This window comes from Paramisgurnus dabryanus, chromosome 9 (assembly GCF_030506205.2).
Source record: "Paramisgurnus dabryanus chromosome 9, PD_genome_1.1, whole genome shotgun sequence".
NCBI classification, from domain to species: Eukaryota; Metazoa; Chordata; class Actinopteri; order Cypriniformes; family Cobitidae; genus Paramisgurnus; species Paramisgurnus dabryanus.
In genome coordinates, this window is record NC_133345.1 from 39361670 (window position 1) to 39505848 (window position 144179).

The 144179-nt window shown below is 39.0% G+C and overlaps 4 protein-coding genes across 6 annotated transcripts; 3 read left to right on the plus strand and 1 right to left on the minus strand.

The window, feature by feature from the left end:
• Window positions 1-1104: 1104 nt before the first annotated feature.
• Window positions 1105-74291, plus strand: bcl9l (bcl9 like). Of its 3 annotated transcripts, none has more exons than XM_065282771.2 (9): window positions 1105-1439; window positions 46970-47034; window positions 47333-47753; window positions 57029-57151; window positions 68126-68300; window positions 68682-68766; window positions 69122-71489; window positions 72087-72344; window positions 72613-74291. In XM_065282771.2, exons 3-9 carry the CDS (start codon window positions 47432-47434, stop codon window positions 73824-73826), a joined length of 4545 nt encoding a protein of 1514 aa, XP_065138843.1. In that variant the 5' UTR covers window positions 1105-1439; window positions 46970-47034; window positions 47333-47431; the 3' UTR covers window positions 73827-74291. The 3 variants fall into 3 exon arrangements, with proteins under 3 accessions (XP_065138843.1, XP_065138840.1, XP_065138841.1); XM_065282768.2 differs by having other exon boundaries at window positions 1106-1439; window positions 57026-57151; XM_065282769.2 differs by having other exon boundaries at window positions 1106-1439; window positions 47336-47753; window positions 57026-57151.
• Window positions 74292-74425: 134 nt separating this feature from the next.
• Window positions 74426-77131, minus strand: cxcr5 (chemokine (C-X-C motif) receptor 5). The gene is made up of 2 exons (XM_065246594.2): window positions 76984-77131; window positions 74426-75760 (listed from the first exon to the last, which is right to left on the minus strand). The coding sequence occupies exons 1-2, from the start codon at window positions 77014-77016 to the stop codon at window positions 74681-74683; spliced, it is 1113 nt and encodes a 370-aa protein (XP_065102666.2). The 5' UTR covers window positions 77017-77131; the 3' UTR covers window positions 74426-74680.
• A 3854-nt stretch (window positions 77132-80985) lies between these two features.
• ddx6 (DEAD (Asp-Glu-Ala-Asp) box helicase 6) lies at window positions 80986-94620 on the plus strand. The gene is made up of 14 exons (XM_065282767.1): window positions 80986-81116; window positions 82300-82893; window positions 82978-83041; window positions 83167-83271; window positions 86481-86610; window positions 86712-86858; window positions 86949-87043; window positions 87152-87274; window positions 87358-87486; window positions 87803-87919; window positions 88129-88192; window positions 90920-91021; window positions 91127-91311; window positions 91424-94620. The coding sequence occupies exons 2-13, from the start codon at window positions 82691-82693 to the stop codon at window positions 91300-91302; spliced, it is 1455 nt and encodes a 484-aa protein (XP_065138839.1). The 5' UTR covers window positions 80986-81116; window positions 82300-82690; the 3' UTR covers window positions 91303-91311; window positions 91424-94620.
• Window positions 94621-95625: 1005 nt separating this feature from the next.
• On the plus strand, window positions 95626-107429 carry treh (trehalase (brush-border membrane glycoprotein)). Its single transcript, XM_073815835.1, has 14 exons — window positions 95626-96729; window positions 96818-96965; window positions 98273-98360; window positions 98442-98542; window positions 98898-98990; window positions 99279-99395; window positions 99559-99681; window positions 99793-99842; window positions 101062-101262; window positions 103648-103865; window positions 104278-104389; window positions 104959-105071; window positions 106238-106291; window positions 107221-107429. The coding sequence occupies exons 1-14, from the start codon at window positions 96552-96554 to the stop codon at window positions 107359-107361; spliced, it is 1737 nt and encodes a 578-aa protein (XP_073671936.1). The 5' UTR covers window positions 95626-96551; the 3' UTR covers window positions 107362-107429.
• The last annotated feature ends 36750 nt before the right edge of the window (window positions 107430-144179 follow it).

Sequence of the window (144179 nt, forward strand, 5' to 3'; positions counted from 1 at the left end):
GACTTCAGCACCACCAGAGGGAGTGCTCACCTGTGAAATGATGTCTGAACACCCAATGATGAGGAAACGAATGTTTCAGAGGGTATTATGCCTCCCAGGGACAGAGTAATGATCTTGGCATGTGCCAGGTAAAGAGAGATCTAAGAGGTCTGATACATCAGATAGGCTACCTTTGTTTTCAGATCACATCTGATGTCTCTCACCTGGAGCAGACGTGAACTTAATTTGTCCAACCACAAACGCATAAATCTGTTCCTCTGAGGTTTAGTGAACAGAGAAAGTTGCATATAGAGATGCATACAGATATATACAGATATTTTATGCTAAAAGAGTTACAATGTCATTGAAATTGTATTAAATGGTTATCAATATTTAAAAGGTAAAAAAATTTGTGTATTGCAATGGTAGAGTTTATAATAGCTGCAGTACAAATTCCCTTTAAAGCCCTTTTATAATAATTTTTATATTCCAGTTATTATAAATAGGCTAATATTATACAATATATAAATCATTATATTATTAAAATTACTTTTACACCATATAATGCACAATTTTAACTTCTTATCAACTTTTCATTAAAATAGTTATATTAACGGGACAGTTTACCCCAAAATTAAAATCATTCATCATTTACCAAAATGTCTTTGTTTTTCAGAACACAGAGGAAAATATTTTAAGGGATGTTTGTAACCAAACCATTCATGAGCCCCATTCGCTTCCATTGTATTCTTTTATCCTACTATGTAAATAAATGAGGCTCATGATAGATTTGGTTACAAACATTCCTCAAAATATATTCATTTGTGTTCATCAGAAAAAAATAATTTATACAGGTTTGTAACAACATAAAAGGATGACAAAAAAATTATTTTTGGGTGAACTATCCCTTTAACGTGGTTAAATCCAGTTGCTCATTGTTACGATTTTATCTTAATAGTTTTTACAGCATGTGCATGCATAATCTTTCTTTAAAGTCCTCTGTAAATATTTATATACAAATATTAGTCATTTATATTAATAACGTAACGTGAGTGGATATAGGATCTCATTGAGATAATACAGGAAACAGTCGTGCTCAGTGTGAGTGTCACTCATATGTGTGTGTACAGTGAGTTGAGTAATGAACGCACAAGCGGCTGTCTGACTGTCTACGCGTCTCATCAGTGCGCGTTCAGCGCGTCTTCTGCTGCCTCTACACACTGGGCTGGGATAAGCCGACAGCGGCGTCATGATCTGCTGTCTTCCGCTTGCAGCGCAGCAACAACAACAACACTTTCAAACGTCTCGTATTTAACCAGCGGACTGACTTCGGGGAACCGCAGCGGACGGTTAACGCAGCCGGCGAGGATCTTGCGCAGTGGCGGCGGACACTTCGAGTGATGTCGGCTGGCCGTCACTCTTGACATCGGCCTCCCCTCTCAGACGCGCGACGGAATGGGGTAAGAAACAGAAACCTACACGCACACGCGCTCAGCGTATTTGTCAGCGCGCGCGCTTCAAATGTTTTACGCGGCGTAACGGTTATTATGATGTTTCAATAGCGAAAAGGCGCGAAAGCAATTAAACTGTGAGCGGTCTGTGGCGCGTTTGAAGCGATGAGTTGCAGCGCTGTGAGAGTCGCGGCAGCAGCAGCTATGAGGAATCATGGAGTTAGCCTCGGATGCTAACTGGCTAGCTAACTGGCTCACTTCAATGCAATGGATGCTAATGAGCTTACTGTAACGTCGGGCCCGTCTCCATGTGACCGCCAAACGACACGAAACACCGCGGAAGACTTTGTAGCACTTGCGGATGTTGTTATAGCGCGAGTTTGGGCTGTCGTTTGAAGGGTTTGTGTTGAGAAATGAGCGAGGAGCTTTGAATGATTGCCAGAGAGAGGCAGACACTTGAAGAATGTGATGGTGAGCATTGCTGCTGTTGATCTGAGCACTCACCACCATCACCTTCATTCAGTCTATGCACATGTAGTTATTAGTAGGCTATCACTTCAGTTCAAAAGCATTTTCTAAAGCATTTTAACTAAGGATATACATGCATATTGTGCATACGAGTGTTTGGTACAAATACAGTGGCATTAAAAGTATGCACACGGTCAAATAAAGGTACAAATGCTGTCACTAGAGCAGTACTCCTTTAAAAGGTCCTTATATGTAGCATTTAGGGACAGCAATATATCTGTGAGGTATCAATATGCACCTTTAGGTACAAAGGTTTTAAGAAAAAAGCATTTGTGGACAGACAGCACTTTATAACATTATACAAAAAAAACAATAGGCATACTGCAAAAAAAAAAAAAAAAAACACATCGTATTTGTAAACTACCTGTTATGCTGTATGGATATGTTTTATGTAAACTGATGACTACACCTGTGGCACCTGTGTGAACTTGACTTGGCAGCTGACTTATATTCGCTAAAAATGGTCTTGGGTTCATTTGAAAAAGTCATTACATTACAATGTCCCATAACTATAAAGGTAGCTCAGAGAAAAGGTCTAGGATTATTTATTTGAAAATGCCACGTACTGTGATATTTTGTATCTATTACAGTGACATTCATGCATTTTTCAGTGTGACTAAAGTGTTGAAATATGTTGGAGGCCACTCTTAGGTTCTCACCAGACATCTCATCAGTAAACCTGTTGGTCAACCTACAGCAACCTGATGAACTGCTTTAAAGATGTGCACACATATATTATTAAAGTAATTAAAGAGGCTGTGTCATTCAGTCCAAAAGCTTATTTGATGTTGACCTGAAAGCTGCCAAATAGGGCTGGGATAAACGATTATTTTTTAAACGATTAATCTAGCGATTCTTTTTTCGATGCATCGATTAATCTAACGATTCATTTTATCAGTCCGGTTCGACTTCGATTCGATTCGATTCTCGATTATCTCCCCATTAATTAACTAATAGCAATTTATACATGTTGATTTACATATCTGAATGTAAAAATTTCAATATATGTTGATTGCTCTTGAAATTTCAAAATAAAAAAAGACTATACAAGTGCAAAATAATGCATTCTTAGTCAGAGGTAGCATTTAATAAAGCGTTTGCAGTGTATACTGTGCAGTTTAGTAACAGTATAAACATCTCAAGTTCAAATTACTTTATTTTGCATGCATTTATGAGCAAAACCTCTTCAATGTGCCTTTTGATGGTCACAGTGTAATTTTTATAACTTGATTTGTTTAATCCACATTGTTTCCGTGCTGTTTTAGTCCATGTAATGACAGATATAAACACAATTAGACTTTATTACACAAACATTTTACACATACATTATTAAATCTCTTTCTCTTAAGTTTATTTAGATAGATGAGGACTCATTTACTGCTGTACAGAGAGTGAATAAAAGCGCAGTCTTCTGGCAACAGTGTGTTTTTACATATATCATTGCTTTTTGTTAAATTGCTCAGTCATGAGTGTTTAAAACACACTTGGCATCACATTCATGATTTTATGGTAAAATGACACTCTTTCGCGTCAATCCACGAGCATTTAAACCATAAACAAAGCACTTTCACTTTAATTGAGCTTGAGCAGCGCAGCAGAACCACGCAGAAACGATCGCAGCACTGTTGCTCATGCGGCGGGGTGCATGCTTGTTAACATGGGCGCTGAAAAAACATGCGCCGCTTACGCACTGCTCACACTTGCTGTGAAGCCGGCGTGGACTGGAGCCACTCGCGTTGCTTCTACTCAACGGCGCCGTCTTTATGGGTCTGACGAATCGACGCGCATATTTTGTGTCGACGTATTTTTTGCGTCGACGTCGTCGATTACGTCGACGCGTTGTCCCAGCCCTACTGCCAAACCATGTAAGCAATTACATGGAAGAGCGGGGCACAAACGAACGCTTTTTGACTTTGACTCACTCATTCAAAACGTTTCATAGTTACATTAATAAATGTTTTTTACACAATCAACACGCATATCTCCGTTACAAATGAACACTTAAAGTATGTTTGTGGGATGTGCCGTTATTGTACAATTACACTTAAAGTGACAGGAGTGCAAATGTTACATCTTACCCCATAGGTGGGGTTCATTGTAACAAACAGAGGGTTTTTTAACACCTTCTAGAAAATTTAGTTTAAACACAAATAATTCAATAAAATTCTGCCTGTATATACTACAGGTGGATATTGTTTACATATCTGCCTATAATATATAGATATCCACACATGATCCTTCATCCAACCATCCATGTATTATGAATCAATGCATATAAATAGATTTTTTAAAGGGCTGCACAATTAAGACAACATGTATACCTGAGGCTTAATTGTAACACTGTGTGACAACTAACCCCGCTGTGTAAAAATGTTTTCAATCCCAGCTATCAGTTACTAGGAATTGCTGACATGTTTCGAAATGCGGTTATGTTTTAGGTAACAAGACAGTGATTAAAATCATAAAAAGTTGGATTTGGTGACTTACACACCCAACTCGGTAATAAACTAAAACATAAGATAAAGAAATTACTTTCATGCCTCCAAAACACTCTTTTATATCTCAAACAAAACACATCAAAACTTTTCACTAATTCACAGGAGATAATCTTCTGACAGTAAGAAAAAAGACCAAAAGCGCAGGTTTGCCCGGCCCTGTATAAATATGTAAAGTAGCCGTGTTACAATTAACCCCTGCGTTAGTTAGTGCCCTGCCCCTTCTCACCCCTATATGCAAAAAACAACAACTTTTGTCTGTTTTTATTTCAGTGAGATCTGAATGAAGTTCTTCTGAATGTGATGTATGGCCACATTAAAATGTGGGCTTGATTTGTTGTGGGATGGGACTTTATTTTATTGATCAGGAATTGATGTGATTGTGAAAGTGGCCATTTCTTATCTAATTGAATCCTAGTGGTTGAAGAGAAGGGTGACATCACTGCAAAGCTTTGAATTGACAGTGTAAGCCGGTGGTTATCAAACTAGGGGGTGTGAGATGGTGCCAAATGTTCCCCAGTTTTATTACATTTTAATTTATCATAAATTCTTTGCAGTCAAACATCAGAGAAATAAGGCTACTAACCAACAGCACTAAATTGTCTAATATTTAATTTGAATGTTTAATTAAGATTGTTTTATGTCATGATTTTTTTGGGGGGGGCCCAAAGTTTCAGAACTTGGTGTAAGCTAATAATTTTTCATGTGTTATTTTTTGCACATGCACAGCTACAATTTTGATTTCTTGTTGAATGTTCTTTTTCTTGGTCATCCTTTATTTCATCCCATTCACCAAACCTCTGTCACAGGAGTGCTGCCCATGCTCCACTAATTTTCTTTTTCCTGTCTGATCTCCAGGGTCTCAGTGACGCAAGCTGATTATGTTAGTGCTACAGTACGTGTGATATGGAGAGAGATAGCGATGCCAATAGCTGACCACAGATCAGACACAGCCGATAAGGTTGCATTTCATCTTGAGAGTTTGGGCAGAGCGGTCCTTATAAATTAGACGGATCTTTTCCTCCATCGTAAGAACCCGACAGACCGTCAGCCGTAGTAAGAGTGTGACTAGTAGAGAGAGAGAGAGTGTGTGAGAGAGAGAGAGAGAGGAATGGACAGATAGAGAATGTGTGAAGTGTATTCTGGCAGTGTTTGGCTGCTCTTTAGCCCACTGGCCATAACGTCTGTGCCTCCCCATTAGCTAGTGGCGTGAGCGTGATATCCTGCTATTTATAGAAGCTCACAGAGTTTGCAACTTGATCTGAATTGTCTTTGAGGCCCAAGGCGTACTGTGTGCTCTGTCCCACATTGACTCGACACCTCGTAGACATCGGCGAGTGTTTTAGAGCAGGGCTTCCCAACTGATTTTGACTAGATTTTTCAATAAACCACATTAGGCGGTTACCAAACGCAACATTAAATAGTTTACTGTACAGTAGGCATGGGCCGGTTACCAGTTTCAAGGTATACCGAGGCTTTAAAGAGTAACATTTTCCCTTTGATACCGATATGAGTTTACACAAAATTAATTAAAGGTGCCATAGAATGCGTTTAGGCTGAAGTTCTACTGTTGACGTTACAGTTACGTTTTGCAGGTCCATACTGAAAAAAAAACATACCATTCAGAAACGTTCATTAACAATCTACAAACAATTGACTATTCTTTAAATTCTGTATTTTCATCTGATACAGGCTCAAACATATAAGGTCTTTTTACACACACACACACAGAGCTACTGAAAGGAGCTGCTCTGTGAAACAGCCAATCAGAGTAGAGCTCAACATTATTATTCATGACCCTTTCAAATAAGGTAATAATAGACCATTTCATTCTAAACGTAAATCCTAGGGTTGTAAATGGAAACGGAAAACAGTCTCTGGATAGTTTCTGAACTAATAAAGCCAAATACTGTCTATGTAGATATCAGATAACAATTTAAAGGAACAGTATGTAAGAAATTTATATCAATTAATCATAAAATGGCCCTGATATGTCACTAGACATTAAGAAATCATTTTCATTTCAAATACTTATATTACTGACAACAGTGGTCTGGCCAGGATATTGTCAATTCAAAAGTGGAGTTGCAGCCCTCAACTGATGTTTATGTTGACATTTTGTGTATTGGCCACCAGTTGTGTGATTGCAGTACCAGTTTTAGCCACAAGTTTTGTGATTGCAATACCAGTTTTAGCCACAATCCTACATACTGTTCCTTTAAAGCAACACTAAAGACTTATTGCTCTTTGCTCCCCCTACAGGTTAGAAGTGTAATTGTTCATTAGCACTGTCGTAAATACTGCAGCATAGCTGGATCTGATTGGATTGTAGGTCTGCCGTAAAGCAAGTTTTTGTAGTTTTCACTCGAACTACAGGACCACTACACGACGGTTGGAAACTTCTTTAGTGCGGTTTTGGCCGATAGAGGGCTGCAAAGCGAATGTGAAAGTGCCATTCACCCTGTTTTGAGTGGATGAACCACTGAAACTTTTTTGGAAACGTTATTTTAAGGTAAAAAAAACTCTTTGGTGTTGCTTTAACATATTATTTCGATGCATTTTTGGCACCTGTAAGTCATTAACTCTTCCCCGTTCAAGAGAAAACTCTTCCCTGCCAATGACGAGTTTTTCCGGCAATCTGTATTCCCGCTATTATCCACCAGGTGGCGCTCTTATCCAACTAATTAAACCCGGAAGTATTCCCTTAGGGCAAACAGTTCAAACTCTGTGTATGCTTTGATGATCGCGCTGAATCTGATCTTCATCAAATGTCCTTCACAAAAATTTTATTATTTTCAGATTTTTGCTCAAAATATTTTTATTTTTGAAGAAACCTACCCATATTTGAGAGGTGATAAAAAGAGAACAAATTAAAGCAGAGGGTCTGTTCTTTCATTTGATATATTGTATGTTTATATATTTAAAGAAGAACATTTTCTGGAAGGCATTAAACTTTTGTAAAACTCATAAAAAATGTTTGCCATTTGCCGGCAACTTTTTTTTTTAAACGCTGGCAGGGAAATAGTTAAGCCATGTAAATGATTTGATTTTAGTTTACATTAATATATATTTTCAAAAATACATTTTTGAAAGAATATTATAATTTAAAGGCTTTATTTTTACCTGGCATGCATGTTTTATGTTGCTTAAAGAGAAAATGTGTTGTGTCCAGTTGAAAAGTTGTTGTTTGTATACGTAGAAAATTTGAAAAGAGCACATTTTAGTGTTGCGATGGCAATACCGCAACACACTGAAACTTTTTGCTTAAGGATATCATACCGCTAAAATTTCACAGAAACGTACAAAGCACTGTTAAAATTAAACATTGAAATCACTGGCCCAACTAGAAGTTAAGCAGATATTAAATTAAACTTGCATGACATAAAATAATAATGCATAAATGAAATGTGATTTAAAAATTAACATATGGAGAAACACAAGGTTTAAATAGATTTAATTAGTCACATTACCTACTGGTAGTAAATTTGAATAAAAATCATGCAAAGTGAACTTCACGTATACATACAACTGTTTGAACCTTTGGGCAAAAATGGCCCAAAAAGTGAAATTAGGTCTAAGAAAAGGTCTAGCAACATTTATTTACAGCTAGTACATAGTTTGATATTTTGTATCAAATACAACAGACAATCGTCTGAATGTCACAGTTTTTCTCTGAAAAGGCTACAGGGTAAAGGGTCAGACATGAGCAAGGGAATTTTCCAAAGTCAGACTGGATGATCAGTATCATACAACCACATTATTAACACCTTAGTAGGTGTTTCCCAAATTCATGTAGACATTTAGTCATGATATTAACTATTAAAACCTCTTGACACCATATTTACACCTTTCCAACTAAACCATGTCTGAAAACAATGAGCATCCACCTACAAATGTAAATGCTTTAACAGAAGAATCTTTCCACTTGTACGCTAACTGAGGAACTCAGCGTGTGGTTAGGATGGCCTGACTTGACCAAAAGTTCAAATCTATGATCCACTTCTTCTTTAGTGGAATCTTTGGATACGCCTGCTTTAAAAAAACTAAACCAGACCAGATTGTCACATCATATCTCAGTCACAGAGAACATTTGTTTGATAAATGCACTTGAATACTTGAGATTCTTTTGCCACTTTTGTAGAGTCAAAGATAGGAAAGGAATTTGTAGTGAGAAAACAAGGGAACATTCGAAAGAAACGTCATGGCCCTTGTGTAAGATGTAACCGCTAGACAGGGATGCAGAACGGATCTTAAATGTGGGAAGGGGACACATGATAAATCTTATCAGCCTCGCAGTATGATGTGACTATAAAAGCATTGTTGCCACAGATACACTTGTATGCCATACCATTGACAAGCTTTAAAACTTTGCAGTCAATGTAAGCAGCTAAAGTTTTTTTGTCATGTAAGTTTAACATTTCTTGACACATGAATATTAATTAGGCTAAGTTGCATTAGCACCAAATTATTTTCCATGCTCATGCATTTCTTCAATCCCCACCCAAAGCAACAGTTTGCAAAGGCTTCTGCTTAAATTTCTTGTTTTATGTAAAACAGACTTCTGCAAATAGTATTTTTTTTATCACTGGTCTAGACATAAGTCTTACAATGTGATCATTAGAAAGGGCTGTATCGAGGCCTTGCCCGTCTTGTATGTACGTGCCCTTAAAAATGGTATTGAATGATATTGCTGCCCTAGACTAAAATCACAATTTGAAGTGTTGACTGTCTGACAAGTCAGACCACAGAGTACCACAGGAGATAATGCTGTTACTTATGAATGAAAAAAAAGTATGTTCATTACAGGATATTGCACTTTAGCAATAGTAAAAACACTTTTTTTTCTTTTCATTAATAGATGTTCATTTGTATTAAATTTTCAAGTCACTCTAAAAAACTTTTGGACTGGGTAACTATTGGACAGAACACATTTCTGGGTTAATTGACCGAAATAATGGGTTGTTTGAACCCAACTGATGGGTTGTTTAACCAGCAGTTGTGTAAAAACAACCCATTATTTGGTCATTTTAACCCAGAAATGTGTTCTGTCCAATAGTTACCCAGCCCTGGGTTAAAAACAACCCAATATTGTTTAGAGTGTATATAAATTTCTGTGTTCTAATGAACATGAAGGAAAATATTTTGAGGAATGTTTGTAATCAAACAGTTTGTAAGCCTCATTCACTTTCATAGTATTATTTTTCCTACTATGGAAGTCAATGGGGCTCACAAACAGTTTGGTTACAAACATTCCTCAAAATATCTTTTTTTTTTGTGCAATAAATACAATTTATACAGGTTTGCAACAACATGAGAGCGAGTAAATGATGACAAAATTTTCATTTTGGGGTGAACTCTCTCTTTAATACTCATCAAGGTCTAAAGTTGAAGATGTGGCTAAATTTATTCACCAGCACTGAATTCACCTGTAGACTGAATATGTTTTGTTTATTATTATTTTGACATTTTAAAATAGGCTTAAAATATCAAAATCAAAAGATTATATTAGTGAAACTCTAGTAGAGTGGCTTTTGCACTTTTAAAAGTACATTACATGTAAATACCCTAATTTAGTGCTTTATTTAGCCTAAATTAAAGGGGCGGTGAATTTGTCGATTTTATTGTTTTATACTGTTATCTGATGTCTACTTATGATGTTCGCGTGGTTTTTACATTCAAAAACATCAAAAGCAATAAGTAATAGGCTATTTTGTAACATGGATTAGTGGCTCTCTGGAGAAATGGTTCGTTTGAAGGGGTGGGCCGCATTGAAGACCTGGAGGTAAACGCCCACTGCTATGATTGGACAGCTTCATTCCTCGTCATTACATGTGGGGAAATGTTATAAAAACATTAATGTGTAAAAATAGCAGCCGAACACATATATGTTTGACCCACAAAAGATTCTGGGTGCTAAAGATGATACACATAAATGACAATACGTACAGTAAAGTAGAAACAAAACTTTAAACTCGATCTGACTAAATTACCGTAAACAACACAGTAACCGCGCATCAGAATCTAAACTGCGCTGATAAATCCTTATCAATAACTTTGTATATTTTTATTGTGCTTGTGAGGTTGCTCTTACATACACGTAACGTTACAAACCACAGTTATATGATAAAAAAGCTTTGTTGAGTGTTGGACTGTTCAAACGCAACTTGCCTAAAATTACCGTATACAACACAGTAAGCGCGCATCAGAATCTAAATTGTGGCTGGTAAGGCCTTTCTTATCACTAACTTTGTACTGTATATTTCTATCATTAAATTACAGTCGTATTCTTAAGTGTTGTACCTTTATTAATCATTTAATATTTTTAGTAAATTAAAACAGTCAAACATACGTGTTGAGACACGGATGTTACAACAGACATAACAAGCGATCTCTTCTAACAAAGCAATAGTGAAATGCAGTAACTTAAATAAAGTTAAATGTTTTACTTACTGTGTAAACGTTACTGCTGTGTCATTTTTGTCAGATCCAACATTAGTGGTGCTTTTAATCCCAGTCTCTCTGCAAATCCAGCATCGACATCGCTTCTTTACAAATGAATCCGCAGTACACAAAGTAATCAAACACTCCCCACGCGAGCTAGAATTTCTTTAAAAACAAACTTTATCCAGACATAACAGATCACCGCGTCAAAATAAAAGTCTCTCAGAAAAAATGTATTTAAAAGTCATTTTGGTTACATTTGGCAATCTTTAAAAAGACATGTTTACTGATTGTTGAGACACACGTGTGTCACGTGAACCTGTGGGCGGGGGCTACAAAAGTGGTTGTTGTATTTGGGTTCGGGGAGGTGCTTCAATTCTACTTTGACGTCATATTTCTCCGAATTCCACAATCGGCTGTAATACTGGCTTGGTGCCAAAAACGGTTATATTTTAGTAGCACGGACGTTTTTAGTTCTGAAACTTGCAGGATGTTCATTTAACTATGATGACCTCTTATATAACAAATTATCAAGTTAAAATTGAGTTTTTGATTCACCGCTCCTTTAAGTAAAAATTCTAATTGAGTAAATATTCAGGTTCTTATTCGTTTAGTCGATTAATCAAAGAAAAAATTATCGCCTGATTAATCGATTATGAAAATAATTGTTAGTTTGCAGATCATAAACATAACTAGCTGGATTATAAGTAATAATCAGAAGTAAAAAACAACAAGATGTAAGCAAACTAGCAAACATTTCATAGCAGTTTCATATTAAATTCTTTTTCAAAAAAATCAATTTTAGATGCACAGAGAAATTTGTGCAGCAAATGAAAAATAAAAATGTTAGATCCAGGAAGGCCGAGTAGGATTTCCTATAGTGATTATAATGGGAGCTATCTGATTTTGCATCACAACCTGCCATATGTGTCAAGTGTAGACATGTTGTGAGGTTGCCGCCCCGTGCCCTGTTTGTTCTAATGCAAGTTCATTTGTTTAGCTTTTTAATCTTTTTTTTTTCGATCTTGATACCTTTTAAACCCTAACGTATGGCCTCTCACCTGAGACAGTGTCTTTCATGAGATATTTTGTATCACCTCTACTAAGGGAGAGAGAATGTTCCCTGCTGCCATCTGCTTTCATGTTGTTTAAAGAGTAGCGCATCCTCTCAGGCATACAGGTGTCCGGGGAATGCATATTCACAAAAGACTCAGGAATATTAAAAAACAACAGCCCAAAATACTTCAGATCTTTCTTAGGCTGATAGATATGTGATACGCGTACATCACAAGATTGTGAAGATCGGGATTTTGGTGCATGGATTTTTGTGCTAAAGCATTGTGAGGGTCACTGTAGGTTTATCTTCAAACCATGGCATCATTGCCACATTGTTAAATCAATGATAATTTGAAGGTGATTTTGTGTGCTATTACCCTTATCCAGCTTATTAAAGGCCAGAACAAGACAGAGCAATGCAGAGGAAGGTGAAATGTGTCATCGAATGTAGTTTGGGATCTATTAAAGGCCGTTTGTAGTACGTTGGAAGGACAATAAGATCCAATGGTCGGAACAAAGTGTTTCTTATCTGGTCAGGTGATCTGAGAGCTTCCAGATGAGTTACAAGCCACGGCGCTAAGGTGAGCTATGAAAGAATAATGTGATATTGAGATGCTTTGAGCGAGACGAAAACAACAGCACCCAGCTGTGAGGCTTAACAAAGATACCAAAACACTTCAAGCTCAACACAACAAGCCTTTTTTTCCATCAGTACAAACCCTTCAACTGAATTAAGCTAGAACTTTGTCCTACATTTAAGGTGGAATGGAAAGTATGTTGGAGGTTATTCTTCAAGTGCAGCGATTGGCTGAAGTGCAGTATGTGTATACACAAGCCTAATTTAAGACTTAAATATTTAGCTGTGCACATTAGTGATAAAGTAAATCATCTCAGATTATTTCCCATTTTCTTCCCCCTCTATGGACGATTGTTGATATATGAATTTACAAAAATCTGCAGATGTGTGCAACAGTTCATGCAAACCGGGCTTCTATAACAAATTTTATATGAATCAGCATTTAATCAGCATCCTCTTAGATTAAATTTTATTTTCATAATTTGTAAAAAAATAGCTTGCGAAATACAGACTGTGATGGAGAATGATGCCAGATGGTAAAGATTTTAAGGCTGATTGCTAAGCCAAGCAGCTATTTCTCATTTTTAGAGTAAGAGATTTGAATAAACCTCTTTTTGTATATAATGTTGGTTAATAACTCATTCCTCGCAGTTTTGCTGCAAACATCAATTATACCTGAAACCATTAGCTTGTGTTATTATAAGTGACCTCAGCAACCACACTGTAAAACAAATCCATATTGCACTTAACTTTTTTAAGTTGAAACAACGTCATTTTAACTTTTTTGACTACACTGTAAAAAGTAAAAGCTGAATAAACTTAAAAAATTACTTTAATTGGTAACACCTAAAAATGTAAGTTTTTTTCAACCTAACATTTCTCACTTTAAGCCGGATCTCAGGAATTTCCGTGGGAAGGTCACAGAATTTTTTGCTAATTTTTCCGTGGCATCTCCGCATTTTTCCGTGGCCCTGCTACGGACTTTCTTTTTCCGTGCCATTCTTACGGATTGGTTACTCAAATGTTTTGTCCTATTTTCTTACCATTTTGGCTTCAGTTTAGGGTTAGATTTACATGAAATGACATCCCTACCCAAACCCAATTCTAACCCCAACGCCAGGTGACAATTGTTTAAAGTTTAGAAAATATAAAATAATAAATCAGAAAAAATTGTATAAACCAATAGTTAAAGTGACATACTAACACAAACACCAAATCTAACCCTAAACCAAAGCAAAAATGGTTTGAAAATAGGAAAAAAGGAGTTGAGTAACCAATCCATGAGAATGCCACGGAAAAAGACAGTTCGTAGCAGGGCTACGGAAAAATCCGGAGATCCGTGAGAATGCCACGGAAAAATGAGCAAAAAATTCCGTGTCTATCCCACGGAACTTTGTGAGATCAGGTTGGAAAAATGTTAGTTGAAATTGTTTAAATATTTCAGGTGTTACCAATTTAAGTAATTAAAAAAAATTACCTTAATTTTTTTAAATGAGTAAATTTAAATTGAAGTTGCCAATTGAGGTAATTTTTGAGGTTGATCCAACTTTTACTTTTTACAGTGAAGTGAGTTGGTAAGTTGAATAGGCTTAAGTTATAACTTAACTTTATTTTTTAAATTTATAGCAACTTCTAATGCTGGGTACACACCAAAATAGTTTTTACATCTTATAAGATTTTCAAAATGTGATAGACCATAAACATGAGCAAAAAAACCTAGATTTAACTGTTTTGCACCTATAGTGTGTGGTGTGCCATGATGTGTCAAAAACAGCACACCACAGATGAACAGATTCAAAACCAAAGTCTCGACTGTGAACACAGAAAATCTCGCAAAATCTATTCAATGATAGTGTTTGGAATGATTTTCACAGAAAATTCAAGGATAAAAACGAAAAAGGTTTGGGAAAGTCGTAGACCAGAACATGGTCTGTACAAGTTCACTTTGCATCAACTTCACTTTGTGCTGTGCCATGACAGCTTCCGTCTACCATCATCTTGCTTTCTGATTGGATATTGTTTCGTTTCATGAGTGTGTGCATGTTTGTCCTCGGGGTTCCCCCACACATCAGGATTTCTGATCGTAAATATTAAACATGTTCAATATTTACGATCCGTGATCGGTGCGGCTTCAAAGTTCTTCTAAACAGGTTCGGACACTCTTAACACACCTCACAACAAGAGAAAATCTGATAAAATAATCTGTAGAACCATCAAGATAATCAGACATAGCTAGGATTGTCGGAAAGAGGGAAATCTGTCCAAAATCAGCCTGATTATCTTTGGTGTGTACCCAGCATAACTAGTCCAAAATGTTGAAAGGACTTTTATTTCAAGTGGTTTAAACTTAAACATTTAAGTGCAACAAGACATTTTTACAATGTAGCAACTCACTAAAACTCAATACTTTGGCATTTTGTCAACATTCTGACAACCACCAATAAACGTTGTGACGACAATGCCACCACCACACACACTGCAATGTTGTTACCTTTATAATCTTAATAACCTTTCTACAAGAGTCATTTGTGTATACACATACACATTTTACATGTGTAAACATGTTGAGTGCCGAGTCCTTTGCTCACTTTCCTGTCGTCTCTGTTACGTAACAGATGACGACAGGTGCATCAGCCTGCATTTACACTGCAAGTCATATTTTGTGGATTTAAAATTTAGACACAAATGAGCGTTTTCTTTTTGCATTGGACTGGGCAGCCGCAGCCCTGCACATATGCATGCTTTTGAGTGTTCACAAGCAGCTGTCTGTCATTCGGACAGTTCAGGGTCACGGATGTGGGTCATTACTCTTTTCTACCAGTACTGAAGAAAGAGTAAAAAAGTACTGAAGTACAAGTCTTTTGACATCCCTACTCCAGCATCTCTCTCTCTCTCTCTCTCTCTCTCTCTCTCTCTCTCTCTCTCTCTCTCTCTGCATTTCCATCCTGTTTGTGCTGCAACTGCAGTTCGCCTTTTTCCTTGCTCTAGTTGGCTGACGGCCTAAAGTGTGTTAGAGAAACAACCCTTGACCCCTGTGCAAAGTGAGCCCGGCTCTTCTCAGTCTTTAGAGAGAGAGAGAGAGCGAGAGAGAGAAAGCTGTCAGAGCTCACCGAGGCGGCTGCAGTGGCTGCATCTACACATGCTGTACACTGCTGTTCTGTAGCCACGACAATCTGTTTATGCTGTATGCCTTACTATTGCCTGACCTCCTCTCTCTTATTTTCTGTTCTCATGGAGGTCACATGGTACATGGTCCACAAACTCAATTCCAACATCTGACCGAGATGCACATACACCGATCACATTATGACCACCTATCTAATATTGTGTAGGTCCCCTTTTGCCACCAAACCAGCCCTGACCCGTGGAGGCATGGACTCCACTAGACCTTTCTATCAGAACCAGCATTCACTTTTTCAGCAATTTCAGCTGCAGTAGCTCGTCTGTCGGGTCAGACCACACGGGCCAGCCTTCGCTCCCTTGTACATGAGCCTTGGCCGCCCATGACCCTGTCGCCGGTTCACTGCTTTTCTTTAATTGGACCACTTTTGATAGGTTGTGACCACTGCAGACCCAGTCATCTAGCCATCACAATTTGGCCCTTGTCAAAGTAGCTCAGATCCTTAAAGCAACACTAAAGAGTTTTTGCTCTTTGCTCCCCCTACAGGTTAGAAGCGTAATTGTCCATTACCACTGTCGTAAATACTGCAGCATAGCTGGCTCTGATTGGATTGTAGGTCTGCCGTAAAGCAAGTTTTTGTAGTTTTCACTCGAACTACAGGACCCGACGTTTGGAAATTTCTTTAGTGCGGTTTTGGCCGATAGAGGGCTGCGAAGTGAATGTGAAAGTGCCGTTCTAGGGCCCTATAATCTCCGCGATCACGGAATCGCGGAATTGGCATATTAATACGGAATCTAGTGTTAATGCGGAATTTCGCGGAATTTTACATATTTTGAATAAAATTCTGTTTTTGTGTGAGATACGAACGTATGTCTGGGGGAAATGCAGACCGGGGGAAGTAAATCTGGCGACACACCCCCTCCCGTCGTTTCAGACCCCCCCAAAACACTGAAACCATGGCGAAGCGGCTCTCCACGACTCTGCTTTCGTCAGCGAAAAAATAAAGAAATTTGACGCTAAGCACTTAGTTCCGAGCAGTTCCCACATGACTTTTATGTGACCGGAGAACTGTTATTTTGTACGTTTTGTCAACATTCTGTTCACTGTGAGCGCAAAGATACATGTACTCTCTCATCAACGTCTGTCTCACTGCACCTCTCTTACGTGCACGCTCTCTCGCATCTGTCCGAAGTCCGAACACAAATCCTCATGTATTTGTTCAGTTTTATGCATTTCAAGTGAGCTGTGGCAAACTATCACTTGTGTTTAAAATATAATCATCTGCATTATGGCGCCGCTCTCTGTCTCTGTTTCGCTCGCACGTGCAAAGAGTTGCGCGCTCATGCTGTCCTAAGTCAGATCACTAACCTTTGTATGTTTGTAAAGTTATATGCAGTTTAAGCGATTGTGTATAAAATATGGATCGCGTTCCGCTGGACTGATGTGTTTAAGGCACTTCTGAAGGCACCACTGCTTTGACGCCTTGTTGTAGCCTTCTGCAACAACACTAAACAATGCATTGCATTGTGTTGTGTGCGTGTGTGTGCGCGCGTGTGTGCGTGTGTAAATGCATGTTTTACAGTCATTAAGTAATCGTGTTATCCCGTTTCCCCCCAAATAATTTACATTTTAATCATTAACATTAAAGGCACACTCTTTTTATGACTAAAATAACAGTAAAGTTAAAAAAAAATATTGCCAAAAATTAAAAAAGATAAAACAGAATTTGCAAAAATTAAAACGGAGAAAACGGAATTTGAGAAAAAATAAAACGGAATTTGGGAAAAAATAAAACGGCCTTTTTAGGGCCCTACTGTTCACCATGTTTCAAGTGGATGAACAACTGAAACTTTTTTTGGAAACGTTATTTTAAGGTAAAAAAAGTATTTGGTGTTGCTTTAACCTTGCCCATTTCTCCTGCTAACACATTAACTTTAAGGACAAGTGTAGTTGATGTGTTAAAAGCAAGTGTAAGGATCTGAGCCACCTTAACAAGGGGACTAGGTCAGAGCATCTCCAAAACTGCAGCTCTTGTGGGGTGTTCCCGGTCTGCAGTGGTCAGTACCTATCCAAATATGCATAATTTTATTTTGTTTGCAAAATTATTGTCACGTGATGTACACAAACTACACGCGGCTTCCTTGTTTAAATACTTTCCAACAATACGTAACACTTTTGTTAACTGATTCGCAGCGTGTAGCTGCAGACATTATGTTTATATTGACTCATTTGAATGCTCCTTTCCCCTTTTCCCTTCTTCAGACCCCTGCAGTCCATCCTTCCTCCCTCTAAAATAAACAGCACGCTTTCACTTAGTCGTGGCATTGTTATCGGCATTAGGGCACGGATAGTATTTCCAAACACTAACGGCTAAGAGATAATCTCCCCCCGACTGCATCCGCTCTTGCCCGCTTTGTTTGTTTTTGTCGTCATCCGGCTCGCTTCAGGCCTCACGTTCTTCGCTCTTCTCTAGCGCTGTCTTCATACGCTGAGACCCATGACATGTGCTGTTGCCACAGCAACCTGAGCGAAACCTCGACAGCCTGATTTCTTGGCTTTTTACCTGTCCCACAATGCAATGCACACTGAGCAGTCCCGTTTACAGTAAAATATACACCACAGAGCTTCCAACTGCTTGCAGATATACAAATTGCTCTTCAAATTGTCCTAAAGGTATTCTGTACTCCTGTTTTTTTCTGTTTTGTAAATGCCAATCATGTTTATTACAACATGATTATGATTAGTTCACATTTGCAAATATCCTGGCATGAGGCGCGTGTATCCAACTTATTCTGAGAAACTGGAAGAGACTCATTCAGTAATTATAGATAATTATAGAAATGGCTTTTGAGAAAAGTAATCACCTGACGGTGAAAAAGGATTTGAAGAGTGATTGTAATTTGCTGTGGGTTGTTGTTGATTACCTTATTTATCAAAGCTTTTTCAGCAGGGTGTCTCTAATGTTCACTACACACTTAGGTGATAATACAGATCTCTTTATCTAAGGTAAGAAACACTCAACATAAGTACTTGTGCCCTGCCAGTAGCCTCTACGTTACATCACAGTGTTGAATCATGCTTTGCTCTTTACTATTGGCCGTCTTTGACAGGTGATATAAGGGGGTGGGACTTTCCCATTGCACACAGTATTTTATTGCATAAATAAATTGTATACACCTACACGATATACGAGTCCAAAATTGATACCAAGTCAACATTTTGTACTTATCACTCAGTGCCAATAAACAATGTGACACACATTAACGACTTAACTAAGTAATAAAAATAACTACGTTATCTGTTTACTTTGCTATGACAACCGTTGACTGCAACAAAACCTTTTAAGAAAGGCAAATAGCACTTCTTCCAGCAGTGTCAGGTTTAAGGAATATTTTATATTGAAAGTGCATAGAAAGAAGCAGAGATTGAAACAAGTTTGTGTGTTAGTCAAAAATTTGTTATAAATAAGTCTATTTATTGACTGTTGTGATTAAAATGTAATATTGATTACAATTTAAAGTAATTAAACAAGACATTTGGAAGAAGTAACCAGTTTTAAGGTTTAAAAATAATTTTTACCCCATAACGGTTGACGATTGGCTATTTTTTTACTGAAGGCGGGACTAGACCGTCCATACTGACCATTGCGATCTCCCCCATTTATTCCATTGCCAGTGACTTGTAAATATAAATTATTTTTGTCCACACTAGACTTTAAAGGTACAATTGGAAAGAAATTTGCAGTAAAACATTCAAAAACCACTAGGCCAGTGTTAAATATTTTGTCCAGCTGATTACTAATAACATCTCTTCTGTTTTCAACTATTTGTACATTATGAGACAATTGCCATTCTAAGCAGTGACACAGGGCAGTGCAAAGTTGTCAATGACATTAATATCCACGGTGCCCTTTTTTACTGCCTTTACTGATGTAGAAACCGTATGACAACAGTGTCGTGGACAAATGCGCAAGTATGCATTAGTTTGTAGCGTCTGTCAGGCTACTCGCTTGTTTATGCTAAGTTTGTTGATCTGAACACTATAGGGTTGTGCCGATAGAGGATAGTATCGTGTATCGACAATCATCAGACATATCCTTATCCTCACATGAGAGGTTTTGTGGGTTTCACTTTGTGCGAGAGAGCTTGGATTCCTTTTTGCACACACCTGGACTTGGACCTGAATGCGCACGGCATGGACTCCTTCAGTAATGCGCATGATTCATACTCTTCCTCGCATATGAGCTTGGAATACGCATGGCTTTGACATTTCCTTGTACTAGAGAGATTGTTAGGACGCAGGGGGTTAAAATCAGCAAGTGTTTTGTATCCGTACCCTGGCATGCAGGACATTTTTGAGTGCCTGCGCTTTTCTGCGCTTTGATTAATGGCATCAGTTTTAAGAAGGTTGCGGTCATGACAGTGCTTCTTTTTTGTCCACCAATCAAGTGACTTGTCATATATGAGTAAAAAACAACAAATAAATTAAAGCAATAAGCCCCAAGAAACAGTGGGTTACCAGTGCATTTTATAACAGTTAATGGGCGTTGTTAGGCACGACGCGAAGCGGAGTAACCCCATTGTAACCCCACTGTTTCGCGGGACTTAATGCTTTTATAAAACGGTACCTTCATATACATAGCAGGATTTCATAAAATAAAACACAAGTACAAATATTGGTCTTCCACCAAACAAAGTAGTTCCTCAGAATCAAGAGTGGCTGCAACAGAGTGCAGTTCACAACCAACACAGCAAAGACACAATGAAAATATGATTTAAGACTGTGGTGTTTATTTTATAAATCAACATTCATCTAATTTAATTTATACATTAACATTTATATCGTGCAACTGTTGAAGTGATGATCAAATATGCTTGGAAGCATGCTTAACTCTTTCCCCGTCAGCGTTTTTTTTCAAGTTGACACCCAGTTTTAGTTTAATGCCTTACAGAAAAATTATCTTCTTTAAATAAACATAAAATATCAAATGAAAGAACAGACCATCCGCTTTCAAAAAAAAAAAAAAAAAAAACGTTTCATCCTACCTTCATTTGTTCTCTTATCAGTTATCACCTCTCAAATTTTCAGCTAAAAGCGGAGATAATTCAATTTTTGTGAAGAACTTTTGTAAGAGATCAGTTTCAGAGCCATCAAAACTTACACGTCACGCTAAATCCACCACAATGCTGTTGTGTCGAGTGAATGCATCAGTGTCCAAGTTGGGTAAGATTGCCATCTAGTGGATAATAGCGGAAATATCACTTGAAGACAAAAACAACTCAGAGAACGTTTCCTCTTTATTGACGAAATGACTCAACACTATCTATGACATTTATCTGGATATCGCCATAATTGTGCAAATGTAGAAAAATTAAAATATGATTAAAGACACTGGTGTTTATTTTCATAAATCAGTACGCAGCAACAGTGGCGCAGTGATATGTAATACGGTCTGAACCGTGGGTTTACCGGGGTATTTTATCACGGCTTAGAACGCGTTTCAACCAATCAGAATGAAGAACCAGAACAAGCCGTTTTATAAAAATAAGAAAACTACTGCCCCGCCCCCGATACTATCATGTATCTGCGATCTAACGGGCTTATGATAGGACAATCTCGAAATGGGGCATCATCAAACACAACATTAAAAATCTTGATTACTTTACCTCATCTGTTAACATGATTTCTCATTCCCGTCTGATTGATGGCCATCACTGCTTGAGTTAAAGACAACAAATCCCATCATTCCACGCTGCTTCAGAGCGTCATTAATCTACGTCATTGTTTTGATCATGTGCCCTCTAGCGGTGGATTCTACAAATTGTATCTTTAAGCGATTTCCAAAAGTTGCTTATCCACACTGAAACATCTGAAAATGCTTATGTCTTTGTACTGTGCATAAGTAATGCCCACTGCACACTGTGCACACTGTGAACACTGTGAGATTTTAGCCACAATTTAGCTGTCTGAGACAAATTTTGAAATCCTAAAAGATTCCTGGAATCCTAGGCTAAAATCTGCCGTCTTTGATTGCTAGTTTGACATGTAAAAGATAAAAAGGCATGTACAAAGTGTCATCGCTACCGTACCATGATAGGATAGAAAATGAAGCAGCCTGGAGAGATATTGTGCTGGAAATACAAATGCCAGGTTAACTACTACTTCATTCTAAAACATGCCTTCAGCGAGTTATAGTTAACGCTAGATGTTGCTTTGGTTTGCTAGCCACCATTTTGCCTCACCATTTACTGGCTGGGATGCGCCTAGATTTTTGAGACGCACACATAGATGCTTTGGGAATAAGAAAATGGACGCATTTGGATACATAAACTGAAAAAAAACCTCCACAATTTACATGCATGTATTGGACCATGGAGGTCATACTGAACGGTTTAATATTAAATTGAGACATCAAACGAAATTGTGGCATCCCTAGTGTGAACAAATCCTAATAATTGAATTGGACCTCGCCTAAGAGACTTGACCTGGACCACGCCTCAGAGACTTGACCTGGACCTCGCCTCAGACACTTGACCTGGACCTCGCCTCAGACACTTGACCTGGACCTCGCCTCAGACACTTGACCTGGACCTCGCCTCAGACACTTGACCTGGACCTCGCCTCAGACACTTGACCTGGACCTCGCCTCAGACACTTGACCTGGACCTCGCCTCAGACACTTGACCTGGACCTCGCCTCAGACACTTGACCTGGACCTCGCTTCAGACACTTGACCTGGACCTCACCTCATTTGACCTGGACCTCACCTCATTTGACTTGGACCTCACCTCAGAGACTTGACCTGGAACTCGCTTCAGACATTTGACCCGGACCTCACCTCAGACACTTGACCTGGACCTCGCCTCAGACACTTGACCTGGACCTCGCCTCAGACACTTGACCTGGACCTCGCCTCAGACACTTGACCTGGACCTCGCCTCAGACACTTGACCTGGACCTCGCCTCAGACACTTGACCTGGACCTCGCCTCAGACACTTGACCTGGACCTCGCCTCAGACACTTGACCTGGACCTCGCCTCAGACACTTGACCTGGACCTCGCCTCAGACACTTGACCTGGACCTCGCCTCAGACACTTGACCTGGACCTCGCCTCAGACACTTGACCTGGACCTCGCCTCAGACACTTGACCTGGACCTCGCCTCAGACACTTGACCTGGACCTCGCCTCAGACACTTGACCTGGACCTCGCCTCAGACACTTGACTTGGACCTCGCCTAAGACACTTGACCTGGACCTCGCCTCAGACACTTGACCTGGACCTCGCTTCAGACACTTGACCTGGACCTCACCTCAGACACTTGACCTGGACCTCGCCTCAGACACTTGACCTGGACCTCGCTTCAGACACTTGACCTGGACCTCACCTCATTTGACCTGGACCTCACCTCATTTGACCTGGACCTCGCCTCAGAGACTTGACCTGGAACTCGCTTCAGACACTTGACCTGGACCTCGCCTCAGACACTTGACCTGGACCTCGCCTCAGACACTTGACCTGGGCCTCGCCTCAGACACTTGACCTGGGCCTCGCCTCAGACACTTGACCTGGACCTCGCCTCAGACACTTGACCTGGACCTCGCCTCAGACACTTGACCTGGACCTCGCCTCAGACACTTGACCTGGACCTCGCCTCCGACACTTGACCTGGACCTCGCCTCCGACACTTGACCTGGACCTCGCCTCAGACCCTTGACCTGGACCTCGCGTCAGACCCTTGACCTGGACCTCGCTTCAGACAGTTGACCTGGACCTCGCCTCAGACACTTGACCTGGACCTCGCCTCAGACACTTGACCTCGCCTCAGACACTTGACCTGGACCTCGCCTCAGACACTTGACCTGGACCTCACCTCATTTGACCTGGACCTCACCTCAGAGACTTGACCTGGACCTCAGACACTTGACCTGTACTTCATCTTGACCTGGACCTCACCTCAGAGACTTGACCTGGACCTCACCTCATAGATGTGAAACTTTACTTGGACTTTAAATCAGAGATTTGAGACTTGACTTGGACCTTAGGTTGGTGATGCTGCCGTATCTTTAATACTAAATAAATGATCTCTGTTATAAATGGGTAAGCTTTATAAATGTGACACACATTTCAATGCTTTCCTACGGGCTGTTTGCTGTTGAATCCAGAAAGGTAGCCACTGTCCGTTGTCCACTGTCCAACAATAACCTCTTTTGCACAGCTTACATAGTATACACAAACCTAATCCATTCTTTACTGATGCTTTGCTATCTTAATACTCCCCTGTTATTTGGCTGCTGAACACTTTGGTTGCTGAAAATAAGTGTTGACGTGTCAATTAATACTATATGTAAATATTTGGTTGTCGTGTGCTATTGTCTTATGGTTGTGATGTCACAAAATTTTTTATTGTTGTTATTGGAGCCTTTTTTTGTAAATGGTTTAGGTATGACATGTTTGTTTTTTACAATGACCTTTTTAAAGGAATCATTCACCCAAATAAGAAAACTCTCTCACAATGTGTTTAAAGTGCCATGATAGGTTTGTGAGAAATGATTCACAGATTGTTCAGTAAATTAGGACCTTTCCTCTGTCCCAGCAGTACAGTTACTTAGCAATCATGGGTGCCCATCCACTAGATATAGAGGATTCTGAAGATCGTATTACAGAGTGACATGATCTGTCATATAGGGCTGGGCAATATAACTAATCCCAAAGCTCTAGATTTTAGCCTTTTAAATATATTATATCTATCTTTATCTTCTCTGAAATGGCTTACAAGAGTGACTTTTCATTTCAATCAAGTACCTTCCTATTAGCCAATTCTTTGATGTATGCCGCATGCAGTTGGTGTCCCAATGTCTCAATCGTCCCAAGCTACGTCCCAGTTCCTCGTGGTGTTGGAATTTAAGCTTTGGCCAAATTCCCCTCTTAGTTGAGTACTGACAGGAGTCATGCTCTTACCTGCAGTCACATATGTACATGGTGTCTGCAGCGGCTGTAACTTCTTTCTGGTTGCACTCTTGTAACCTTTTGTTCTACCCAAGACTGCACTGCACTCACTCCCACGACAGCGAATGACAGAAAAACAAATGGCCTGTTGCGGTGGAAGAACAATGGAGTAACTGAGGAGAGAAGACATAAAGCTGGACTGAGAGAGAGAGAGCGAGAGAGAAAGAGAAAGAGAGAGAGAGGAAATTATTAGATAGACATTGGGTAGTTTCTTGGTAAACCATGTTTTGTGATAAAAGCAAGACTTGACAGGATCTGACCCATATTTTGTACTAAAAGCCAGACTGGGAGTGTTGAGCATTATTTACTCATTGGTCTCCTTGTTGTGCAATATTCTTTAATTTTGAACAAACCCATTAATGTCATTGGTTACCTTTGAAGATGATTTGACCTACTGACCCCCAATGCCCCTTGACCTAACATTTTAAGGTGAATTCCTTTACATAATTTCTTGCACAAAGTGTGAGTGAATTGATTGAGTCTTAACTGGGATTCGGTTTTAACACACCTCACTAACACAATGTTAGGGTTTTGTGATTACACTATGTGGTTTCTAGGGTGTCCTAGGTGGTTGCTAGGCAGTTGCTTCCTGGTCTGAGTCAAGTGTGAGGTTGTTATTGAATACTAAAATACAAATACGAAGAAAATTTATATGGCAAATAATTTATTAAGTCAATTATTTGTAAAAGAGTGTGTTCAAAACGTATTAAATTTAAAGGTTTGGTTACACTTTATTTTACGGTGTCAGTGTTACAGTGTAATATATATTTAAGAACTAAGTAATAATCATCAACAACATGTACTTACTATAGTGTTGGGGTTAGGTTTGGTTTAGGATAAGTTGCATGTAATTATGCATAATTAACTGTTATTACTATAATAATTACATGTAACATGTGTAACAAAGACACCGTAAAATAAAGTGTTACCAAAGGTTTTAATTATTTTTAATTAGGGCTGCAACGATTCATCCAGTTACTCGATTAACTCGATTCAGAAAATTCCTTGAGGCAAAAATTCTGCCTCGAAGCCTCATTAATTCCTATGACGCGCACTACACGCGCTGAGATCTGATTCACACGGACCGTTGTTCAATGTTCAGGAAGCACATCATAGCGCGTAATACATTTTGAATTTAGTTGGCGCGATGGCGGAGAGTAAATATGTCCATAAACGGCAGAGAGAGAATGTCTAAAGTTTGGGATCATTACTTTCTTATCATTAAATTACATTCAGCATCTGAACCGACAACATCCACTGCTGTTTCACCAAGCGTCGATGAAACAAGGTAACGTAGCTTTCGCTGATATTAATCCCATACTGTATTTGTAGCGATGTCGTTATGCGGTTTGACTAGATATGATGTTTAGCTTTGATGTTTTTAAGTAGTAAACTTATTCACGTTCAATTGCAAGAGCGTATAGCTTAAAAAAAGAACCCCTTCACACACACGCATGCACCCTCGTCTCTCTCACGGCGAGTCAGACCAATCGCGCAATGCATCACATATGCTTAAACTTTTATGTAGCCACGCAACAATAATTTCAGCTGCATGCATTCACTGTATGCAGCGGGACGTGACGTTGTGATTTTTCGAACGGATTCTTAACCTAAAATGCACCTCAATGCAAGTGATGCAAACCAAATGCAGCGTTCTATTGACTGGGGTGTGACTCTTCCTCACACACAGCACACGTGCATACACACACAAACACAGGTGCACGTGCGCGCGCACACACACAGGTTGTTACCATAGCAAATAGGCTCACCCCAGAAATGATATATTATTTGTTAGTAGCCTAATGGTAAATGCTTCAGGTGTAGAAATGTACATAAACCAGATATTTACTTTGATGTCAGGGCTAGATTAGAGCATGAAACCTGTGCATATTAATAAATTAAAGTGCTTAATTGTTGGCACTGGCACTTATAAACACTAAATGGGTAAAAATTGAAATAAATATGCTTATTTTTTTGGAGCTAAATACCTCTGTTTTTTTTAGAAATAAAAGCCAAATGCTTGAACATTTCACTGCCATGTCATTTTCGTTATGCATTATTTGTTTTTATCCGATTACTCGATTAATCGATCGATTCAGTGCTAGAATAATCGATTACAAAAAGAATCGATAGCTGCAGCCCTATTTTTAATTGACTAAAATAAGCTAAAACTATATTTATAGGTGCCATAACTGTTACAGTCAAGATGTACGCCCCAACATGAAATTACACAATAAATTAAGTACAATGTTGTTACAATGCTAAAAACAAAGTTAGCGCTATATGCTTGTAGGGCAGAAAGTTTCCGTGAATTTCCCGAAACTTTCGATGGGAACTTATTCTGGGGAACTTTGTTAATATATTACAAATTGAAAATGGGAATTTAAGGAAATTATTTGAAAATTTAGGGTAATTTATATAAACTGTATCATATACAAACATAAATAAACATTTAGTTTGGTCATAAGCAGACATGCATGCAAGGTAATACAATTAATTATTAATTAATTAATTGTAAGTAGAACTTTGATTGATTATTTTATTGACTAACACAAAAGCATAATAAACATTATTATTGTTGTTATAATAGTGGTAGCTTACATTTAAAGGTGCTCTTAGCGAATTCACGCGTTTTAGACCATAAAACATTTTTTGTTACATACAGCAAACATCTCCTCACTATCTGATTGCACCTGACTGCTGATCAAACTGTAAAAAAACGCAATCTCTGTAGACAGCCCAGGCTCCACAAACAGCAATAACACAGTGGCCTAACCTACTACAACGAAACATAACAAAGTGTTCCAATAAACGACAAGAAGGATTTGGGGGTGGGCGCGTTCATGAAAGCACGGAAGGGACGGGGGAGGAGTTAGCTACGCTCCGTTTGTTTGAAAACAGTTCAAACATCAACAAAAAGTGACGTCTCACAGATTTGCTTAGAACGCCTTTAAATATCGGATTTACTGGCTAGCTACTATATAAACCAATTTTGGTATTTGCTAGTTAAACTAAGTATATTTATCCAAGTTTTATCATCAAAATTACTTTAATCATTTTTAGACACTGCTTTTTTCATTGTCTCACCTATATATTTTCCTAGCTAGTGTATTTGTCTTTACAATGGTATAATGTTGTTGCACACTAGCTTACACACAGCACAAGGAAGTTTTAAACAAATTTATGAAATGTATGTGTATGCAAAGATGGACATTTAGAAAAACATTTGTGTACAGGATTCAAGAAATGATTTGTTCATGTTTTGGAAGAATGCAAGTACATGCAGGGGGTGTGGCCGCATGGCCCTTCAGTAAACAGTGGGCTGTGTACATCTGCAGGGTAGAAATTCAACTGAAATTGCATTAAATCTTGTTGTTTTAAACAAAATTATGCTGCAACTACATTTCGCTGTATTAGGCAACTGTGCAGGTTTTTTAAATTCCCAATATATTCCTGTTAATTCCCATATATTTCCGGTAATTCCCATGGAAAGCCTTGAAAATTTTGCAACCATATATGCGAATTAGTGTTATATGCTAGCGTTTATGCTGAAGTTCTACTATTGACATTACAGTTACGTTTAAGTCCATACTGAAAAAAAACTTACCACTCAGAAACATCCATTAACAATCTCCAAATATTTGATAATTGCTCAAATTCTGTATCTTCGCCTGATACAGGCTCAAACATCAGGTCTGTTTGCACACACAGAGCTACTGAAAGGAGCTGCTCTGAGAAACAGCCAATCAGAGCAGAGCTCAACATTATTATTCATGACCCTTTCAAATAAGGTAATAATAGACCATTTCATTCTAAGGACAAATTTAAGGGTTGTAAATGAACATGTAAAACCGTCTCTGTCTCTAATTTTTGCACTTAATAAAGTATGATACCTTCTATGTAGATATCAGAGAATTTTTTTTTATTTCAATGCATTCTTTGGCACCTTAAAATAATGTGAACGATTTATTGGTTCAAATCGCTAAAGTTAAGTATGATTTAACAATAGCTTGCCTTTGCAAGCACCACCAGCAAGTCCCCTGCTTGTCATTTATAGAGCTGTCAGACATAATTGATGCTCAGTCAGATGTCAAGATGATCTTACAGGCAGCATGAATAATAGGTTTGAACATAGTTTAAGCATGTTTAATGGCTCCCTCTTCACACACTTCATTAGTATCTAAGAAGAACACATGCCGAGACAGATATACAGATACAGGGAAGCGTTCACATGGCGTGAAGTAGTCCTCGCTGCCAAGGAGGCGAAATTAAGGAAAGTGGAAAAAATTGCGTTAGTCATTATGTGTGTGATAGTGGACGTATTAGTCAGATGCTGAATGAAAACATACTTGACTTAGCCGGTTTCAGCTGATGTGTGGGAAATTTGGGTTTCTGCTTGGCGAGTTTCATGTTTCAACAAGACACTCTTCTTACATGAGCGGCCTGATTTCTGACAATTAGGGCTTTTTGTCTTTCTCTTGTCCTGATGGAGGGTACGTGCTAGCGCACGCTGAGTCACCGGTTGTAATCTGGGGTGTGGGGTGGTGATTTCTACGGCAATGTCGTAAGTATGCTCAATGTGAGGTGCTGACTCTAGATTTACAGAGGAAGATGTGTGTGTGTGTGTGTGTGTGTGTGTTTGTTAGCGATGATCAATATGGTTGTAAAATTGGTTGCAAACAAATTTCTGCTGCAGCACTTTGGGGTTCACACGGCATGCTGGAGAAAACTGTATTAAATGAGATATTTATTCAAATTGAGCTGAAAATGACCAAAAAGTGCAAAGTGCAGAGTTGAAACAGCATTTAAAATTTTTAGATTTAGGGTTTTTTAGACCCATCAGGATGGATGAATAAGTACAAATTATGATGATTCACACACCCCGGTCACTATTACAACTTTATAAAGCTTTATAAATGACCTGATTTCTCCGCCCCTTGTGCCAGTAGATTTGCATGTCACTTAGGCGTTGCACAAACCCTGAAGTCACAACGGCTGATTTTAGCCTTTAAAGCACGACTGCAGTGATAGATTGACAGATTTAAATCCAAATACATAACCATCCAGCAGCACAGTCATATACACACTGAAAGAATAAGCAATAAAAACCATGCATTTGTGGTCTATGCTTTTATTTTGAATGTGTTTGGCATCAAATACTTTACAATAAGGTAGTATTTGTTAACATTAGTAGAGTTTCCATTCAAATGTGAAGTAGGGATGCACCGATACTACTTTTTTGGAATACGAGTACTTGCATTTCAGTACTTGCCGATACCGATACCGAGTACTTCATAAAAAAACATGATTTAAATTTACAGGTAACTGCTTTAGTCATATAATTTAACAAAAAAACAAAGGACTAGTTTTCCAGTTTGTTGTAAACTCTGCCTCTTTGGACAACACAAGAGGCATTAACCCCTTACACACCGCTCAAACATAGACATTTCTCAGACCGTGGTATCGATTCCAGGTATCGGGGGACTTTTAACGAGTACGAGTACTTTAGAAAATGTGGTATACCAGTATCGGTATCGGTGCATCCCTAATGTGAAGCAAATCTTTTCAAAATTCACAAAAACAGAAAAACAAACAAATGCGAATCAGGTGCGTTTCCATCAAGTTGTTAGAGGGAATGACGGTGGTATTTGTAACCTTGTAACTCAATGATCTTTACAGAAAAAAAGCACATTTTTTATGCAGGCACAAAATATATGGGAAGGACAGCATCAGATGATACAGCTAGACGATCAGTCATGTGGGTTTAAAGGAACAGTATGTAGGATTGTGGCCAAAACTGGTATTGCAATCACAAAACTTGTGGCTAAAACTGGTACTGCAATTACACAGAAGGTGGCCAATACACAAAATGACAACATAAACATCAGTTGAGGGCTGCAACCCCACTTTTTAAATGACAATATCTCTTGCTTTTCATGCTTGTGCATTCAGTAGAGTACCCAGGATCATAATCACTGCTTAAACGCTTCATGGTGTTCAGGATGTCTTGATTTTAAATGATAAATGAAACTTTATAATGCTGATATACAAGCTCTTTAAAAACTGTAACTCTTAACTTTTTTTTAAATAATGTAATATACCACAGATGTTGCCTTTGTTATATTATTTGCAGAAAGGTATATTATTGTTTTAATAGAGAATAAAAGAAAAAATCACAACAAATATTAATTCTACACAAAGCAATTTAATATGCCTTTAAAAAGGCTTATGCCTGTTAAAACTAATGAAAAAAAACTGAATGACAGGCGGTGTCTGTGTGTGCTCGTTGGGTGTACGCGGATGAGAGCAGCTGCAAGTAAAATAAAAGTGTACACTGTCAAACATTTTAAACGCATACAAATAATAAACTTTCCGCATAAAGATGTAATGTCCGCGAATGATGTGTGTCATATACGCTGTTTGATGAGGATGTGAAGACGCCTCACGCGGTTAGGACCAGAGCACGTCCTCATAGAAAAATACACATATCTCTGGAAAGGCAGAGGTAGAAATCCAAATTGCAGGTCGCATATGAGCAACGGGTTGTTAAAATGCTTGGACTGCGTAAATCAAATTCAAATTGCGGTCGCATTAATGAGCCCTATGATGACAAAAGTACTTTTTTAGCTAAGAAATTTAGCGAGAATCGATTGAGTCGATTTATGCAATGATCGACCAAAACCGATCTACGGCCGATCGATCGGAGTATCCCTACAGTATCTGTTCACATTAGTTAATGCACAATGAACTAACATGAACAATTGTATTGTTATTAACTAACATTAACAAAGATTATTCAATGCTTATAATGCTCACTGTTAGTTCATGTTAGCTAATGCATTTACTCATGTGAATTAATACAACCTTATTGTAAAGTGTTAGAAATGCATCTTTTAGCAATTACAATGCTTGACTGTCAAGTATTTTCTCAGGCTTTAAAAGTGTTGTGTTTTACGTATGATGATGGGTATTCAAACCTGTTGTACAGCTGACAGATTCAAATATTTAATAAAGATAAAACTGGTTTTGTGAATTGTTTAAAATTAACCAAATCTGCATTTTATTTCTTCACAAATCATAGGTGTCATTTTATTATAATTGAATTAAAATGATTAAAATTCGCAATTTAAGAAATCCAATAACAGAGTTTTCTCTTATGTGACATCACTAAAACAATCACACAGTGTTTGTTTGTCTAGTGAGGTTCAGATTCTGGGCTAACTGAGGGCAATGGAGCAGAAAGACCTGAATGTTAGCGCGAACCCTCAGTTGTGGCCTGATGCGCTTATGGGCTTTTAAATGCCGGTAGCAGGTAAATGATTAGAGCTTTTAGTACGTCTGTCGGCTTCAGCCTGTTTACCTTTCCTTTACGGCACTCAGCAATGTGAGCAAAGGTCTCAAAATCAGGTGATATTGTGGGATTAAGATCAGAACCAATGACCCTTTGAACTCCATTTCATCTTGGAGACGATGCACAGTATGTGTGTACATTAAAATATTTCATAGTGGCTCGTAGCTTATGAATAGTCTTTGTCTGTGATTTGCATCGATTATTCAAAGTATTTGTGACGGATGCTGCCAAAACATTTTTTTTTTTTTTTTTGGCATGATAAGGTTTGGGTCTACTGCCCTGCCAGTGGAAAATTCTTACTTTTGTAAGTGAAATTTAATTATTGTGCAAAGAACGACCCTATTTGGGTGGCGTAAAATAGGGTTGTCAAATTATGACATTTTGCTGATGGTTAATGGTCCAAAAAATTGTGCGGATTATGATGATTAATTGTCTGTTTTATTGCTTTGACATTTTATTCTTATAAACATTTTGTTTTTTGTTCATGAAATAATTTTCACACATTGTTGTGATTATTTAAATAAAATCTTTTGCAAGGCTTACCTGGCAGTAAATATGAATACACATAACACATATTTAAAAGGAATTATTAAATGAATTTATCTTTCAAAAACTGACATTCTTCATAAGAAATAAACACAATAAAGTGCCTGAAAAATAACTGAAAATAAAAATGCAAACAAAATAAACTGACTATACCAGAACAGGCATTAAATAGTAGCCAATCCTACTCTACTAAGGTCATATGGACAACATGTCTGTAATGGCTGCAAAAATCTATTTCTTACAGATCCTTAGCCTCATTCACTTCCCTAAATTTGGAATAGCTTTTTTGGAAATTTATATTTTACCTTTTAGTTCATACTGCTTATCAAAGTTTTGCAGCATTTTTTTAAATGCTGTTTTTTCCACTGTATTAAATGCTTTGCAATGTATTGCATTTCACTGTTAAGGGCGATTTATAGTCGTGCGTAGGTCCTACGGCGTAGCTACGGCGTAGGCTATCCGTAGCCTGTGCGTAGCTCTGCGTAGCCTGACGCGCACCTCACAAAATTTCTAACAGCGCGTCGGCTCTACGCGGACCGCAAGCTCTGTGATTGGTCCACCAGAACCCCTCCCGTCAGGTAAAAAAAACTGCGTCATAGGTATTTCCGTTTGAGACGGTGAAAACAAAGATGAGCCAAGTTGAGGAGTGATTTAACTCAAACTGCAACATTAGTCGCTGTTTATTTACTTCCATCATTGCTGGTCTTCTCAAATTATACACAACAAGTTGCTATTTCGTCTTCGTTTGTGGGTTAACTTGCTTAGCTTCTTCTTCTGTGATGACTTCTGCTGCTACTGTGGTTACATGCGTGATTACTGCCAACCAGCGGTTTCGCGTGTGTTTGCACGTCGACGCGGACACGACACACAAGTATAAATGAAAACCGACGTGGAACCTACGCTGTCGCTGCTACGCCGTAGGACCTACGCACGACTATAAATCGCCCTTAAGTTAAGGAGCGCCATAAGATACTGTCTGTTTATACAGGCGCTGCAGCTCCCCCTTGTGTTTTTAGAGAGATGTGCAATCATTGCGGTGATCTGAATCTGTTTTCATGTGCGTATCTTTAAATGCAAATGAGCTTTTGGTTAAAAATCGGATTCCTGTGAATACTGAGTCTGATACAATAGTATTTTTTGCCTCATTAGCGCTACAATGTGCTAACAAACACATTTAAAAAGCTTTTGGGTAAAGTTAACCAGTCAGTCAGTGGCCATAGGCAGAGCTCTGTCAGTGTGACATCACAATAACAAGAGACTCAAAATGGCATGTCTAATGAGACATGTTCCTTGTTCTATGCGACCTGATGCAACTAAACATCTCCAGGCCTTCACGCTGCCACCATTGTGCCTCTGAGATTATCTTTAAATGAAATGAAGTTTCTGCTTTAAATAACGTAAATTGGTCCATATCTACAAAAGTTTCCACACTTGATTAATTTGTCTGTAAGGCATTGTTCCAAAATTCTTGAGGATCATCCAGGTACTTCTCAAACTTGAGATCAATGTGACGGATGATTTCTTTTTGTGATTCCTGGAAGTTGATTAGGGGTTCTTTGTGACTTCCTGAATAATTTTGCTTTTGGGGTGATTTTGGCAAGTCAAACACTTTTTTGGAAGATTAGCAACTATTCCAAACATTCTCAACGTTGGACAGCGTGGCTTTGATCATGGTTCATTGGAGCTCTACAGCTTTAGAAATGGCTTTAACGTTCCAGGCTGATAAGCTTTTGTAACATTATTGCTAAGGTCTTCAGCTCCTTTGTGACATGATGCACATGAGTTGACAATCACTGCACTGTCAAGTTTACTCTGCAAGGGTAAAAGTCTGGTTTAGATTGGACAGGTCCAACCCAAATAAGGGCTTCTGGTTAAGCAAACAACAAACACAGTCTGTCTTAATAGAGTACTGTAGGGATGACATATTTTTGTTTGGCAAAACCCGGAAGCAAGTTAGCTTTTTAGGTCCCATCGACCCACTGCATCATTGCTGCACGTGATGAAGACTTCTTTTCAGAATTAGGGTAATGAAGTTTTTAACTAAAAGTCAATGAGGTTTTTGAATAGGGTTTTGTTTAAACTCCTGAAATAAGATCTCGGGTTAACATAGATCAAAGATATTTTCACGTTTTAATCTATGACATTAACACACCAGTTATACCCCACTTGTAACTTTTTGAAGTTTTTACAGGGAGTTGGTAACAAGTTGGGAAAACAGACTTTGTTGGGGACTTGAAACATCATGAAGATCTCAAAAATAACACAACATGGGCACAATTCCCAACAAAGATTCATCCTCAGAGAATTTTATTATCAGGAAACATGTTTTAAATGTGTTTAATAACTAGTTTAAAAGAGCTATAGGAAGCTAGGTGGCGATGACGTTGATGTCGAGAGAATGTGGTGTAGTTTGCTTGCAGCCTAAGGTTAGCTTTTCATTTCTAGTAAACGCATTTAGACTTCAAAATTCATAATAGTTGTGTTCATCTGTGTTGTGAAGATTATCTTGTAATATGTAAGTGTCATAAACCTTTGGTAAACATAAAGTGATGTTGAAAAGCGTATGGGGAAAAATGAATGAGCTTTTTCCCAATAACATCACTGCGCATGCCTATCAACATTGGGATTTGAAAATAAGTTAAATTTTCACAACCAACTCATCCACCTGTACCGCAGCCCACTTAGGACCCACCTAAGTGGGCTGCGGTACAGGTGGAGGGGTTGGTTGGGAAATTTCACTTATAATCTATCTCAGGAACCACCATAATATTCAAAGCACAAACCGCAGTGTTTTCAACAAGCGAAGTTACAAATGCTGAACACGCCATGTGCATGTCCAAATTTGTGAGTTTGGGTGCGGGAGAAGTGGGTGAACGTGTCCGCTGAGTGTTTGTCGATAGGCACTACATTTTGTGTTCCCGCGCTGCATATCACAAATGCTTGGTGGGATTTTTTTTTTAGAAAGATTAAAAATATTGGAGAAATATGGGAAAATATTTGAACGGGATGATAGCTGATAGTATGGTTAAGATACGGCAGAATCCCAGAAAAAATGAGAGGGTTTACAGGTTTGTCCCTGCAGCACTCTATTCTTAATAAAACTTATGTTTATTTAAAATAATGCAAAATGACTTTTTAAATGTGCCTTATCACAAACTGTAAGGAATCTGTGAATGTTTTTACTACGTTTGAATTTAGTTGGGTTATGATGCTGTTAGATTTAGACATTAGAGATATTAAAAATTATTATTATATTTTGTTAAGTGTCTATCAAGTAGAGTGTCTATCAAGTCTATCTAAGAGAGAAAGTTCACAAATATGAAATTTTTTTATTTATAAAATTTTTAACATACTTTAGTATCTTAATAGGCTTTATAACATTGTTTATTACATTGTTATTAAATTGTCTAATATGTAATTTCTGGGGTAAAATTCCAGCAGAATACTTGACCTATATAGAGAATATTGTGACTCTTAATTCTGCCCTTGTCAAATATCTGTAAACTTTGAATGGTAAGCACACACTTTATATTAATGTGTCAAATTGCTGTGTTTCCTGGCAACTGCAAAAATCCTATAGTTCAGGTAATAAACCACATATTACTTGGTTCGAAGAACTCTTTATGTAAGCAATAAGGTACGAGAGGCTGTGCTGTATCGTGAATAAGTAACGGCTGAAGGGCGTTGTTAGGCACGACACGAGGCGGAGTGCCTGCAATCCCTTCAGCCGTTACTTATTCACGATACATCACTTGCCTCAAGTACCTTATTGCTTTTATAAAATGGTTACCACACAATATTAAAGTTAAAAAAATATTAGTGCAACTTTCATGAAGTTAAATCAATAAAAAGCATTCCTTCCGCTATAAAAAATAGTCCCTGACCATGCACAAAAATGTGTTCCAATCACTGATCTATATAAATGACTGGATTGCGCATAGAACGATTGATGTAACTGCATGAGGTGAAGCCAGCGCAGAGTTGGAGCCGCCATCTTGGTATACCCAACCGGCAGAGAGCGTCATTGACTTCCATTCAAAATCATGATCAAAATTTACCCCCTTTACAGCGTATCAGTTACACAAGGTTAATTTTTAGGATATGTGTACGTTAATTATTTGTTAATTCTGGTGTTATTTGCAATGTTTATGTTTTAATCGGGCAGGATAATGGATTTATAAAAAACCGTTAAGGTGAGTGCGTCTGTTGCATTTGTTAATGACACGGGTATAAATAAAGTTTTTTCAGCGTTATTTCTCTAAATAAGTTTAGGTAACTTGTAAGTTTACAACATAATTACAAAACTAGCAAATTATTGCATGCACATACTGTACAAAGCATAATTATTTATTTAGATTTCAGAATGAGCACGTTTATTGTCATTAATACTAAATATGCTGCGGTCTGTCTGCTGATCTGATACTGTAATAAAGATGAATGTATAATAACTGATTAAAACGCAAAATGTACAACTTTCAGTAAATAACTATTTACATGCTTTGAACGTTTGTGTTGTAATAATGTACAGGGTAACTTCACATATTAAAACGAAGACGAGTAAAGTGATGTTTTATCATTAAAATCTGATAACGTCCATTGATTTAATAGAACGTTTGGGTATACCAACATGGCGGCGCGGTGGCTTCACAAGTGTGACGTCATGCGCAATCCAGTCATTTATATAGATCAGTGGTTCCAATGTGTAATATGCATGAAAGCTCAAATAAAAACAACAAACCGATACGTGTGGTTGCTAAGGGAGCAGTGATAAACAGAACCGTTAGGTGAAGTGGTCATAGCAGTGTTTTATCGTTAATAAAGCACACCTATTGACCAATCAGAATCAAGGATTGGAACTAACCATTTTATAGTTTGTTTTAATAATAAGCACTGTTTATTGAACATTAGTGCTCATCATACTGTTAAAGCTGCTTTAAAATGATCCAATATGCCGAGTTTAGGAGTATGATAATTACAGTAAAATTAAATGGTTTTGACACTCTTCTTGTTGTGCTATAAGTAAACATAGCTTTGTAGACTATGCTGTTGTCTCCTTAAACAAAATGTTAAATGGTCTCTCATTTTTAATTTTCTTTGGATGTAGTAAATGAGTAAAGGTAAAATTAATAAGATTTTGGTTATACCAGTCTCTGTTCGTAGTAGAAACTAGTAGAAAAGCTGTTGCAATGGACCTCTAAAGTAAAACCTAAAGCAATAAAAATTGCTTAAAAGTGGAGGACAACTCTTATCTCACACCGAATTAAATCTGTCAGCAATGTTGAATTCAAAGATCCCTGTTGTTTTTGAAACAAATAATTTAATCTACCAGACAAACCAAATCTAAGTGAATGGCTTGGGATAGAGATAGAAAGAGCAAGGCCATCATATCTCTCTCTCTCTCTCTCTCCCCATATTTCCACTGGCGCCACGCTCAAATGTAGTTTGTTAAGCTGAGGCCATGTGTTATAAAGCCTTCACTGTGTGTGTTGTTAACGTTTAACTCCTCTGTCACACACTTTGGTCACAGTATTGACCCTGTATTGCCTACAGTAGCTCTCTCTGTGTGCGTGTAAGAGATTTATGTGTTTACGTAAGCAGCGAGTGAGAGAGAGCGCAGAATTTTCCTATTACTTTTCGTCTGCTCTCGTTTGGGAATTTGGAGCTATAAATAGAGCTCAGCATGCTAAAAATGTGCAACAGTGGAAGTTGTGTGTGTGTTTGAGACCCACTCCTAGACCATAATACTAGATATGGATCGCAGTTATTTAGGAATGAGTCGAGATCTCGTTTAGAAACATTTTCATGAGGAAGTTTTTCACATTATTTGTGTTCGTCTCATCTCTGCAAAATTTTATTAAAACCCTTTTTTTGTTTCCTAGATTTATTGCGCCAAATTTAGGTGTGCCTGTTATTATACATAAATAATTTAGTAAAAAAAGAAAAGAGGTAAATGCCAAGGTTATGCTTAGTTTGATTATCTTTTCATTCATGTGTCCTTGTTCCTTTTTGATTTTATTCAGTATCACTCATGTTAGTTACCTTGGTTACCAATCATTGTCACCTGTGTCTTAAGGAGTTCTCCGTTAACCTTGTGTATTTATACTCCTGTATTCAATTTTGTTCACTGTGGTTTAATGTTTTTGATAAATTGTTGCTCCTGGTTTTCTTTCACCCTGTGTATATTATTAAAGACCTCATTTGTGAAGTGTTGGATTACTGCTGCACACTAGTTTGCTGGTTAACATCACAACCTCTCCGAGCACCTGGCTTCATTGTAGATGACCACTTTTACATATTCACAGTGGATGAATTCAAATCCCATCCTACTTTTTACATACTGTAAATATCTGAAAAGATATGTCCTTAAAGTGGCCTTAATAGCTACAGTCATTCATAGTTTTATAGTTTTTGTAAGCCACATGGTGTTTAAAATAGTATAAACCCACATTTATACTTATCCACACTAAGGTTTGTCTTCATCTTACTTGGACTGTAGTATTGCATTTGGTGAAATATAAAAAAATACAGCACAATCAAAAATATTTTCCTCATTTATTTAATAGGCATTTTAAAATCTTCTGAACCTAAGCATCCTAAGCATTTCTTGACGTTGTGTCAAGCACCCACCAGCAGAAAAGAAATTGCCACTTATGAAAATGCACGTATGTTAAAGAGCACCTATTGTCCGATTCACGTTTTAACATTTCCTTCGGTGTGTGTGTGTGTGTGTGTATTAGTACATGTTTACCATATGCAAAAGGTACAAACCCTAAAGTAAGAGATGATTCAAGTTATCGTCTCCAACATAAATCTCTTAGGTGTTTTCCAATGTCAAGGAAGGAGAGTCCTTCATTCGAAAAATATCCCATAGACAGGAAAGGACGTTACAAAATATTGGGCGTGTAGAGAGACTAATGCTGCGTTCCAGGCAGGTTTTTAAACCCGTGACTTACGACTTCAAAACCACGACTCTATGCGTTCCAGGCAGCCTGTAACCCGTGTTTTCACAACCTTCTACCTGTGAAAGTGCACTGGAACGGCAGTCAAACTCGTGACTTCCCACCCGTGAACTCGTACTAGATCGATGTACTTCCAGTTTAGAGTCGTGAGTCGTGCTTTTGAAGTCGTGATTCACGGGTTACAGGTTGCCTGGAATGCAGCATAACTTGCGTCACCTGCAATGCATCATGGGAGTTGAAGTTCAAGCAGTTGATGCTTGTTTCCGTGGTAACAGTGCCTCCTGTCATTGCTGCACGTGATGAAGACTTCTTTTCAGAATTAGGGTAATGAAGTTTTTAACTAAAACTTTAACCAGTAAGCTATAATCTGAGAGTTGAAGTCACACAGAACAGAAGTCATGTTAAGTGTGTTCATGTTAGGTTTGTCTTTAAAGGGTTTACTTGTTATTGTTCAAAAAATCATTTTCTCTATGAAGTAAATGACTGGGATTTTATTTCTGGAACTCAACCGTTGTGTCTGTATACACACCCTTATTTATGGCCATATAATACTTGCACTATCAAAGTAAGGGTACGTATTGTGTAATGCATTGTGTAATGTGTTTACTGATTGTCTTTTCCCTTAGTGTCAGTGGTTTTGTTTTGTTTTTCTATCTTACACACACGCACACACACGCACATAGGATGTCATTGGGTTGTTTGAAGAAAGTACATAAGATGAGTTAATCGAGTTTCTTCGAAGTTTTATTATATCACACTTTTATTTGCTTCTTTCAGTTTCACTTGGCTAACTTGAATTAATGTTCTCCATTTCGGTGCCATTTGCTATTGACAGATTCCCATTTCAGCTCTTTTATTCTCATATCTGCCTTCTTCCAGTTTCCTCTGGACTGTGTAAATGGGATCAAAATGGCAAACGGTAATAGCTGAGTTTTCTGAATAGAAATAACACTTTTTACAAAGATCCCTGGGTCATTCTCTGAAGATGTTTTCTGTTTTTATCACTCTGTCTTACACTTCTTAAAAACCCCAAAGACTTAAAACACAAGTGTTTGCTTTAATGCCATCTGCTGTATTATGTTAGTATATTTAGTTATGTGACAATGTGTGTTTTGTGCTTATACATTTAACATAAACATTCTTTCGCTTCCGGAAAAACGGACAAAATATTCATCACTAATTTTTCAATTGGGGGGTATACAAATTTTGTCCAATACAATGCTTTTTTGAATAAGCATATCTCCCCATATGCAAAAAAAAAAAAAAACCTAATATGAATTCAATGCCATTAAGCAGCCAGGAGCTCAGAGGTAAAGAATTACACTGTGTTATACAGACACATCATTGCCCTTAGGGATTGTGAGGACTGTGGGCTTCTTCTTGGCTCAAACATACACATATGGACCTAATCCATAAAACAGGACAAGTGCATTTTCTTTTTCATCATCTTCTGATTCTGGCAGGCCAGCACTTGTGAAGATGCTGGTGATAAATCCTCCTCAACCAAACATTAAGCATCTTGACTTTAGTTGACCACTAATGCGAAAAATTCCAGTAAGTGTAGATGAAGCTGATCATTCACTCATCATGAGAGCTCAAGATGGTCGGAAAAAGTGTTACAAAACATCCGTCAGTCGATACGTTATCATAAAACGTGGAATTAGCTTCCTCTAGGGGTTAATAAGTAATGATTGTGTGTGTGTAACCAACAATGTGAATACTATATATAACCCCAGATAAAGCCAAATAAAAGTTAAAGGGATAGGTCACCCAAAAATGAAAATTATGGAAGTATTGTGATAAATGATGAAGAAGATATTTTGGTAAATTATGGTAAGCACACAGCTTATTGTACCCATTGACTTCCATAGTAGAAAAAAAAACAAATCAATGGGATAAAATGGGTGCTGTTAACTGCGTGCTTAACATCATTTATCATAATATCTTCTTCATCATTTATCACAATACTTTCACAATATTTGTTTTCCTACTATGTGGAAGTCAGTGGATACAATCAGCTGTGTGCTTACCATCATTTATCACAATATCTTCTTTTGTGTTTATCAGATAAAAATAAATTCATTAGGTTTACAACAAAATTTTTTGGGTGAACTATCCCTTTAAAGCGTGTCGAAAACTTTCTCCTTTCCATTTCAGTTTGATTTATTTGTGTAATGATTGTCTTTAGCCATAATGCAATACATTTCGCAACCCCCATTCACAAAAAAGTACAAACACTGGTGCTGTGTGAAGTGTTACTTTAATATTTGCTCAACAAAGGCGGTTAAGTTTATTTATCCAATGGCAGTAAGGGGAGTGTTTTGGAAACCCGTTTTAATTTTTTTATTTAAATTGCAATACAGTTTGATGTAAATAAACAAAACACCTTAGCTTTAAGAGAAGGAAAGAGAGCGAGTTATCTGAGATGTATAGTGAAAGAAAGTGTTAATAGCTCTTGGAGGAAGGAGAGAGCGTGCGTGTGTGTGTGAATGGAAAAGAAACGGTTTCACCTTGAAGAGACTGAGATTGCGATGGGGGCAGAGGCGTTTTGTGGGGGGTGTGAGGGGACAGATACGGCGTTGCTTGTTTTTGAGGTCAAAATATTGAAAGTCTTGCAGCTCTGGGATGGAAATGTGTGTGGGACCCTATTAGCATGACAGACGGGTGATGTACATCCCACTGTTTGTGTGTTTTTCAGTGTGAAGTATGTTCGGCTTTAAAAATATAAATATTTCTATTCTACTTTTACATTTTGGAAAATCTTATGGAAAACAAGGCAGCGTTTTAGATAGTTTGCATGAATCATGCTCTGATTGGGTGTGTGTGTGCGTGTGTGTCTTGTAGCTACCTGTAGGTACTTGAGTGTCCTATTCAGGACATACGCAGGCAGACATGAACCACACGCCTGTCTTACACGTCTTAACATGAAAGTTTACATACAGACAGACAGAGCTGAGATGCAGGAGAGGTCTGTAGGTTATGGACACAGGCAGGTGGCAGCTGGGATGGTGTAGTTTCTCCTTCATTCAGATGAGAGAAACCCAATCCTTCACCAGCACTGCTCACATACACTTTAGCCTTGGCAGCTGTGCTGAGAGCCATTGAAATGAGATGTGTGTGTTTGCGTGTAATGTGTTTGTGTGCTCCGGGTCTACGATAACTTTTGGAATGTGTTCAGTTTCATTTCCCATTTATCGCTGATAGGTTTTAGTCTGTTAAGTCTCTCCCCACCACTGACACACATTTATAACACAGCTTGCCACCGTTGATGAGATTTTCCGGCTTTCCGTGTTTTCACTTGTAAATGGGAGGGGGCGCTATTACGCATCTTCTGGAAAAGTACAGCATCTATGAATGCAAAAATTGGGAATAACATTAAGCATCAAATAACATATGAATCTAAACTGGCCAATGTTACATAATAAAATGTCAAAGAGGTGTACAACTGTGCAAGCTTGAGGGATTTTTTACTCAAGCTGTGTTTTAATCATTGTTCTGAATCAGAGTCTTTGACAAAAACAAGATTTTCTCAGCTTTCTCTCAACTTTTGTCCATTTTGTAATAGCCTTCGGTGTATGGTTATGCTTTTGGAAGTCAGAAGCAGGTGTAACACTACAATAAAGATGATTTCAGTGGTTACTGGCATGGACAATATGTGTACTGTATGTATATATGTAAGCAAGTATATGAAAGGCACAGATTTCTATTTTTTTTATAATTAGCAAGCAAACATTATGCAAAGAAAGAAAGTTTCTCTCATTCTTTGTCAAAACGAAAGGGAAATAAATGTGGAGTTTGAATTTTTATAAGAAAATGATAAACAAGTCTAGAAAGGGAAATGTTGAGGGTTTGTTGAAAGTGAAATAGAATCTAGAGACCTTTATTTAATTTGTCACCTATACCCACTTTCTTGAAGGATCAGGAACATCTCTCGAATTGTTTTCTCTCTTTTAAGCTTTTTCGGTTACACTGTATTTCGATAGTCTACTTTAGACCTTCTAACTACACTGTAAAAAGCAGCATGAAGTTAAGATTTGACTTGCGATATGTTGAAAACTAGTTGCAATAGTTTAACTTTATTTGTTAAAAGAAAACACCACAATTTTTCAAAATTTTACTATGATCTAACCTCAACTTAGACGAATTAATACATACTATATAGGGCTGTGAAAAAAATCGCCTGCTATTCTCATGCGTGTTTCATCAGTAAAGCCAGTTACATTAGTAGTAAATCGCCATCACCTTCTTCAGATGGAGCGGCATTTACTTCACAGAGACGTATTTCACTGAGAAGCTCCTAATACCGTATTTTCTAGGCTATAAGTCGCTCCGAAGTATAATTTGCATCAGTCAAAAATGCGTTTTAAAGATGAAAAAACATATACAAGTCTCACTGGACTATACATTGCGTTTATTTAGAAAATGATTTCACAAAATCCAAGCCAAAGAAAATACATTTAATCTGGAAAAGCAAGTTATTCAACTAAACAATAGCACAAAACAGCAGGCTGAATAGGTGTCCATACATGTAAAAAAACATAAACAGTTATTTACACGATAAACAATAGCATACAGAACATACCTGGAAGGGCTGAATAGGCTAAATTAACACGACAAGCTAAATCAAATTCAAAAAGGTCTCGAAGTCATTACACATTACTGAATCCAATGAATTACATAAATACAGGAGCCCCATTTGTAGTCGTGCGTAAGTTCGCGTAGGCTATCCGTAGCCTGTGCGTAGCTCTGTGTAGCCTGGCGCGCACCTCGCATAATTTTTAACAGTGATGTGATTGGTCCACCAGAACCCCTTCCGTCAGGTAAAAAAACTGCGTCATAGGTATTTCCGTTTGCGATGGTGAAAACAAAGAAGGGCCAAGTTGAGGAGCGATTAAACTCAAACTGCAACAAAAGTTGCTGTTCATTTACTTCCATCATTGGTGGTCTTCTCAAATTATCACAAGAAGTTGCTGTTTCTTCTTCGTTTGTGGGTTAACTTGCCAAGCTTCTTCTACTTTGACAGTTGCGCTGCTAATGTGGTTACACACGTGGATACTGCCTACCAGCGGTCTGCGCGCGTGTTTGCACGTCGACGCGGACAACGACGCAAAAGTATAAATGAAAACCGATGTGGAACCTACGCCATCGCAGTTACGCAACAGGACCTACGCACGACCATAACGAGCCCTTAATGGTTTCTATTGGTTCATATGAAATAATTTTGACACATAAGTCACGCCTGACTATAAGTTCCAGGACCTGCTAAACTATGAAAAAAGTGTGACTTATAGGGCCCTATCTTGCACCCAGCGCAATTGACTTTGTCAGTGACGCATGTATCATTCGTATTTTGCACCGGCGCACAGCGGGTTTTTCCCTCCACAGACGCACGTCGGCAAACTAGGGAATGAACTTGCGCTCCCTGGGCGGTTCAGCGCAAAAAAAGAGGCGTGTTGCGGCGCAAACCATCCCTGATGCTATTTTGCAGTTTCAAAAACCAATTGCGCCACTGACCAGAAAAAAAGTTTCAAGTCAGTGGCGCGTTGCGCGTTGTTCATTATGCTATTTAAAGGGCGCATATGCTTGACCATAATGTATAGTGTGCACAACGCGCATACACTTTGCATCTAATCTACACAGATGCAACAGTTATTTTTGCAAATCATAAATTATTACACTAAAAAATATTAATACACGAGATAAGGGGAATCATAGTGGTGAGCATTGTGGTGATAGTTTTTATTTATTGTGTGGCTGCGTTAAAAAATTCTCATGCAAATAACGATTAAAATATTTTCATAAGTTAATAATAATAAGTTTGTTGTGTGGCTGATTACGTTTATTTTATGTAAATAATAATTAAAATGTTTTCATAAGAAACCTTAATGTATGTGAACTTGATTTGTAAGTGTTGTTTGGGGTTGGACCTTGCTTGCGTTTCTTGGGTCCGATTTCAAAGCCCCCAAACCCTTTCAGCGGTGAGGGGGACGCAGCGATGTCCTCTGCTGGCGTCTGTGTAGAGGCAGATCCACCTCCCGTTACACGGCATGCCCGATTTATGCTGGCAAGCTTGGGATTCCCCCGTCTCCTGACATCATTGTAGCGCTTGGCGCAACGATGGGGATGCCAGCTGACAAGACTGTGGCTATTTCCTTTCACGCCTGTTTAACCTACGCTGATTTGGGCGGGTTTCTCCCATCCCCATACAAAACAACTTCTCTGTCTTTGACTGCTCTTACAAGAACGTCGGTCTCCTCGGCTGTGAACCGCTCCTGGCGTGCGCCTGGTAAATCCGTCATAATAATAGCAACCCGCCATGGAACTTGCACCCTTGCGTTTAAATGCGTTTTGATTGGTTTATTTGACGTTACGCCCAAACCACACCTATGAATAATGAACCTACTTCAGACCAACCCCTTATTGATTTGCGCCCGGCGCAAGAGTTATTTCTCACGGCGGGAAAATAGCAACAGCGCCCAAGATCCGCCCACAAACTCACTTGCGCGTTGCGCTTCGCACTTTCGTTTCAGATCGTTAAAATAGGGCCCATAGTCTAGAAAATACAGTACCTATCTTTTCAAAGCATGCACTTAATTTTTGTACAGCGCGTTATGAATGTGTTAGCATTTAGCGTTGCCCCATTCATTCCCTAGGATCCAAACAGGGATGAATTTAGAAGCCACCAAACACTATGTTTTCCCAATTTAAAGACTGTTACATGAGTAGTTACTTAAATAAGTATTGTGGCACAAATTAAAAAGTGACGAGCACTTAGTTTGTAGCACTACGTCCTCGCCGCGCAGTAACATCATTACTCCTGACCACTCCCCCTCTCATTCAAACTTCTGTTAATGGTACAAAGATTAAGTGCATGCATTAAAAAAAGATAGGTATGTATTAATTTGTCAAGTTAGATGGTAAGCACATAGTAAAATATAAAAAAACGTGGTTTCCTTAAAGGCCCAAATATTCGTATTTTTTTTTACATGTGTACCCACAGAGTCGAATGCACAGCTTTGCCAAGTATACATCATTTCACTTGTACGGGTACCCAAGACATGCGCATTGTGACAAATTGCAATACCTCTCTTGGCCTACATACTCCTGTATATGTATGTGTGACTTCATGCTTGGCAGAGGGTCTGTATTAACGCTAATAATGTTGTTGAAAAGAATATTTGAACCTCAAAATTGAAAATCGAATGCCAACACACCGAACGAATAATCAAATAAAGTGCTTATGGATATTACACAGACAGTCTACTAATACTCTTATGGTAGACGACCAGACTAACAGTTGACAAAGTTACTTATAGTTAGTAAAATGTCTATTGTGCACTATCCAAATTAAGTGGTAATTTCTGGTTCAAAATTAGTTTTTTTATTGTTTGTGTTATATAAGATTAATAGCATTAAAAGTGTCACCATAATTCAAAATCTCCTTGTGTGTTACAGATCAGTGCTTGTGAAGTGAAGAGACATCGGAATGTTCTTGTTTGTTGGATCTTCATCCCAGTGAGGTAAGTAAATGAAACCTGAAGCAACCTTCATACAAGCTATTACTTCTGAATGGAAATATAACATTGGGAATAAAGTGAAGTTTAACAGCACCCCTCAATAACAAGACAGAACCCATCAACATCTGTTTGAGTAATGCAAAAATACATAGTTGTCATGTCTAATAAACATAAATCCGTGTAAAAAGTGATGTAAATGGTATAGGAAAGTTTCCAATGCCACATTATTACCATTGTACTCCATTTACATGGTCGAAGCCATACTTACACGGTCTTCATCTCTCTTTTTGTCTTTCTTTAGCAGTCTGTCTGTTTGCAGCGCAGGTCTCACTGACAGACAGACGCAACATATTGCTGCAACCCAAACCCCTCAGTTTCCTCTCCACCACCGGCCAATCAAATGCACTCAGAAAATAAACTCACCAATCATGGCAAGCAAGTGACTAGTGGGGCCCAATCACAGCTTCCTAATGTAAACCAAGCGCAGCAGCAAGGACCTGCTGGCACCCAGGGTACAAAGAGCAGTGGGTCCGGGAACCATGGAGCCAAATCCAACCAGATTTCTCCTGGCAACCCTGGATTGAAGAGCCTCAGTCAATCAAGCGCTGGCGTTGGAGTAGGTGGGATAATGAAGACCAAGGCCAAGAGGGAAAGGAGCGTCTCCATGGATACAGGAGACCAAAGAGAGTCAATCACTCCTGTGTTGGAGCCTGATGTCAAAGGTAGGTATAATACTAGTCTCAAGTCATGCACTAATGCCACCCGCAGTCAGCTCACTAACCATCTTGGGCTATTGCGCACAAAGGGGCATGGTGGCTCTCAAATCAGGAATCTGATTGGCTTCACGCATTTACTAGTCCGTCTGGAACGTTTTTGGCCTACGCTATTGGTTTTCATTGAGATTAATGAATGCAAGAGTATGTTTGTGTGACCGGCCACAAAAAAAGCCAAACTGAAAAAGCACCAATGTGGACCAGACTCAATCAAAAGTTTACATGAGCATATTCATATTACTCATATATTGTCGTACTGTATCTTGTGATCAACAGCCTGAGAAAGACCAAAGTTCTGTAATTCCCCTTTCAACTGGAAACACAGTAAACGTGAAACTGTTTTCAGCAACCCCAAAATGCCCTGACCTTTCTGAGCACACGTGCGTTTGTATGCCTATGCAGACGGTTCTGCTCCTGGAACTGCTCGTGTGAAACACGCGTGCAGGCAGTGTTTGGGTTTTCCTGTTGGTCATCCTGTTGTGTGCGTTTGTCACTCACTAATCGAGCAGGGATACAGAGAGACTGTGTGCGCACAGACAGGAAGTTGCATAGAGTGGGCGGAAAAACCGTGGGGGAGAGAGAGAAGTCGACGCAACAAGTTCCTGGATCTCAGCAGGCCCTTCAGTGCACACACATACACACACGTACAAGAACACACACCGCTTCCCATAAGCTGTCAAAATTGGTAAATCTCGTAAACACAGATCTTCAGGACAAATTTCACTTTAAACCTGAAAGCTAAAATATAAAAACAATAAAAATACATTTAGCTAAATATTATTTTTAGAGCCAGTATGTGGAGTGTGACATTAAGGGTCCTGTTCTTTCTGTGTTTTTGAAGCTTTAATTGTGTTAACAGAGCGCAATATAACATGTGTTCATGTTTCACGTGTAAAAACGCGGTATTTTCCACACAATTTACTTATCTTTAATCCGCTGTTTTATTGTCCTCAAAACGGGCTGATGTCTTCCTTGTTCTATGAAGTCCCTCCTTCAGAGGTTTCTGATTGTGTAGTTTGTTTAGTGTGTTGTGATTCGATAGCAGCTTAGCTTGCCGTTAGCTTAGCTGGCGACTGACGTATTCCTGTGGGCGGAGTTTAGTCAAAAAACTGTTCTAGTGACGTCATTAAATCAGGAAGTAGAGGGCTGTAGTCCAAACCGGCCGTTCACTGTAGGCTTTGAAAGGGAAATTCTATTGAAGAAAATAAATCGCCTGGCAGTGAACTTTGAGCTTTATCATTTTACAGGTATTATTTATGCTATTATAGCAACATTACACACTAACTAGGGTTTTAAAATGGGATCAGGAAGAACGTGACCTTTAGAGCGTGATTTTAGAGAGAGCTGAATTCATTGTCTTATAAACCTAAAGATTTAAAGGTTTAGGGGGCGTGTACGCCAGGGCGTTTATGTCGGTGGCCGGCATATGTTTTCAATTGTTTCCAATGGAAGCCCCACGCTTTTCAGATGACGAAATATGTGTCACGTGCACTGTACGCAGATCCTTATTTATGCATAAAAACAGAACTATATTTTTAGCTTCATGCTTAAATGCCTGAAATTAGTTTTGTAGACATAAGCAAACATGAGGTTTTACTTTCTAAAATGTTTTGTTTCAAGTTTCAACTGCAATCCAAAACTTTTTGGTAAAAAAAATAAATGTACATACAAATTCAGTTTTCAGTTTTATTTTACCATAATTCACCACTATAAGCTTATAATGGTGATTTATAATTTGAGTGATCAAGTCAGTTTTCAATTTAACTCAATTTACTAGCCTTTTTTACACAGTCATTTCTGTATATTACCATGAATGAAGTTGCTCATGACCTAACATTATTGTATTAGGCGACGTCAAACGGAACTTGCGTCTTAAAGAGCACCTATTTCATTGCTAAAAAAACAAAGTTATTTTGTGTATTTGGTATAATACAATGTGTTGGCGTGGTTTATGGTTAAAAAAAAAACATTATTTTACACATACCGTACATTTTTGTAGCTCCAGACTTCACTCTCTTCCTGAAATGCACGGATTTGAAAAGCACTGTGTCCAGCCAATCTCTACATTGTGATTGGTCTGATTACCTCTGACGTCAGCCGAAAATGTGACGCTCCTTACCATGTTTAAAAGATTTGGTTGCTAACAGGAGTTCACTTAGCTTTCACTTAGGCTGAGTCCAAGCGGGAGGAATTATGATAATGTCTGTCTTGTCAACATCACCAATTCCAGGAAGAAACTGTTGCCTACAATCCGTGTGTTTGTCGTAGTCCAAGAAGAGATTTACGTTGAAGACGATAACTCGTGTCATTGTTTACTTTGGGGTGTGTACCTTTTGAATATCGTTAACATGTACTAATACACACTTGTACACCAAAGGAAATTTAAAAACGTGAATCGGAAAATAGGTGTTCTTTAAACAACAGTACTGTTTGCACATTAGGCTTACAGAGGATGTGCTAAGGACGTCGACAATTCGGCAAATAGATGGTAAGCTATTTTATATTACTTTGGTGAAGAAATGTGCTTGACTTTTTTATGCACTGTGTGTGTGGAAACATCCGTAAACAGTGTGTGCATAAACGCGTCATCTTTATTAGGGCTGCAAGATAAATCACATTCGATATCATGCGCATCTCGTCAGTAATGCCGGTTCCTTGATTAGTAGTAAATCACCATCAGCTGCTTTCAGATGGAGCGGCATTTACTACACAAAGCCATAGTTCAACCTGGTCTGTATCGCATGCGGATAATTAATGTGAAATTGCCCTGATTGTCAGTGAACTACGACTCTGTGTAGTAAATGCCGCTCCATCTGAAAACAGCTGATGGTGATTTAATACTAATCAAGGAACCGGCATTACTAATGAGATGCGCATGACAATCACACAGTGTTGCCAACTTTTTTCAATGGAAAGTAGCTAAAGCTTGCTTGGAAAGTCGCTAGATTATGTCACTGCGTCATTAGCATAACAGTGACGTCATCACGTCGTATTTGCATTCTTACTACATTGGCTTTTTCGAGATTCTCTTTCTCTATAAACGGTCACAAAATAATTTGAATACACATGAATGAATAAAAATGTTTTCTCGTTCATTTATCTGCTTCTGTTCTCATGAAACGAAATATGTTTATATTAAATTGCAGGTAACGTATATAGCTCATTAATCCGTCAACTCCGTTCACTTTGTCTGAAGGTGCTGCTGCTCAGCTCACTCAAATACATTTATTTTTGTACAGTGATTTATTTTATTGAAAGACCATTTATTTACATCCCGCCATAAATGTAAGCCATCGCGGGATCAGGCAGCTCCGGCTTCCCGCATGCACGATTATGCCGTATGGATGGGGAGATATGAACAAGATCTCCTGCCATGACTGCAGCTGGGAGAGACTCTGCTGGCACGAGGACTAGACCGCCTGTGAGTGCTTTGGGATGGGGGTGGAGCCCACGGAAAAAGCGTTAGCTGCTCGTTGAGAAGAGTGAATGTTAGTGCTTTCAAGTCAAAAAGTCTCCAAAAGTCTCCAACAACGGCAGAAAAAGTCACTAGATTTGTCGCTAGTCGCTTTTTTGAAAATAAGTCGCTAAAGGGGTCTGAAAAGACGCTAAATCTAGCGACAATGTCGCCAAGTTGGCAATACTGCAATCACATGCGATTTATTGTGCAGCCCTAATCTGTATCAAAACATTGTGATTGGCCCGAAGCTGTCAGCAAAGTCTGACGTTGTCCGTTCTAAATGCTGGTAATCTTACAACCTCTCTTACTGGTAAACTGGCAGCACTGATTTACAAGAAAGGTTTTGTTCACACCTGACCTGTTAACTGCAGTTTACCAGTACCATCCTTGACACAGGTGTTCTGGGATTGAAAATCAATAATAAATAGATTACAACCATAAGTACAAAAGTTACAACAAAAATATACAGATCTCTATTTGATAAGTGTATTTATTATCAATGTTTGCGGGGAATATGAGTTTGCTGCTATTCATCTTTGCGTCATTATTATGTCACATCCGTAAACAAAAAGCAGAGCACCTGCCTACTCTATCAAGTCTGTGGGTGCTGCTGGTGGTAAAGTGTTTTTGGTTCATACAATGGTTACTTACATTTCAAATTGTCATCTAGATTGCGGTGTTTAATCTTTATATAACTGTCTCTAATTTGATGTAGAAAATACTCGGGAATGGTGTTAAATGATGAATTTGCCCATGGCTTGTCTTTAAACATATTAAAAAGACCACATAGACAAAGAACAATAAAAACCCCACAGTATGACTTAATGAAATAATGCAAAAATGTAAAAATAGACTTTCTTATTTTCATCTTTTGATCGTGGTAAAGTTTGTCCCGACATTCTTGAAAGGTTTCATGCGATTCACACAGACAGTATCTGTCCAATATTAAAAGCAATAACCTCTTTATTTTCTTGTATCGCGGAGGCGTGTTTTTCTTTTCACTGTGTTTGTACAGTATATGCTGTTTCTATTTGTTTGGTTCATTGTGCTATTCTTAATTTATTTCCATTCACCCATTGCTTTATGAATGTTGAGAGAGAAAGAGAGAGAGAGAGAGAGAGAGAGAGAGAGTAGAGATTAGGGGAAATAACGGGGCAATAGAGTCTAAGGAACTGAGTCATCTGGGCTTCCTGTAATAGCACTGCAACTCCTCTCTGTCACACAAACAAAGACGCACACACACACACACACCTGTATGGCTTCATAAGCATGAACGGTAGAATATAAGGTTGTACACTGGGTTGATTGTTGATGTTGAAAAAGTCCGTTTTAATCACCAGCTTTATAATCACTCGTTAATAGTCAACAGTTTTATTTGACCTTTAATTTTATTACATAATTTCTAATTACAGTCATAGTCAGTCAAAACTTACTTTAAGCCGGGCGCACACTACAAAATTATCGCCCCGCATTTACCCCGGTTCTGATGTCCGCCTCAGATTATCATGTAATGTGTGATGTTTACAGATCAAATCTTCCCCCTTCCGATTTGCTGGCGAGCAGGTCATATCATATTTGCGTGCCCCATCATATCAAACATGTTTTATATTTAGGATTTGAAATCAGGATGATTACATCATTACTTTAGCCAATGATAGACGGAGGTGATTGACAGACCTTTTGAAAAAGCGCCCGCAAAACAAGCTGGTATGCGTGTCCGGTAGACAACGGAGGTGAAGAAACGGCTTGTGAAAGTGTGGAAACAACACGACTCTGTGAATAGCACGTCTGTGAAAATGCATCATGATTGTTGCCTCAAGAACTGAGGAGAAATTACATTGGTTTTAAACACACTGGGTACGTGTAGAGAGCTGCTAGCATACTAACTAACAAATGTAAACATTAAAAGTAATAATAAATGTGTCATGATGTAGTTTGTGATGCTCCATGATTTTAAAATCTTGTAGTGTGAGCATGTTTAAGATTTAAGAGAAGAATATCTGACAAGATTCTCTTTATGTGTGTGCTGCAACCAGATTTTCAGGGTGTAAGCGTTACTGGACTTTCACACCGCCACAGACTTGAGCTTCCAAAGAAGCTCAGGCCGCCCGGTCAAGGATGCTTGCCAAAAAGTACGGGGAAGCTTGTTGACGCTTTGGCCGCTCTGAAGTCTGTTTTCTGGGAATTAATGTTTTGGTTGGAACAAAAGTTTACATTGTATGTTTCTCCGGAATCAACCAGCGAAGAATGTCTAGGCTATATTTCATTTGGTTCCAGTTGAGCTTCGTTCAACTTCCTGATTAATGCTATGGTCACCCAAAACGCGACGCCGGTGGATTTGACGCTCCTTGCCTCTGAGAGAAGCCAGCTTCCATTGTAAATGAATGACTTTCGGTAACTTTGGAAGCTCAAGTCTGTGGTGGTGTGAACGTACAGTTAACCCGTCTCATTGACTTTGAATGGGTGATGCGTTGCAGAACGGAATTGTGGATCCGTCAGCATCGCTTAACTGTTGTTGGTTGCGGCATTTCTCAGATCGCCTTATGCAACTGACCTAGTGCGCGCCAGCCAATTACGTTTATTCAAGACCGGAGAACAGAGGAGCATGTGTTGCGGAATGCGGACACTTTGATTGGCTGTTGACCACGCTTCAAACATGCCTTCCATGAAGCGTTAATGCTTACGCCCCGTGTGACTGTACCGTGATGGAAAGCTTGTGTGAAGCGTGGTCAACAGCCAATCACAGTGGCCACAACACATGCTCTGTTCTTGCATAAATGTAATTGGCCTACTCGCACTAGGTCATTTGCATAAGGCGATCTGATTGGCTGATGCACGCGTTGGCAATTGAAAAGTTGAGTAATGTTCAACTTCTGCTCCGAGCAATGGCAGTGATGTGATGTTAACGGATCCACAAATCAGTTCGGCAATGTATGACATCAGCCATTAAGCCGCCTTTCCACTGCACACGACAAACGACAGCCGTTAAACCGGAAGTCATTCATTTCCTATGGAGAGTCGCAAAGGGGCTGCGTGAAGTGCCGACCACCTGCGGATGCGTAAATATCGGATCCGTTTTGAGCGTTGGATCCATTAAAAATTTTTAACTATTGCGATATGCTGACCGGAAGTGAGGTATTTCAATGTATTCTAATCATAAACTGTGTGAGAGGTAAAAATTATTCATCCTTTTTGTTTAACTTTATTAGTAACAATTGAATCCTTTAAATTAACTTTTGATTACTGATAATAAATACATTATTCATTTAATTTGTGTATGTTATTATTTTAATCTTGTCTTCATATGTTCTCTCAAAAAAATATTGTCAATCTTTGTCATATATGCATAGCTGTTTATTGTTTCATTCATTTGCATTCATTTATTTATTCCACCATGGTAAATATATTAGAATGAAGCCTCTTGCGCTGGAATGAGATCCCTCCCATATACGATTAAACTGAAACTTCATTACGACTGCCACTAGGGGGAGAACTCCGACTGTCGTTTCCGTATGTCGTGTGCAGTGGAAAGGCGGCTTTAAGCCCGATTTATAGTCATGCGTAAGGTTATCTGTAGCCTCTGCGTTTTTTACAGCGCGTCAGTCCTACACGGACTGCAAGCGTTGTGATTGGTCCAATAGAACCCCTCCCGTCAGGTAAAAAAACTGTGTCATAGATATTTCTGTTTGCGATGGTGAAAACAAAGATGAGCCAAGTTAAGGAGTGATTTAACTCAAACTGCAACAAAAGTGGCTGTTTATTTACTTACGTCATTGCTGGTCTTCTCGAATCATACACAACAAGTTGCTGTTTCTTCTTCGTTTGTGGGTTAACTTGCCAAGCTTCTTCTTCTTTGATGGTTGCGCTGCTACTGTGGTCACACGCGTGGATACTGCCTACCTGCGGTCTGCACGGGTGTTTGCACATTGACGCGGACGACGACGCAAAAGTATAAATGAAAACCGACGCGGAACCTACACCGTAGGACCTACGCACAACTATAACAAGTAAATGAGAAGCATTAACGCTTTCGCCCCGTGTAAATGTACCATCAGATTAACATGCGGGAGTGCTGAGTTGGCCACGCCCACTTATTAACATTACGCGGAATACACATACATAATATACAATATTTGTAGTTTGAGTTTTGTGCATTTTGTTACAAGTTAACAAAGATATTTTTACAATTCTCACACTTATATTACTTGAAAAAGTAATGGAAATTCTATAGTTATTTTGTTAACAATAATAACTTTGGTTGTAACTAGGGATGCACCGAATCCAGGATTCGGATTCGGATTCGGCCGAATACTGGGCTTTTTGACGGGGTTCGGATTCGGCCGAATCCTAGATTTTTTTTCCACCGAACCGAACCCTATAGGCTTGCGCTACGCTGGTCGACGTAACGCGGCCGTTGATTACACACATCGGGTGCTGACGTGGAGATGAGCTTTTTCTTTCGGTGAGCCTTAGGGGCTGGACACACCAAAACTTTTAAACACGGCTGAAAACGCCTTGAGGACGCCAAATGCCAGCTGTTTTTCAGCCGAGCGCTTGGTAGCTGTGATGCTTCAGCTGTAAGCCGGTTGGTTGCTGTGGTAATCTCCCGCCCCTACTCCACTGTAATTGGACGGCCGTGTGAAACCTGACATTGACGAGCGGAGCTTCTCACTCAAAGTTAAATATAGTTTTCAGCGCGGAGCTGCTTGCTTCAGCATTATTGTAAAAACGAGCGTGTCGCAACGCATCGCTTTCATTATGCATAGGCTTATGGTAATGTCAAAATAGTTTTTCCAACTTGTCATCCTGGCATAATGTACAGTTAAAATTAAATAAAATGAAAAATACACTGCTGTGGACGTTGTTTACTTCATTAATGTGTTTTACTGTGTTAATGGAATAAGGATGCGATAGGATTCGGTTTCGGATTCGGCCGAATCTTAAACGGTGGATTCGGGATTCGGCCGAACCTAAAAAATCTGGATTCGGTGCATCCCTAGTTGTAACGGCCTGTATGGAATGGAGCAGAGAGGAAATGGGACGAGTTTTTAAGGAGAATCTTTCCATCAATGTCTAGTTCTATCTCAGCCAGACTCTCTCTCTCTCTCTCTCTCTCTCTCTCTCTCTCTCTCTCTCTCTCTCTCTCTCTCTCTCTCTCTCTCTCTCTCTCTTTTCCTTTCTCTCTCTCTCTCTCTGTAAATATTGTTCACACGGCAGTAAAGCAAACAAAAAGACATTCAAATGAAATGCAAGTCACCCATCCACTTCAGACCACTCGATTGCCACACCTGGAAAGGGCCAATGATTAAAGAGAAAGTAAACCAGAGAGAGAGAGCTGACTCACTCATTTACGTAAACTGATGTCTGCTGGGAACAAAAGAGGATGCAGAAAAGGTCAGCTCTTTATCTCTACCCGCCGCCAACACGGCGTGCACAAGCCGAGGACACCACCACCCAACACCCTTGGCTTGCTTTGTCTCTCTTTTCTCTTTCTTACTGTGTCTGGTCTTCAAGGTTAGGAGATATTTTAAGGTTTTGAAGGCCTGACATACCCTACAAATGCCTTACATTTTTGGAGCATAGTGTGTTCAGAGTTAACTTTCAGTTTTAACATGAACACAAAATACTAACCACAGTTCAGTTCTGTTTATGAGTTGGTTTGTGGATGTCCACTTAAAGAAAGTGTGTTGAATTGTATGCTCATTTGAAATATGTTTGCATAATTTTGCCTGTCTGTGTGTGTGTTTTTCTTAATGTTGTCCAGTAGAGGGCGTGATGCGCAGCAAACGCCGGTGTGTGTTGGAGAGAAAACAGCCGTACAGTGGTGATGAATGGTGCTCTGGGGCTGAAACCGAGGAAGAGGATGAGAAACCTCTATCTACCACACATCGTGAGTACACAAATACATATTACACCCTGCCAGTCCTGTACATAAACACTGTTGTGAGGTCTAATAAGGGTGTCTTCTATAGACTATTTGTGACCCTGTCTGTGAAATCAGGGCTTAAGTCTTAAAGTCTACTACAGTAATTGTGATATTATATTAACGTGCACATGATCATTATTAACAAGATGCTTATTAGCATGCATACTACTAGCATATTGGCTGTTTATTATGACCTAAAAAGCACATATTATAGCTTTATTATGATCATTTTCTACAACTAATAGACCATTAACTGAGTTTTCCCTCAATAAACTCTATCCACCTCATTTACAAGACGTAAAATTACCCATTATACTTTGCCTGTCCGCATAAGCAGGATGCATTAAAGGATTATTCCACTTTCATAAGAAAATGTCCTGATAATTTACGCACCCCCATGTCATCCAAGATATTTATGTCTTTTATTTCTACAGTCAAAAAGAAATTAAGTTTTTTGAGGAAAACATTTCAGGATTTTTCTCCATATAGTGGACTTCAATTAAACCCAACGGTTTGAAGGTTCAAATAGCAGTTTCAGTGCAGATTCAAAGGGCTCTAAACAATCCCAACTAAGGCAAGTGTCTAGTCCAACAAAACCGTTGTCATTTTTGCCAAAGAATTTTATTCTTGCACTAGCACTGGGATGTGCATGGGCGACCTTGCATATTACATAATCACATTGAAAGGGTCGCTTGTCGTATGCAAAATGCACCCTTACAGACCATTTTAAACAATAAACTGACACCACAAAGACATTAATTAGCATTATTCCACATACAATAACGTCTGTAAACACTTGTAAACACTGAACCGGTAGTTTTGCTTACGTCATGCGTGACCTTTTGACGGATTACGTAATGCGTAAGGTCGCACATGGGCATCCCAAGGCTAGTGCAAGACAATAGGTTGTGGTAAAAGTACACATTTCTATGTTTTTTGGCGAAAATGACGCTAGATAAGACCACTGATCTATATAAATGACTGGATTGTGCATAGAACGCTTAACGTAACAGCGTGAGGTGAAACCAGCGCAGAATTCGAGCGGCCAACTTGGTTAGCCCAAGGGGCAGAGGGCGTCATTGACTTACATTCAAAATCATGATCAAAATTCACTTGCTTTACAGCGTATCAGTTACACAAGGTTAATTTTTAGGATATGTGTACGTAAGTTAATTGTTAATTCTGGTGTTATTTGCAATGTTTATGTTTTAATCAGGCAGGATAAGGGATTTATTAAAAACCGTTAAGGTGAGTGTGTCTGCTGCATTCTGTTAATCACACGGGTATAAATAAAGTTTTTTGACATTAAGCTACACAATCAGCGTTATTTCGGTTATTTCTCTGAATAAGTTTAGGTAACTTGTAAGATTAGATAACATAATTATAAAAACTAGCAAATTATTGCATGCACATACGGTAAAAAGCATGATTATTTATTTAGATTTTCGAATGAGCACGTTTGTCATTTATAATAAACATGTTGCGGTCTGTCCGCTTATCTGATACTGTAATAAAGATGAATGTATACTAATTTACTGTTTAAAAAGCAAAATGTAAAACTTTCAGTAAATAACTATGTACATACTTAGGATGTTTGCGTTGTAATAATGTACAGAGAGACTTCAGATATAAAAACGGAGACTAGTAAAGAGATGTTGGTACTAAGTACTAAGTAATAATCATCAACAACATGTACTTACTGTAGGGTTGGGGTTAGGATTAGGGTTTGGTTTAGGATTAGTTGCATGTAATTATGCATAATTAACTGTTATTACTATAATAATTTCATGTAACGTGTGTAACAAAGACATCGTAAAATAAAGTGTTACCGAGATGTTTTATCATAAAAATCTGATAACGTCCATTGATTTAATAGAATGTTTGGGCAAACCAACATGGTGGCGCGGTGGCTTCACAATTGTGACGTTATGCGCAATCCAGTCATTTATATAGATCAGTGGAAGACCCTTATGCCTTGGTTGGGATTGTTTAGAGCCATTTGAAGCTGCATTGAAACTACAATTTGGACCTTCAAACCGTTCGGTTCAATTGAAGTCCCACTATATGGAGAAAAATCCTGAAATGTTTTTCTGAAAACACTGATTTTTTTTTTGACTAAAAAACACATAAACATCTTGGAAGACATGGGAGTGAGTAAATTATCAAGAAAATTTTCCTTATATAAGTGGACTAATCTTTTAAGACTTCCAGGTTTGCAGGTTTTAATGCTTTATTGAGTGAACTGAACAGCTCTGAAAAGAGGTTGTAATCTGTTTTTGATCAGTTTAAAATCCATAATGTCAACAAATGATGACAACATTTGTTTGCGGTGGCAGCATAGGTGCAAAAAAGACTATAAACAACTTAACTCTGTCTGTTTCTCAGCCAATGAAGTTATCCAACGCCACCTCCTGTATTGATGATGTGACATTCTGGACTGCTGCTATGTTGACCTTTTCATTGATCTTATTTTGCTGTGGTCACTACTCCTTTATTTTGTTACAGCCCCTGTGATGTGATTATTTACTGTGTGAGTTCATTGTATGTACCCGACCTCAGCTTTTAGGAACATGAACTTCTAATTATTATAACAAAAAATATAAGAATGAATGAATGAATTACAATCTTATAATGCTTTGCTCAGGATGGGTTTTATAGGGCTGTAGTACCACACAAATAGTCATTCTCTCTTAATAACATTTAACAAATATTAACACAGAGAACTAAATGTTAATGGTGTCCAATTAACTCTAAATTAAGACTTTCCTGAATATTCCTGAGTTCTTGCTTAAAACTAATGCTTTAATAGTTGGATAATTATTAACCCAAACCTGTTCTCTATTCTTAAGTCACCTCTTCTTCACACTGTAGCACAAAACTACTTTTAATTAACAAACTCTTTTCTTAGGGTTCTTTGGTTATGACTTTTGGTTAACCGAGGTATATAACCGTGGTTGCCTGAGATGAGGGAGGGAACAATACTTTTTTTAGTCTTTTTTTTTTCAAGGGAAATGTGGGTTGCACACTTCTTAACAAAAGATAGCAAGATCTGGGTGTTAAACTGAAAACGTCACTGTAAAAAAAACTTTGCTGCCTTAAATTTTTTTGTTAAATTAACAAAGATTTACAAGTCATGTCAATAGAGATGAGTTGTCACAACTTATAAAATATAGTTGAGAAAAGTCAACTTAATTTTATAAGTTATAACAACTCATCTGTAGTTATAACAACTCATCTCTAGTCAAGATAAATAATAGTAAGTTGAAATGACTTGTAAATCTGAGTTGATTAAACAAAAAATTTTAAGGCAGCAAAGTATTTTTTACAGTGTGCAAACTATTTACATTTGTCATAAAGACAATTCAAGCATTTAAACAGAAGATTTTAGATTAGTACTTGTAGTTTGGTTCCTTTGGTTACTTTGTTCTGGACCAAAAAAGAAAGCATTTTATTAAGATCTTTTTTGCCAAGTGTTCACACTGGCCTTAAGGAAACAAGCTTTAATGCGTAAGGATAAGGTCACCACCCGATTGGTCGGCTTTGTTGATTAATTTTATTCAATCATAAATGACAACAATGCTGCATGCTGGAGTAAACTTTCTCATTTTATGCATATTTATATGGTATATAGAGTAATTAGAGCAGAGCTCAACATTATTATTCATGACACTTCCAAAAAGGGCAAAAATTTACAATTTTTAACATTAAATCCTCAAGTCCAAAATATGGTCAAAAAAAAAGTTTCATCTTAGAAACATTGCATGATTGTGCTCCATGTTATCTTACTCTGTGACTGAATTTTTTTTTAATTCATTTGTCTGGCACTTTTCCATTGCATTAGTACCCCATGGTTTAGTTTAGTTTGGGTCGGGTCAGCTCATCTCACTTTGGCGTGGTTAGCTTTTCCATCGAATTTGCTATCACTTCGCAGTGGAAGGGATTATAGGCGTGTCGTTATATTTGCGCTGCCTACTGCTGTGACATCATACAAGTGAGAGCGTCGTTGTACATTCCCATACATTTATTTATTTTTTCAGTCCGCCACAAAATAAAAATTGGCCACCACAAATAGTGCTCATCGCGTTTATCACCATTAATACCTCTGTCTCACAAGACAGTTTCCATTCAAACACTCCGCTGAGCCTCATTGAAGTTGCATTTAAGCATATCTGCGGACGTGTGCGTCGCGAATGTGCCGCTACAAACTGCAAATCTGGAAAAAATTGTTATGGTGTTTCTGATTCTCAACCTGTGGATGTTTTATCGCTAAAAGGAAGTTTGGGAACTTACAATAAAGCACAGATGACAACATGTTTGCTCAAGCGCAAGCTAGCACTTAAGCTAATCTTTTACATTATAGCGATGATGCTGGTAGTGACGATTCTCTAGGACCAATCAGTGATCTACAGTGTTTTCGCGTCACGTTTGGTATCAGCTCAGGTCGCTTGGAAACCCAACCGAGGTGGTACGAATAAAAGTATTGGGTACTACGTACTGCACCCAATGGAAAAGCTCCCAAAAGTAAGCTGACCCGACCCAAACTAAACCAAACCGTGTGGTACTATGCAATGGAAAGTGCCATAAATCTACCCTAAACAAATTACATGTCCAAAACTCCGCAAAAGATCCAGGCAAGGTGAGCACATCTCTCCTATTCTGGAGTCCTTAAACTGGCTCCCATTTAGGTTTCAAGTTGATTTTAAAATCCATGGTTACATACATAGATGTATGATGTAGCTTGAGCGTAAACCATCAATTAAGAAAAGGGTTTATTCATTGAAGTTAAAGTATAATGTACATATAGATGTACTAGATTCACTAATTGTGAAGAGAACTTAATAATAAAAAGCAGACATGGGTTAATAATCGTCCAACTGTTAGTGAATAAGTTTTAAGCGAGACCTGAAAACAGTTAAATGAAGCTATTGGCCGGCCCTCAGATAACAATCATTTCCTATCCAACATCACACCTCTCATGTACTGTGTGTGTGTGTGTGTGTGTGTGTGTGTGTGTGTGTGTGTGTGTGTGTGTGTGTGTGTGGGAGCGAGAGTTTGTGTGTTGTATGTGTGGATGTGCATCTGTCAGTTGGTGACCACAACTCTGGAGTGTGTGTACGCCCTCCATTCTTCTGTATCAGAGGAAATCAAAGAGGGTACAGATATCTTTTTTAACATACTACCCCTAACTGCCACAACTGGACTGCTGTCATTTATAATAGAGCAGCAAACACATTAAAAGCGACAACAGAACTCGCCTGTGCCTTTATAATACATATTTAGGTTCTGTTAAGTCTGCCCATTGTTTTTAGGTTAAGCCAAACTTGCGTTACCGTTAAAAAGTTTAGAGAACTTTAGGAATTATGTTGTGAATAAAGAAGTTTTTAATTTTCCTTAGTGTAGTCAACCATTGCGTAGGTTTTGAGAAAATGTTCTTTGTCATATTATGAAACAGCTTTTTAACTCTTTCCACGCCAGGGACAAGTAATCTCGTTGATTAAGAGAAAACGCTTCCCTGTTAATGAAGTTTTTATGACAATCCATATTTCTGCAGTTATCCACTAGGTGGCTTCACCTTGAGATGATTTTTCAACAGTATTAAATTAGTTCTGTGATCTGAGCTACTATTGGCTGCACCAAGTCATCTATTTGAAAAATCATTCTAATTAGATCACATTGAATTTTGTAATGAAAGAAACGTATATGTTTAACAGGGCTCGACATAAGGGACTGCCCGGTTGCCAGTGTTAGAGAAGCTCAGGGCCAGTAAATTGTATTGTCACTTGCCCAATAGGGCCAGTGCTTCACCCTCAGTCACAAAAATATTTTTTCTGTCTGCGGCTGTTTGTCTGTATGTACTCTTACGCATTTTAAGCGGCGCGAACGTAAACTTCTAAGCAATATCATAAAGTTTATCTTACCTTATTGGTTGTTGTGGTGACTGTTGCATGTTTTGCGTGAAACTCAGCTGGTAGTAGTAAGTTAGAGCAAAGATACGTTAAGATGGCGGAGGCGCCGGCGCCCTCCGATTATAAGGCCAAACTTTAACTTTTTTTAGCATATCGGAAGCATACATTTACTTAAATAAAATACGACGAAAGAAACGATGCCATGTTTCGACCAGTTTTTCCGTCAATTTCCAGGTTTAGCAGACAAGTCTGGATCCTTTTTTATTAGGACCAGCAACTACCGCAAACAAAACGTTGAAGCCCATCAGAAAAGTCTGATAACGCTTCATCTGGTCCACTGAACTTAAAGGCGAGACGTATGAATGAGGAGAATTCGAACGGTGTATTGACTTGCTTAAAAAAATAAAAACAGAGCTTATGTGGGATCTCAGTACCACACAGATATTGCATGTCGGAGGTAAGAAATATTTGGTTTAATGTCTTTACTAATAGTTAACTCTTTCCCCACCGATGTGAGTTTAAAGAGTAACTAAACCCTAAACCAACTTTTTTTAGTTAATGATCTGTAAGAATGATGCTTTATTTGTGCTGTTCATTGATTTTAGTAAGTTTTTTTGACATTTGGATATAAAGTGTTTCAATACTGGTGTAAAAACGTCTGAGTGCTGCCCTCTTCAGGTTGAACGGTGGCTACCGCAGTTGAATTTTCCTATTGGATGTTGGGTCCAAAAAATGACTCGTGACGTAAGCAGGTTCAAGCTCACCACGCCCTTGTTATGATCTCACCACACACTTGCTACGAGCTTAGTTCGTCCCCTCTATCTCCGTTGGGATCTGCCCACTTTTCTTGCATTTTTCAAATATTGCCAGTGGGCGGAGTCAGGCTCTGACCAGGGGTTTATTTTCACTTTAAGGCAATCTATATTTCCTCTATTACCCAGTAGGTGGCGCGCTTACCCAACTTATAAAACACTGGAGCATTCACTGATATTATCTGATCTCTAACAAACATCCTTAAAAGCCCACCCATATTTGAGAGGTGATGAATAAAAATGAAGATTGGATGAAACTGTATTTTGTTTAAAAGCAGAGGGATCAGCATTAAACTTTTGTGAAAATCATAAAAAATGCGGACGTCGCCGCTGGCGTTAAAGAAATAGTCTGCTAAATGCTCCACTATTTGTTAAAATGGATAGAACTGCATGGAAATATATGCCGGATATATTTTCCATACTTCTGTTTGTTTCCATCACACAATGATTTTGACCTATTATAAAATTTTCTAAAGATTTATAATTATAGATTCACAGACACTTTTTTTGAGGTTCTTTAGAACTTAGATTAAGGCAATCCACTTTATTAGCGTGCTGGCAGAAACAAAAACACCACTGTATAAAATGTAATACCACTGTTTTAGTAATATGGATTAATTAATGTTCTTGCAACAAGATTTTATTTATGAATTATCTTTTGTGCAGTTTTTATGCTGAAATATCTGAGACCATAGCCCTGACAGGCTAATGATGAATACAATGTGTACAATTATATTTGACTTTTGAATTATTATTTTTAATATGTGACACAAAAATATTTTTTGGTGGGGCCAGTGAAAATTTTGGCAGGGCAAGTGAAAACCTGAACCACTGGCCCGACCGGGCCAGTAGAATTTTTTTTTTGCGTTGAGCCCTGTTTAAACAATTTATGGATGGTTTCCCAGACTAAAATGCATGTTTGAGCTGTCTTAATTTAAAAACATCTTGCATCTTAACATACAGTGGTGTGAAAATTTTTGTCACGTTTTAACAGGGGTGCAAACTTGTCACCTTTCATTTTGAATCCAAAATAGGTCATTCTTGTCATCCGTCTAGATCCGATACATTTTTGAAAATAAGGGGCCCCACCCCTGACAAAAAGGTGACAAGTTTGCACCCCTGTTAAAACGTGAAAAAAATTTTCACACCACTGTGAACAGGGTCGCAGTGAATGAAATTATGAAAATCATGTCCAGCTGTTGTGGTAACGATGTCAAATCACTAACCAGTTTGGTGGGTTATGTTTTACATTTAAAATCACCTTATTTGCTGCCGAAGTTTAAGCAGTTTGTGCAGATTGAGAGCACATACTCGCGCAGAAGAATTGGGCTTAAATCTTAAATTTACCTCTTATTTACACATCACATTATTCACGTTACAAAAACATAAAATAGCAAGTAAATGGCAACACGCATTATTAAGGTAACGGAGTCACGCGTTGTACTGAGTTTGTACATTCATCCAGAGATAAAGCGTGAACTCGACGAGAGATGCTGTGTGCTGCGTTGCCAAGTCCTCTGCTTTTTTTGCGGACTTAAGTTTTGGGGTACTTTTAAATTGTTTCAGTGAGTTAATTTTTTTCTACGGATTAAAGATGAAAGCCATTGAGATGCTTTTGAGCTAGTTCTGAATGTCCATTGGGATGGTTTTGATACTTGAATCTGGCAACCCTGGCTGTGGCATACACAGAAGTTTGGTTCAGATAATATAGAATGTACATGCAAACAAAGTGGAAAAAAGTGCCTGTATATCAGTGCTATTGATTTGCCTCAAGATGCACACCAGTATTTTTTTTCGTAAGGTATGTTTGTAAAAACTACTAAAATGTCCTAATATGTACCTAAGTTCTGGATAAATCTAAACCCTGGAAACTGCCCCTTTATGTTTGTCTAATTCCTGACATGTTGAGATTCATCTTTTCATATTGAGGACAATCAAGAGACTCATGCACAACTATTACGATAGATATAAACATTCAGTGATGCTCAAGAAGTCAGCAGGATTCATGAAAAGCTAAGATTTTGCAGGACCTGAAGGATTTTTCTGAAGATTAGTGAACAGTTTAATTAATGGCTCAGGACAAACAAGAAACCTCTAAACAACTAACACAAAAGCATCAGGTAACATCATGTAGTATTAAAAATCAGGGAGATGTAAACTTTTAGTTTCAGCCTGCTATGCAGCAGCATTAAAGGTCTCGGTTTCTTCATCTGTGTGATCATGTGACTGAGGTGTGTCATGAAACATTACCTGCACACACCCCACATACAGTAAACATATCATCACACTAATATGACTTAGTATTGCCCTTTCAAACATAATATATCTAATGGTCTAACCTTAACCTTGTCTGGTTAAAATGTAGCAGAAATTTAAAATGATTGAAGGTTTAATGATGTAGTTATGTAACTTTGATATGTTCCCCTATTTTTAATAAAATTTCCCATTTTCATTTCATGTGACTTTAACAGTAAATGGCCTGTTTGTTTTTTGTATTTTTCACTAATCTTCAGGGTTTCATATCTGCCCACATAACTTATTGATGTAAATGGCAACCTATCAGAAACTCGTGAAGCGAAGATTTGGAAAGTGTTTCTGTGGGATTTAGCTCCTCCTTGTGGTTTTCCGGAACATTAGTCGTCTTTTTTTTACAGTAAACATCCTACAGTCCTTCTAAATTGATAAAACACTAAACACAATTTTCTGAACTAAATACTCAATTTCCAAAGCCCATTTGTCAAATCATTCTCTCTTTTGGCAAAACCTTAAACAATTTAAGGTAGTTAGACACCTTTGTTCGCAAAACTAAACACAAGCTTCTTACTCACTAACACACATTTCACACCATGATGGCAAAATTCTACAGACAGGTGTCAGAAGTTAAACGCAAGTACAACACATTTACCACATAGGAAACATAACAACTAAAAATTCTTTACACTTTTTTGTAATGATGTTTCTTTTAATAACTATGCACAATATAAACCAGCACAAAGTGTACATGTGTGTTGTGTGTTTAAACAAACAATGTATGGAAACCGTCTGAAAGGCAGAGGAGGTATGAAGAAGAGGTGGTAAATGAGGAGGAAGAGTATGAGGAAGAGCAGGACCCCAGAGTAGTTGGACTGTGGTGTGACTTATATGGTGTGTTGTCAAGAGGGTTTATGCTCTGTTTAGGTTGCCTGTGATGTGGATGAAGGCTTGTGGTTAGAGCAGCAGGAAGACACTGACACTGAGATTCTGGGACAGAACAAATTTCTCATTGACTTTTGATGGTTTTGCTGTTGTACATTTCTGAATACTGTAACATGCTTTTGCAAAATATTAAGAAGATTGGTATGGTGTTCCTGATTCTCAGCCTGTGGGTGTTTTTCACTGCTAAAATGGAGTTTGGGAACTTACAATAAAGCGCAGATGACAACAGGTTTACTCGAGACAGCAAAAGCAGGGGGAAAGCTTGCGTTTAGCATAACGCTAGTCACGATTATCTCAGACCAATCAGTGCTCTTCAGTGTTTTCACGTCACGTTTCAGTATCAGCTCAGCTCGCTTGGAACCTCAACTGAGGTGGTACTAAAAAAAAGTATTGGGTACTACGTACTGTGCCCAGTGGAAAAGCCCCCAAAAGTAAGCTGACCCGACCCAAGCCGTGGGGTACTAAGCAATGGAAAATGTGTGTTGTGTGTAATTATTATTTATATAAAAAATACACACATATATGCATATATTTAAGAAAAAAATTTTGTTGCATTTTTTATTTTTATTTATAGATAATATAAAATATATCAAAATCTAAATAAATAAATATATATATATATATATATATATATATATATATATATATATATATATATATATATATATATATACACACACACACAATGCACACACATATTTTATGCACAAACAAACCTTATTTTTGTAAAATACAGTCTGATACCGCCATTATACCATGGTAATTTTGTTATGGTAGACTTGTAAGTCTACATTAATTTTTACATATATGATTTTGATTTAATAAACCAGTGCTTTCTAAAACTTTCAGATTACTGGTGATTTAGTTTCTGGTCCATATTAGCTATGTGTATTCTATAATTGACTACACTCAGTGCAGTAAAATGTATTTTGGCACTAAAATATTTGTAACAAGATCAAATTCCTTATATATTTATCCCTTTGCTTTTCTTCTGTCTTCCTTTTTCTCTTCTGACACTCATTTAGGAGAGCATGTGATGTGTCCTAGTCAGGCTCACTCTGGTTCATCTACAACTGGTCCTGTAAATGATCCAGGAGGTCCAGGTTTGGGCTCTGGTCACGGACCCGGTATTCGCCCAGACCTGCATTCTCGCCCAACTCAGCAAATCTTGTATGTTTTTACCACCAGCCTAGCCAACAGGTTAGTGTGACTACTTTTTCCCTTTCCAGCAGACTCTGCTGTCAGTATTTTTGTATTCAAAACTTTGATGAAGCCACAACAAAGGATTGTGAGTCAAATGCACTTATTAGCAGCCCATTTTCCACCACCGTCTTGTAATAGCTGTAGTAGTGTGCCGTTTTCACATGATAGAATAGAAAACAGGAAACAAGCTTTCTTTATAATTGTAAAAAATGCAGTGAGCATGACAATGACTATAGTTTTGTTTTAGTTAGGATGAAATAATAAAAAGAAATCAATGCAAGACTAAACTGATTGTATATTCAGTATATACCACAAACATTTTCCTTTTTTGGAGCCAAGACCATATACCAAGACAGAATATTTGCATTTGTTCTGCAGCGCTGCAGAAGCAGTGATGCATGGCCACACAGATTCCATTCTCTTGTATCACCAGCAGAATGTCCCCCGCTCCAAGCTGGACCAGGTCTGTCCCTACACATAGACATATACAAACCACCCTGTTGTTATGCTTGATAATGAAATGCATAGGCTACATGTAGTATGTTTGTAAACATAATTCATGTGTACACTTTTAAAAGTAGATTGTAAGAATTGTGCCCTCACTAACATTTTTGCAGGTGTTACGTGGTGTGAGACTCTGTATTTGTATAAAATGGCTATTTAAATCACAGTGGTTGTCTTTGTTCCTGTTTTTGTTAAGAAATAATGAGAAATAGAATAGTTGAAAATCCTTTGTTATGTGTTAAGCTGAAAAATCACATTTAACAGCCACTTCATCCACATCTTTCTCTTTTTTTCTGTGTCTATTCTCTGAGCAGTCTATTGGAGTTGGAAAACTCACCAACCTAAGTGAACAGATCAGCTCTAGTCACACTCCACCCATTGGCACACCCAAATCCCAAAGCGGTACACCCCGGCCAGCTTCTGTTGGTGTTGTGGGAGGACATCTTCCAGGTACCAGCACTCCTTCCACAGGCCATCCAGATGGTGAGCCAACCCAAAGTCATAGAGGAGGAGGAATGACAGGGAGCAACAGCCGCTCTGCGGTTCATTCGATGGGTCCAGGAGGTGCTGGCCCGCAGTCTGTAGGGATTTCTGGATCAGATGGACTGGACAGGCCAGGTACAGTTCCCCACCATGGTGCAGGTGTGTCTCCTTCCTCAAGTCCTGCACACCGCCAGGGTGAGCCAGGCCAGCAAGGAGGACCGGGAAACACAGATGGCCTCTCTAAGGAGCAACTGGAGCATCGTGAACGCTCCTTGCAAACTCTTCGAGACATTGAGAGGTTGCTTCTCCGTAGTAGTGCTGGTGCAGGTCATGAGGAACCAAGAGGCCCTAACAGCAACCCTAATGGCACTAATGGCAACAACAATAATAGTAATGATGGCGTTAGAGGGTTGGAAGATGGAGAAAATGGTGGGGGCGGTACTGATAACTACCACAATAACAATGCTGGTATGCCGCCTGGTGGAATGAAAAAGTATGAGGAACCATTACAGTCCATCATCTCACAAACACAGAATATTGGTGGTCCTGGATTGGATGAATCACTTATGGGCCCACACCATGGTATGCCACCACACTCTCACCATCTTTCCTCACCCTCAGGGTTAGATATGGGGCCACTGATGGGGCCTGAAGGAGTTACGCCAGAGCAGCTTGCTTGGAGGAAGCTGCAGGAAGAATACTACCAAGAGAAAAGGCGACAACAGGAGATTAACCCTCACCAACATCCTCAGCATTTTCGCATGATGTCAGAGATGGGCATGCCTGGTGGCCCTCCAATGCTCATAAGGGGCCCCCCACCCCCATATCACAGTAAACCTGGTGATCAACAGTGGGGGCCAGGGCCAATGGTAGGGGGAGGAATGGGAGGGAATGCTAGAATAATGGACATGCATCATGAGGGCCCTCGAGGGCCAAGGTTTCTTGGACAGATGCGAGGCCCCTCGGGTGGTGGAGGATACCCAGAAAGCCCTGGGGGAGTTTTAGCCATGGAAGGGTTAGGGCCTCAAAGACCTTCAAGGCCAGGCATGGGTTGGTTAGACGAAATTCCCCCAAACATGGGTGGTGGAGGTCCATTTCATGGGTGTTACCCTCCAGGGGGACCTGGTGGACCTCAGCATTTTCAGGGAGATTTGGATCGCCCTCTAACACGGGAAGAGATGTTTCGCAGACTACACATGCATCAAATATCTAGGCAGCAACAGCAAGCAGGGCTTGGAGGTCCGAGGATGATGGATAACACTGGAGGACCAGGCTTTCCTAATCCTGGAATGGGAGGTGGGCAACCCTCCCGTGGCGATCCAATGGACTTTCCTGGTTCGCGGGCTATAATGGGCTCTCCCATTGGTGGAGTAGGTAATGACAGTGGCCCTACAATGCGAGACATAATAGACTCTCCCTTGGGAGGTAATCTAAACATGAATATGGGCATGAACATGAATCCGCAACAGCAGTTGTTGGCACAGAAGCTTAGGGGAGGTCCTGGACTTGGTGGCCCTCTTGGGGAGATGTTGAACCCAGAAGACATCTCTCGCATTAGGGCTACACAAAATGGTCGTGCTAACAAAGGAATGATCCCTGGTCCAGAAGGACCCCTTCAGTTTCCCAACCAGAGCTCATTTCCTGGTAGTCAAGGTGATGGCTCATATATTCACCAACCAGGCCCTGAGATGTTTGTAACAGATCAACCAGGCCCCCCCCACATGCACAGTACCACAAGACTTAGTCACATTCCAATGAACAGTGGCTCAAGGGGTATAGATCTTGGTAACCGACATCCTCCTGACTTGTCCATTAGTGTTAATCCAATAGGGTCCCCAGCCATACCTCCATCTCACCAGCTCAAATCACCTTCTCTTAGCCAGGAGCCATCACCTCTCATGCCTTCACCTTCTGCAGCAGGCCTGAAATCACCCAGCCACTTAGCACAGAGTGGTCCTCCTCACCCACCTCTACCAGCAGCTTCAGGGGCTGGAACTCCCTCCTCCAGCTCTATCAAGTCCCCCCAGGTCATGGGCCCTTCCATTGGTCTTCGGTCACCATCTGGCTCTCCTGGCCACCTTAAATCTCCATCCATGCCTGTCGCTTCACCTGGCTGGACTGCCTCACCCAAGACAGCTATGCCCAGTCCTGGGGGGGCATCTAGTGTAAAGGTTGCCGGGAGCAGCTCCACGGATACAGGTAAAATCAGTTTTCACAAGTGGCGGCTGGTGACTTCTTTTTTAGAAGCGCACGATGCGAAGTTCGTCACAACATGTATCTAGCTTGTCATGTGTGTAGTTTGTCATTTCAAAATATGTGTTCTGCACTTTGAGAGATTGTGTGTGCATCACGTGTCATGCCAAAATAAGTGCCTGCTGCCTTGAACTTGAAAAGAGACCCTCGCGTTTGCCAGGTACTCGCATAATCTCATGCGTAATCAGAGTTTACTGTTAAGGGAGTGTCTTGCGTGTATTTAGGGAACGTGAGCGTCTCTTTTATCATAAACGGTTTTGACGCGTGTGCAGCAGGCAATTATTTGGCAAAACACGTGATGCACACAGGATCTCTCCACACGCAGGACACATATTTTGGAAAAGGGAAACACACACGTGACAATCCGAACACTTATTTTGAATTAGCGTATCCTCGGAAGAGCAGTCACGAGCCGCCACTGGTTTTCACAAAATGTAAACTTAAGCTCTGTAATGTATTGATTAGTTTTTGGGGTAAATATGATCTTTCAGTAAGCGTAATGGTTTACATTTTTTGACAATACTAATGTTTTTTTTTCTCCAGGCATGTCTCTGCCACCTAGGAGTTCAAACTCAACACCCATCAGTCAACCACCCAACTCTATCAATTCAAGTTTGCCTTTCACATCCTCACCAGATGCCCCCCCATCCCAGAATCCTCTTTCCCTTATTATGTCTCAGATGTCAAAGTATGCCATGCCTAGCTCCACTCCACTTTACCATGAAGCCATCAAGACAATTGCTACATCAGATGATGAGATGCTACCCGATAGACCTCTCATGCCTGGAATCAACATGTCAGGTATATTTGATCACTTTTAAAATAATCAGAATCTTGAACTGCATAATATGAGTAACTAAATAAAAAAACATCTTCAGATCGTCACTTGTTTTTTATATTATTATAAGTTTTATATATATATATATAGATAGATAGATAGATAGATAGATAGATAGATAGATAGATAGATAGATAGATAGATAGATAGATAGATAGATAGATAGATAGATAGATAGATGGATATGATATTTTAATAGAGTGGTTAATGGTTTGACTTATTTTTCAAAAGGAAACATGGGAAATCATCAGTCTGCGCAAATGCTGCTTTCCTCCCAGGGTTCATTGGGACCTCACAGTGGTCCGCAGAGTCCCATGGGAATGGTTCTCCAAGGAGGTCAGCAGCTATCACATGACCCGTCTGGGCCCATGCTCCCATCCCCTAACACAATGGGCATGCCAGGAATGGCCTCAGCAATAATGGGAGGTGGCGGGGGACCTCCTGATGGAATAGGATGTAATGTTTCCCCACTTCACCCTCAGAACCAAATGGGGGGATTCCCTCGAATGCAGGGACCTCTTCATTCCCCTATTGGTATGGGACAACAGTACCCTCAACGCCCTGATGATGTTCTACCCCCTCAACAGATGCACCTTCTAAATAAAGGCATGTCTCACCAGCGACCTCCTCACCAATCAGACTCTTTTCCATCCTTATCCATGGGTGATGGTCCAGACCTGAGTGAGGTCATCAGGCCCACACATACAGGCATTCCCGAGTTTGACCTTTCCCGTATCATTCCTTCGGACAAGCCCAGCAGCACCCTACAGTACTTCCCCAAGAGTGAAGCCATGTCCCAGCAGAATCCTCACCAGGGTCAACCGCCTCAACAGGCTTCTTCTGCTCAACTTCTCAAGCAGCTCTCCTCATCTGGACCGCCCCATAGTGTCCCATCCTCCAACCCCCACCTTGCTAACCTACAGAACATGATGGCTGAGCAGCAGCTGCCTCTACACCCATCACAAACACATTGTGGAATGCGCCCAGGTATGGGCATGCCTCAGATTGGCTCAAGGGGCATGGGTTCAGGTGTTGGGATGGGGCCCATTTGCCACCCAGGGCATATGATGGGCAGGACAGGCATGTCTCCACAACAGCAGCTTCAGCAACAACACCATCATCAGCAGCAGCAGGCCATGATGGCTAACAACCTCTTACAACACCCCTCCCACCCTCCCCGCGGCATGCTTTCTCCACAGCAGCACCCTCATAATCTCATGGCCCAGCAGAATCTGATGATGATGCAGGCTAAGCAGCGGGGCATGGCCCTGCCCGGGGAGCACTTTGGCCAACAGGGCCCCCTCATGTCTCCTCAGGGGCCTATGATGGGACCCCCACATTCACAGTCAGGCATGATGGGCCCTCAGAGTCTTAGACAAAGGAGCATGTCACTGGACAGCCCATTGGGTTACGGACCTGGAAATATGGCCAACATGCCCTTTTAATTGGGCTTCTTTAGAAAACTGTAAAAACTTTGTTTCTTACTGGTTACGTTTTCATTGCTGTCGATTTAACTGTGGCATCAAATGCTAAAAGCATTGCTTTCAGTTATATTTTCTTGATGCTGAAGTGAACTTTGGGAGAAAAGCTAGCTGTTGAGGAATATCATTACAATTAAGTAAAATCTAAAGCCATTTTTAAAGATATTTGTAAGATATGTATATTTCTAATTAATGTGTTTGATTGCAAAGGTGAAAGCAGAAAAAGCCTATGGGTTTTTAAGTTCTACTTACATTCTGGCTACCAAACTGTTGTGGAAGGTAATATATAAATATCTATATATTAATATAAAGTATATATATATATAGTTGCTGTAAATAAGATGCATTTTGTGCTTGTTTGCAACTGTTCTGTATACTGTGTTTTATTAGAAATATAATAACAAATAAGAAAAAGATTCTGTTCAGCAACTTTGTCTTGACCTTGTGACGGTTGTGTTGGGGGGCTTTTGACTGGGAATCACATCACAAAAAAAAAATTTTGTATTACGTTTTTATTTCAAAATCATTTGGAAGTAAATGACATTTACTGTAATTTGGACAAGGGTCAGTACAGTATAATACACAATGCAAAGCACTTTAGCACTATAGTTAGGCATGATGCAAAAGCTTAATTTTTTTTATATAGTCACATTGTGTGCATTGCTGTGTCCATCCTTTGGTTAAGGCAATGTACAGGGAATTAATGCAGAAGTGACACTGCAGATTTGCTGATTGGCAATTCAAAAATCCATATGTTGCATGTACAATAAAATTGTTAGTTCAACAAGTATAGTTGTTTCAAAAACCTCAGCTGTTCCTTAGAAATAGTGGTTGCTTGTTGTTGTGGTCGCAGCTTCTGTAACAGACACACTCCGCTGACTTTCAACTCTCGGCCCTGACAGGCATAAGCGCAAAAACTTCCTTTTCGATAGCAACTGCAGGAGGTCTCGCCGGAAACGTACCCCTGTGAAGGCGTAAAGGACTGGATTCAAGCAACAGTGGGTATAGCCAATGCTTTCTGTGACTATAATTGTCTGTTTCAACATCGTTCGAACATGGCAATCATCCACAAGGATGACTTTCAAATCTTCCAAAGTGTCAATCAGAATAGAGATGTTAAATGGCAGCCAGCACAGGCAGAACACTAATGTAACCAGAAGGGCCAGCCGCATAGCCCCTTGCTTCTCCAGACTTTTTTGGCTTTGGTACAGAGTGATGATAATGGCAGTGTAGCAGTATACCATGACCATTAAAGGCAGGAAGAAGCACAGCAGGTGTGTGAATAATCGGTTGACCAACTTCCAGCGGCGTGCATGGTCGGGATAACTGTTATAGGTACAGGAGAGCCGAGTGTGTCCGTCATCATCCCTTGCTGCCACAGATAGGAACACCATGTTGGGCATGGACACAAATAGGCAGAGGAGCCAGACCAGCCCACAGGTAAAATGAACGATCCGAGGCCGACGACTTTGGAGGCTGGGGATGGCATGCACAATAGCGAGGTAACGATCGATGCCAATACATGCCAAAAGTAAACTCCCACAAACCAAATTTAGGCGATTGATGAGGCCCAATAGCTTGCAAAGAAAATCTCCGAAAACCCACCCGGCCACCCCTTGAGTGACTGCAAAGGGGAACGTGAGGAGGAGGAGAAGGTCAGCTAATGCCAGGTGTACCAGGTAAATCTCTGTGATGCGTAGGTTTTTCCAGCGCTTCAGTAGGCCCGTCAGGAGGAGGCCATTTCCAGCCAGACCCAGGACAAACACCAAACCGAATATAAGGGGTTGGAACACGGTGTGAAATAGGTGAAGTGAGGTCGTATTGTCACATGTATACGATTTCATATCTAATGGGTTCTCTGTCACGTTTTCATATCCCCAGCCAGTGTAATCAATGTTCTAAAAATAAGAAAATATATATTCTGCATTAATAACAGACACCAATATTGAACAATCAAATGCTTCTTTACATTTTTTAATGGTGATTAATTAATAGAATCTTAATTCAAAGGGTATTTGTGACCCTGTCTGTGAAATCCAGGCTAAAGTCTCATAATCTAATGATGAGAATAGGAGCATCAAAGTTTGATTTCAGTCAGTGATTTCAATCTTTGACATGATCTTTCTCAGTTAATATTACAAATATCAAGATTATATTTTCACAAAAAGGTTTTTAGGATTTTATGTAATAAGTAACAAAGGCTTTTAGCCAGGATTTTACATTTATTTTGTTTGACTCCACAATATGCTGCGGTCCACCTGTCATGTTCACAGGATGTTATTAAAAGTAAACATCTCACTTCCTGTTTTTTAGTATTTAAAAATTGATTTTAGGACAATAATAGCATGAATGCAAAATTTTGGAAAAATTGTAAATATTTTAAAACGTTCCAGTATTATTACACTGTAAAAAATACTTTGCTGCCTTAACATTTTTTGTTAAATCAACTCCGATTTACAAGTCATGTCAACAGAGATGAGTTGTCACAACTTATAAAATATAGTTAAGAAAAGTCAACTTAATTTGATAAGTTATAACAACTCACCTATAGTTATAACAACTCATCTCTAGTCAAGATAAATAATAGTAAGTTAAAATGACTTGTAAATCTGAGTTGATTCAACAAAAAATTTTAAGGCAGCAAAGTATTTTTTATACAGTGTACAAATAGTGTACAAAAAGTAACATAAAAATATAAGATATATATTTCAACTTGTTTTTATAAATTGTCAAGTCAACTTATCACAAGCCAAAACTTAAAGTGGTTTTAACTTTTTCTGATAATGAGATTGATCATCAAAGGTTGGTATTACATTGATTTCACTTTAACTTCTAATCTTTGACATGATCTTACTCAATATTAAAGATATCAAGATTATATTTTCACGCCATGTTTTTAACATTATGTAGGATGATTTTATGGAAATCACACAAAAATGACATTAGCTGGGTTTTTACAGACAGGGTGATTATTTTTTGTATAAAGTGTTTCTTTCCTAATCAATGGAGCTTAGACAGATTTCAGCAGTTGAATTTGTAATGACCAACTAAACAAAATCTAGTAAATAATTAAAACTAATGTAATAAAAAAACAAATGTTAAGAAACTTTGAAATACTCACTTCAATAACGATATTGTTTGTTATCCCGTCCATGTTCGTGATAATGAAGGCAACCACACTATTGTCTTAAAAGTGTACGTCCTCTGCTCCAGCAAAGAGGAAACAATAAGAGATTTTTAGGTCGTGAACCACTTCACCAATCGACGGATCATTTACGCTATAAGTCTCAAGACACACCTCTTTAAACTTTCACTAGGTTTATGGTTTTCGAAAAAGAAAAGAACAATGCAGCCCACACACTTACTTTACATAAATTTTTTCCCCACAATCTTGTAATTCAGTCAGATTCTATAACTTGCCATTCTTGCAAAAACGTGGTTTTCATTTAAGCACTCAGCAGAACAAATACTTAACACCTTTATGGTTTTCTCCGTAATCTGGCCAAGTTAAAATTAACCTGTCACTTTATTAAGGTCACTTTCACACAGATGTTTTGGACATACTTGACTAAATTGCTTTTTCTCATTCCATTACCAAAACCTTATCAACTAATTATGCTTAAATGCGATTACACTGTAAAAAAATTCAGTAGAAATTACAATGTTATTGAAGCTGGGTTATCGGTAATTTACCGTAGATTTAAATTTATGTTATTTACTGGCAAGATTTTGTTCAAAGTTCAATAAATTTGAAGTATTAAAAAGTCTTTATCTTTACAGAATAAAACTATACAATAACAGCCTCATGTAAAGCATTCTGGGAACCAGAAATCATCATCAACCTTTTTCTGTTTTTTTTGCTCCAGATTTTGTTTTCCAGAATGTTTCCCTTGATGCTGTTTTTTTTTAGTTTTACTCTGTAAAGATAAAGACTTGTAAATGTTTAATGTTCATTTAACTTTGAACAAAATGTTGCCAGTAAAAAAAACATAAATGTAAATCTACGGTAAGTTACCGGCAACCCGCAATTTCTACGGAATTTTTTTACAGTGTAGTTTTGAAGACAATTATAAATTGTGTTTACATATTTCTAAAAAAGTATTTTTTAACAAAAAGTTTTATTAAATGGATGTTTTGAAAATGTATGGTTTCTTGGCAAATGGTGGCTATAGTTCAAAGGAAATGTTGATAATATGTATAAAGTGGTTTCCCAGAAATGCATGTTTGATCTGCCTTAATTTAAAAACATATTACTGACATATCTTAACACATATCAGTGCCATTGTTTTGTCTCAAGATGCACACCAGTATTGTTTTTTGTAAGGTATGTTTGTAAAAACTACTTAAATGTCTTAGTATAGCCTACCTAAGGCCTAGTCCTGGATTAATTTAAACCCTGTCCGGGAAACTGCCCCTTAGGGTGTAGTGGTAGGCTACTATAAATATAACACACATGCACATGAACACAATGCACATGGAAGTCAACCAACCATGTTTCCAGGAAGTACTGAAACAAAACTAATGTGACCCAGTCTGAAAAAACAGCTAAAGTCATTTTTTTTTTTTGCGATTTACTGTTTTCTACCTAAAACCATCCTGCATTATGTAAAGAACATTCTGTGAAAATATAATCTTGATATATTTAATAAACTGAGTACACTGTAAAAATGTGAAAGCTGCTCTACTTAAACAACTTTAATTAGTAACACCTAAAAAAAGTAAGTTTTATAAACTCTCACAAAAATTTAAGTTGAAAAATCTTTTTTGGGTTTTACCAATTTAAGTAATTTTTTATGTTTATATTTTTATTTCCACGTAATTTTAGCTGTTTGTTGAAACTGTGGGTTGGGACCCACTTATGGGTCGCACAGTGTGACAAGATCGTGGAAAATCTCTTGGCTGTTGCAGTGTATGGCACACAAAAAAAGTTTAGTCCAATTTATAACAACCAATGAGAAGGATTTTGATATGATACATGGGGAATAATTGATGACGGGTCGTTGAATAATTCAAAATTAATTGGGTGTGCATTATTTTCAAATAATCCAAAGGACCGGAGTCAGTTATTACGCTTATACCACGGTTACCACAGACATTGCTAAGAAATTGCTCAGGTGCTTATTTTAAGACATTTACAGGTCAAGTGTGCATTTATTGAAAATAAATGCCTGTCAGGGCCGGCGCTAGCTATAGGCAGAGTAGGCAAATGCTCAAGCTTGGAAGGGGGGCCTCCATAACTGCTAAGTCCATGTGCGTTGGTCCGACAATCACTACTGACAGCATTAAATAAAGTTTTAAGGTGAGTTAAACTTTATGCGGCGCCGCCACTGCAAGAATTAAGTTTGTATTTAAAAAAGTTTGTATTAAAAGTCGAACAGCAAACAAAACTGGCGTTACCTAAAGTAAACTGTCTGTATATCTTGTAAGTCCTCTACACTTTATTTTAGTTTTCAAATCATGAAAGTAGTTTGTCTGTTTAACTTCCAGTGGCAGCTGATTTGTATGGATATTTATGGTAGTTTATAAAAAGGTATTGCAATAGTCTGATAGACTATACTGTATATTGGTTAAGTAAGAGGGAAATTCTTCTTTATACCAAGTTAAAATAAAAAACAATAAAAGTAGTCTAGGAGGTGTTCACCTGTAATTTTTTTACGGTTAGGGTTTTTGCAATGTATTGTTGTCTTTTTAATTTTACTCTTTGGAGAAACCAAAACTGTTATCCTGTGTTATCCCAAAAAGGTGGTGTTTTTAATAAATGTAACTCCCTTAAAATTTTTAACACATGTGGTTTTGCATAATTTCTAATTACATTTTAGCATAAAGTTAATCAATTTGTTGATAAAACTTAATAAAAAGTAAAAGTAATGGGGAAAAACATGTTTATTAGTAGTGCTCATCTGATTTCTTAAGCAGTAGAAAACACGTTCTCACATTATTCTGAAAATTAGAGGGGTGTGAGGGGCCTTCAACATAAATTTTGCCTAGGGCCTCCAAATATCTAGAACCGGCCCTGATGCCTGTGGAACATTTTCAACCAATCGAAATAAAGCATTCAACAGCCCTGTGGTATAATGTAAGTTATTTGATAGGTTATTGCAATAAAAAAAGTTTTTTTCCATAAAAATATGTTGGTAGGTGGATAGATTATACAAAACATTTCAAAAAATGAAAAGTTTTGGTAACCTCCGATTATGAGACTGTAGACAGGGTAACATTATTATGTTTAAAATTTCATTATTAAAGTCAATGTATGATTATAATACCCAAATCTAAACTGTCCTTTGCTGGAACATATTATAAAATTTGGGTATGCTGGGTGTATTTGATTTTACATGCAGTAACACTCAGTCAATAAACGCTTAACTTTTGCATGCTCAATGTGATTATTTTGACATGGGTGTAACAGTACACATATTTACACAGTTGATAATAAAAAATTTAATTTGTTTTTAAAGTTTCTTTCTAAGAAAGCTATATTAAAACTCTTTTCAATTGCTTTATAATATTGCTTTTAACATACACAAATGCGTCATCCCTTCATTCTTTTCAGTTTATATTGGTCTAATTGGTCAGTGGGAGTCATTCAGCTACCTAAAGCAAATAATTAAGTACCCATAAAGTCCACAGGTGTTTCAATCAAGGCATTCCTGCATGTGCACATTCTCAATTCTCATGAAAAAACAAGTATTACATCTTGAAAACAAAGAGCAAAAAGGCAACCTCTTCATTTTGAGTGACTACAATAAATGAAAGTGCTCTTTAGAATGAAGGCATAGATCATCAATTAGAGAAGCCCAGGTGGGTTGATCTCTTCACATGCCAGCTGATTTTAGGTTTGTATCAAAGCCAAGTTGAAATAAATTAGACCTACGGTAAGAATTAAGTAATTATAACGATATATTATATTTTAAAGGAAAATATGTAATTTGAGATTTAAAAAATGACCTCATACACCTACACAATATATAAAAATAAAAATGCGAATAGCCCTAATATAAAGACACTTCAAATGTAGTAAACATGCATTTTTACATTAAAAAAGAAAGAAATATTTTAATATAGTAAATCTAATACGAGTGGTTTTTATTTTTTTGGATTAGACAGGGCTCTCATGTGACTGCTTATGGGAGGGTTTAAAGATGATTGGGAGCCATCTTGCACACTCGCTTTACACCCCCAAATATATGTCACAACTCTACACTTCAAACTTACAAACACAAATACACGGAGAGAGATTATCAACCACCGCTTGTGAGTATACTGCATGTCATAATTACAGCTTTTTAACGATTTGTGACGTTTTAGTTAAATTCGTGCGTGTCTTTGTGGTCGTATGTTTACATTGTCATCTCTGGTATTGCAGCTTTATACTTGGCTCAGGTACTGCGTTCAGCCAAAGGCTTTAAATGTTGTTTAAAGTGTTATTTTACATACACTTCAAGGTCGTTGTTAAAATGAATCTTTGTTTCCCTTCTAACCTGCAACGGGGAGTCTTGCGAGATTTAATGCGCGTGCAGGCCTGTATGTGGACGCGCTAGCACTAACATTAAACTCGAGCGCTGTTTTTCTTATTTTTGTAAAATTAAATTGTACTGAAAATAGCAGACATTGTCTTAAAACGAGGTTATATTTATATGTTTTTATTTACATGTAATTTGAGCTGTTTGTTAAAAAAACACGGTTGTCAGTTTAGCTGCGTAGCTAACATTAGCACTAGCCGTCATAAAGCGATTTTCGCGTAGGAAATTCAGATTGAAATGAATAATGTGAATCAAATTATAGACATATTTCATTGTTTGTAACACATTTTCTTAGTTTATGTGAGTTTTGAGTGTCATGGTCCCTGTTAACACCTGCCAGCTTAGCCGCATTCGCTGGTTATTTTTAACTAGGGTTTCCAGCTGTCTAGTCACAATTCCTATTGTACGGGTTTTACTAAAACACTTCTAAAAAGTGTAGGCGTTTAGGCTTTCTTTATAAGTAATTGGGTATAAGTATTTCACTAGTGACTGGCCTGTTTTCATATAAAGGCCTATCCGGTTTGACTTTGTGCCAGGTGCTGTTGCCATTACGTTTGACATCTAAGAACTTGGACCCATTACAGTTTGTTTGAACTTTTTGTTGTTGAGTCTTGCAGCTTGGTTACAAATGCTCTTAAATTGGACTTACCCCTTCTGTCAGAGCTAGTTTTTTTTCTATTTATACATTTTACATGTAATTAACAAAACTCTTAATAAAATAACTTTAATTTAATGTGTCTATTTGTTGCATTATTATTCATTGTTTATACAGAATTTCGTCTGTTGACTCCCATGCAATTGTTGTACCCCTTTGTGTTGTTGGTTGGCATGTACCTTACAATACAATAGTGGCTAGTGCTGCATTGAAGTCACATCAATGTTATGAGCTTTAATATGTTTCTTTTTTCTTTCAGGTGGAAACCTTTAATATCTCAATGCTTTGGAGAGAAAGGAATGGACAGAAAAATTGAAAAGACTAACACTGGCTTTCAGGCCCTTGGTCTGTGAAACGTTCCTTTTGCGGAGACCGAATTCATTCATTCGTTGAAGGATAATCAAATCTTCCTGCATATAATATCTTTAAACTGTTGCTTGAATGACATTCACGTTGAGATGCACCACAACAGACTTGCATATTAAGAAAAAAGGACCTGGTCAAACATATTGCTTTAACTTTTTTGTGCGCTTCGGACACTGAGAGTGGTGTGGGAATTTGCGAATTAATTTTGCGAACCCATCAGGATAAGTATTATCGCCGCTGATATTGTTACTCGCTGTTTGGAAGAAAAAATAAATATATAAGTCATGAGTACAGCCAGAATGGAGAATCCGGTTATTCTGGGACTGTCGAATCAGAATGGCCAAATGCGAGGCTCTGTGAAGCCAGCAGGGGGCCCTGGAGGTGGTGGAGGGGGCCCACAAACAACACAGCCAGCCCAGGTCAAGGGCTCCAGCACAGTCAACAACGGCAACCCCCAGCCTTCACCCACAGCCAACACCATCATTAAGTAAGTGACTGTAGGTTAGGTATATAAATAATGTGTTAATTTCTTCATTAAGGTGATACAATTCTTTTTGTATTTTCCTGTTAGGCCTGGGGATGACTGGAAGAAGAATCTAAAGCTTCCTCCTAAGGACATGCGCATGAAAACTTCAGTAAGTTTCTTTTTGTGAGGCTGTGACTTGACAATAACACCTAAACCAGAGTCCTCTTCTGTGCTGCTTGTGTTCTGGACAAACCTGCCAGGAACTTATTGATTTCCAATAATTAATTTTTACAGGATGTGACGGCGACCAAGGGAAATGAGTTTGAGGATTACTGCTTGAAACGGGAGCTGCTTATGGGCATCTTTGAAATGGGCTGGGAGAAACCATCACCTATACAGGTAAGAGCCAGAATAAAATCCGCTTTCTGTAAGGGTCTGGTTAGCATTTCCATTAAGTTTTGTGAACTGCTTGTTTTTTTTCCTGAGGTCCATTTACAATGCAAGCAAGATTGTGAGAGGTCACACAACACGCACTGTTTTTGCTAATCTCATGTTAATTTTGAGTACCTATATAGTATTGCATCATTCATATCTCTGAGTCTTTAGTTTTATACGATTTATAAAGACAGATCAGCTGTACCGCTACTATCCAAAAAAGTCGAGCTCCTGGATCTGTAAACTGCATCTCCCTTGCCATACTTCCTGCGTCCCTGTAACACTGTCTTCGGCAATATTTCAGAAAGTGACATGCTTCCTGGCTCCCGCGTCACCTTGTCTCTGTTGTTGAGCCTCACCATTGGTTGAATTTGATATACACATTCAGACACACTTACCCCTGGGGTTACCCTCAAAAGGGAACTGTAACAATGTATCTTAAAAGGTAACACTTGCTCTCATATGAAAATGTGTTCCCACATTTAGTCCTTGAATTTGAGGGTGTTTGACCTGGAATGTCCTTGAAAGGTCCTTGAATTTGAAGTTAACTAGGGCATGGGAACACACACAAAACGTCCCACAATTTCTGGATAACTCAAGATTCACTACATTTGATGCAAACAACACGGATATGCACTTACACGACGATTTCCAACAAAAAACGTTAGACATTTGATGCAGTTTTACTTGCCGCCTTCGACTCATGACCCATTTGTTTTATCACTAGGACCGGCCCATTTCAACATAATTTAGCGTTAAACAAACACACTTGGATACTACATCCATTGTTCCCATAATGCTGGGCACTTTGGGAAGTTAAACAAGCTAAAATTTCTCTCACAAACAACAACACACTTCTTGGTGATGTTGATTTTTGTGTCAGCTGTTGGTTGGTGTGTGTTTGAGCTATTCCAGTTAGTGTCCATATAAAGACTTCCACTTTACTCAAGAAATTAACATAAATTCATAATAAAACCCAAGCCATAATTTAAACCTAAACAACACCAAACAACTCTAAATAAAGGGCGTTTCACATGACACGCCAAAAGCGGTGGAATCATTGTGCGGCTGCCGGTTTTCTCGTATAGTGAACAAAGAAGGATTTTATCCTACAAAGCAATAAAAACCATGGTAAAAAAGTAGTGCAAATATTTTTTTTCTGAAGGCTAAATAAAAAACTAGTGTAAAGAGCAAAAAATGATGACCGCAGAGTGGAAGTTAATATGTGTGTCTGAAATGCATGGTGTGGAGGAGGTTATAAAACTCTGTATTTGTCGATTTTAAGCAAAAAGACACTAACATAAACTCATTAAAGCTCTGTGCATGTGCGCATTTGGTGGGTATGAAGCTATGCTGCTCACACACGTCGTGTTTTCAAGTTAAAGAGTAACTTAACCAGTGGTCTCAAACTCCTGACCCGCGGGCCATTTGCATCCCGCCCCTCTCTGCGGCCCGCGTCACCTTTCAAAAATATAACACATAATCTAGCCCGCAGAAAGATTTTCATTCACTTTGTTTTATAGTCGTCTGATTTTTTATTTAAACGTTCAAGTGTTCTTTCACATGTCGCGTCTAACATTGCGTTAAAACGAGTCAAAGCATTACTTTCCAAAGTGCTCGGGTGCGGAAGTTGCGGTCTGTGGTGTGGGTCGCGTCACCCGTTGCTACGCAGCCATGAACCGCGCGCTCCGTTATGTTGAGGATAACGGAATGCGTGATCGGATTTTAATTCCTCAACTGAACCTCGCGTCAATCATATCATTGTCACTATGCGATCAATTAATCTGGTCGGGACTTTGTAGTCTTTGTCCAGAGAAGATTTGTTTCTTTCGGGTGGATACTCAGCTGTTACTCCGAGAAGATCGAGCTGCGGTGGGGTTAATTCAGCAGCAGGTTCAAGCTCACCACGCCCTTGTTACGATCTCACCACACACTTGGTACGAGCTTAGTTCGTCCCCTCTATCTCCTTTGGGATCTGCCCCCTTTTCTTGCATTTTTCAAATATTGCCAGTGGGTGGAGTCACGTTCTGACCAGGGGTTTAGTTACGCTTTAAAGGAGGCAGTTCAATCATGCAGTAAAAGGATCACTTCAACAGTAAAACATGGCATTGAGTTTAGTTCCCACGGGTCAGGGAATTTCTGGAATAACGTGGAATTTTAAAAGCTCTTTTAGACATTGAAAGTCAGGGAATTTGATATTTATTATTATTTATATTTTGTCATGGAATATCAGGGATTTTTGTTTGTTACTTGTATTTTTTAGTTTCCATTTATGTTATCCATTTAACAACACTTGTGACGTAAGGAATACCATTTTGGGCACAGATGCAATATTAGTGTTGTTGCAATAGGCTACACCTGTCAAAACAGCGGTGCCTTCAGAAGTGCCTTACAATTGGTCAGTGGTGCTGGTTTCATATTTTAAACATGAGGGATCATTTTGTTGCAGCTCGCTTGAAATGCATTAAACTTTACAAATACAAACAGGATTACTACTTGGCAACCTGACTCTCCCTGCACATGCGGGAGAGAGAGCGAAAGAGGATTTAGATTCATTGGATACACTTGCTGATCATTACAAGCTAGGGGTTAACAAGACGAAACAACAGAAACTGAATGCTACAGAATCACTTATATTGTTTTTTTCTAAACGTTAGAACCAAAAATCGGAAATCAAAAGTGATTAATTGCACAGCCTCAGTGTATATTAATACTTTGTACATTTAAATGATTATGTATCACAACAATATGGCAAACATGGTAAAACTAATTGTTATTCTAGCTTATGTGTTGCGTTATAACTGTCAAGTCAGCTATACGTTTATATAACAAATAACAAATCCATAGATGCAGTGGACACACATGGTAAATAAAGGTGTAATACCCTAGCATTCACCTTCTGTGGAAAGTTATGTGTGTTTAAATCAACACTAGAATGTATAAATGACAAGATTAAAAGACACGACCGCTTGTTCAGACAACCCATTGACAATCGCACATCTCTAACAGTGTAGTTATGGCATGTACTGTACCAGCAGGGGCTAACTGCTAATGTATTCATCCAAATCGTAACCCCTAGCAGTCAGTGTCTATGAAATAATACATTTGCAGGCTTTCACTTATTGTAAGACACAAGTTTCCATCTGATTGGGTCCTTCTGCTCATTTCTGTAGGAGGAGAGCATTCCCATTGCGTTGTCTGGGAGGGATATTCTGGCAAGAGCCAAGAACGGCACAGGAAAAAGTGGCGCCTACCTCATTCCCTTACTTGAACGCATTGACCTGAAGAAAGACAACATACAAGGTAACGTGATGTGCCTGACCAAGTTTGAGTAAAAACTTGTAGTGTGCATTGGGGTCGCCTTACGATCAAGTCATCTAAAAGCCTTATGCTTGTTTTCGCAGCGGTGGTCATTGTGCCCACTAGAGAACTGGCTCTACAGGTGAGTCAGATCTGCATCCAGGTCAGCAAGCACATGGGCGGGGTTAAGGTCATGGCAACTACAGGTGGAACCAACCTCCGTGATGATATAATGAGACTGGATGAAACAGGCAAGTGATGGCTTTTGAAATTATTTGAGACACTTTATTTTGTATATTTGTATGGGATTTAATGGTTTCTCTTTTTTTCCTCAATTGTAGTGCATGTTATCATTGCCACGCCAGGAAGAATCTTAGACCTCATCAAAAAGGGGGTGGCCAAAGTCAACAAAGTACAGATGGTTGTATTGGATGAGGTAAAATAAGTATTTGTATTTAATGTAACGTTTAAGCCTACAATTAATCATTAATTTAACTTCTGTCCTGAGATCTCATGGATGTTTTACCCCTGTGTTACCGTGTAGGCAGATAAGCTCCTGTCGCAGGACTTTGTACAGATGATGGAGGAACTTCTCAGCTCCTTGCCCAAACAAAGGCAAATTCTGCTGTACTCTGCCACCTTCCCATTGAGTGTGCAGAAGTTTATGGTAAATCCATCAGTTCCTATTTAAAGCCAAACAATGCGATAGTCTGTGTATAGACGTTATAAATTTATTTGTTTTATGCACAGAATGCCCACCTGCAGAAGCCCTATGAGATAAACCTGATGGAGGAGCTGACACTGAAGGGTGTTACCCAGTATTACGCCTATGTAACTGAAAGGCAGAAAGTCCATTGCCTTAATACACTCTTCTCTAGGGTAAAAGTTACCTCGCATGAATTCTGTTCTTCAGATATTTGCTTCAATACGAGGAGCTCAGATGCAAAAGCCTGTATAGCCAAAAATGAGAATTATATTAGCCGAATGCTCTCTGCATTCATTGAATACTTGAGCTTTAAATCCACTTAATCCTGGCCTCTCGTCATGTAGATATACCGGTTTGTTGGCAGAATCTGATATAAAAATGCTCCTTTACAAAAAACATGTCAGACGCACTTAGAGGGTTTTGCATGTGAGCTCTTCATGTATTCAGTTGACTGCTGCAGATTATGTGAACACATTTTTGTTATTTCAGCTCCAGATCAACCAGTCAATAATATTTTGCAACTCATCCCAGCGAGTGGAGCTCCTCGCCAAGAAAATCTCTCAGCTTGGTTACTCCTGTTTCTACATTCATGCCAAGATGAGACAGGTGGAGTAACTTGGGTCCCTGTGGTTTTACCACACTGCAGTTGGCTAAATTTAATATGGCAAATGGTTATATAATTATTTCTCAATGTATCCCTCATGAAGTGTTACTTTCAATAGCTGGCTTAATGGAATCAAAATGAAAGTACAGTATGAATGCCAAACTCCTATCTCACTTTATGCTAATGCATGCTGTTATCTTTTTCCTTTCAGGAACACAGAAATCGGGTGTTCCATGATTTCCGAAATGGCTTATGTCGAAATCTCGTCTGCACTGGTAGGTGCTTACTAGAGTTGATCATTCTGCATTAAAGAGTGCTGCACTCTAATGCTGCGTTCCAGGCAGGTTTTTAAACCCGTGAATTACGACTTCAAAACCACGACTCTATGCGTTCCAGGCAGCCTGTAACTCGTGTTTTTACAACCTTCTACCTGTGAAAGTGCAGTGGAAAGGCAGTCAAACTCGTGACTTCCCACCCGTGAACTCGTACTAGATCGATGTACTCCCAGTTCAGAGTCGTGAGTCGTGGTTTTGAAGTCGTGATTCACGGGTTACCGGTTGCCTGGAACGCAGCATAATTTATCGTAGACATTTTAGGTTTGGTTAGCATTATTTTGAAAAAACATGCAAGTGTGATTTGTACACCAGGGGCTGGTTGCACCAGCTAGTCATACAACCGGTCTTAAGACTAGTCTGGTTGTAAGATGCGCTTTACTTCCTACGTAGAATTGACACCTGTTGCACCGTCTATGTGTAGCGTATGTCCAACACTAAATCTTATGTCTAGTCAAAGGTAGGTGTAATTATAAAGTATTGATTTATTTCTATGGCAAAATAGAAATAATTAAACAGACACAGGAAATTGGCGTGTCTAATGCATAGGCAACAGGGTTTCCCGCAGAAAATTTGTTAAGGTGGTAGGGTTGTGCAGGTGGGCGGGCCATGGGTGTGGCAATCAAAGGGGCGGGGCCTATGCGTCATGATTAAATACTTTTATTTAAACTCAATTTTGAAGAAACTATGACAGATAATGAACACATACTAGATTATGAATGAATTAAATGTTTTATCAACAGGCTAGTTATCCTTCAGACAGTGACGGACCATGTCTTTCTCTTATTTCAGCCTTGTGGCGTTTGGTGGATTTTTTTTTTTTTTTTTTTGGACGACATAGTTAAGGTGGTAGGGTATCCCAGCTTAGGTTAATATGAAACTATGAAGATGATGATAATAATAACTATCGTCATGAAAGCCCGCTATTAGTGACATGTCTGATGATCGTCGATACACGATACTATCGTCTAACGGCACAACCCTAATGCAGACTGGTAGACCGCACCAATAAATTCTTATATCATATAATATTTAGATATTTACAAAGACAGAGTATAAAACGTATTAAAAGCTTTGTTTATTTTCATTTGAATTTAGAATAATTTGGGAATTATTTCATTTAGTTAATGTGCAGGTTTGATGGGTCTGCATATGACACACATCTTGAGAGACAGCACACTTGTAAATGTGTGAGGAGGAAAAGCTCTTATTTGACATTTATTAGCTTGCAGCAGTGAATGCGACGTGAATGTCTCATCAGCTATCAATGTGGTTAACCGCATATTCGAGGACACACATCGTCTACGCTGAGCGTAGTTGTGTCTGGTCTTAGTATTAGATGGTGCAACAGGCGTACTTTTCTTTTTAATAAAGTCAGATGTAGTGCTTACACCCAACTTTTTTTACGTCTACTTTATTTTGATTAAATAATTGGTTTAATGCTAAACTCACATCAGCTTTGGTGCCAGTTGCTCTCTTGCACTACGTTTACATTAGTGTGTTTTTGTTATAACTACCCTGGAATTTTGACCCTTTGGAGTTGTGCTGGAGTTTAGATGGACCTTAATAGAGACTTGAATAAACAAAGATGTGGGTGCCCACATTCACTCCCCGTTCAGCTGTTTTGGATCATTGTGTATCCTCCTCTGATTTGTCAAGCCCCTATCATAAGCCCGTAATGCTACCGAAATATGAAAGTGACAAGCCACAACGATCATGTAAACAGTAACATGGAGACAGAACGGCAAGCTTTGGCGTTTCAGCTATTCAGTTGCACATTAAGCAAGCACTATGTGTGTTCATGACAAAACAAGTGCATGAGTGCTACGTAAAAGTTTTTGCCACTAATGAAAACTTATAACATGACGGCATGTAATTTTTTTGTGTTGAAGGGTAGGGTTGTAGCGATATTTCGCGATGCACACTTTAATACTGCTTGGTATCAATTCTGAATCGCAATGGTGGTATTATGCATGTACTACGGCTATTTAGAAATCACAGTTTGAGTCGTTTATAACATGCATTTGGAAAAGGCAACACTCGTCCAACATAATCATTATAAATATTTTGATATTTTCCATATTTTGAAAATGCCTGTAAATGTTTGAAGAACAGCGTTGGTACTGTTTCTGCACGAAAGCGACATCTGGCTTTTGAATGTGGTGTCATTTCACAGTAATTTATTGAGAAACATAGCAAGCAGAATCACACAATGTATCATTACACTCCTATTTAGGGAGGTTTGCACCCTGAATTATGCATTTAGTGCCACCAACTATTGCCATGGATTATTAATGCTATACCAATTTGTTTTTAACACATGCCCTGATGGATATATAGTGTTATAAGCACTATGTTTTGAGCGGCGCTCACACCGCCTCCGTCACATTCAGTATAAACACATGCCCGATGCTTAGTTGTGAAATTCAATGGCTAAATTTTTTTTAAACCGTTGTAACACTGTGGCTGACTACATGCACAAGAGGCAAGCTGTTATTAAAGCATTAAGCTTTTTTACACTTGTACTCGCATGCCCAGTGTGCATGAATGATCAGGTTTTTCGGTTATGTGTTGTGGACAGATCTTGTGTGAAACATGAAATCACACCAGTGTAATTGTTGCATTAGACCACAATTATTAACTCTGCACCTGTGTTTGTCCTGTGTTTAGATCTTTTCACAAGAGGAATTGATATACAAGCTGTGAATGTGGTGATCAATTTTGATTTCCCCAAACTTGGGGAGACATACCTCCATCGCATTGGCAGATCTGGTGAGTATAAAAATCTCAGTTTGGTATATACAGCTTTGCATTGATAGGTCACAGGCTTTATAGAGGATGGCACACCGTTACATGTACCTTTGCTTCTCTTCGCAGGTCGTTTTGGACATTTGGGTCTTGCCATCAACTTGATCACGTATGATGACCGCTTTAACCTAAAGGGTATTGAAGAACAGCTGGGTACTGAGATCAAACCCATTCCCAGCAGTATTGACAAGAGTCTATATGTGGCTGAGTACCACAGTGAGAGTGGAGAGGAGGTTAAACTGTGAGCAGGAGAGGTGAGTTTATTGTAGCTTACTCACTCAAGGTTTGCATGTCAAGATTGGTTTAGGGACGAAGTGATGGCTTTAGATGTTTTTTCTAATGTGTCTTGTTTTCTACCTTCTCCAGATCACCAATCTTTTTTCCCCTATCTCCACTTTTTCCCCCCTACTGTGTCTATGGAATGGGGGATCTTTTGTTTATTCTTCTGTCCGTCTTCCTCTTCCCCCTCCTTTGTTGTCTTGTGCCACCACGAGGAATGTGACGACCCAATAATCGGCAAGGACTCATGGCTTAATAAAGGACTGTTGCACCAAGATTTTTTCAATCCTGAAGGCTTCAAATCACTTCGAGGAAGGAAAGAGGGGACGCGAGGATTTATCAACCATGAAAAAAATGATTACTCATCGCCCACAAGCACATTTACACATCCCGTTGTCGCCCTATCCCTCTGCTCACGTTTCTAGTCATTTGTAACAAGTGCCTTAATAAGCAGTCTAACTTGTTCGAAAGTAATAATCTGATCTGATCCCATCACGTTTTTTTTCTCTTGCTTTTAGTAGTGCTTGTCAGAATCTCCCATTTGACATCAGAAGATCCGTTTTTGAATTTGCCTCAGATTTAAGGGGCGGTTAAGAAGAGGAGCGAACGAGCAGGTAGGGCAGCAAATGTGATTTGTGCAGTCTCTGGCGTGAAAAGAGAAACCCCCTGGAGAACTGAGATGATATCAGCGATGAGCATGGCAACAGTAGGGGGGTTAACGTTCCTGTGGCAAACTTTCAAAAGCACCACAAAGTTCTCTGTGGCTTGTTCCTTCATCCGCTCATGGGACATGTCATCCCTCTAGAGACCCATAACTCTTTCCTCCTCAGTCTTCAGTGAACCAACACTAAAAGACTTGATCAGACTTACACCAGCCTTTTCTCATGGCCATGAGGACTTCCCTTTCAGATGAATGTGGTTTCTTTTCCCTTTTTTTTTTGTTTTGTTTCAGAGCAGTTTTGCATTCTTCTTGTTGGGTAGGCACTCTGTCCTAAATGTGCCATTTTATACAGATCTGGCACATTGTAAACATTTTGTAAATACTTTATTTGTTTTTTTAATAGATTGTTTTAAAACGAGCTAAAAGGCTGGATGACTTTTGAGAAGAATGAAAATAAGATCTTCAATACAGGATTCTGTCAGCACTGGATGGCATTTTTTTTCGCGTATCTCGCTCTTTCCATCTTGGGAAAGTTTAGCCAAGGTTAAATCTTTTAAGGCAGCGCACCACACCAGTAAGACAATTTGGACTCGTTTAGTTTAATCCGAAAAAGCATTTTGTTCGAGTTACCTTATTTAGGTTTAGCAGGTGGTGCAGTCGGTCAATTTGCACTTGTGTGTACTTAAAATTAATAACCGCCATCCATTACCCAGTGTTGACACGAGTTCCTGATATGGATAGCTGAAATAAACGGCCTCAGTAAAGAGTTGTAAAAAACACGAGGCATATCCAGCGTTTTGCTTGTAACGCTGACTTACGAGGCACTCGGCGGGGTCCCTTGCCTGGGTGACTCTGATCATAGAGGTAATTTAATATTTTCATCATGTATTAGTGCTACTTGCTGCAGTGCAGCTCAAATTGGCAATGTGCAAAACGTAGAGCGGGATGTGTAGCTGTTACTTGGGTCTGCGTTCACTGCCGTTGGCGCTAGGACATGACTTTATTATATAGACCGTATGGGGTGGTGGGATTGACTTGGATGTTCCTATTGGGGGGAAAAAAAGGAAAAAACTGGATGCCAAGAATTGAAAAAAATAAAAATGGTCTGACACAATGTAGCGGCAAAGAAATGATAGTGCACCGTAAGTCAGCTGGCTTTATTTCTGTAATAAGACCATGTACTTAAGATGCTGCACAGATTTAACAGAAGAAGAATCTAAACCTTTGAAGTGTAGGCTGCACTTATTTTGGACTGTAGTAGTTCAGGGGTCGGGCAATAATACGGGGTTGGGGGCACTTCATTGGCTTGGGCAGAAGTGTTCAGGTCGAAATGGTTTTTTTTGGGGGAATATTGTGGCAGGGATGTGGGTATTTAACATGGGTGCTGAGAACCAAATGATTTTTTTTTTTTAAGCAGAATATTTATTTCCCCCTAACACTAATAGCCTTGAATGATTTGCTTTTTATTTTGGGGGATTGAGACGGGGGCTTGTTTAATACACTTGAGCTCTTCTGCTGCTTTTGACCCATGGTGTTTTTTGGGGTGGGCAGGGGGTTGGGAAGGATGCAATTTTGCCTTTTTGGCGCATTTAAAGTCAAATGCAGGTGAGATGTTTTAATATTCAATTGGTCGGCATTGTTTGCTGTGGCAATGTTGCATGGAGTTTTCAGGTACAAGCAAGGTTTGATTTTTGGCTGTCAGGTTACAAAATTAAGCAAAAAATGTTTTGTGACTTTTATTACATAACATGCAAGATTGCCCCAGTAGCACTGCTTTAATCTAAGCTTGTATTCTCTTCTTCTTTAAAAGCACAGATGCCCCATGTCTTGTCAAATACTTTCTTTGGTCCTTAAAAAAAAACTGCTTTAAAGAAGAGAGTATGAGTTAATGGGCTTGTTGGCAGCAGCCCAGTGTTTTGCAAAAGTCACTGCTGTGAAAATCACTGTGCATTGGTGAAATGTTGTAAAGCAGCATCTTATTGAATGTGCTGTGCTTTTTACTGCAGTGGTTGGGGTTTTAATTTCAATTTATTTTGGTTTGTTTTTGGAAGAATGATGTGGAGAACATCTCACCTGTTCAAAATATTAAAGTTTCCCTCGTATATAAATTTGATCTTGTATACCAAGTCCACACATTCTTCAGAATATTATTATTTTTATTTTTTGGGGGGTGGGGTGGGTCGTTGGTTGGGATGTTTGCTGCCCTGCTGCATCTTGGTTCGTTACACTTGGCAGTTTCACAATGGGCTGTTCAGTGTTGCAGAACAATTTAGATGCATCAGTCTGGGTTGGGAATGGGCGGGTGGGAGTTAATGGGAAATAATTGGCAAACCAAAAATTGAAATCAACACTTTGGGAGTTTTGGGGTAAGGAAAATTCAATCTCTAAACTTTACCCTTAAATTTGAGATTTTCATTTTGCTTAAGCAAACACCAGTTGGGTATTGCATATTAAAATTACAAACTAAATTTAAGAGTTTTTTTCTTTTTGAAATTTGGTCCTTTCAATTGGCGTTGTTCTCAGTGATGCTACATTTTAAAGTTTGAAGTTATGTGATGATGTAAATGCAATGGTTAACATCTGTGATGGTTTTTGTTTGAAAATAAAGCTCACTGAAGTTCTACTAATGTGTGTGAGACTTTCTTTTTTCTATTTGTCAGTCCCTTAAACATGTCATGTTTGACACAAGATGCAAAGAGAAAATAAACGAGCCCAGCGGCTGGGTTGAAATTAACCCAAAATATTTTGATATTTGACCCAACATATGTTAAATTACACTCGTCCTTTTTGACCCAGTGCTGGGTAGAAAATAACCCAGCATTTTTTTGTGTAAATTAATCTCAAAAATATAAACGATAAGCAGGATTGATACGCACGTATAATGTAAATAACCATTTTGTTTGGGGTACATTTGGGTATGCAAAAGCTGCATTAGTGCTAACGCCACTAATGATATTAACTGAATGCTCTTTGCAGGTAGTTTTGGGCAGTTTCCCGGACAGGCTTTAGGTTAATCTGGAACTAGGCCTTAGTTATTTTAGGACATTTAAGTCATTTTTACAAACAAACCTTACAAGAAAAAAATACTGGTGTGTGTATTCTGAGAGAAAACAATGGCACGGATATATGTTAAGATGTCAGTGCAAGAAGTTTTAAAATGATTGCAATAAACTGGGAATCCACCCCATATGTTCTTTGCTTTAAGATCTCTAAATCCAGGCCATATGCCATTCAGAAATGATTGTTGACAGAATCCCCTAAACCGCACATCAATCTCTTTAGCAAAGTCCTCTAAGTTTACAGACAATAAATTGGATCAATGACAGAACAGCGTTGCACATTTAAACGTTGGTTCCTTGTGAGTATTTGGACATAAATACAACCAAAACAAGTATTTGGCGGTTACGTGCATCACAGCAACCTCTTTATGTGTGGTGTAGTTTTTTTTACATTCAGATTTTTGTCATTGGCAATTTTTCTAGTTGCATCTTTAGTGGTTTTGCAATGGTATTTCATTTTATATATATATAGACATTGTGTTTTTTGCCCAAAAAGCTTGCATGCACTTAGAGGGTTTTGCATCGAAAGAAAATTTGTTATACCAATGAAATGACTTTTGTGAAAATTTTCAGTACCATTGAAGTGAAATTACTGAACCATAACTTAAGAGTCTGATAGAAATGCTCATTTACAAAATTCAGACGCACTCAAAAGGGTTTTGCATTTGAACTCTTCATTAATTTACTCTTGATAAACAAATTGTAATTGGTGTAAATGAAATATATGATATCTATACCCCTTTAAATGGAAACAACTTGGCCTGATTTAGTTTGTTTAGTGCAGTTAAAGATATTTTATCAGTGGTGTTATTAAACTGCCCTCTGACCTACTGATCATCGCTTATAAACACAACTCTGTGCTTTGTACTGTAGTAGGAAACTATCAGAGCCACTTAATGTTTTAACCAAAAATGCAGTGGGAAATTGTGAAGGTTTTTTTATTCCTCCAGCTTTTCTCATATGGAGACTCCCTACCAGATCCTTGTGACAGGTTAGTTTCCATTCTCTTAAAACTAAAGTCGAAGAAGCTTTTCTAAGTCCTCCAAAAGGATGTCTACTTTATTTTATATTTAGATTAATAATGAATCTTACACTCGTAAATAAAATGACGTAGCCCTTATGGTGGAAATTATATGTTTGTGCTTTGATTGTAAGTTATTTCCTTGTGAAGTGATGTAAAAAGAAAGATTTCCACAGCCACCAGATGTCTCACATTCTCATAGCTGAACTTTGAATCAAGGACAAAGCAGGTGGAGTTTTGAATGTTATAAAGCTGAGCTTTGAACCCTCATTATAGCTGAGTATGATCTCAAAACATAAAACACACTGTAAAAACATGCACCATGCAGCTAAAACAAATTGAGTGTTAGTCAATTAATTCAACCTACTATTTTAAGTTTTGACTTGTGATAAGTTGACATAACTTATTAAAACAAGTTGAAATTGTTTAACCTAATTGGTTAACCTTAACCTAACAAAAATATGTTGATTTGATATGATTTTTTTACAGTGCACAATTTGCACTTTTACTGTATTCAATATAATAACCAAATGTCTTTTTGTTGATATCAGCCAGATCTACTGTACTGGACAAGTCCTTAAACAGATGCAGATGGCTCGGCTGTTTGATGATGACAAGTACTTTGTAGATATGAAGTTGACTGCTAATCCTGGTGGGTCTCAGATGTTTCATTTGGTCTTGAACCCCATCTGAATATTTAATAAACCTTTGCTCACTGCTGTTCTCTTGCTCTCCTCTAGAGGTCGTTGTGGAGGCTTTTGCCAATCTGACCTCAGGGTTCCCAAACAAGATCGTTCCATCATCAGAGTTACAGAAGTTTTTAAATGTATATTTTGAAGAGCCGGGTAAAGAGTTTGAGATTTGGACTCCTTCAGACTGGCATGCTAAGTAAGAAAATGGGGGGCCTACATAAAATCATCCTAATAATGTAAAGGAACATTCTGTGAAAATATAAGAGAGACTTTAGACTGGATGACACAGATTTCATTTCATAAATTTGGATGAACTATACCATTATGGTGCAATGTGGGACTTTTAGAAGGATCCCTTGACAGAAATGCAATATAACTATATTATCAGTGGTGTATAAAGACTTTACATAATGAAGTCTTGTTTTTATTACCTTAGAATGAGCCATTTTTATCTACATATGCTGCGTTTACACCAACCGCGTTTCAGGCGTCAAAACCGCGTCTACCGCGCCTAGTTTGCGGCTTGAACTGAGCGAAGTAGATGCGTGGAAAAAGCAAGCATTTGACGTGTGTTATAGGCAAACTCCGCTTCTTGTGGGAGGGGCAAGTGCTATGCGGTTGTCTGTTTGCATGATGGCTGATGCTGATTGTGCATTTATCGAGAGAGTTACCAGTTTGTAGTTGGTAACCTTACTATAGAGGGAAAATTAACGACGCGGTCGATAAACGTCACGTGACTCAAGAGTGAAATGTGTATTACAACTTACCTGGTTGCCCAAAGTCCTCACTGACACTCTTCCAAGCGAGGTCCTTTTTATTCCTGTCTCCTCTATAGAAATAAGAACTTGTGTCGTATAGCTCCGGGTGACTGCTTACGGACAATATCAAGCGTTGGTTGAATGAGTGACTCCGGGCGGGGCTGCCACCACAGCAGCAAGCAGGCTCCTGGTTGGTTAACGCGGCGCGAAATTCCGCCAAAGTTCAAATTTCCCAACTCGGACGTCAGCCGCAAATTCGCGTGAACTGCCAAATGCACAAAAAGCAACCTTTCGTGTGAACTAGATGCATGAATGAGACGGAAACGCGTCTTCCGCGCCGCACCAAATGCCTCATCCGTGCCATGGGACCTCCAGACGCGCGTCAACGCGTCTTCACATTGACTTAACATTGAAATCACTCGTGTTTCACGCCTCTAGCGCGGTTGGTATAAACGCAGCAATACACCGCGGGTGCCCTTACATTGAAGTCAACATCATGTTTCTACAGTAGCCCTAAACAGACAAACTGCTCTATAGATCGCATTTTGTTACTACGTTGTCTCAGACGATGTCGTGTTTGTCCTGTGGCGACTACTGTAGCTTCACTATGCGTTTCGAAAAGGAGGGGTGAGCTGTGGACTGAACAGTTGGTTGCAATTCACACCACTACATGCCGCTAAAAGTCTCACACTGCACCTTTAAACTAAATGTACCAAAACAATTGTATTTGCTGCTTCTTCCATAGCCCAAAATTCTTGTCCAGGATTTCTGATCTGAAGTATCGTCGCTGGGCTGAAGAACTGCACAGTTTGTGGAAGTCATTAGGTCGAAAGGTATATTGTGTTCAGTACGGTACAGGAACCATGTTTCCTTTGATATTTGAACTAGTATTTATGTTACGACTCTATATGCAGATCCGCGATGATGTCAGAGATCACCCAGAGCTCTACTCACAGATTTACACCCCACACCCAGTCATTGTGCCCGGTGGTCGTTTCAGGGAACTTTATTACTGGTTGGTTCCTCTCTAAGCACACATAAATGTTTGCACACTGGTGATCATACTCAAGATTATTTATTTAAACAAACCCCTTAACCATCCATGTATTACTTCTGTGCATTATTTTATCTGTACCACAGACATGAATCACATCTTGAATTTGGGGTTTGCTGAAGAGTCATATGCTCTGATCTGTTTTTTTTTAACCTGGAGGACAATAAAATGGATCAAAAAATACTTCATAAACTTTCACTGGGCCTTTTTGCCATTGCACAGCCAAGATGCGCTTGCAGGTGCATAGCAACATAGCCTTGACAACCACCCAGATGCAAGAGTAACACCTCCAATCCTATTAAAATCTTGTTTTCAGGGACTCATATTGGGTAATAAACGGTCTCCTGTTGTCAGAAATGACTGAGACGGCTCGAGGAATGATTTTGAACTTCATGACTCTGGTGGAAAGGTGTGCTATTTTACTTAATGTCTCAAACATCCACACACACACAGATAACTTTTTGGCGTTACATAACAGCTTAAACGTTGTGCAAACATGTCATACACAAGTAGTTTTATGGTTACAAAACTGTACTGTTAAATAACAAATTGGTCTTTTTAAATTGAGTATATGAGAATGTGTGTTGTAAACGTTATTCTTTAAAATAATAAAAGCACACACTGTTTAGCTTGTTTAATAAGCGTATAAAATTCATCTCTTATTTTATTACGCTATTATCCCCTTTATTTCATTTAGATACGGTTTTGTCCCAAACGGAGGTCGAATTTATTATGAGCGACGCAGTCAGCCTCCATTCCTTTCCTTAATGGTAGAACGCTTCTATGAGGTCACTGGAGATAAAGACTTCCTCAGGTAACCTTCCCTAAAATGTGCTCTCCCGTAGGTTTCTTGAATATTGAGGTGGTACACCGCTGGTTTCATCAGCTCTGCACTGCGTGTGATCTGTATACTGTGTGTGTGTGTGTGTGTGTGCGTGTGTGTGTGTGTGTGTGTGTGTGTGTGTGTGTGTGTAAAGGCAGGTTTTACCAGGCCTGGAGAAGGAATATATTTTCTGGATGCAGAATCGCTCTCACGCTATAACGATGAATGGTGTGACACACATTCTGAATAGATATAATGTACAGGTGGGCGGACCCAGGTGAGACCACCCATAAACACACACTGTAGGCTACAATTACAGGGTTAAACTTGTGCATCATGACGCAGGTATGCTAACAAATTAAAGAAAATGATCTGATCATCTTTGCAGGCCTGAGTCATACAGCGATGATGTCGATTTGGCTGAGGGCCTTTCAGCAGGTAGATGAATTAAGCAGTTTTTATGCAGATTCTTACAATTGGATATCATATTACATCAAACATGGGTATATTGAATTCTTTATTCTGATTGGTTGAGAAAGGTTACATGGGTATGCCTAATTTTTTGAAAAGCACACACTTGACCTGTCAAATGTCTTAAAATAACCACTAGATAACGTCTGTGGGAACCGTGAGGTAGGTGTAAGCAGAATAATTGAATCTGGTGCTTTAAATTAGGTAAGGAATAATTGATGACGGGCCGTTGAATTTTTTTGAAAATAATGCACATCCAAGGTGGTAATGGAGCACGAAGCGGAATTACACCGCAGGTGTGCATTATTTTCAAATAATTTAAAGGACCAGAGTCAATTATTCCGCTTATACCATGTTTACCACAGACATTGCTCTGGTTGTTTTTTTAAGACATTTGACAGGTCAGGTGTGCGTTTTTCATAAAATAATGCATACCCATGGAACATTTCTCAACCAATCAGAATTAAGTATTCAACAGCCCCGTGGTATATGTAAGGGATAATGTAGAGGCAGCCGGTAGTTATCGGGAAATAAGCCCCGACAGTGTGATCAGGACCCGACGCGAAGCTTATTACACGGCTACTTGCCACATAAGAAAAAAAACCTGGACATGAATATGAATTTGAAACATTTTATTGCCATATTTGTTTTAAATTAAAAATTTTATCCTTCCGCGAAACTTTGCACAGATGCATAAAATTATTTAGCCAGTCTTTGAGAAGTTTTAATGCCCATTCTGTATTTTTGTGTGTGTTGGTTTCGTAGCTGTCATGCTCTATTTTGTCAAGTTCAGTCTCAGTAAGCTATCTGTGTCTTGTCGTTGTTCGTTCTTCTATCCACTGTTTAAATGTTTTGTTTTTTCCGTACATGTTAAAATTATGGTTGTCCAGTGTTTGTCACAAGATGGCGCCAAACAGCTAGTAATCTTTATTGGCGCGGAGCGATTTTAATCGTACAAGTAGTACCGGCTATGCGTTATTACTTTAGAGTGGTTATTATTTGAAAAGAATGAACCTGCAAATGTCTCAACTGACCAATCAGAATCAAGCATTCCAGAGAGCCGTGTAGTAATTGAAAATAATGCACTCATGCCTCCACTTTGCATTGTGCAAGATTACCTTTTATTTTTGCACGTCATCAATATATTCCTTACGTATATAAAATGGGACCGATTTGTGTATCGCAGAGGCTCAGCAGAAACTGTGGATGGAATTAAAAAGTGGAGCGGAGTCAGGCTGGGATTTCTCTTCTCGTTGGTACATAGACAGTCTGGGCAGAAATACTGGCACCCTGCGTGACACACAGACCAGCTCCATCCTACCTGCTGACCTCAATGCCATTATGTGTCGCAATGAGCGTCTGCTGGCATACTTCCACAGGATACAAGGTAAAAGAGACAACACACACTTGAAAGTTAATATCTTAATTGTTAGGTCCACTGTATAAAGCATGTTTAGTCTGTACAGTAAATCAGAGTTCTTTATGGGTACACCTGTATCCAAAAACCCAAGGTCTGCCCGGGACATGAGCGGGTTTGGGTCTAAAATTTTCATGTGTGCTTTAGGGTTGTAACGGTATACGTGTATGGCAGTATACCATGATATCAACATATACGATTATCATACCGTAAACATTTACTTATTCTCGGTTTTGGAAAAATTATAATAAAGGAGATCTCACCTGCGCTGCTGCGCATATGCAACTTCATTCCACGTGACGCCACTCGTTTATGTACAGCAGAGAAAATTTCAGATCCAGAGACTACAAATACTAACCACTATCCTCCGCTGGAAAAAAAGTTAAAATTTGCAGTATGGGAATACTTTGGGTATCTGAAAAACGAGCGTGGTTGTCCTTAAAGATGGATATCCAGTTTGCAAGAAATGTGGACGAAGTGTGGCTGCAAAGGGAGGAAATGCGTTGAACATGTGCTACCATATTCGCGAACACATCACTCTGTGCAGATAAAGGTGGGTTTTGTTTATAATTTAAAGCAGTATTATTTCCGTGATGCAGAGGGAATCCCGAAATCCAGTCATGACAATTGGCCATAAATCAAAAACGGATGTGCGTTTAATTTTTTTAGCCTATCTGTTTTCGGACACAAAGCTGTTATATAAATGAAGAGTTGCACAACGAGATAAATCTGTTTTTAACATTTTTGTGAAAATTCTAATCTTTTTTTGTCAAAACATGTTTATTATGATGTTATCATGTTATTATTTTGTTTTATGGTGCTACTTAGCTGTATATTTTAAGTTATGACGGTTTAAATCAAAACAAACCAACTGAATTGAATTGATATTAATTGGAATGCACAACCAAAAAACGAGATTTCTAAAAAATTTGATTTGATATTATAAACCAAATGTTCAACCAAAAACCATATCTGTTTTTATTAATTTAAGGGCTGATGATAATAATAATAATTTAATACCATATACCATGAAACTATGAACACCGTGATCGTTTCTGAGACGATTATCATACCGTGAAAATGTCATACTGTTACAACCCTAGTGTACCTTGGACACATCGGGCATAATATTAGCATTCTTGGGAAATTTAAAATGAATGTGTTTTTGCCGAACGGACCCGATAAGACCCAAACTATTTCGCGTGTGTGCCCCCCCCCTCTGTTTACCAAGAGCGCTTGCTTTATTAAACCAAATTTGTCAATCAATTTTGAATGCACATTTTAGCAGTTACCTTGGTGTTGTCGTTAAAGGCCTTCTTGGGTCCAAAGAAATGTATCTGACCCGAAATGACCCAAATCATTTTTTACCTGAACCCAATGTGCATACATTTTTTTTTTACAACCCGGCCTGAGACAAACCCTAAAAAATTAGACCCAAATCCAACCCAGTGGCAATTTTGTTAAACCCAGTTGGACCTGAATGTCTGACGAGTATCCCCCAACGCACCAGTCAGACAGAAGAAACCCCGGTGGCCTCGTCACCAATTTGGCCAGCTGCTGTATTTATTTTCATTTGTTATCTGTCAACGACACCAAGGTAACCGCTAAAATTTGCATTCAAAATTGATGAACTTGAACTTGACCCACCTGACTGCTTGCATCAAAGAATGCCAAAAACTTAATTTGGCACTGCAGACCGACTGGTGGATGACATTAAATTAATGTGAGAATCACTCTGGGTGGCGTCAAGTCAAGTACATTTGACTTCAAACTGCTTTGCCCAACAGGGGTGGCTATGGGTGTCCAGTGCCCCCCCCCCCTGATTTAAGGCCTTGCCATGCCCCTTTTCGGGTCGGACTCTGGTCTAATTTTCTCTGGATTTTCTCAGGTCGGGTCTTTAAAAAAAATAAAAATTATGCACGTCAAGTTTGGGTAAAAAGTGTTTTAGGTCGTTTCGGGCAGGGAACATTTATATAAAGTAATAATAAAAGTTATTGTTTACATCATATATATGTGTAAACTGTGAATAATATAACTTTGTATAAATGCGCACACACATGCATGTATTTATTTAAGAAATGTTTACATTTGTATATACATTTGTATATTTATGTATAATTTATAAAAATAAATACTTTTATTCTGCTATAGACTAATCGCGAATAATCGTTATGCATCCCTACATCCCTGTGTGTTGGTCCACATGCATTTTTGTTATACTTTAAGGACTATTGTATATCATACAAACCTTCTCTAGGATAGTAACATGGTAAGCAGTGGCATATGGATGGTGTGCTTTGAACAGTAGGTTATGTAAAGCCCTCTGGGACAATTTCTCTCCTTTGTTTCCTTTAGGTAATGAGCAGAAGGCCGAGGAATATGATCAGGCACTATCTGCCAGAATTAACGCGATTGAAAGTTTACTGTGGGATCCCGAAAAAAAGGCCTGGTTTGATTTCAGCTTGGTGACCCAGTCCCGACACTCATCCTTCTACCCGTCTAACCTGGCACCTCTGTGGGCATACTGTTACTCTAAACCTGAGATGGAAGATCAGGCTATGCAGTACCTTAAGGTGAGTCCGACCACAGCAGGTTACCGTAGTCCTCCTCGACTGCAGATGTCTCACAGTAGGACCTAATGATACTTTAATTAGCACCTTCCTTTCACACTGCGACCAAATTAAAACTGTAATTTCTTTATATCCAATAAAGTTTCCTGGGCGACACCTTTGCTCAATTCCCAGTTTGCTTGCTTTGTTAATATGCAAAGAGCCTTAATTAACCAAAACAACAGAATAAGACTGTATATTCGGGTTTCACAAAAAGTGAGATATTTCACACATAGGGTACCTAACCAGACTCCAAATTTGTAATGGTGAGCTCTTTGCTTAACACCACCAGATGGTGCTCTTTACACAAACTTTGGCATGTTTTCAGTATGATTTCTGATGGAGAATTTATTGTTGCTATGTCTCTCTGTTTAAGGGAAGTGGTGGTTTGGATTATCCTAACGGCGTTCCCACCTCTCTGAGTGACAGTGGTCAGCAGTGGGATATGCCGAATGCCTGGCCACCCCTTCAACACATGATTATAGAGGGTAAATGGTAGATAAGACTAAACCTGATTGTTTTTAATTTGCTTAAAACACATTCCTGGTCTTATTGTGTCGTTCAGTGTGAAATCAATGAGGAATCATCAGATTATGAGACTTTAATCTCCTACTGTCATTTATCAGGGTTGCCATTTGTCCAGATAGTTAATATGATGTTATGTTTAACTGAACGTTTTATATTGACAACTGTGTTTAAGCATTTTTTGACCTGCTAAAAAACCTTGCTAAAACAACACACACTGTTTGATTTGGAGCCTGTAGGCAGTAAACTTCTAGCTTTAGAAGTAAGGGCAGTGGTCATGCTATCCAAAAACACAGGCTTGCAAATCAGCTACTACAGCCACTTGAAGCAGTTGCACATGAAGAATCCTCCATGTGTTAAATATATGAACTAAATCCCATTATTGCCTTCAAAATTCAATTTACCTGCTGTCACACCTTGTCTCAGAGTTTGCGAAGTGGCTATTAAGATGTGATTAATGTTCGGTAGTTGGTGAATTTGCCATTTAAATGATCCGCCCACATCTCACCCCATCCATCATTTCTCGTCTCAGGGCTGTCCGGCCTCGATTCAGCCCACGCTAAAGAGCTCGCCTTCGATCTGGCTCAGCGCTGGATTCGCACCAACTGGCTGGCTTACGTCAAATATGAGGCCATGTATGAGAAGGTAAAGTCAAAAACGTCCTTCACAGGTTTATGCAAATGCACCTATAAATGCTGGCATATATTTTTCATATTCAGTGTTATATGAAGAGACTTAAAAAAAAGAGCCATTTGTAGAACAATTAACACCTCCATCAAGATCAAATCAACCAATCGGATGTCAGTTTGGGGTCTGATTTTTTTTATTTTACTTCTTGACTCATTAATTACTCAAATTTTAAAGACATTTTATATAAACGGTATTAAAATGCATTCATTATATTTACTTCAAATAAATTCACAATTTCTCCCAAATAAAATATTCTAAAGCTTGGGATAACAAGACAGGTGTATATTTGTTACTAAATAATTAAACACTAGAAAACATCTTGGTTTTTTGTTGTTGTTTTAGTTAATATTAATGCTCATTTAGTAACATGTCTTTATTTTAAAGGGGACATATCATGCAAATCTTAGTTTTTCCATGTTTAAGTGCTATAATTTGGTCCCCAGTGCTTCTATTAACATAGAAAATGTGAAAAATATCAACTCAGTAAATTTCTTTTGGTAAACCATTCTCTGCAAGCATGTGATGAGTTATTAAAGTTCGGCTCCCCTTGTGATGTCAGAAGGGGATCTTGTTATAATAATACCGCCCTTAATCTGCACTATCCAACCATGTTACTGCCATTTAGTGCAGAAAAAGAGAAAAAAAATAATTGAAAGCACACTTGAGTTTCATTTTTAACAAACCACCATCATTATCATTATTTGCATTTTAAAGGACCCACCCAAAAATGGCACATTTTTGTTCATGCTTACAATGTGGCTTTTTTTAACATGCTACAATAAATTATCTATATGGTATTTTGAACCAAAACTGCACATACACACTTTGGGTACACCAAAGATTGTTTACATCTTTAAAAATATCTTGTGAAATGCCCTTTAAGTCATCTTAAGGTCCCATTGGAAGTGTGTTGACGCCCCCTAGTTGGCCCGGACCCCCAGGTTAAGAAAGACTGCTTTACACTGACCTGCTGTTAATAGAAATTCTGCATGCTTTACCTACTTTACTCCGACAGCAATTTTTGAACGTTACTTTTGTGTTACATAACTACCTCACCTTAACTCTCTCTCTCTCCGTCTTGCTCGCCCGTCCTCCTCACCTTATACCCATGTATGTTACAGTATGATGTCAGCGGTGATGGAAAGCCTGGAGGAGGTGGTGAATATGAAGTTCAGGTATTCATTTTCTGTTCATATTTACATATCCAGATTCAAATTCTGCTTCCAAGCTGGGCAAAGCTCACCTGAGACGCTTCAATCTCTGGAGGAATTATGGGTAAATTAGAGTTCTTCAAGCCAGCAGAAGCATTCTTGAAACGTTGAATCTCATTTACTCTGTCACCCTGAGGACCAATAGAGAAGCCACAGAAAATCATTAAAGCTCGGATCATCAAATTTCTAGTTCACAGAGGAAATTTTAAAAGTTTGATCACGAAAAGGTTTTATTATCAGACTAGTGTGCGAGTGATCGTTGCTTTTCAAATTGTGAGCTAAAGAAGAAGTGTATATGGCTTTGTTTTCTGGGTTATGGCTATTTGGACGGTCATTACAATGCAATCTCATTGCAATAGGCTTTATGCCCAGCTGCACTACTTCCTGAACTTTATCCAGGTCCTTGTTTCCTGTCTGCCATTATTGGACAAACTGATTAATCCAGGTGTGCCTGACCTCAGTTGTCACAACAACAATAATCAGACACACCTGGATTAATCAGTTTGTCCAATAATGGCAGACAGGAAACAAGGAGCTGGCTGAAGTTCAGGAAGTAGTGCAGCTGGGCATAAAGCCTATTTGTACATATTTTACAAGGTGGCTTATTAGTAATACTTTATACATTTTTGTGGGATTTAATTTGACACTTGTGACGTTGCAGTTAGGGGTGGAGCTTCGTTTTTTTTTTTATGATAATCGTACGTTTTTACATTATTAAATTTATAAAAATTAGCCATGTTGTAAAATATGTATGAATTCTCGTTAGATCAGGCTGGACATTACGCCATTATTTATATTGCCAGATACTGTTGTTAAAATATAATTATTTGTATGAGTTATTGTCTACGTCAATCAAAAAGAAATTGTTTTTTGTTTCTCATTCCTTTTTGTAGTTGGGATTTGGATGGACCAATGGCGTCGCTCTTCAGCTGCTGGATCAGTATGGTGATAGGCTGAGCTCTGGGGGGCGTGTCCTGAGTGCTACTGGTGTTCTGATTGGACTCATCTATCCCATCTTAAAAACTCTGCTTTGAAAAGTTTCTGTTCAGCTTGGAAGCCTGAAAGTAGAGAGAGAAATCCCAAATCTCAATTAAAGAACTAAATCAGATTTAACTGAATCAATGTCTTTCTTACATCTATTGTCTTTTTGCCCTTTATTTGCAGAATAAAGACTTTTTGCTTTATACTCAACTTGTTCATGCCATATAAGTTTTTTTTAAATAGGTCATGTTTTAAACATATACTCATGGTGTTATTAACCACCCAACCAAATATGAATGATGGAAAAACCTCAAATAAATAAAAAAGTGATCAAAATCTTGAAAAAAGTAGGATTCTCTGCTGTCAAACGCTGGGGGTGTGTCCGCTGTCAGTGCTGAAGCCACGCCCACTTGCAGAAACCCCACAGTCCCTCTCGACTTTCAAATACAGCTACAACCTGAATGGATGCTTGTAATTGTGTAAGGGGCGGGGCCACGCGCTGAAGCTTAAGTGTGTCGTTTTAACCCCGCCCTAATATTCCTGAACACAGAAATGGTGAAAATCTGTTTAACGATCAAATTCGACAATTCAGTACTACAGTTTACAGTCTTCGTGGCGTGTTTCAGCAATGCATTTCTACAATTTGTAATGCATTTAGAAACAATTTTCAAGATTGATTTTACAAAGGCTTTATAGAAAGTGTAGATCAATATTTATTTTTATCACGATTAGTAATAAAATAGCATTCCATCATTTTAATGGTCCTAAAAATGGGGAATGGGAATATATATAAATATATAAAACCTTTTTAATTTGGATGTGAAATGTAACCCCAACATGTTTTTCATGCTATTTACCTAGAATTTTAATAAACCAACCAGCTTGTAAGGAAAAAATACACACCGCTGAAAATGCAGGAGAGATTCTGTAGACATCATGTTTTTTTCCCAAGTTCATTGTCTTATGTAGTAATTAATCTCTCACAGTTCCAGGATCAGAAGATTATCATCATGACTAAAACTGAGCTGACATAACAAATGCAAATTTGCTTTAATCCAATTAAAGGCTTTATTGCCGATCAGAACTTTGTACATGCTGTGTGCGAGAAAGTCATTAAAAGTGTTGCACAGTGTCTAATGGTAAAGTGTGTGCATGACACTGAGCAAATATCCTGATGAAATAAATGTATGTACTGTATACAGTTTACATATGTGCCTTGAAGAATCTGCAACAAAGTGCATATTCACATTATCTGTTATGTTAAATAATCAGCATAGTATAAATAAAAATTGTGTTTTTATCACTGTGAGATAACCTACCAATGCTCTGTTTAGGATGGCCACCCAAACATCTTTATTAGAAGGGGCGTCCCAATACTTTTTTGTCTGTATAGTTTTTTCTATACATTATATGTGTGTGTATTAACATTTTCTTTCATCATAGTCTGTACTTTATGGCTGCCTTACTTTTCCATTTAATGTGTTTGAAGGTCAAAGCAGCCAAGTCTGAAAAATAACCAGCATTTTAGATATTTATCAAGAAAAGTATTTCCCAGAAGGACAGTAAAAAAAAAGAGTCTAGATGAAGTGATTATGGTTGTGCAGACTCTGCCCATCGATACATGGCAGCGGGAGGTGAACACTGGCTGAAGTGTCTATACTTCTCTTATTATCTGTCTATGCTCTCCCAATTGAATCCGCACAAATAGTTTGATTAACCGTGAAACGTGTATGCCACGGAAAGGTTGTCTGCATTGCTGTGCTATTGCATTTTTAAAAACATGTATAGTGATATGTTAAATTTCTTTTTTTCAAGGAAACAGTGTATTGATTCTGTAGACTGGCTCTGTAAACACTGCACTGAGGATTTACTGGTGGCAGAGTTAATTCACTGCTGCTGATGCCATCCAGGTTTATTTATCTGCTCTTATATAATATACTTGGGAATACTATTAAAGTTTCTTGCGTCTCCAGTAGTGACTGGAGTATCAAATCATGTGGTCATCTTGTATTATTTGAACTATTGCAATGAATGAGGGTCGAGGTGGGGTGTGCTATTACTTGTCTGGGCAGTCAAATGTATGATGTTCACATGTCAGGTGATAAAACAGCTTTATGTGGACGATAAATCCAACATATACACTACTGAAAGTTGAGGGTCACTTTATTGAAATGTTTATTGTGATCTTAAACATGTTTTATTCTGTAAGTTTATATTTAAAACTAATAATGTAGACAAAAATATAATTCATTTATTTAATTACACTTAAAAATGGCTGGATTATTTTGAACCCATAATGGGTAAATATTGGACAGAACATATGCTGGGTTAAAATGACCCATTAATGTTGAGTTGTTGTTATGCAACCATGCTTTATAATAACCCAGCAGTTGGGTTAAAACAATCCATCATTGGGTCAATTTTAACCCAGCGGTGTGTTCTAGTCTATATTTACCCAAAATGGCTTAAAAATAACCCAGCCATGTATTAGTGTACAAAACAAAATAAATATGAATTATTCATGACTTGAAACATATAATGAAGAAAAAGCAGTCAATAAGAGTCTAGGGAACGCAAATTTTTTTAAAAATGAGTATATTTTTTTCATATATAATATTTCATGTTTAATTTTGGTTAGTGCGTGAAATATGTGCTGATAAATGCATGCTTGTATCAAATGATCACAGATGTTTGACCCTTGTTATGTTGGGGATGTTTTCATCCAGTATGGGGTGCTTTTAAGCCTTAATTGGGCCACAACTTTCCCAGTGTTTTAGCAAATGGAATGATTTTTGGTGACAAACCTTATATTGACCCATATTTTGGGAAACTGCTTAGATTTTTTTAACTCAACAATACACCATGAGCAAATTCACTACCCTTTCGTGTTGTTCGTTGATGAAAACATCCACTAAATTAAACTGCTGTAAAAATCAGATTAATATTAAATCTGTTAATCAACCTCACTTAGCTACTAATTAAAACTACTAAATGTTTCCAAAAATGCCAGGATTTAACTCTTTAATTGCCAAGTTCATAAACGATGTCACTGATTAGGGGAAAAATACACAAAATACCTTTTATCACAGTCTTGGGCATGTCAAAAATTTGTAACAACATTGACATTGATGCATTTTTAGTTTTTGTGCAGCATAACAAACGCAACAAAATTTTTAGAGTGCAAAGCCATGACACCATATAATCATGCATTCTTGATTGTTGGTGGTTTTTGCAGGTCTGCGTTAATAAAATATTTCAAACCAATATTTAATGTTGCTTATGAGGTAAATAGCCGTGCCATACGTAAGTGGGATAATGACACCTCGCGTCGGGTTCTGATCACACTGTCAGGGCTTATTTCTGCAATAACAACAGGCTGCCTACACGTTATTCCTTACTTAATACACCATGAACTAACATGAATATCTGTATTGACATTAACTAACTAAAAAATAATTTATACTCACCTAAAGGATTATTAGGAACACCATACTTATACTGTGTTTGACCCCCTTTCGCCTTCAGAACTGCCTTAATTCTACATGGCATTGATTCAACAAGGTGCTGAAAGCATTCTTTAGAAATGTTGGCCCATATTTTTAGGATAGCATCTTGCAGTTGATGGAGATTTGTGGGATGAACATCCAGGGCACAAAGCTCCCGTTCCACCACATCCCAAAGATGCTCTATTGGGTTGAGATCTGGTGAGTGTGTAGCCATTTTAGTACAGTGAACTCATTGTCATGTTCAAGAAACAAATTTGAAATGATTCATGTGACATGGTGCATTATCCTGCTGGAAGTAGCCATCAGAGTATGGGTACAAAGTGGTCATAAAGGGATGGACATGGTCAGAAACAATGCTCAGGTAGGCCGTGGCATTTAAACGATGCCCAATTGGCACTAAGGGGCCTAAAGTGCGCCAAGAAAACATCCCCCACACCATAACACCACCACCAGCAGCCTGCACTGTGGTAACAAGGCATGATGGATCCATGTTCTCATTCTGTTTACACCAAATTCTGACTCTACCATCTGAATATCTCAACAGAAATCGAGACTCATCAGACCAAGCAACATTTTTAAGTCTTCAACTGTCCAATTTTGGTAAGCTTGTGCAAATTGTAGTCTCTTTTTCCTATTTGTAGTGGAGATGAGTGGTACCCGGTGGGGTCTTCTGCTGTTGTAGCCCATCCGCCTCAAGGTTGTGCGTGTTGTGGCTTCACAAATGCTTTGCTGCATACCTCGGTTGTAACGAGTGGTTATTTCAGTCAAAGTTGCTCTTCTATCAGCTTGAATTAGTCGGCCCATTCTCCTCTGACCTCTAGCATCAACAAGGCATTTTCGCCCACAGGATTGCTGCATACTGAATGTTTTTCCCTTTTCACACCATTCTTTGTAAACCCTAGAAATTTTTGTGCGTGAAAATCCCAGTAACTGAGCAGATTGTGAAATACTCAGACCGACCCGTCTGGCACCAACAACCATGCCACACTCAACATTGCTTAAATCACCTTTCTTTCCCATTCTGACATTTGGAGTTCAGGAGATTGTCTTGACCAGGACCACACCCCTAAATGCATTGAAGGAACTCCCATGTGATTGGTTGATTAGATAATTGCATTAATAAGAAATTGAACATGTGTTCCTAATAATCCTTTAGGCGAGTGTACATGCTAAAAGTGATAGTTACAGAATATGACAAAGCTTAAATGTCACAAAGACCCACTGTAATTAATGTCACATTCACTTTGGCTACGTTAATAATTGGACTTGATTTTTGTCTCTTTTGTACCCCAGGTAAGCATTATTCTCTATGTGTGCTGTGAATGTGGTCTGTGACTGTTAAAGCCTTTTAGCATTTCAGCTTATGATATAAAAATAATAGTACACGTATACACAACTAATTACTAACACAAGTTTTCTCACATCTCATTACATACAGTATGGGGTGATGCAGAAAATCATTACTACACAGCGAGCACGATTACACTCACGGTCACCTTACCTCCTCTCTCATTCAAACACAAAAGACTGAAGAAAGAGAGATGAGGGAAAAAAAAGGTGGTTTATCAGCACGCCCCGATCGCTGTGCTGCTCCACGACGGGTTGGCTAATCTGATGAGCTCCCTCCTAATGCACGGATCCAGAAGAGCTGCTGTATTCACCTCAGAACTGAGGCTGCTGGTTCATACCTGCTGGTGTTTGTTTAAATGCTTTGACCTCAGATGGGTTTGAATAAACTTTAGCGGAGCAGAGAGATCAGGCAGAGCAGTATCGATTGACCGTCGCCTCTGGACCGTTTGAGATTCATTACAATAGAAGAATTAGAGAACAGATAATGACTAAAAACTGGATTCTAAAAACCAATTTTAATCTAAATACACCTGCTAAATAAAAGCATATCGATCTGGAAAATAATTTGAGGGTCTTTTCAGATTGGTTTCCATCTGCATTTAGTCACCCGAGGACTGGAGTTATACGTTTATTGCATTAATCACGTGTTAGATCGGTTTAAAAATATCAATATGTTTGTGTTAGCGGGCACTGATGCGAATGGTGTCTGATGGCAAAATGCTTTTGCATTTTGGAGGCTTTACAATGGAGTGAAATGAGCCCATTGATATTCCTGAGGCTGCTTCAGTGTATTTTACACTGTGAAAATTATTATGTGCCTTAATGGATTTAACAAAATGAAATGAGTAAACCATATAAAAAAATTGAATTCTTGTTTTTTAAACCATTTCTTTTTGTAAAATAACATCATAATGTGAGTAATTTGAGTAAATCTAAATGAAAACATTATTGAGTAAATTCAACTTAATTTTATCATGTATAATGTATTAATACACAAAATTGTAAGAAGGAAATTAACTAGTGATGCACCGATGTATCGGCCGCCGATATTTATCGGCCGATTTTTGATGAATTTGAAACCATCGGCATATCGGCAATAGCACGAGAAAGGCCGATACCGATTGTTTATTAATTGACTGCATAAAAAATCCATTATATGTAAAAAAGGAGTTAATGTTGTTAATAAAATAAATGCTTTATAGCAAAAACCACTTTTGAAGGTTGTCATGCTGTCTTATTATATTTGTTTTAGCTTAATTTGTGCCTCTCTTATTATGTTGGTCAGTTGAATGTTAATTAGATCCAATCCATGTTCAGTAAAAAATAATTTGATGCAGAAATAAACTAGCTAATAGACCAACTGTATAGTATTGAATACAAGTGTTTAATATCGGTATCGGCATCGGCCAGAAGTTGTCTGTTTAAATCGGTATCGGCCCAAAAAATCCTATCGGTGCATCCCTAAAATTAACTTAATAATTTTGTGTTGAAGCTACATGAATGATTATGCCAGACATAACTACTGGGCAGTGGACTTGTAGTTCCTAGCATGCTTTGCATGGGACTGCATTTGATGAGTTTGAATTTAAAGGAATACACCACTTTTTTCAATATTTTACTATGTTCTTACCTCAACTTAGACAAATTAATACATACCTGTCTTTTTTAAATGCATGCACTTAATCTTTGTACAGCGCATTGTAAATGTGTTAGCATTTAGCCTAGCCCCATTCATTCCTTAGGATCCAAACAGGGATAAATTTATCTACGCAAAAAGGTATTAACTTTTTAGATTACACAAACTAGATTTACTGTTTAGACTTATGCGAAACGCAGCATGTTGAGGACATCTGCTGGTTACCCGCTGTGTAAATGCAACAAGAACAGCATATTTACATATTCAGTGACATGTAAACAATTGCAAAAGTTTTTATTACAAGAAATATCCAATAAAAGTTAATGTCATTAAAGGCAAGTATTTGTGTGAGTTTCTTGCGCATGAGTGAATTAAAGTTATTGTTATAATGTGGACGCTAATATAGTTATCATTATAGTTATCGTTATAATGTGAACGGCCCTTTAGTTAAAGGGATACTTCACCGATTTAGCATTCAGCTTTGTATCTGTAGAAACCCGGCAGTATTACTGAATGACCATGTTTCCCTCCCTCATTTCCCCCTGAGAGGAGAGATATCTGCATTTTGGTTCTGCAAAAAAGTCCTCCGATGATGTAATATGACGATTTTTGCATCATCGGAGGACTTTTTTGCAGAACCAAAATGCAGATATCTCTCCTCTCAGGGGGAAATGATGGAGGGAAACATGGTCATTCAGTAATACTGCCGGGTTTCTACAGATACAAAGCTGAATGCTAAATCGGTGAAGTATCCCTTTAAGGATTCACTTAATTTCCATATATGTGTAGCCTGGGAAAACCCAGACAACTTCTGGCAAATTTAGATTTGCTCTGCAAGTAAGTCTGGCAAAGAGACTAGTCAAGCCCATTTCTAATTTGTCGAAATTGCGGCACAATCAAAAATGTTGGTGCAGGCTTAACACGATGACGACACAGATTTTGTACATTACAAAGATAGATGCCGCAGGTCAGGATTAAACAGAACGGTCAAAGGAGACAAATTGGTGTTATGTGAGGAGAAAGGACAGATGTCTTGGTGAGTGTTTATAGATATATACACTAGCTAACGAGATGTAATTCAGATCACAGATCTGTGCTCAGATCACAAAATTGTACACATTATTATATCATCATATATCATGCAATAGCAAAGTTGATACTTAACTTATAAGCATTAAGCAGATGTAATGTCACACTTACGTTAACATCCATCCACACTTATGTTACGTGATACAGCTGTTTCTCATCACCGCAGGAGAGGTGAGCTGTCTGATCAATATGTGCTACAGGCCAGGCCAGCAGAAATGAGTATGTTTGAGGATAATATGAGGATATTTATTCCCATATCCAGACAATACCACTACACAGCAAAGACAAGTTATCCGCTGGGTCTATGGCATTCTGTGCAGGCACATCAGGAAGCTCAATTACATGATAAATTACAAATCACGCAAAAACATTTCCTGCTGTAAACTCCTTGTTTGCAGCCGCACAGTCTTGAACATTTACCTGTTGCCTGCTCTTTCTGTCTTGAGTCATGTATTTTCATTGCCAACACACTATATTTATGACACATGTAATATGTCATTGTCCTAGTAATTCATTCTGCTTGTGTAATGCTGTTCTCCACCATGGGTGACTTTTAAAGAAAAATGGTTACTTGGCTGTTCACTGTTTTGTGTAGTTAAGTACCACCTTGTGTTTAACATATACTTTTGTAATGGCACATGTACCAACAACCAATAAATAGCTTGATGTCTATAATGTGGTTAATAAGACAATGAAAGCTTTTACCTCCAGCCTGGTTAATGCTCTTCAAAGATCTAAGCTCTTGCTTGTACCAAACCTGTCGACATTGTTCTGCTTTTTGCATTTGGTCACTTCTTGAATCTTGATCAATATAAATAATATTGTTCATACTGTACACATATACACAAAATGATAAAAATCCACTCAGCTTTTTCTATGCAACCTGAACCACAAATGCATCTCGGAGTACATTACTAAAGACGGTTTCATCAGACCCACATGCGTTGTCATAGTTATGCAAAAGACACTGGCTTATAAGCTTGCTAAAGCATTGTTATTTTGTTGAAAATCAACAAAATCACTGCCGTACAGACGCATTCGATTGGACCAACCTGGCAGATATGTGATGTGGTCTGTAATAGCACACTGTTAGATGTCACTGTAGATTTAGCAGTACATTACTGTAAAAATCCACAGTACTATACTGTATGTGTACATTACAGTACAGTACTGCAGTTCATAATGCATTATGGGTAAATTAGTTTGAGCGGGAAAATTTTACAGTATATTTTGGTCTTGATGTAACCTTGCTGTAGCCATTGCTGTAATGTGCCAGGTGTACTTGCAATAATCAGAGAAAGTGCGCCAGAGTCAAATCACACAGAGGGAGGGAGAGCACAACTCTTGGCTGCAGCTGAAGGAGGACGATTGATTTCTGGCAGTTCGGTAAGTTTGAAATATTTCTGTTTCATGAAAACTTAATTTTTAGTTTAAGAATGTTGTCAATAGTTTGTCACAATATTGTTTTAAACGTGCAATGAGAGAGAAAAACGGTCGCCAACAAAGTTTCAATCTCCCTCAGAAAGTAAGCTAACGTTACACACAGATGTCTACCGCTGCTTTAACTCGCTTTACACCTTTTTTAATGAATATAGGGTTGTTTTAACTAAATTATGAGGGTTTTGGTGAGTTTATATTGTGTTGAAAGTGTGGTGACAATGAAACTATTTTTAACGAAATGGACAAAGACAACCCGCCAGCGCGGTCTTGCGGTCCCAGCATAACGGTCGTTTATCTCGGCGTTTCATCCGTTCAGTTAGCATCAGAGAAAAGTATTTAGTTCGACTGTTTGGTAAGGCTGACTCGTGGTTGTAAACAGACAGGAGCATACACAGTACACACCGTACACAGCATAATGTAGTACCGAACTCCTCCACAGAAGTGAAAACAAGAAACCTCATATTTAACTGGATACATGCATCGAACTCATCGCAGCTTTAACTTCGACCAAATATCATTCAGACCTGGGCTCATCTTAATATCAGATGAACGAAAGGGATTGCCGCGCTTATTGTTGTTGTTATTATATTACGGTATATCAGCAAAAGCAGAGAATATCTTCTCTTAAGCGTTTTACACGCCCAGTAAGTTGTCCAATACATTTTTATGGCATATTGTTTCCACCACTTCAGATGCATTACATGCTGTATATACGTTTCCAAAACACATCAAATCAATGCACGAAAAGAGAATGGGCTCCGCATTTACGTACCTTTGTCTTCTCGTCTCTGTCATCTGATCCTTCATCTCTGGATGTAAAATAGTCCATAATAACATCGTGTAGGAAACTGGCATCACCAGGATTGCTCAGATTTAGGCGATCATGTTTATCTTTAAAGTGAGCAGCTAGCTACTAACTTAGTTAAAAAACTTTGCCTGAAATAGTGTTACACCGCAGCCGGTCCGGGTAAAACATTAAAGGGACAGTCTTTTTACCTTATCACTATAAATCGCTATTTTCTGCACTAAACGAGACATTTTCAGAGATTTTCTGTAGACAAGATGTTATAGAATAATAATTAAAAAAAGACTTATTTAGATATTTATATATAATATATAATATAACAACTAATATAAATATATATATATATATATATATATATATATATATATATATATATATATATATATATATATATATATATATATATATATATATTTATTTATTTATTTATTTTACAACTGACTTAACACTTACAGTAATATTTTATTTGTTAGCATAGCATGATATTAGATTTAAACACTTAATACATTTTTAAATCAATCACTTTGTCTCTGTTTACATTAGTTAATGCACAATGAACATTATCAAATATTATTAATGTTGTAAAATATATTGTTCATTGTTAGTTCATATTAGCTAAGGCATTACCAAATGTTAAGTAATAAACTATTGTAGTAAAGTGTTACAAAGTTTTCTTTTACCATTTCCTTCACAATGTCTACTTATTTCTATGGCTAACAGATTTTGTAACATTTGTCTTTTTCACAGTCTTACCATTGCTTGTAAGCTGGATTGGGTAAGATGGATCATCTTTAAAGGCACCAGGCAAGTACATGATGTACAGTTACAAGTCATGTATTTTTTCGACTGCAATATTAAATGCTTTCACGTCACATGCAAAATTACACAGGAATATGGCTGACTTTTTATTTGTAGTTTACCTGAATGTCATAGCACTTTTCAGGAGTTAAGGCAGATGTGGAGGCACAACGTGTGATACCAGACACACACCAAGCACATTATGTTCGGTAAGTTTGCACTTTACCACTACAGTTTCTTTAAATACCCATGTATACACTCATTCACAATTCCCACACACAACACTGTAACACGACCATACACAACATGTACACAATTGTCTTAGTTTGCCATGTAGAAATATACAAACAGAAATATTCAGACTTTGGTTATAAGACATTTAATTTAATAATTGTATTTATTTAGCAGAGGTGTCCCTGGACTTTATTGACAAAAGATTTTGTTTTCAGAATGAAAAGTTGTGTCCAAATCAGTAACAATTGTGCTTTCTGTTCAGGACATTCAATCATGGCATGATCCATGTGGATGCTATCCATTGAGGAAAGAGTTTGTTCTGAGGTTAGTGAATCTTCTGTATTTTAATGTAATTAGGTGTGGAACAGTAGAATAAGAGCAAAAGGTTTCAGAATAGGAGTAAATTCAAATCTGAGTTTAATTTTTTAAGAATCTTTTTCTATCTTATATTTGTTGACTTAATGTTTATGATATTTCTAACAGGTTTCTGGATAGAATTAATTCCAAAGATGGGAAAAAGTGCACATCCAGACAAGGAGCAAGCAAAAAGACAAGGAACTTGGTGCAGAGAAAAGCTGTGGCCATTAACCCACATGTGAACAGCTTCATGCAGTCCCTGATTGAGTTCGAATGGACGACTTCAAAGTAAAGGCCACTGTGGTCTGTCTGCCACAGTTTAATGCATTTATTTTTAGTGTTAAATGAAATTCAAGTAGAATATTTAAAACTATGGGCCAGTGTTCTTTTTACCACAGTGAAATGTTACCTTTTAGTCGATGATGGACTTTAAACTGAAAACTTCAAACTATGGACCAGTGTTCTATTTGCCAGAGTTAAATATGTTACAGCAGGGGTCTCCAAACTTGTTTATACTTGTTGATTTTATTTTATGTTACTTGATTATATGTTTATTATTGTTTAAAATCTTATTTTAAATATGTTTTGTTTCAATTAAATGTTTTTTTAAATAAAATTTTGATACAAACATTGCTTGGATTGCCTTTTAATTCATTATGTCATGTCAAGGATAGCATTTTTACCATATTAATAACTATAGATTTAAACCTAAATCTCTAGCTATTTTATATAATATTATTGTATTAACTGTAATAAGTAATAAATAGTATTTATGGGTCAATATAGACATTACAGTAAAGTACTGCTTTGTAACTATACAGTACTAGTTTGTGTACTGTAAAATGGTATTACAGTACAGTACTGTAAAACCAAAATACAGTAACTTACTGGCAACCGTGCTGCCAGTACCGTACTGTAAAAATACAGGGAAATCGTGCAGTGTTGCTGGTCACTGACAACAACAATCTTCCTACAGTAGACAGAGAGAGAGAGAAACTTGCTCACACTTTAAGTGTTATCACAAACCATACAGTGGTGGAAGGCGGGTCAAAGAGAAAGTCAAAAAGTAAAGCATCTATTGGGAGATCCACGCTTATATGGATGTACAGATGGTGTGACAGATGAGATTGGAGTGGATGATGGGACATAAAGAATAGGGATAACAAGAGCACATGTGTGTGACTGTGTATTTAAGGGATTATTTTTTTAAACCTCTTCCCAAGGAATCAGTTTAATATGCATTGTTGGAGAAGCTGCATATGTTGGCAACATATGTTGCAGCCCTCACCACTGGCTCCAATGCTTGGCTTTATCTACTGGTTTTGGGAGAAGTTGATAGGTCGGGTTGCTCAACCATTCCAGCATCTGTGGCTATCCATCGTATTCAATTATGCATGTCTTTGAAATGTTGAAGGAAACCAGACCCGGAGTAAACCCACGTTGGCACAAGGACAACAAGCAAACTCACACAGAAAGACCAAGCCTCAAACCCAGGACCTACTTGTTGTGAAGTTACAGTGTTACCCACTGAGCAACTTTAGTATTAGTCAGTCCACAAAATTTCTTATAGTTGTCTCTGGTAAAGTACATCAAATACACACTTCTGTTTTAAGCATAAGCAAATTATTCAGCGTATTACCGGCTAGCACAAATTAAAACAAGGGATGATGTATATAAAATATAAGCAAAAACAAACTAACAAAAAAGTTTGAGCAGATTTGTTCAGAATAACCAATTGAACTCATTCATAAAGCAGCTAAGAATAATCTGAAATCCAGATCAGCCGGGTCTCTGTTTTATGAGAAACAACATAAACATAATGCATTATTTAGCGACTGTGTTTTTGAATGGAGCTGAAATTTGTTTTGCACTATTGTAAATGTGCAGTGGTGCGCTGACTCATAATCCCCCCTGGATGCCCACCAGATGCTTTCAGCTATCAGCTGATGTCTGGGAGAGAGTGTGCTTTCTGTCTCCCACAAAGGTTACAATGACCCTGGCTTATTTTTATGCCTGAAGCTCTTTATTGGGACATTTATAATGTAACTTGTTTATCCACCCACATTTACTGAAGAAAACATGAATGGTGCTTATCTGTGCAAAACTCACCAATGGCCACAATGCTATAGGATGTTGTGGGTGGTTGCTGGCTAAGGGGTTTGTTAAACTGCATTACTTTGGGGAGTTCTGGATGGCTGGGTAGTTTGTGTAAAAGACCATATTCAATTCTGTGAAACTTAAATGGAAAACTTGGGTTAGTATATAATAAAAAAATGAATTTTGGGTAAACTATTCTTTTAGCACTGATATCGGCATATATTCAGTATCTGCAAATAAATTTTTTTTTCTCAATATCGGACATCTGATGTTTAAAAACAGCTGATGAGCAGATTATTCCTGGCAATAAAAATGATATTATACAGATTATATCCTGAGGCAAATGCATTAAAATCCATACTGTAAAATTGTTCTGAATTGGGTCACAATGACAACAGAATTGCATTCTGTATGCTCAGCTCTTCTAAGATTTCATAACATTATACTTTGAAACAAGGAGCAAAAGGCAAAACTATTGGCATCTACCGGCATTGATACATTTTACTCTAAGTAATCGAATATCAGTAGCAGCACCAAAAATTTGTATCCGTGCAACCCTATTATTAACACTTACAGTACCTTGCACTGTAATAAAACATTTGCTGTTGACTGATCAAACACATTTTTTGTGTTAACTAATATTTTGGGTTAAATTAACTCATTGTTATAACAACAAATCTTTTTTTTACAGTGCGTCAAAAACCACCCAAGTCTTAAATTATTATTTAAAGACTACAATAAAAAATTAATTCCCAGTCTCTCTTCCATTATCTACTGTACATTTTAGTTTATCCCTCTCCTTTCAAATGCAGAGAACATCAGCATCAAGCTAAAAGTTGTAAGATAAGAACAGTTTGTAACTGTCAGAGCCTTTTTGCATCCTCATTGGTTTGATTAACATAATCCAGAAGTTGTTTCATCAACGCTCCATAGCATACGAATCGTCTCGGTTACGGATGTAACCCTCGTTCCCTGAAGGAGGGAACGGAGACGTCACGTCGTGACCGACGAATTGGGAACTCGCTTAGAGAGACCAATCTGCTTCGAATACTACTAAAACGCCAATGAACTTGGCATTGAGATATTTGCATAATGCTGGCGCCGCCCCGCCAGGTGCGTATATAAGCAGCAGGTGCAAATAGGGAAATTAGCTTCTTTTTGCTGAGAAAGCCGGAAAGTGTGACCGGCCGTAACAGCAGGTGGCAGCACCTGTGGCGACGGGACGTGACGTCTCCGTTCCCTCCTTCAGGGAACGAGGGTTACATCCGTAACCGAGACGTTCCCTTTCAGTCGGTCACTACGACGTCACGTCGTGACCGACGAATTGGGAATCCCTACCAAAACGCCACTAGGGGCTGACCTCTTCCAGTGTCTGCGTAAAGCCCTCCGGTTCCACTTAAGGAGGAGGAGATAGGTTTTAAGGCAGAAGGCCGGGCACTAGATGTTCCATAACCCCACAGTAGTGCCAGCGACTGGGAAGCGCCCTACCTGAGCGGGATAGGAACGCTGCGGAAGCCACCGCCCCTCTTAAGGGCTAATGGTGGGCGAAAGTCAACCGTAGTTGAGGAATAAAGACAGCCGTGGCTGTGTAAGCAAAGCAGTGCTCTGCTAAGGGAAACGTGGGCTGGTAGGATTAACCCCACGGAAAATACTCACAAAGGAACCCGGTGGGACACAATGTGGAGCCCGAGCCAGACACGTAGGTTCGCGAGGATACAGCTAGTGAAAGGCTGACAGCCAATGCTCCGCAACAAAGGCTGCCAGGCAGCGGAGGAAGAACAATTCAAACCATTACGCATTTTTGTTCTGAAGGCCTTCCATACTGACACAGTTATGAAGCGTCAGTTGGAGGCTGCAAGCCGACCTGCGAGACTGTTCTCCGTGCTCCCCCTGGTGAGGAAAGAACACGAGAGGATACAGGCTCGATACGAACACTGTAAAATCTAATGAACGTATTAGGTGTCGCCCAACCAGCAGCTCTGCAGATGTCTGTTAGCGAGGAACCACGAGCTAAAGCCCAAGATGAGGCAACGCTCCGTGTGGAGTGCGCTCTCAATTTAAAGGGGCAAGGAATACCCTGAAGATTATAAGCCAGGGCGATAGTATCAACTATCCAAAGAACAATCCTCTGCTAGTGACAGCTTTCCCTTTCTGCTGGCCACCATAACAAACAAAGAGCTGGTCTGAGGTCCTGAGGCTTTGCGTGCAAACCACGTAGAGTCGCAGTGCGCGTACGGGGCACAACAAAGCCATGGTTGGGTCTGCGTCCTCCGGGGGCAGCGCTTGCAAGCTCACCACCTTATCTCTGAAGTGAGTGGTGGGAACTTTGGGCACGTAGCCTGGTCTGGGTCTCAGTGAGACAGCAGGACCAAACTAAAAGCACGAATCGTCAACAGAGAATGCATGTAAATCCCCTACTCTCTTCATGGAGGCCAATGCTATCAGGGTCAGAGTTTTCATTGATAAAACCTCAGACTCGTAGACTGCAAAGGCTCAAAAGGGAGACCTGAAGGCTTCAGCACCATGGACAGGTCTCAGGAGGAAAGAGGGAGGGCGCGAGGGGTTTAGCCTGCGAGCGCCTCTTAAAATGTAATAATTAAATCATGCTGGCCAACTGATCTGCCGTTGATAAGTGAGTGATGAGCAGAAATAGCGGCGATATCAACTTAAATGGCGGAGGGACAGCCTACCATCTAACCTATGTTAAAGACATAAAAGCACAATGTTAATGGGCATTCTCTGGGGTCCTCGCGTTGCGAAGAGCACCGGGTGACGAAAAAGGTTTCATTAAGCGCGTAAGCCCGTCTTGTGGACGGTGCTTGAACCGCGTCGATGGTGTTAGATACCGCTTGCGATAAATCACCTAAACCTTGCGCGCGCTAAACGACCATACATGGAGATCGCACAGGTCGGGCGCGAGTGCCAATGTGCCCGCTCCTTGAGAAAGAAAGTCCTTCCTCAGGGGAATTCGCCAGGGAGGGCTGTCGCGAGGAGCATTAACTATGAAAAACCAATTCTTGGTCGTCCAGTACGGACGATTAATAAAGGCTCTCCTCGTCCTGCCTGACTTTGCACAGTGTCTGCGCAATAAAGCTCACTGGAAGGAATGCGTATTTACGCACCCCCCGCGGCCAGCAGTGTGCCAACGCATCCACGCCGAGGCTGCCCTCGGTTAGTGAACAAAATAGGCGACAGTGGGTATCATCCGGCGACGCAAACAGATCTATCTACGCACAACCGAACTTATTCCAAATTAGCTGGACCGTCTGGAGGTGGAGTCGCCATTCGCCGGGGGCGCAGCTCGGGAAGCGCGTCTGCCGCTGTATTGAGCGAACCCGGGATGTAAATGGCACGAAGGGACCTCAGATGCTTCTGACTCCAAAGGAGGAGATGACGAGCGAGATGCGACAGGTGACGAGAGCGCAAAACCGCCTTAACGGTAAATAACGCAACAGTCGCAATGTTATTGGTGTCGGCTAATACATCCTTCCCTCGCATCTCCATAGCGGAGCGTACAAGTCCCAGATATACAGCGCACCGCTCGCGGCAGTTGGGGTGCTATGCACACCCCTGAGACTGCAAGCCCGTCATACGTGGCTGATCATCCCGTGCTGAGGGCATTGCAATATACAGAATGCCAGGAGACCCCTCAGGGGCATATCTTCTATCGGAAATGCCGGGTCTACCACGGGGAAAAATTGAAATGACACGCAGGTGTAATGTTTACACGGTGTATGTCGGTGTGCCGCGCTCTCCTCGAGACTCGATCGTAAGCCAACGCTGAAGCGGTCTCATATGAAGCAGCTCGGGCGGCGTCACAGCCGCAGCATGCTGTCATATGTCCAGGAGCTTCTGAAATTGTTTCAGAGGGACCGCGTACTTCCCTCGAATTAAACCGAGGCAAGTCAGAACTGACTGGTTGCGCGCTCTTGTAAAACACGCCAATTAGTCGATCGAGTCTTATTTCCATACTGAGAAAAAGGATCCTCTGCACGGGGCAAAGTTGCTCTTTCCCAGCCGACCTGAAGACTTAAACGAGCGAGATGCCGAAGCATTAACTCTGTGTTCGCGCACGTCTGCCAAGAACGGGCTATTATAAGTCGACGTAGAAAAAAGCAGAATGCGAACAACGCTCTCTCTCTGACATTTTAATGCCGTGACTAGCACATGGAGACACGGAGAGAGAGAGACAGCTTGAATGGTGTACTTCGTATTAATATGCCCACCCCACGACGCAGAGCGAAAAACGGTCTAAAGCGAGGGGAGATGGACACATAAAGTACACGTCTACAGGTCTAAGGCTGCAAACCGATCTGAATATTGAAATACGAGCCTCGGCGTTATCATCCAAAAAGAACACCTTCGTAGAGCCGGTGCGTAAATCAAATCGATCGTAACCCGCCGCGTATTTTGGGTACTATGAGATAAAGGCTGGAAAAACCCTATCATCATCATCTCGGTAAGAGGGACCGGCTCGAACATCCTTCGCCAACAGGATATCGACTTTTGCACGCAGTACATGTGCATCGGACGCTTTCACTACAGTGAAACGAAAGCCCGAATTTTGGGGTGTGCCGGATTCGTAACCGAGGCGGATTGTGCGTAAAACCCAACGAAACGGGCTGGGAACTGAAGCCAAGCACCCAGGCACCGTACGAGGAGAAATAACGACACTACCGAAGTACCCGCGGTGGGGCAGCGAAGCGAGACAGGTGGGACTGCCGGTGCGTCTGCTGTGACAGCATAAACATCTACAGTATGTGTGTGTGACACTGACCTGAGCCCGCTGAGGGTGACGGTCGTCTGGTCTCCTCTGCGGAGAGCGCAGACTCCGATAAGGGTGCTGGTGGTCCGGTCTCCTCAGCGGAGAGCTCGGACTCCTCAGGTCACCCGCTGGCGATAGAGGAGAGGTAGGGTGAGCTGGTGTGTGCCCGCTCACGGCTCTCTCGATCCTCTGGAGACCTGGAGAGGGAAGAGGAATGCACTCTATGTGTGGTTAGTGGGTACCGGCTAAACAGCCGGTGGAACATATGCAAACCAAGGATTTTCCACCCGACCCTCTATCGGGGGAAGGAGCTCCATCTCCTGAAGAGTGATCCTCTGCCAATCCGGGTCGCCCTTCACTGGCCACTTAAACTCCCGATTTTCACGGGAAGCGGCTAAGCGGGCGGGGCGAGCTGCTGACGACCGGTTCCCCTGCGCTGCCGAGATGGGGTCCGAGGAGGGGAACGGAGGTGGTCGCCGCAGGACGCCGACGGCGAGAGGCAGACTGAGGAGCCGGCGTGGTGGACCAAGGGCAGCCCTGTTCCGCCGGGGCATGACCTAGGAGATCGCCTCAGTCTGTGCAGCGGAGCTGTACGACTCCCCTGGCTCGCCGAAGAGGCCGGTCTGTGAGACAGGAGCATTCAAGTTGTTCTCGTCTGCGTCCGTCATGTCAGCCAGACACAGCCAAAGGTGGCGATCTTGAACCACTGAGGTGGACATCGCACGACTGAAGGTCGCGGCCTCCCTGGTAAATCCTTTGTGAGCCTGCAGCAACGTTATTACGTGCAGGGCTGAAGCCGCCTCTCCGGCATGCCTGATGGGCAGCGTCCGTAACCGGACGACTGTCTACAAACACGGGAGGGAAGGGTTGGGTGGTCCCTCCAGGAACGCATCCCGCTCCACTGAAGGGGTCCCCGCCCTTAGCGGCTCCGTTGGTGAGGGAGGTGAGGGGTGAAAGCTGAACGGCCGGACGGCCGCAAATCACGTCAGCTCTTCGTGCCGTCGGGGAAGAAAGGCACGGCCGCCATCTCCGGAACGACTCTGCCTCGGAGGAAAAATGGACACCCCTCTGATGCTGCAGAAGTGACGGGACCAGAAGGAGGTCCAATGGATTCGGCAGACATCGTAGAACACGACTCTGCAGTCTCCACCGGAGCCTCAACCGGCTGAGGATGAGAAGGCCGGTAGGTGAAGGACGCATCCTCCGTCCTACTCAGCGTAGTGACGCGAAGGGCGCCCTGCGAGCGCTTGACAGCCGCACCATGGCGGCGTCAGCACTGCAAAGGCGCGGACAGCGTTCCCGTAGAAATGACAGTCGTCTCCGCAATCCAAGAGGGTTATGCTCTCACAGAGAGAACAGAAACTCTCCACGAACGCAGCCCCGGAGTGCTCGATGCCTGAGCACGAAGACAGCGCTCGTGACCGTCACTGGAACCCTTATACTTCTCGCATCCAAGATCGCACGGGCGAAAAGCTATCCTGAAAAGGACGCTGATCCCCGCATATACGAGAGAGTGGCTGCCTTTAACAAGGCACAAAGCTCTCTTGTATCACTCTTTTAGGGAAATTCACTCAGATGCTTAGTTGATGAGCGCACAGGAAGGCAACGCACACACTAAACTCAAAACAACAAACAGATGTAGAGCCGTGGAATAAGCGAAGCGTCCGCTGTGATACTGCTAGTTCAACCAACTTCAGCAATCAAATCCCAACAGAGTAAAGTAGCTTCTCAGTAGCAGATACTGCAGGCTTTCGAAGCGAATAAAAGCTAATTTCCCTATTTGCACCTGCTGCTTATATACGCACCTGGCGGGGCGGCGCCAGCATTATGCAAATATCTCAATGCCAAGTTCATTGGCGTTTTAGTAGTATTCGAAGCAGATTGGTCTCTCTAAGCGAGTTCCCAATTCGTCGGTCACGACGTGACGTCGTAGTGACCGACTGAAAGGGAACCTCGAGGGTCCTTACAGCATCATCTAAATGATGAGCATCAGAGAGACAGACGGCGACAGAAAGGAGAGGATAGAGAACAGACGGTTCTTTTAACTAGAAGACAGATAGCTCCCTTACCTTTGCTCTTTGATAATGTTTTAATCAGTAGTGTATAAGTGATAATCTCATCATGTTTTCACAAGTAGCCCACCTCCTTTCTGAATCTCTTGAGCTTTACTAATTGTCTTAGTTTTGATGGGTGAATGGTAAATGGTGATACCATAATGAGCTTTAATGCAGAATTAGTTTTAATGCAGATATATCCTCTGCCTCAGGATATAATCTTTATAATATATTTTTATATGCAGAAATAATAATCTGCTCATATATTGAAAAAATTCTTCATTTTTATAAGACAAAATACTCCAAGTAAACGTATTGCTTTTACCGTACTAATTTACCAACTGATATTAGACAGTGTACTACTTTTGTGCAGTTTAAATCACATTGGAAAGGATGGTTAAAGGCAAGTCAGGTTTGTGATCATTAATTATATAATGTAATGATTTTTGAATGTTTTTATATTTTTTGTATTCCATTGTGTTGAAATTGTATGGTATTTTTATTGATAATTTGGTTTATTCCTGCCCGGGGACAGCAGATGAAATTTAGCTCTGTAGTTAATTCTGGGGCAGTACTTTGTTATTATCCATTGTCCCTGTCAAATAAAGAATTAAATAAAAAAACATCAGAGAGTAATCAAATTAATGCCTTGCATTTTGTTGCAATGCACATGTGTCAAACGTAAAAGTCAAATACACTACAGTGTATGCTTCACAAGGCTGGGCGTTTGATGGTGAGAGTACATTCAGATACATGTAAAAAACAGACTATACTCCAGCCTAATAAATAATAAAACTGACAACATTTTATCTGTTATTAATGTTTGTTGATCTTTTTTGCCAAGCCTCCTTAAATTCCTCTCAAATCTGAGCTTCGGTTTATACTCCAAACACACCAATGCACAGGCATAGAGGTGATCTATTATGAGTACCCATGGAAACGGAGTGTTCGGTTGTGAAAGAACACAGTCGCTGTATAACCTTACCCTGGGTTAAAGAAGTTCCAGCTCGTGCGAGGAGTGTTTGTTTACTTTTTTTTGTAAAGAAGCCACAAGTCAACGACAATACGACTGTAATATAACGATAGAAACATACAATGTTAGTTATAAGGAAGGATAATGCCCGCTTACTGTGTTGTATACGGTAATTACGGCAAGATGCTTTTGAAAGGTCAAACACTCAACCACTCAACAAAGCTTTTTCTATCATATAACTGTGGTATGTAACGTTACATGTATGTAAGAGCAACCTCACAAGCACAATAGAAATATACAAAGTTATTGATAAGGATTAATCAGCCGCAGTTTAGAATTCTGATGCACGCTTACTGTGTTGTGTACGGTGCTTTAGTCATGTCGAGTTTAAAGTTTTGTTTCTACTTTACTATACGTATTGTCATTTATGTGTATCATCTTTAGCACTCAGAATCTTTTGTGGGTCAAACATATATGTGTTCGGCTGCTATTTTTACACATTAATGTTTTTAAAACATTTCCCCACATGTAATGATGGGGAATGAAGCTGTCCAATCATAGCAGTGGGCGTTACGTCCAGGTCTTCAATGCGGCCCAGCCCTTCAAACGAACCATTTCTCCAGAGAGCCACTAATCCATGTTACAAAATAGCCTATTACTAGGGGTGGCACGGTTCACAAAACCCTCGGTTCGGTTCGTATCACGGTTCTATGGTCACGGTTCACGGTTCAGTACGGTTCTTGTTGTTATTTTTTCTTTAAATTTTTTACACTCCAGAAATGTATTATCTTATTAATGTATTAATTATCCATAATGTAGGATACAGTATTAAAAAAAGTTATATCATGTAATCATGCACAAACTGAATTTGACTTTAAGCATATTATTGGGACCATCTCTGAGGAAAGCCAGATGAGATTTTGATAGAGCAAGAGGGAAGACATTGATGATTTCAACATGCTTTTCATTTATTTGGCAAAAGAGAATGTGTATTGCCATCTACATAAACTTTACGTGCATTTTTAGCACACAAAGATAACTTGCATTTATTAAAATGCCAACTTCAGTGTAGCTCTTAGATTTATCACTGAGAGGCTGCTTTAATACTGAGAATTTATGTGGACGAGAGAGAAACATAACCTTTGCACCTGTAATATTAAAATCTCTTTAAGCCTCTTTTGTCCACTTTTGACCACTTCTGTCCTAATTACTTTGAGGGGCAATTTCTGAAATAAGATCGCGCAACTTTCACACGCTAGCAAAATGAAACTACGCGGAAATCAGCCGCTTTAATTTTATCAATGAAAGGCTAAAAATAGCGCTGAATACGAAAAGACGTAAAACATTGTTGTCAGTACCTCAGATAAATGGTCGGAGAGAAGGCGATCTCCTGAGGCTGTTTGAGCACATTCAACCCATAGACTGCAGTTCTATCTATTGTTTTATTTCCGCTGTCATCATAAGTAACATGAAATAAAAATATGTTTCCACACACCAAACTTATACGACGCTGGCGCATCCTAAAAACTGCGGGCAGACTTCCTTTTCTCTCCCACTTGCCATTTCTACACGTAACATAACCTGCAGTACTTATACTCCAAACCAGTCACCTCTTCTTTCGCGCGAAAGGGAAACACGCTATCTGAGGTCACATACAGGGCATGAGACTACATTGCGCATGCCATGAACCGTTGAACCGTGCGGTACACACGCGCTCCGAACCGAGACAAGCGAACCGAACGGTTCGGATTTTTTTCATGGACCGTGCCACCCCTACCTATTACTTATTGCTTTTGATGTTTTTGAATGTAAAAACCATGCGAACATCATAAGTAGACCTCAGACAACAGTATAAATCAATAAAATCTACAGATTCATTGCCCATTTAAAGGGATAGTTTGGCCAAAAATGATATTAAACCTATGATTTACTTACCCCAAAGCCGTCCGAGATCCATATGTCCATCATTTTTCAGACGATCACATTTTCAGTTATTTTAGAAAATGTTTTAGATCTTTCATTTAATCAAATGTGAAGTTATGGGGTTCACGTCATTTAAGTCCAAAAAACGGCTCCACAATGATAAACAAAGGCCTTCTGAGGGTAATCCGCGCTGTTTTGTTGTAGAAATATCCACATTTAAAACTTTATAAACGAAAATAACTAGCTTCCGGTAATGCCGCTATCTTAGTCGCATCTGCATTCAAGATGAGAACTTACGCAGCTTATGGAGGTTACTCTAGAGGAGTCTAAGATGGCGGCGCTACTGGAAGGTATTTATTTTCATTTATAAAGTTTTAAATATGGATATTTCTACAACAACACTGCGCGGATTACCTTCAGAAGACCTTCGTTTATCATCCTGGAGCCATTTGGATTTCTTTGAGGAAGGATATATGCACATTTTTGGGACTTGAAGGATGTGGACCCCGTAACTTATTCCTTTAATATTTGTTGATCCTCTTTTGTGGTAACATATTGTAGTCATTTTCCTGTCTTTAAAAACTTTGCAAAATGTTTTTGCTAAGTCTCCTTAAATTCCTCTCAAATCTGAGCTTCGGTTTATACTCCAAACACACCAATGCAACATGCACACAACATTTTTTCATGCATCTTTAATAAATATTGACGATGTCAATTGTTCAATGTTGCATCACTTTTTGCCACTACCATATTTCTGATGTAATTTCTTGTTTCCTAAATTCATCTTGGGAGCTAACCAATACTTCTCTAATTAAATTCTGATGTTTCCTTTAAAATGTCATGGTTTCAAATGATTTGCCAAATTGAATGTGTTGCAGTGCTAAGGTAGACGTTTGCAGTCTCCTGGTATACAGCACTGCTTAAATGTGCTATCTAGAAGCTGAAGCTAAAGGATTTTCTCTGTATCTCTGGTTTAATGGTTGTGACAGTGAGTGCCTGAGGACTAAAATAAATGCCTTTTCTGCTTCTTTTGAGTTCTTTTCTCAGGGTGTCACTTGGCTGAGGTTCCACCAATGTGATGTATTGGGATAGATATGCTAATGTTTTCCCTGGTGTCAGCTCTGACTTCCTATGGGGGGATCCCTCTGTCGGCTAGGTTATGAGGAGAAAGCTTCGGGCAGGATGGATTTTCTAGTCAGCTGGCAGGGGTCTTGGCCTTAGGGGCTGAATTGAGCACTTGAAGACTGCTGATGTTTGGAACCTTCAAATCATACTTCACACAATACCTGAGAAACTCCAGACAGCTTCTTTGTGGTTGGTATGAAGAGCTGCTGGATGTCCCCTCAGGGGTTGACTAATACAGAAATGTGTCGGTGTGGCAGAAGCTGACATGCTGTAATATGCTAACTCACTTACATGCAAAAGTTACATCATGCATGCTTAAAAATGCCAGAATCAGGGTTTCAAATATTTTGGAGAAAATGTCATGCACATTTGCAGTGGGCGACAAACGTGGTGTAAGCTAATTTCGTCTTTTAGCGCAGATGCTAGAACATTAAGCTCCAAAACAACTACAGTTATCCAGCGTGGGCTTGCATTTGCATGTAAACAGAGTTTAGTAAAAAACAAAAACACAAAAGTAACTTAAGTAGGTAAGACAGTAAGCGAAGAAGTTGTGCAAAAACTTTCGAGTAGGCTGTCAAAGGCAAGTGAATATTCAGCCGCAGGTGAAGCACATTTTGCTTGAAGCTCACCTCTCAGGGGAGTCTGTGATGTGCCGGTTGACATCACTACATTTAAACTCTGCATTGTTTTATTCAGGTAAATTAGGGTGAGCTTCGAGGCAAACATGTTTTTGTCTGTTAGGGTGAGGTGGTTTACAGGTCTGTTGCTTTGGTGTTGTGTAGCATTCGGATGTAGCTGCGGGAGCACCCGTCTAGGTTGTGTTTAACTTTGTATATAAGGATATATCTGTTGGGCGCTGTGTGGCTCCTGGGGTCAGTCACGGCTATATTAGTCATGTTGCTATATTAATCATTCTTAATGATGTTACACACCGCGGGAAGATGTATATCACAGACCTCCATGTCTGACTGACCCTGGGTTTTTTATTTAAATATAAATGGGTTGGGAAGCAGGTCCATTAAAAGTGCTTTAGATAAACATATCTAATGACTAGATCCTTCTTAAATTTCTGTTAGCTATTACTTCAGGTGTCCATGGATGGCAGCAACAGCAACCTGTGTAAGCTTCTCCCACCCATGTACAATGTCACAACCCAGAGCAGATTTATTCGTCCGATGTCTTCTTAGCTACTGCATGCTATAATCCAGTTGACAGACCAAGAGCTTCTACAAGTTTCTTAAAATGCTAAAATTATTTGTTTATATGCTTTATATGGGGCAGTTGTAGCCTAGTGGTTAGAGCATCGGGCTTATAACCCAGGAGTGGCCGGTTCTAGGGTCAAGGCCGGCGAGTTGCACCTGTGGTGCCCTTGAGCAAGGCACCTTACCCTATTTGCTCCTCAGGTGCTGGGATAGCTGCCCACTGCTCTGGCTGTGTATGTTCATGACTTGCAGTGCTTGTGTTTACTACTCACTAAGGATGGGTTAAAGATGCTCTAAGCGAATTCACGCATTTTAGGCAATACATTTTTTTTTGTCTCATACAGTAAACATCTCCTCACGTTCTGCTAGCTGCCTGTCCTCTGAACACATTACAAAAACAAAGTGGTCAAATCTACCACCACGAAACATAAAGTGTTCCAGCCAATAAACGACAAGTAGGATTTGGGAGTGGGGGTTTGGGTGCGTTCATGACTCTTTCAGAAAGCACGGAAGGGAGGGGGGGGGGGGGGCGGAGTTTGCTACGCTCCGTTTTGTTTGACAACACTTTGAACGTCAACAAGAAGTGATGTTACACAGATTCGCTTAGAGGGCCTTTAAATGCAGAGGTCGCATTTCGAGTAAGCGTTGCATACTTGACATGCTTGTCACTCTTTTTAGCTGTATTTTTACGCTATGCTTAACTCGTTCCCTGCCATTGATTAATTTTCTCGTCAATTAAGAGAAAACGATACAAAACCAAATTTTGTATGTTTGAAGAAACCTACCCATATTGGAGAGGTGATAAAAAGAGAACAAATGAAGTAACGTTTTTGTTGTTGTTGTTGTTTAAAAGCAGAGGTCGGTTCTTTCATTTGATATATTAGCCTCTTGATATCTTACACACATCAGTACCAAAATAACGGGAAACGCGGTGAGCAAAATGACCTAAGAAAATAAGTATAGTTTTTAGACAAAAATATACAATGTAAGTGAATTTGTGATTAAAACAAGCAAAATTATCTGCCAATATGGTGAGAAAATTTTGCTTAAATTAAGTGTTTAGAAAAAAAGAAAACTTATTTTTAGATTTTTTTCGCACCCCAAATATTTCTATTGAAACAAGACAAAAATATTATATATAAGAAAGTTTTTGCAGTGTGGTGGGTTATGACTTCATATTAGTGATGCGCGGGTCAATGTATAAACAACACGCACCGACCAACGTTTCAACTAACCTGCACGCAACTCAAATCCCCAAAAAATATATATATTGTACCTGACCCGCTTCCTGACACGACCGACCGCAACCCAAATATCATAAAAAATCTTTTTGGATGAATTGGAACCACTAATTTTGGATCAACCCGCGAATCGCTGCTTCATATCCACGGTCTGTATGTTGTTGTTTTCAATTCTGTGGCAAATGCTGACAGTCGCGTAGTTGCTCGTGACCAAACAACAAGTGGCAACCTGTGACTTGAACAGCAGATTAGGCTTCACAGAGACTTTGCGAAGGATGTAGGAAATTCGGCAAATAGATGGTAAGCAGTTTTAAACAACTTCGGTAAAGAGATGTGGATTTTAACTTCAGATGGGCTCAACTTTAAGCAGCGCGTATGGTGAGATACATCCCTAAACTAAAGTGCGGGGGTAAACACATCATCTATATGACATTATGATCATGTTTTTGTAAAATTCACTTATTGTATAAAACAACCATCTCATAAAATGAGTATTTCTGTGATAGATCAGGCTAGCAATGTACAGATGCAGCTCTCTTTTCTCATGATCCTTCTCATGATGTCTCTACAACAGGTGGAGGACAGGGTTATGAGGGAAATGCACACAGAAGTGTAGCACTGTTGTCATAACAACAGCCACTTTTTGTGTTTGTAATGTTTGTATGAAAGGCACCATTTACTTGCATTCTCCTCTCACATCTTTGGAAGGCTGGTGTGGCTCATTGACAACATTTTGCAGAGAAAATGTCAAATACTTGAAGTTTATGACCCAGAATATATAAAGATCCGCCTATGCTTTAATTCACTTTCCAATTTTTGCTTTTATGGCATTTTCAGGACGCTATAAAAATCTTTGCTGCTGAATGTTATTAGGTCTTCAAAAATTATGATTTAAAGATAAAAATCAAAACTCATCATTGACTCACCTTCAAGGCTGTTGAAACCATCAAAGAATGCTAATCATATAAAAAGTCAATTACTGTAAATTATGACAAAATTTTCATTTTCTTACATGAATAAATGTAAATGCTTTTCGATTTCTGATTCTCTTTTGTCTTTGAAGAACATGCCGTGACATTTCTACATTGATAAAAGCAATTAAACCAGAACCATGGTGCATTGAAACTCACAGAACAGTTTTGCTGTGACACTGTGTACTGAACCCGCATACAGAACACCCGAAACCAGACGCTGTACGCTCATAAACACGCTGTTCATACTGTGTTTCTAATTCACTCTTCACACATTCACCATCTGCATTGTTATGCTGGTGTTAACTCTCGCTCAAGTGTGTTTCCTTCAAACGCTTATTCCCTCGGACTCACACAACAGCCGATCACGCGCACCTCACAGCGGGAGAGATACACCGCCATCCATCCGACACCGCTCATCTGAGAGCTAACAGCTGCGTGAAACACCGGTGCCATGTGGGAAGAAACGGGCTGCTGGATAACTGTGTGGGAAGTGAATTGTATTATTGATTTTAATGCGGTCACGGCCCTGCTGGAAAATCCATCTTGAGCTGATAGCTGTATTTTGAAACATTATAGCCGGTTTCTAGATGCTCTGTTCCGGTCACTGATCATGTTGGATGGAACAGAAACCAACCCGACTTCCTTAAGCTAGTATGATCATTCAATAGCTTGCTTTCTTGCTGGTCCAAGATGATCTACTAGATATAATCGCCATCTCTAAACAATCTAGAGATCTAGACAGCAGACGACTGCGGGCCGGATCAGCACCGGAACTGCGGACGTTGGCGCAAATCTGGTGCGGACCCGTCCTGGAATCATCTGCTGTCTGGACAGCTATCATCTTCCAAAACACAGATACCAGAGTAAAAAGGATTTTTCACCAGGACCCCTCAATGGGAGTCTTGCTCTGTTTGTTATATTGCACCACAGAAGAGCTCAGCTTTATGCCGATATGGGAAATGATTCATGTGTTACACCGAGACGAGTGCTTCTGAAGTGTTTAGACCTTAAATGTTAGAAAAACTTTTGGATGAAATCATTTTAAAAGAAACTTGAACCGCACAATACTGTCCAGGTTGTTTCTTACACTCTGAAGTTTGTTCGATGTGCCGTAGGTGTTTCATTAAAGCTGACCTTTTGTATTGAACAAAGCCGCTCTCACTGTAGACTCATTATGTCACTTGGACTTTCATTAGTCTGAGCTGTTTAAAAGTATATGAGACAAAAGGGCAACACGTGTTTCATTATGAAATCTAAGGGTTCAAATCAAAGTGGACATTTACGCCGCTGTGAAATACTACACGGGGAGAGCTATAAACCTGCCAGTAGTGTGTTTCTGCATCTGCTTCCATCTTTGGCCTGGAGCGATGGCACGGTGAGCCTGGCACTCTGTGTATGAGACACTATCGGGCCTTCTGCAGGATTGTCGGCGGTATTCAGTCATATTTTTCCACCAGCTGGCCCCACAGGTGCCCTGGAAGCTAACCAGGAGACACATGAAAGCTTGCTTTTCTCTTTATATCGTAAAGGTGTCACTTCCTCATATAAAGAGATTAACATGCCCATTTTGAATCTCATGAGAACAGTTGGTTTCTGCTGAAATGAAAGACTGAAAGCCATTCTGTCTCTTTGACTCAAAGACACTCTATTGTCAGATCCCATGCTGACTGGATTTGAATGGACCACATTTGAATGTGATGACATTGAGGATAGCTTTTATACTTATGTGAATTGAAACGGTTTGGCAAGATGAGAAAAAAAAAAAAACTTGTTTTAAAAGCATGCACATAGTGTATTTATGTTAATTTTATGCAATAAAAAATTACATTTGCACCATTTTTACGAAAGTTAAGATGTCAAATGGTCTAACCGGCAATTGCGCCAAAGAATGAGAAATTTTAAATACTTTATCTGCCATCAAGAATGTATGTAAATTTATTTTGAAATGTTAACTCTTTTACATTTAATTAACCATATAGACACAAAATAATAAACTAGGGATGTAACGATTCAACCGTGTGTCCCATTAAAAATGCCTGTCTGAAATAGATTTTGAATCGTAAGGCTGCGATTCTTTGTTTCATGCACAGCTTGTGCCTGTACTACGGCATTTGGTCAGTAGGAAGTCCTTATCAATCTAAAATCATTACGAGTCGGAGTCGTTTATAACGCGCATTTTAAAAAAGAAACACTCGTTAAACATGAAAATAACATGTTATCATGAAAATACCTGAAACAATTTGAAGAACAGTGATATAAATATTCCTGTAGACATTTCCTGGAATAGCATTCGTAATGCTACTACTTCTGTGGCACAAAGGGAGTTTCTCCACGGGAGCGCCCCCTGGCGTTCGGATGTGCCTGGATTTCACCGTAATTCATTCAAATTCATTCATTGAGAAAACGCGCATTTGCACAGTTAATCGTTACACCCCTATAATAAACGTCACATTATTGACCCATATATTAGAAAGAGGCAGTTTAATGTCATGACTGTTATTGACTTTCCCAGGGTTTACATTAGCATTGACTGTCTTTTAATTTTTGTATTTGCTTGCACATACCTTGAGAGGCTAGCCGGGTGGTTCAAGGGGGTCGCACATCGGGCGAGAAGCGCTGCGTGGTGTTGCGTATATGACAACTCCCAGGTATTGCACACCACACGTAAATAGCGTGAGCTTAGTCAGAGTCTATTTTGAGATCCAGAATATGCGTTAACAGTCTATGTTAATCGTTAACAATTTAGGACAAATATGATGTTATTTAATGTTAAACTATGTGAGTGGCGCGGCAGGGATTTCAGCATCCTCCAGAGTCAGTGTTGTTTTGATGATGCATGCAGCCGTGAAACGCTGGTGTTGCCAGATTGGTTGTTTTTTCCCTACACATTAAGGCCTGTTTACAGTGTGTTTTAGACAGGTTTTTGCCTGGAAGACTCTATAGAAATCTGGCACCCTATTGAACGACGTTAAACTGAAAGAGCACGCTGTTCACAAGCACCAGAATGAACGAGTTCACCTTGCGTTCATCAGGCAGTAATACAATGCGTTCAGTTCACGTTCGCCCAAAATATGAATGAGTTCATGAACTTTCGTTCAATGAACTTGTTCAGGCACAACACTGAGGACAAACATGTTGACGTCTGAGACAACGTTGTGACGAAATGCGGTCTGCAGAGCTGTTTGTCCATGTATGGCTACTGCAGAAACATGACGCCATGTAAGGGGATCTGCGTGTACGTAGATAAAAATGTCTCATTCTAAGCTATTAAAAACATAAAGGTTCATTATGTAAGGCACACCAATGAAAACATAGTAATGTATATTATATTGCATTTTTATCAATATATCCTCCAAAAAATACACGCTGCACCCTCAAAAAGACCATGCTAGTTATGTGCAGTTTACTTTATTTAAACCAGCACCAAACCAGACCCATGTTGGTCCTTTCAGCAGTCTGCTTATAATTTAATCCATTTCTGGTCACACGCACACATTGATGTGTTAGTTAGTCTGCTATCTTAGTTTCAGCAGGAGGTAGTGGAGAACTGTGAAATGCTTCTGTGTTTATGTGTTAAAGCAGCCGATGACGCTCTACATTTCTGTCAGTATCACAGTGTGGGCTAAAAGTGTTTCACAGAAAAGATGGTCACATTCAAAACACATTTAATTTGCCATCTTATGCTCAAGCGTATTATCAGTTTGTGGTAAAGAGGCTAATGCACTGTAAACAAAGGCCTGGTCTACATGTAGAGAAGATGGGCTCAGCAGATGAATCCACATGAGGCAGCACTTACATAATGTTCTCATCTAGTCCTGTTTTCTTGTTTCAAGTTTTAAACATAGTATTAGTAAACTAAGTATATAGAAGATGATGCTAATAATAATAAAAGTGATGAAGGGAAGTTGAGGAAGCAAAGTGAATAAGTAGCTAAGGAAGAACACGGATGCATTTGATCTTTAGCACTGGGACATGTATCCCTGTGGATATAACCTACTTCATCCTCCGTTCTGATGTTCTCCTATATCGTCATCCTCTTCAATTTCTCTCTCGTCCTCAACTTGAGTTATGATTGATCCTTATTGCCGTGGTTTGATCTCAGTTTATTCATCTTTTCACTTTCATTTTAATAGGACGTCTCTATAGTGCAGAACATGTGATGTCTAACCATTTGAGTAACCTACAGCTCTCCTTTGAGTCTGATGTTCTTCATAATAAAAGCAGTTTGAACTCCTCTTGTAGTGGACCTTTGAGGTTTGTAGCTGTAGTACACAGGTAAGCTTACCTAATGCCGAGTTCAGACTGCACGATTTTAGCCATGATTTTGACATGCCGACAGTTTTTTAGAAATCGCAGACAAATGCCAGAAATCACAGGTAAATCGATGCTCGTGCACGCGAGTGACAATCACACAGTGTGAATAATCAAAGATCTGTGAGAATCGCAGACGAGTCGCCGACACCCGTGAGATATCTGGCATGCTAGATATCTGAACCTTTCGGTGATTCAAAATCACGCCGTGTGAAATGTGTTTTGACTGAAAATAACATCGGCGATGACCGATCAGGGAGGAGTCTCCCCAACCATTTCCTCCTTCATAATCTTTATTTCTTTTCTTCTTTCTGCTGCAAATGAGCGCACATGCAACAATTTTAATAATAATCCCAGTCTCACGTGAGAACTCCGGTCTTGCACGCGTGACCTCGCGTTTTTCCTTGTCACTTCTAGCGTGTGTTTGGTTGTGAGAAGTAGTTTGCGGACCAGGACAAAATTGTTGGCGATTCTTCTTATGGTAAAGTCATGATGTGTGAAACCCCCTGTCGCCAATCCATCATGCAGTCTGACCCTACAGTCACATTAGCTACAAAAGTGAGCGACACTGAGCGTCAAGCCCCGCTTGATGGACGTTTCTTGGCTAGTATCTAAAAGCGGTAGGGGTGTAACGATTAACCGTGCAAATGCGCGTTTTCTCAATGAATGAATTTGAATGAATTACGGTGAAATCCCGGCACATCCGAACGCCAGGGGGCGCTCCCGTGCAGAAACTCCCTTTGTGCCACAGAAGAAGTAGCATTACGAATGCTATTCCAGGAAATGTCTACAGGAATATTTATATCACTGTTCTTCAAATTGTTTCAGGTATTTTCATGATAATAAAGAATATTTTAAATGATTTTGTTTAACGAGTGTTGCTTTTTTAAAATGCATGTTATAAACAACTCCGACTCGTTATGATTTTAGATTGATAAGGACTTTCTACTGACCAAATGCCGTAGTACACTCACAAGCTCTGCATGAAACAAAGAATCGCAGCCTTGCGATTGAGAATCGATTTCAGACAGGCATTTTAATGGGACACACGGTTGAATCGTTACATCCCTAAAAAGCGGTATCAAAAGTCACTTCAGAGGTAATGTTAAGTTACAAGAAGAATGTTTTTGGATTTAAAAGTATTTATTTCTCGATAAAAGTAACAAAATATATTAGATAAAATCCCAAACTTATCAGATAGATACAGAAATACGCATTTTCCGCCATCTTGAATTATTTTGTTCGACTCGGCCACAGACCTATGTCACCCTGCCCCTTCACTCCGATTGGCAGTCGCTTTGTCACATCTCTCAGCATTTGCATAAAATAGCCTTCTTGTCTATTTTGGCCCCATCTTGCTCACGCAGGGGCGAGCTTGTCGCTTGTTGCTGGCAAACGGACACTCCCATTGATAATGAATGGTAGCCTGTCGCTCTGTCTCTTGTAGCTAATGTGACTGGGGGGTGAAACAGAGAACTGAACGCTACCCCAGATAGTCACGCAGTGTGAAAATGTCTGTGACCCGACTAGTTTGAAAATCAAGCAGTCTGATCTCGGCATTAGGTATCTAACTATCCACTGTTTAGTCAACAATCTGGATCATATAAACATTTTTTATTTGTTTGTCCCCTTTTCCCATACCACAAAAAAACCAGAAAAAATTTCTTTGGCCAAAAATATGTTTTAAATATATGGTCAATTATGGAGCCCAGCAGGTCACCCCTTGGAGAATAGAAAACAAGACCCGCAAATCCGTGATCACAATTTTATAATTCGTCCCCACTGTAAAAACCGTTCTCAGAGATTATTAAACTGTTCCCTCAGTTTTACAAACCATGCACACGGATTAATACCCCAAACACACAAGCTAACAATCAGTGCTCTCAGATTTGTAAACCGTACCCTCAGTTTTTGCAATCCATACCCACAAATTCATAAACCGTGCACAAGCTTTCACAATCCGTCCCCACAGTTTAGCAAATTGTATGCACAGATTTGTAGCCCCTCCCTCATTTTAGAAATTGCTTCGTTGCTTTTATTCATGCTTTCCAAGCTTCCTATTCCTGTTGGATATTTTCAAAAACTGAGGGTACAGTTTACAAATCTAAGAGCACGGATTGTTATCACGATTAGAAAACTGAGGGAACAGTTTAATTATCTGTGAGTATGGTTTATAAAACTAAGTGGACGAATGACATGACCGTTGTTTTCTTTTCTCCAAGGGGTGACCTGCCGGGCTCAGTACTAAATCAATATTATAGAAAGTACATTTTTGAATTTGATAATATATTTATTTTTAACCTTTATATATAAACATATATTTTAAAATGTATTTTAGGGACAACAAATACATTTCTAATTTTACAACCCATAACTGCAAAAAAGTTTCCTGGCCAAAATATTAAAATGTATAATTGAGCCGATCCCAGACTTCTGGGGGCCCTAAGCAACTTTGTGAGGGGGCCCTGTCAATGAGTTCATAAAACCCCATTCACTGTCTCTGCTTAAATGTTCACTAAAAACATGTTGTATTATATTATAGCTGTACATTTTTGCCATATGGACATTACTGTGATACTCATCAGAATACTTCCTACAGTAATTTTAACACTGGCACATGTATTCTGAAAAGCCCTTAATCTTGCATTGGTATTTAGAAAACAAAGTCTACTGCCTAATATATTCTTTAAGGGATGTAGAACATCAAGGAAATAAATAGAAAATTATGAATAAAATTAAACCAAAATAGCTGTGGGAAAAACTATAACAGACAACTCAACAGATTTTCAATTTGCTTAAAAACTAAGACATGATCAGACTCCAGTACCAAAATACATCAATAATTCTCTAAATACGCAAACTTTAGATGTAATGTGCATTGTTTTAAAATGCTAACAGGGGTCTCACATCATCTTGCATAAATGAATGTGTTTATTTCTTTAACAAGTATGAAAGATTTTGATTATTGATGCATACAAGCATTTCTAACAGAACACACTGGACTAATGTTGAATCTGGGGATTTGGACTGGAGTGTAATAAATCATTTGCATGGTTAGTCAAGAATAAATATGAATTTAAAAACAATAATGTATTCTTAATCTTTTTACTTTACCTTCTTGGCGTTTGCTGTCTTTTCTGCTTCGGACGTAAAGCTTTAAACCATATCCATATATCAAGACGCATGTCGATAGGCGCGTCACCTGCATGCGGAGCTGCACAGACCAACTGACAACTGGAATTAAAGTATTGCGAGATCATACTCCTTGATATGCTTTCGAATGGCTCTCGCAGCACAATGATGTGACTCGCCAACTGGTCTGTGCAGCGCTGCATGAAGTTAAGAGCAAGGGGTCTCCCACTGGTTTGGGGCCATACGCAGCTTGCGTACCCTGCGTATAGGGAGGATCGGCTCTGAGTATATTTGTGCAGTTGAAAATATATAACATTTTAATCTTTTCAAAACTTTTATCTTTACAGGTTTGTAACATGCAAAGTTTTTCTTTCATAGTATTTTGGTTAAAAATACATTTTTGTAACCATATTTCAAAATATGTTTCAGTACATATATTTTTGGCCATTTTTTGTATATTTTTGAAAAATAATTTATTTTTAAAAATATATGTTTTTGCCATATGGGTTTACCCAACGCTGGGTTGAAAATAATCCTGCATTTTTTTCCGAGTGTAGTAACTAAAGCCCACTTACTTCTTTTTGCACATCTACAAATCAACAAACCCTGCATAATCACCTCAGAATCACAACGCAAAAATAAAATCTGCTGTTTACCATTTAAAGCGGCATCAATGTGCCAGAGAACAAGCTCAACATGACATCTCAATTATTATTTTGCATAAACAGCAACGCGTGGCAGCGATTTGTGCAGGCATACCCAAATGAGAGCATTGATGAGATGACTCTTCTGTGTGTTTGGGTTAAGCTGTGGGCCGCATGTATCGAACCAGTTGGAACCCCACTTAATCACACCCGGCCAATGCTTGGCACCGTCTACAAGATCGAGTCAGCCGTGAAATGAAATTGGTTTATTCAAAACAAAACATTCGATCAAATGAGCACTGGAGATCTCATCACTCACAGAAGACTTTGTTACCGTCGATTCACTCGGATTGTTTGTTGTATTGCTGAACGCATGACTGAGGGGCTTGGATCTCTGGGTAAATGTTCTCAGTCATGGGAATTATTCTGAGTATGGACAGATTTTTAAAATAAGATTTTCTCCTTAAGATGGTGCCAAATCTTGTTCAGTCATAAATCTGCATTTTTAAATGCCAATTATGAACTCGGCTTTTGAATTACAATCAAATTCATTGTTGAGCACAATAGGTATGAGCTTTTAAACAGAAACAAAAGTTCAGTCTATGAAGGTCATTCAGATTACTTGCATACATGTATATTCGGCTTGATTTGATATGGGATATTTTTATGCGTAACCTTTCGCAGAGGAGAGCCAATCTTATCCGAGCTGGGCTGAGTGTTGTTTATTTCTGCTGTTAGCTGGAAAATGTCAGCATAACCATCTCACAGCAGCCATGTAGTTACTGACCTCAATTTATGAGAGATGCAGAAGAGATGCCTGATGTAACAATATGTTATTGCTGTATATTTTATTTGAATCTTATGTTAACTAATGATGTATTTAAAATGATTATTTTGACATTTAGCATCTAAGTCTACTTTCATCAAGAGGATTTTTTTCTTTACATGAAATTAAAGAGTTAGTTTTTGCTTGCAGTGTTTTACAGGCAGTATAATGTGACACACTACTGTTATAATATATATGAATGTACAGATCAAGCAGTAGTATGAACTGTCAGCAGTGCCAAGATATCTATAGATACTGTATATATGCTGTATCTTTGTACGTTATCCATCAGGGGATCAAACACTTTTGGTTACACTTCATTTTAAGCGGTTACCGTGTAACTATACATTTAAGTAGAGAGTAATATTAATTAAAAACATATACTTCAT

What these genes read in the sequence shown, in the direction of transcription:
- bcl9l (XM_065282768.2), top strand. Translation starts at nt 47,432, where the DNA reads ATGCACTCAGAAAATAAACTCACCAATCATGGCAAGCAAGTGACTAGT. An exon ending in GTTGGAGCCTGATGTCAAAG is followed by an intron (nt 47,754 to 57,025) that starts GTAGGTATAATA and finishes AATGTTGTCCAG; the next exon opens with TAGAGGGCGTGATGCGCAGC. An exon ending in GCCTGGAATCAACATGTCAG is followed by an intron (nt 72,345 to 72,612) that starts GTATATTTGATC and finishes ATTTTTCAAAAG; the next exon opens with GAAACATGGGAAATCATCAG.
- cxcr5 (XM_065246594.2), bottom strand. Translation starts at nt 77,016, where the DNA reads ATGGACGGGATAACAAACAATATCGTTATTGAA. An exon ending in CAAACAATATCGTTATTGAA is followed by an intron (nt 75,761 to 76,983) that starts GTGAGTATTTCA and finishes TCTTATTTTTAG; the next exon opens with AACATTGATTACACTGGCTG.
- ddx6 (XM_065282767.1), top strand. Translation starts at nt 82,691, where the DNA reads ATGAGTACAGCCAGAATGGAGAATCCGGTTATTCTGGGACTGTCGAAT. An exon ending in ACATGCGCATGAAAACTTCA is followed by an intron (nt 83,042 to 83,166) that starts GTAAGTTTCTTT and finishes TAATTTTTACAG; the next exon opens with GATGTGACGGCGACCAAGGG. An exon ending in AGATGGTTGTATTGGATGAG is followed by an intron (nt 87,044 to 87,151) that starts GTAAAATAAGTA and finishes GTTACCGTGTAG; the next exon opens with GCAGATAAGCTCCTGTCGCA.
- treh (XM_073815835.1), top strand. Translation starts at nt 96,552, where the DNA reads ATGATTTTTTTACAGTGCACAATTTGCACTTTTACTGTATTCAATATA. An exon ending in ATACTTCCACAGGATACAAG is followed by an intron (nt 101,263 to 103,647) that starts GTAAAAGAGACA and finishes TGTTTCCTTTAG; the next exon opens with GTAATGAGCAGAAGGCCGAG. An exon ending in ATGAGGCCATGTATGAGAAG is followed by an intron (nt 105,072 to 106,237) that starts GTAAAGTCAAAA and finishes TGTATGTTACAG; the next exon opens with TATGATGTCAGCGGTGATGG.